Below are 144,179 nucleotides of genomic sequence, written 5' to 3'. Positions count from 1 at the left end.
GTTCTTTCCCTAACCTGTACTTTTGTATCCACAATTGGCACACCCTGGCATCCAGGTAAGTCCCTTGTAACTGGTACCTCTGGTACCAAGGGCCCTGATGCCAGGGAATGTCTCTAAGGGCTGCAGCATGTCTTATGCCACCCTGGAGACCCCTCACTCAGCACAGACACACTGCTTGCCAGCTTGTGTGTGCTGGTGAGAACAAAACGAGTAAGTCGACATGGCACTCCCCTCAGGGTGCCATGCCAGCCTCTCACTGCCTATGCAGGTATAGATAAGTCACCCCTCTAGCAGGCCTTACGGCCCTAAGGCAGGGTGCACTATACCATAGGTGAGGGCACCAGTGCATGAGCACTGTGCCCCTACAGTGTCTAAGCAAAACCTTAGACATTGTAAGTGCAGGGTAGCCATAAGAGTATATGGTCTGGGAGTCTGTTTTACACGAACTCCACAGCACCATAATGGCTACACTGAAAACAGGGAAGTTTGGTATCAAACTTCTCAGCACAATAAATGCACACTGATGCCAGTGTACATTTTATTGTAAAATACACCCCAGAGGGCACCTTAGAGGTGCCCCCTGAAACCTTAACCGACTATCTGTGTAGGCTGACTGGTTCCAGCAGCCTGCCACAACCGAGACATGTTACTGGCCCCATGGGGAGAGTGCCTTTGTCACTCTGAGGCCAGTAACAAAGCCTGCACTGGGTGGAGATGCTAACACCTCCCCCAGGCAGGAGCTGTAACACCTGGCGGTGAGGCTCAAAGGCTCACCCCCCTTGGTTCCAGCACCACAGGGCACTCCAGCTAGTGGAGTTGCCCGCCCCCTCCGGCCACGGCCCCACTTTTGGCGGCAAGGCCGGGGGAAATAATGAGAATAACAAGGAGGAGTCACTGGCCAGTCAGGACAGCCCCTAAGGTGTCCTGAGCTGAAGTGACTCTAACTTTTAGAAATCCTCCATCTTGCAGATGGAGGATTCCCCAATAGTATTAGGGATCTGCACCCGGCGACCCCGACTCGACTGGTGGAGAACCAACACCTCAGGGAGGACCCTCCGGCGACTCCGAGACCGTGAGTAACCAAAGTTGTCCCCCCTGATCCCCCACAGCGACGCCTGCAGAGGGAATCCCGAGGCTCCCCCTGACCGCGACTGCCTGAACCTAAAGTCCCGACGACTGGAAAAGACCCTGCACCCGCAGCCCCCAGCACCTGAAGGAACGGAACTTCTGTGCAGGAGTGACCCCCAGGAGGCCCTCTCCCTTGCCCAGGTGGTGGCTACCCCGAGGAGCTCCCCCCTTGCCTGCCTGCACCGCTGAAGAGACCCCTTGGTCTCCCATTGAAATCTACAGAGAACCCGACGCTTGTTTGCACACTGCACCCGGCCGCCCCCGCGCTGCTGAGGGTGTACTTTTTGTGTGGACTTGTGTCCCCCCCCGGTGCCCTACAAAACCCCCCTGGTCTGCCCTCTGAAGACGCAGGTACTTACCTGCTGGCAGACTGGAACCGGGGCACCCCCTTCCCTCCATTGAATCCTATGTGTTTTGGGCACCTCTTTGACCTCTGCACCTGACCGGCCCTGAGCTGCTGGTGTGGTAACTTTGGGGTTGCTCTGAACCCCCAACGGTGGGCTACCTTGGACCCAAAACTGAGACCTGTAAGTGATTTACTTACCTGTTAAAAATAACAATACTTTACCTCCCCCAGGAACTGTGAAAATTGCACTGTGTCCACTTTTAAAACAGCTTATTGTGTTTTATGTAAAAAGTATATATGCTACTGTAATGATTCAAAGTTCCTAAAGTACTTACCCGCAATACCTTTCAAATGAGATATTACATGTAGAATTTGAACCTGTGGTTCTTAAAATAAACTAAGAAAATATATTTTTCTATAACAAAACCTATTGGCTGGATTTGTCTCTGAGTGTGTGTTCCTCATTTATTGCCTGTGTGTATGTACAACAAATGCTTAACACTACTCCTTTGATAAGCCTACTGCTCGACCACACTACCACAAAATAGAGCATTAGTATTATCTCTTTTTGCCACTATCTTACCTCTAAGGGGAACCCTTGGACTCTGTGCATACTATTCCTTACTTTGAAATAGTGCATACAGAGCCAACTTCCTACATTGGTGGATCAGCGGTGGGGTACAAGACTTTGCATTTGCTGGACTACTCAGCCAATACCTGATCACACGACAAATTCCAAAAATTGTCATTAGAAATTGATTTTTGCAATTTGAAATTTTTCTAAATTCTTTAAAGTCCTGCTAGGGCCTTGTGTTAGTCCCTGTTAGCATTTCATTTAGAGTTTAAAAGTTTGGTAAAAGTTTGAATTAGATTCTAGAACTAGTTTTAGATTCTTAAAAAGTATTCCAACTTTTAGAAGCATAATGTCTAGTACAGAGATGAATGTGGTGGAACTCGACACCACCCCTTACCTCCATCTTAAAATGAGGGAGCTAAGGTCACTCTGTAAATTAAAGAAAATAACAATGGGCCCCAGACCTTCCAAACTACAGCTCCAGGAGCTGTTGGCAGAGTTTGAAAAGGCCAATCCCTCTGAGGATGGCAACACAGAGGATGACAATAGTGACTTGGAGGATGATTCCCCCCTACCAGTCCGATCTAGGGAAGACAGGGCCTCTCAAGCCCTGACTCCAAGCATAATAGTCAGAGATGCTGGCTCCCTCACAGGAGGGACGAACCTCTCTGAAATCACTGAGGATAACTCCAGTGAAGAGGACATCCAGTTAGCCAGGATGGCCAAAAGATTGGCTTTGGAAAGACAGATCCTAGCCATAGAAAGGGAAAGACAAGAGATGGGCCTAGGACCCATCAATGGTGGCAGCAACATAAATAGGGTCAGAGATTCTCCTGACATGTTGAAAATCCCTAAAGGGATTGTAACTAAATATGAAGATGGTGATGACATCACCAAATGGTTCACAGCTTTTGAGAGGGCTTGTGTAACCAGAAAAGTGAACAAATCTCACTGGGGTGCTCTCCTTTGGGAAATGTTCACAGGAAAGTGTAGGGATAGACTCCTCACACTCTCTGGAAAAGATGCAGAATCTTATGACCTCATGAAGGGTACCCTGATTGAGGGCTTTGGATTCTCCACTGAGGAGTATAGGATTAGATTCAGGGGGGCTCAAAAATCCTCGAGCCAGACCTGGGTTGACTTTGTAGACTACTCAGTAAAAACACTAGATGGTTGGATTCAAGGCAGTGGTGTAAGTAATTATGATGGGCTATACAATTTATTTGTGAAAGAACACCTATTAAGTAATTGTTTCAATGACAAACTGCATCAGCATCTGGTAGACCTAGGACCAATTTCTCCCCAAGAATTGGGAAAGAAGGCGGACCATTGGGTCAAGACTAGGGTGTCTAAAACTTCCAAAAGAAAGGGGTCACAAAACCTCCCCAGGGGAAAGGTGGTGAGACAGCCAAAAACAAAAATAGTAAAGAGTCTTCTACAGGCCCCCAAAAACCTGCACAGGAGGGTGGGCCCAGAGCCTCTTCACAAAACAATTCTGGGTACAAGGGTAAAAACTTTGATCCCAAAAAGGCCTGGTGTCGTAGCTGTAGTCAGTCTGGACACCAAACTGGAGACAAGGCTTGTCCCAAGAAAAATACCACTTCTAACTCCACTCCAGCTAACACTGGAATGGCTAGTCTCCAAGTGGGATCAACAGTGTGCCCAGAGCAAATCAGGTGTCACACTGAAGCTACATTAGTCTCTGAGGGTGGGGTGGATTTAGCCACACTGGCTGCCTGGCCCCCTAACATGCAAAAATACAGGCAGCAGCTCTTAATTAATGGGACAAGTGTAGAGGGCCTGAGGGATACATGTGCCAGTGCCACTATGGTGACAGAGAAACTGGTTTCCCCTGGCCAATACCTGACTGGAAAAACCTATCCAGTCACCAATGCTGACAATCAAACTAAAGTACATCCCATGGCAATGGTAACTTTAGAGTGGGGAGGGGTCAATGGCCTGAAACAGGTGGTGGTCTCCTCAAATATCCCAGTAGACTGTTTGCTTGGAAATGACCTGGAGTCCTCAGCATGGGCTGAGGTAGAACTGAGAACCCATGCAGCCATGCTGGGTATCCCTGAACTGGTGTGTGTCAAGACAAGGGCACAGTGCAAGGCACAGGGTGAAAAAGTAGAGCTGGAGTCTGGAAGAAAGGCCCAGCCTACCAAGAGAAAAGGAAAGTCAGCTGGGAAGCCAGCTGCAACACAACAAGAAAAAGAGAACCTCTCTTCTCAGGAAGAAGTTCTGCCCTCTGAGGGAACTGAGCCTATGGAGCTGGAACCTTATCAGGTTGAGCTCTTGGGCCCAGGGGGACCCTCAAGGGAAGAGTTGTGTAAGGGACAAGAAACCTGTCCCTCTCTTGAAGGCCTTAGGCAGCAAGCTGCTGAAGAGTCCAAAGGCAAGAAAAATGGAACACATAGGGTCTATTGGGAAGATGGACTCCTGTACACTGAGGCAAGAGATCCCAAACCTGGTGCCACTAGAAGAGTGGTAGTGCCTCAGGCGTTCAGAGAGTTTATTCTGACCTTAGCCCATGATATTCCCCTTGCTGGGCATTTGGGACAAACCAAGACGTGGGAGAGGTTAGTCAACCACTTCTACTGGCCCAACAGGTCCCAGAAGGTTAAGGAGTTTTGCCTCTTCTGTCCCACCTGTCAAGCCAGTGGTAAGACAGGTGGACATCCAAAGGCCCCCCTCATTCCACTTCCAGTGGTGGGGGTCCCCTTTGAAAGAGTGGGTGTGGACATAGTGGGTCCACTTGAACCTCCCACAGCCTCAGGAAATATGTACATCCTAGTAGTAGTGGATCATGCTACTAGGTATCCTGAAGCTATTCCCCTTAGGTCGACTACTGCCCCTGCAGTAGCCAAGGCCCTCATTGGTATCTTTACCAGAGTGGGCTTCCCTAAGGAGGTGGTGTCTGACAGAGGTACCAACTTCATGTCAGCATACCTGAAACACATGTGGAATGAGTGTGGAGTGACTTATAAATTCACTACACCATATCATCCACAAACTAATGGCCTTGTTGAGAGATTCAACAAGACATTAAAGGGCATGATCATGGGTCTCCCAGAAAAACTCAAAAGGAGATGGGATGTCCTCCTGCCATGTCTGCTTTTCGCTTACAGAGAGGTGCCTCAGAAGGGAGTAGGGTTCTCACCCTTTGAACTTCTGTTTGGCCACCCTGTAAGGGGACCACTTGCTCTTGTTAAAGAAGGCTGGGAGAGACCTCTTCATGAGCCTAAACAAGACATAGTGGACTATGTACTTGGCCTTCGCTCAAGGATGGCAGAGTACATGGAAAAGGCAAGTAAAAACCTTGAGGCCAGCCAACAACTCCAGAAGTTTTGGTATGACCAAAAGGCTGCACTGGTTGAATTTCAACCAGGGCAGAAAGTCTGGGTTCTGGAGCCTGTGGCTCCCAGGGCACTTCAGGACAAATGGAGTGGCCCTTACCCAATACTAGAGAGGAAGAGTCAGGTCACCTACCTGGTAGACCTGGGCACTAGCAGGAGCCCCAAGAGGGTGATCCATGTGAACCGCCTTAAGCTCTTCCATGACAGGGCTGATGTGAATCTGTTGATGGTAACAGATGAGGACCAGGAAGCTGAGAGTGAGCCTCTCCCTGATCTCCTCTCATCAGACCCCAAAGATGGCTCAGTGGATGGAGTGATCTATTCAGACACCTTCTCTGGCCAACAGCAATCTGATTGTAGGAAGGTCCTGCAACAGTTTGCTGAGCTCTTTTCCTTAACCCCTGGTCAGACACACATGTGTACCCATGATGTGGACACAGGAGACAGCATGCCTGTCAAAAACAAAATCTTCAGACAGTCTGATCAAGTTAAGGAAAGCATCAAGGTGGAAGTCCACAAGATGCTGGAATTGGGAGTAATTGAGCACTCTGACAGCCCCTGGGCTAGCCCAGTGGTCTTAGTCCCCAAACCTCACACCAAAGATGGAAAGAGAGAGATGAGGTTTTGTGTGGACTACAGAGGTCTTAATTCTGTCACCAAGACAGATGCCCATCCCATTCCTAGAGCTGACGAGCTGATTGACAAATTAGGTGCTGCCAAATTCTTAAGTACCTTTGACTTAACAGCAGGGTACTGGCAAATCAAAATGGCACCTGGAGCAAAAGAGAAAACAGCATTCTCCACACCTGATGGGCATTATCAGTTTACTGTTATGCCCTTTGGTTTAAAGAATGCCCCTGCCACCTTCCAAAGGTTGGTGAATCAAGTCCTTGCTGGGTTGGAGTCCTTTAGTGCAGCTTATCTTGATGATATTGCTGTCTTTAGCTCCAACTGGCAGGATCACCTGGTCCACCTGAAGAAGGTTTTGAAGGCTCTGCAATCAGCAGGCCTCTCTATCAAGGCATCCAAATGCCAGATAGGGCAGGGAACTGTGGTTTACTTGGGACACCTTGTAGGTGGAGGCCAAGTTCAGCCACTCCAGCCTAAGATCCAGGCTATTCTGGACTGGGCAGCTCCAAAAACCAAGACTCAAGTCAGGGCATTCCTTGGCTTGACTGGGTACTATAGGAGGTTTGTGAAGGGATATGGATCCATTGTGACAGCCCTCACAGAACTCACCTCCAAGAAAATTCCCAAGAAAGTAAACTGGACTGTAGAATGCCAACAGGCCTTTGACACCCTGAAACAAGCTATGTGCACAGCACCAGTTCTCAAAGCTCCAGATTACTCCAAGCAATTCATTGTGCAAACAGATGCCTCTGAACATGGGATAGGGGCAGTTTTGTCCCAAACAAATGATGATGGCCTTGACCAGCCTGTTGCTTTCATTAGCAGGAGGTTACTCCCCAGGGAGCAGCGTTGGAGTGCCATTGAGAGGGAGGCCTTTGCTGTGGTTTGGTCCCTGAAGAAGCTGAGACCATACCTTTTTGGTACTCACTTCCTAGTTCAAACTGACCACAGACCTCTCAGATGGCTGATGCAAATGAAAGGTAAAAATCCAAAACTGTTGAGGTGGTCCATCTCCCTACAGGGAATGGACTTTATAGTGGAACACAGACCTGGGACTGCCCATGCCAATGCAGATGGCCTTTCCAGGTTCTTCCACTTAGAAAATGAAGACTCTCTTGGGAAAGGTTAGTCTCATCCTCTTTCGTTTGGGGGTGGGAGGGTTGTGTAAGGAAATGCCTCCTTGGCATGGTTACCCCCTGACTTTTTGCCTTTGCTGATGCTATGTTTTGAATTGAAAGTGTGCTGAGGCCTGCTAACCAGGCCCCAGCACCAGTGTTCTTTCCCTAACCTGTACTTTTGTATCCACAATTGGCACACCCTGGCATCCAGGTAAGTCCCTTGTAACCGGTACCTCTGGTACCAAGGGCCCTGATGCCAGGGAATGTCTCTAAGGGCTGCAGCATGTCTTATGCCACCCTGGAGACCCCTCACTCAGCACAGACACACTGCTTGCCAGCTTGTGTGTGCTGGTGAGAACAAAACGAGTAAGTCGACATGGCATTCCCCTCAGGGTGCCATGCCAGCCTCTCACTGCCTATGCAGGTATAGATAAGTCACCCCTCTAGCAGGCCTTACAGCCCTAAGGCAGGGTGCACTATACCATAGGTGAGGGCACCAGTGCATGAGCACTGTACCCCTACAGTGTCTAAGCAAAACCTTAGACATTGTAAGTGCAGGGTAGCCATAAGAGTATATGGTCTGGGAGTCTGTTTTACACGAACTCCACAGCACCATAATGGCTACACTGAAAACTGGGAAGTTTGGTATCAAACTTCTCAGCACAATAAATGCACACTGATGCCAGTGTACATTTTATTGTAAAATACACCCCAGAGGGCACCTTAGAGGTGCCCCCTGAAACCTTAACCAACTATCTGTGTAGGCTGACTGGTTCCAGCAGCCTGCCACAACCGAGACATGTTGCTGGCCCCATGGGGAGAGTGCCTTTGTCACTCTGAGGCCAGTAACAAAGCCTGCACTGGGTGGAGATGCTAACACCTCCCCCAGGCAGGAGCTGTAACACCTGGCGGTGAGCCTCAAAGGCTCACCCCCTTTGTTCCAGCACCACAGGGCACTCCAGCTAGTGGAGTTGCCCGCCCCCTCCGGCCACAGCCCCACTTTTGGCGGCAAGGCCAGGGGAAATAATAAGAATAACAAGGAGGAGTCACTGGCCAGTCAGGACAGCCCCTAAGGTGTCCTGAGCTGAAGTGACTCTAACTTTTAGAAATCCTCCATCTTGCAGATGGAGGATTCCCCAATAGTATTAGGGATGTGACCCCCTCCCCTTGGGAGGAGGCACAAAGAGGGTGTACCCACCCTCAGGGCTAGTAGCCATTGGCTACTAACCCCCCAGACCTAAACACGCCCTTAAATTTAGTATTTAAGGGCTTCCCTGAACCTAAGAAATTAGATTCCTGAAACTACAAGAAGAAGAGGACTGCTGAGCTGAAAAAACCCCTGCAGAGGAAGAACAGAAGACACCAACTGCCTTGGCCCCAGTCTTACCGGCCTGTCTACTGCCTTCCGAAGAAACCTGCTCCAGCGACGCTTTCCAAAGGACCAGCGACCTCTGAATCCTCAGAGGACTGCCCTGCTTCAAGAAAGACAAGAAACTCCCGAGGACAGCGGCACTGCTCCAAAAGAACTGCAACTTTGTTACAGAGGAGCAGATTTAAAGACCCCTGCAAATCCCCGCAAGAAGCGTGAGACTTGCAACACTGCACCCGGCGACCCCGACTCGACTGGTGGAGAACCAACACCTCAGGGAGGACCCTCCGGCGACTCTGAGACCGTGAGTAACCAAAGTTGTCCCCCCTGATCCCCCACAGCGACGCCTGCAGAGGGAATCCCGAGGCTCCCCCTGACAGCGACTGCCTCAACCTAAAGTCCCGACGACTGGAAAAGACCCTGCACCCGCAGCCCCCAGCACCTGAAGGAACGGAACTTCTGTGCAGGAGTGACCCCCAGGAGGCCCTCTCCCTTGCCCAGGTGGTGGCTACCCCGAGGAGCCCCCCGCTTGCCTGCCTGCACCGCTGAAGAGACCCCTTGGTCTCCCATTGAAATCTACAGAGAACCCGACGCTTGTTTGCACACTGCACCCGGCCGCCCCCGCGCTGCTGAGGGTGTACTTTTTGTGTGGACTTGTGTCCCCCCCGGTGCCCTACAAAACCCCCCTGGTCTGCCCTCCGAAGACGCGGGTACTTACCTGCTGGCAGACTGGAACCGGGGCACCCCCTTCTCTCCATTGAAGCCTATGTGTTTTGGGCACCTCTTTGACCTCTGCACCTGACCGGCCCTGAGCTGCTGGTGTGGTAACTTTGGGGTTGCTCTGAACCCCCAACGGTGGGCTACCTTGGACCCAAAACTGAGACCTGTAAGTGATTTACTTACCTGTTAAAAATAACAATACTTTACCTCCCCCAGGAACTGTGAAAATTGCACTGTGTCCACTTTTAAAACAGCTTATTGTGTTTTATGTAAAAAGTATATATGCTACTGTAATGATTCAAAGTTCCTAAAGTACTTACCCGCAATACCTTTCAAATGAGATATTACATGTAGAATTTGAACCTGTGGTTCTTAAAATAAACTAAGAAAATATATTTTTCTATAACAAAACCTATTGGCTGGATTTGTCTCTGAGTGTGTGTTCCTCATTTATTGCCTGTGTGTATGTACAACAAATGCTTAACACTACTCCTATGATAAGCCTACTGCTCGACCACACTACCACAAAATAGAGCATTAGTATTATCTCTTTTTGCCACTATCTTACCTCTAAGGGGAACCCTTGGACTCTGTGCATACTATTCCTTACTTTGAAATAGTGCATACAGAGCCAACTTCCTACAAGTGGTCTTCAAACTGGGGGGCCTGAAGTGATCCCAGGGGACGCGCCAGGCTCTGTCCAAAAGAAGCATTACACAGATAACAGTGTTTTGTTTTAAGCAGAAACATGTTATTGCACTTTTAAAAAGGTAACAGTACTTAGCTGCAATGTTTAAATACGTCTAGACATATTTAAACATTGCCATCTTTATAAAATAATTGTGAAAAATTCTGGGAGGGGGCCAATGATTTTTATTTTTGCACCTGGGGGGGGGGCAGCATAAAAACGTTTGGAGACCACTGATTTAGAGTATCATCCATATAACAAAATTGAAATACAGTTGGTAAATGGATGTACCTCACAAACCCCATCTCACGTGAGCTGAATCAAATCAGCACACTGGCCCAAAAATAATGGCCGCCATTTTATAAGTCATTTCCCCTGAATCAATTTGTTTCCCACAAAAAATACACCCACCATCTTTAGAATCCTGGTGTACATGGCAACTATCTCTTTCTCCATTGTCACAAAAAAATATTTCTGGAATGGGTTAAGCAGATTTCTTTCTTTTTGACTCAAGAGATGAAGATCATTATCTATTTCCGCCATAACAGTAGATAAACAAAAACTCTAAATCGTTACTCTTTTTGTACAGTAATTGTGCATCTTGAAATTCTTTATTCTCTGATGGTCCATTCCTCCATTACTAGAAATAATGTATTTCATCATCTGTATTGTGGCCATTGGCGGTGTCGTAGGACTTTTGTCACTGGAACAAGACTGCTGGTTTCGGGTGGCAGTACCACCACTTCTGGGTGACTTAGTCAATCCCATACTGTAGGATGCTGGACTGGTGTTTGGTGGGTACCTAAGGTACTTACACCTTATACCAGGTATCCCTTCTTAGTGAAGTCTAGGCAGTGTCTAGAAGCCAGGCTCTCTAGAGGTAGCTGTGGATCAGCAGTCAAGGCTTATCTAGGAGACATGCAAAGCTCATGCAAAACCACTGTAGTCACACAGCACTTATACACATGAAAGAGAACACTCAGTTGTAGAAAAATAAAAGTACTTTATTTTTGGTCACACAATACAAAAAAATACTAGAAGGGCAATCCTCCAATAGAAGGTAAGTAATACACTCATTATATACAGTCATAAACAGCAATAGGCATAGAAACGATTAGAAAACAGTGCAAATGCAGTTAGACAATAGTGACCCTAGGGGGAGCCCAAACCATATACTGAAAAAAATGGAATGCGAACACAGGACCCCCACCTAGGTAAGTGTAATGTGTAGATGGGAGCTGGGAGTACTAGAAAACCATGAAGATAAGTAACACAGTACCTCCCCAGCAACCAGGAAAGCAGGAGTAAATCACTGGAATTTCCCCAAACCACCCAAAAGAAAGAAAAAGAAGAAAATAAGGCACCCAGATAAGACTGCAAGAAACCAGCGGTTGATTCCTTTGGAGGAAGACCTGTTGAGAGAGGGGACCAAGTCCAAGAGTCACAGTGGAGTCCAGGAGGAGTAGGAGCTAGTACCCACCCAGCTGTCCTTGCAGGAGTTGGTTGATGGTGATGAAGATCAGGTCAGCACTGCAGCCCTGGAGTGGGAGGAGAGTTCCTGAGTAATGCAGAAGATGTCCCACGCTGGAATGAAGATTGCAGATTGGGGTCTGTGCAGGAATTCCACTAACAAGCCTTGGCAAAGGCAAATTCACGGTTAGTGTAAAAGTGGCACTGCTGGGGACCAGCAAGGCCCAGGAGGACTCAACCCAGGAGGGGGAGTCAGAGGGTGCCCTCAGCGACACAGAGAGCCCACAGGAGCAGAGGCAGCACCCACAGGATGCCTACAGGACAGGGGCACAGACGTCACAGAAGGAGCCCACGTAGCACTACAGAAAGGGATCACACTGCCACAGGAGAACAACATAGAGGGCTGTGTGTTGCAGGAAGGAGTGCTGGGGGCTGGAGCTACACGTTGCCTGAAGATCCCTTGGAGGAGGTGCAAACAAGCCTTGGCAGCTGCAAGAGACATGGTGCACGGGGGTACTGTCCTGCATGGGAAGGCAAGGGCTTACCTCCACCAAAGTTGGACAGCTGGTAGTGAGGACCAAGAGGACTGCTCTGGACCACCACCCATGATGCAGGATCCACACAGCTCAGGATGAGAGGAGATCCACACAGACGGATGTCATTTCAGTAGGTGCCTGCGGATGTAGGGGAGTGACTCCTTCACTCTAAGGGAGATTCCTTCTTGCTTCTTGGTGCAGACTAAAGACTTGCCGCCCTCAGAGGATGCACAGCCAATGAAATGTTGCAGTTGCTGGAAGGAGCCAGAGAAACAATGTTACAGAGCAGAGTCGTTGCTGTACCTGCAGATTGTAGGTTCCTGTGAAGTCCAGTTGCGGTTCCAGTGTCCAGAAGTCAAAGTAAACATTGCAGAGGAGTCCTGCTGGAGTCTTGCACTTTGAATCTGAGGACCCATCCAAGAGAGAGACCCTAAATAGCCCTGAAAGGGGGATTGGTCACCTAGCCAGGTGACCACCTGTCAGGATGGGGCTCTGATGTCATCTGCCTGGCATGGCCACTCAGATACTCCCAGAGGTCCCTGCCAACCTTGGATTCGAGATGGCAGAACCCAGGGACCCTCTGGAGTAGCTCTGAGAACCACCCCTGCTGTGGTGATGGACAGGGGAGTGGTCACTCCCCTTCCCATTGTCCAGTTTCGCACCAGGGCAGGGAGTGGAGGTCCCTGAACCGGTGTAGACTGGTTTATGCATGGAGGGTACCAAATGTGCCCTTCAGAGCACACCAGTGGCTTGGGGAGGCTACCCCATCCAAGCCATGTAACACCTATTTCCAAAGGGAGAGGGTGTTACCCCACCCCTTAAAGAAAATCCTTTGTTCTGCCTTCCTGGGCTTGAGCTGTTCAAGCATCAGGAGGGCAGAAACCTGTCTGAGGGATGGCAGCAGCTTGGGTTGCCTGGAAAACCCTGGAAGACTGGCAGGAGCAATGCTGGAGGTCCTCTATGGAGCCTCCACAGTGCATGGAGTCATTCTTCCAATACTATTGCCAGTATTAGGAAATGATTCTGACATGTTTGATACCAAACATGCCTAGTTTCGGAGTTACTGTGTAGCTGGACATAGGTAGTGACCTATGTCCAGTACACACGTAAAATGGCATCCCTGCACTTACGAAGTTCATGAAAATGGCACTGGTCCTGGAGGTCATGGGGGCACCTCTGCTAGTGAAGGGATGCTCTCACACACAGGTACTTGCACCCTGCCCTCTGGGCTAGGAGGGCATGCCATAGGGGTGACTTATAGTGACCTAGTGCACTGACCTATGGTGAAGAAGGGCGCATGCAACCTTTCACGCAGGCTGCAATGGCACGCCTGCAGAACACTTTGCATGGGCTCCCCATGGGTGGCATAATACATGCTGCAGCCTATGGGGACCCCCTAGTACCTCAGTGCACCTGTGTACCATGTACTAGGGACTTACATGCGGGCACCAGTATGCCAAATGTGGAGTGAAAATGGTACAAGTTACCAAATTAGAACGGAGAGGGCATAATAACTGGGGTCTTGGTTCCCAGGATCCCAGTGAACGGTCAAACACACTGACAACAGGCAGAAAATGGGGGTAATAATGCCAAGGAAGAGGGTACTTTCCTACACACACACACAAACGAAGGACAGGAAGGCTAACCTTTGCCCACATGAGTCTTCATTGTCTATGTACACCTGAGACACCTGCATTGGCTCCCAGTCAGCAAAAGGATCACCTTTCGACTTCTCACCCACGCACACAAAGCCCTCCACAACAAGGGACTGGAATACCTCAACCGACACCTCAGCTTCTACGTCCCCACCCGCCTCCTCCGTTCCTCTGGCCTCGCGCTCGCTGCCGTCCCTCGCATCCGCCGCTCCACGGCGGGTGGGAGGTCTTTCTCCTTCCTGGCAGCCAAGACCTGGAACTCCCTCCCCACCAGCCTCAGGACCACCCAGGACCACTCCGCATTCCGGAGACTCCTAAAAACCTGGCTTTTCGAGCAGCAGTAACCCCCCCCTTTCCCCTAGCGCCTTGAGACCCGCACGGGTGAGTAGCGCGCTTTATAAATGTTAATGATTTGATTTGATTTGATGTGGAAATATCTGTAGAGTCCATCTACATTGAAGTGGTTACTCACAGGTCTATGTTCCACTATATAATCCATTCCCTGCAGGGATATGGACCACCTCAACAGTTTGGAATTTTCTTCTTTCATCTGTTTTAACCATAGAAGGGGCTCGTGGTCTGTCTGAACAATGAATTGAGTGCCAAAGAGGTATGGCCTCAGCTTCTTCAAGGCCCAGACCACAGCAAAGGCCTCCCTTTATAAGCTGACCAATGCCTTTCCCTGGAGGTCAACCTTCTGCTTATGAAAGCAACTGTTTGGTCCTAGTCCTCAGTGTTAAGTTGAGAAAAGAACTGCCCCAACCCCTATCTCTGAAGCACCTGTTTGTACTATGCACTTCTTGGAGTAGACAGGTTTTTTTTTAACACAGATGCAGAGCACGTGGCCTGTTTGAGGTCCTCAAAAGCTTTTGACAGCTAGCTGTCCACAAAACTTTCTTTGGCATTCTTTTAGCGGTGAGGTCATTAAGAGGGGCTACAATGGAGCCATAGTTCTTAATCAACCTCCTGCAGTACCCAGTGAGGCCTAAGAAGGCTCTCATCTGGGTCTGTCTAGGAGGGGAAGTCCAATCTAAAATAGTTTGGATCTTCCCCTTCAGTGGTTGAATCTGGCCTCCACCTACCAGGTTGGCCAGATACACAACCTTCCCCTGCCCCATCTGGCACTTAGAGGCCTTGATAGTGAGGCCTGCTTTTTGCAGAGCCTCCAAAACATTCCAGAGGTGGACCAGGTGGACATCCCATGTGGAGCTAAAGGCAGCTATACCGTCTAGATAAGCAGCACTATAGGCTTCCAAACCTTGGATGACTGTATTCACTAGCCTCTGAAAAGTGGAAGGTGCATTTTGCAAACAGAGCGCATCACTGTAAAATAATAATGCCCTCCAATGGTTGAAAATGCAGTTTTTGCTTTAGCATCGTCTGATAACTTGATTTGCCAATAACCTGCAGTCAGATCAAATGTGCTAAATACTTGGCAGATGCCAGCATATCTATTAGCTAATCTGCCCTAGGGATATGATGATCATTGGCTTTTGTGACAGTGTTGAGCCCTCTGTAATCAACACAGAACCTCATCTCTCTTTTCCCCATTTTGAGAGTGGGGTTTTGGAACTAGCACCACTGGGCTAGCCAAAGGGCTGTCAGAGTGCTCAATGACTCCTAGGTCCAGCATCTTTTGCACCTCTGCTTTGATGCAGTCTGTAACATGATCAGGTTGCTTGTAAATTGTACTTTTGGTAGGCAAACTGCCCCCTGTATCAATGGTGTGTTCACATCATGTTGTCTGACCAGATGTTAGAGAAAACAGTTCTGAGAACTCTCCTAGGAGGTTCCTGCAGACCTCTTTCTGAGATTCAGAAAGACAATCTGCTAGGACAGCCCTATCCACTGAGCCATCAGCTCCAGTTTTAGAGAAGAGGTCAGGGAGAGGGGCACTCTCTTCTTCCTGGCCCTCCTCAGTGGTCATGAGCAGGGTCATGTCAGCCCTGTCATAGTAGGGCTCAAGGTGGTTCCCATGAAGCACCCTGAGGGGGCTTCTAGGAGTGTCAAGGTCCACCAAGTAGTTGACCTCTCCCTTCTTCTCCACTATGGTGTGGGGTCCACTCCACTTGTCTTGAAGTGCCTTGGGAGCCACAGGCTTCAGGACCCACACTTTCTGCCCTAGCTGGTAAACAGTTAGGACAGCCTTCTGGTCATGCCACTGCATCTGCAGTTCTGACTGGCCTGAATATTTTTAGTGGCCTTTTTCATTTACTCTGACATTCTGGATCTGAGGCCAAGTACATAATCCATAATATCTTGTTTAGGGGGCTTGAGAGGTTGCTCCCAGTCCTCCCTTACAAGAGCAAGTGGACCCCTAACAGGGCGTCCAAACAGAAGTTCAAAAGGGCTGTAGCCAACCCCCTTCTGAGGAACCTCTATGTAGGCAAAAAGAAGGCATGGCAATAGGACAGACCATCTCCTTCTGAGTTTTTCAGAGAGTCTCATGATCATGCCCTTGAGGGTTTTATTAAACGTCTCTAACAAACCCTTGGTTGGGGGGGGGGGTGGAGGTAAGGGGAGGTGAAATTGTAAGTTACACTACATTCCTTCCACATGGCCTTGCAGACATAAAGGGGGTCATTCTGACCTTGGTGGACGGCGGAGGCCGTCCGCCAAGGTACCGCCGTCAGAACACCGCACCGCGGTCGAAAGACCGCAGCGGTGATTCTGACATTTGCCCTGTGCTGGCGGGCGGCCGCCAAAAGACCGCCCGCCAGCCCAGGGCAAATCAACCTTCCCACTAGGATGCCGGCTCAGAATTGAGCCGGCGGAGTGGGAAGGTGCGACGGGTGCAGTTGCACCCGTCGCGTATTTCAGTGTCTGCTGGGCAGACACTGGAACACTTTTTGGGGCCCTCTTACGGGGGCCCCTGCCGTGCCCATGCCATTGGCATGGGCACGGCAGGGGCCCCCAGGGGCCCCGCGGCACCCCCTACCGCCATCCTGTTCATGGCGGGAGAGCCGCCATGAACAGGATGGCGGTAGGGGGTGTCAGAATCCCCATGGCGGCGGAGCGCGCTCCGCCGCCATGGAGGATTCAGACGGGCAGCGGAAAGTCGGCGGTACACCGCCGACTTTCCGTTTCTGGCCGCGGCTGAACCGCCGCGGTCAGAATGCCCAGCGGTGCACCACCAGCCTGTTGGCGGTGCTACCACCGACCTCCGCCATGGCGGTAATTACCGCCATGGTCAGAATGACCCCCAAAGTTTGTACCTCTGTCTGATACCACCTCTTTTGAGAACCCCCCTCTGGAGAAAATTCCCAGGAGGGCTTTTGCCGCCGCAGGAGCGGTAGTGATCCTTAGAGGTATAGCCTCTGGATACCTAATGGCATGGTCCACTACCACCGGTGTAAATCTGTTTCCAGAGGCAGTGGGCGGGTCTAGGGGGGCAACAATATCCACCCCAACCCTCTCAAAGGGAACCACAACCACTGACAGTGGAATTAAGGGGCCCTTTGGGGTGCCACCTGTCTTGCCACTGGCTTGACAGGTGACACAGGAGCAACAAAACTCCCTTGTACCTTCAGACATATGGGGCCAGGGAAAGTGTGTGACACGTCTGTCCCAAGTCTTGCTTTGCCCCAAGTGACCTGCCAGGGGTATGTCATGTGCAAGGGTCAATAAAAATTCTGTATACTGCAGAGGTACTTCCAATCTCCTGCTGGCACCAAGTTTGGCTTCCCTTGGCTCTGAGTATAACTGGTAGTCTTCCCAATACACCCTGTGGGTACCACTGACATCCCCTGCTTCCTGAAGGACAGCTTGCTGTCTTAACCCTACCAGTGTTGGACAGGTTTTCTGAACCATACTAAATTCCTCCCTGGCAGGCCCCCCTGCACCTTCGAGCTCAGCTGTGTTAGCTTTCAACTCTTCAGGTGTAGGTTCTGCCAAGGGAGTGGGTTCCTCCTCCTCAAAGTGGTAATCATTACTGGAGGGTGGGTAGGGGGCAATTTTCTACCTTTGGATTTAGGAGCCTCATGAGCCATTATTTCAGGCTCCAAGTCTCCTTCTTCTTTTTGCTTTTTGATCTGTGCCCTAGTTAAAGCAAAAATATGCCCTGGTATACCCAGCATTGCTGCATGGGCCTCCAATTCTACTTCAGCCCAAGCTGAAGTCTTCAAGTCTTTCCCTAATAGACACTCTACAGGTAGGTCTGTGCACACAACAACTTTCTTAGGACCAGTAACCCCCCAAGCTGAAATCAACAACTGCCATGGGGTGGCACACAGTGTTATTATGAGCATCAGTCACTTGGTACTGTTGACCAAGTAGGTGTTGCTCAGGGGACACCAGTTTTTCAGTCACCATAGTGACACTGGCACCTGTGTCCCTGAAGGCTTCCGCCTGAACACCATTTATCAAGGGCTGCTGCCTGTACTTATCCATGTTAAGGGGGCAGGCTGCAAGGGTGGCAAGATCAATGCCCCCATCTGAGACTAAAACAGCCTCAGTAGTCTCTCTGACTAAACCAACCCCCACTACACTTCCTAAAGTGAGCCCATCTACACCCTTGGACTGGCTATTGTTACATGACCCACTCCTACTGCTGTTACTAGGGGAACTATTGGTAGAGGTGGGGATTGCAGTGGTGGATGGCTTGGTGCTGTTCTTAGGACAGGAGCGGTCTCCTTGCCAATGGCCTTTGTTTATACCATGGGTACTCACAAACATTTTCCCAGGGGCCAAAAAGTTTTGTCGGTGACATACCGAGGGCCGCACTGGTGACACCAGGTGGTGTGCTTGTGTGTGGGTGATTGGGGGGAAGGCTGGGAAAATAGGTGGGTGTAGGGGAAGTGAAGGAGGTAGATCTAGTGGCTGAATTGAATAGAACGATGTGGAACAAAAAAAAACTGGAATCAATCCCGGCTTCCCTACTTGATCAAATTGTGTGATCCAAGGCAATAGTTTTATTTCACTTTCCCTCCTTTTTCTTCATTATCACATACAAAAGGACCTCAACATACATGACTTCAGGCGTGCCCCTTTATTTAATTTTTTTTTAAAGTCAGTGCTGAGTCGAGTTAACAACAACCCAGTGCTTCTGTTTACTAGGGGGCCGTATATAAAGATCAGAAGGGCCGCATGCAGTATCACTGGTTTATACAAACATAGCACCAAGGCTTCTTGTTATGGGAAGAGGAAAAGGTTTTGGACATACCCCAAGAGGAATTTTGTGGGCCTGATGAAGACTTTTCACTCTTGTCCTTTCCCCACCCTAGTCCAGAGGCTTACCTGTTTCCTTTTTCTTGTCTTTGTCACCCCCGTGTGAGCTTTTCTGCTCACCCTTGTTCTAACCCATTTGCATTAATTATTTCCCAACTCTTTGGGAGAGGTCAGATCTGAGTCAACCAAGTACTGGTGCAACACATCAGACACACAATTATTAAGTATATGCTCTCTCAGAATAAGAGTGCATAAGCCCCCATAGTCACTGAATTTGCTACCATGTAACCAGCCTTCCAAAGCATTCACAGAGCAATCCACAAAATCAACCTAATCATTGGAGGACTCTTTCTTGGTCTTCCTCAATTTGATCCTGTATTGTTCAGTGTTAAGACCAAAACCATCTAAAAGAGCAGACTTCAGAACTGTGTAATTATTAGCATCCTCCTCCCTGACAATGAGGAGTCTATCCCTCCCTTTGTAAGAAAAGGAGAGCCAACTGTATATTGGGAACCCTCTGTACTTTACAGGCCCTCTCCAGAGCAGAGAACCTCTTGTGAATGTCCCCCGCCACCTTGTAGGGGGGGACAACGTTACTTAGAATTCTGGAATCAAAGTTGCTGCTGGCACCATGAGGTGCTAACCCCAGCCCATGCCTCTCTCTCTCCACTGCCAAGGCCTCCCTGTCTAGGGCTAGCTGTTGCTGCTGCAGCCTCAGCTTGGTCTTCTCCAGTCTCAGTTGCCTGAGTTCCCTATCCAGAGAATCTTCCCCTGGAGTTGTGCAGTGGGTCCCCTTAGATACTGAGGACATGTGAGAGTGGGCAGAGGAGGATATATTCCTATTCTGGGGCACCCTCTGAACCAGCCCTCTAGGGACAAAGGTGGACCTTCTGTTATGGCCCCCCCTTTACAATATTGACAGTGCTCCTAGCAGGACTGTGGGTGCACCTAAGCTTTGCCCGATCCTCCCTGGGAGTATCCTGACCCACCTCAGTGGCTAGATTATCTTTTTCTACCACTGGGTGGTCAGAGTCTACTTCATCTCCCTCCTCCTCCTGGCTACCAGCATATTCCTGGGCATCCCAGAGGAGCAGGCCTAGAAATAGAGTCTTGTTGGGATTTCTCCCAGCCTTCAGCTTTCTTTTCTGCACACAACTCCCTAAGCTCTTGGAAGGTATTTTCCTCACAAGGAGGCTCCATGACCTGAGTTGTGTGCTCTGCTGAAGACATGTCAGCTAGCTAGAGTGGTGTAGGATCCCCTACTCTAACTTAGTCTGAAAAAAGAAGTTTGGAGTAAGGGCTATGCCTAAACCCTTTTCTTACCCAAACCCAGGAGACTGTTTCCCTGTTACTAGGTACAGTGTAGACCCTTGCTAGTAAGTGGTCTTTCCTATGGAAAGTACCAAGTTACAGAGTGGTAAGGCGCTTATCCCATCGCTGCACCACCAATGTAGGTGTGTGGTGGGTACCTAAGGTACTTACAGCTTATACCAGATCCAGGTATCTCCTCTTAGTGAAGTGTAGGCAGTGTCCAGAAGCCAGACTCTCTAGAGGTAGGGGTGGATGAGCAGCCAAGGCATATCTAGGATACATGCAATGCTCATGAAAAACCACTGTAGTCTCACAGCACTTATACACATGAAAGAGAACACTCAGTTGTAGAAAAATAAAGGTACTTTATTTTTTGTCACACAATACCACAAATGAAGATCAGGTCTGCACTGCAGCCCTGGAGCTGGAAAAGAGTTCCTGAGGGTTGCAAAATATGTCTCATGCTGTAATGAAGATTGCAAATGGTGTCAGTGCAGGATTTTCACCAATAAACCTTGGCAAAGGGAAATTTACTGTTAGTGGAAAAGTGGAGCTGCTGGGTACCAGCAAGTTCCAGGAGGACTCAACCCAGGAGGGGGAATCAGAGGGGGCCCTCAGCGACACAGAGAGCCCACAGGAGCAGAGCAGCACCCACAGAAGTCCCACAAGACAGGGACACAGAAGTCGCAGAAGGAGCCCATGCAGCACTACAGAAAGAGATACCATGCCACAGGATAACCACACAGTGCGCTGCGCGTCTCAGGAAGGAGTGCTGGGGGCTGGAGCTACACATGGCCTGAAGATCCCTTGGGAGAGATGCAAACAAGCCGTGGCAGCTGCAAGAGACATGCACGGGGGTGCTGTCTTGCGTGGGAAGGCAAGGGCCTACCTTCACCAAAGTTGGACATCTGGCAGAGAGGACCAAGAGGACTACTCCGGATAACTACCTGTGAAGCAGAATCCATGCAGCTCAGGGTGAGAGGAAATCCATGCCACCAGTCATCGTTGCAGTAGGGGCCTGTGGATGCAGGGGAGTGACCCCTTCACGCCAAGGGAGATTCCTTCTTGCTTCTTGGAGCAGAGTCATCGCTGTACCTGCAGATTTTAGGTTCCTGTGAAGTCCAGTTGCAGTTCCAGTGGCCAGAAGTCGAAGTAAACATTGCAGAGGAGTCCTGCTGGAGTCTTGCACTTTGAATCTGAGGACCCACCCAAGAGAGAGCCTAAATAGCCCTGAAAGGGGGATTGGTCACCTAGCCAGGTGACCACCTATCAGGAGGGGCCTCTGACGTCACCTGCTTGACCTGGCCCCTCAGATGCTCCCAGAGGTCCCCGCCAACCTTGGATTCAAGATGGCAGAACCCAGGGACCCTCTGGAGGAGCTCTGAGCACCACCCCTGGGGTGGTGATGGACAGGGGATTGGTCACTCCCCTTCTCATTGTCCAATTGTGCACCAGAGCATGGGCTGGAGGTCCCTGAACCGGTGTAGACTGGTTTATGCATGGAGGGTGCCAAATGTGCCCTTCAAAGCATATCAGAGGCTTGGAGAGCGTGTTACCCCCTCTCCCAAAGGAAATCCTTTGTTCTGTCTTCCTGGGCTTGAGCTGTTCAAGCAGCAGGAGGGCAGAAACCTGTCTGAGGGGTGGCAGCAACTTGAGCGTCATGGAAAACCCTGGAAGACTGGTAAGATCAATGCTGGGGGTCCTCTAAGGAGTCCCCAGAGTGCATGGAATCATACTTCCAATACTGCCAACAGTCTTGGGGTATGATTCCAACTTGTTTGATACCAAACATGCCTAGGTTTGGAGTTACCATTATGTAGCTGGACAGAGGTAGTGACCTATGTCCAGTACACGCGTAAAATGGCGTCCCCGCACTCACAAAGTCCAGGAAAATGGCACTGGAGTGATCATGTATGTACATGTTGGGCTGTCTGTGCACTCTTGTGGCAGCAATACTAGATAGATTATCATGTACCACCCTGGGCAGCCTTGGGCAGAGGTCCATGGTGAAATGTCATGCACTGGGAATAATAACAACGCTTTCACAGGATAACAGCTGATTAGGGAAAATAAAACACCCCGCTAAAATGGATTAAAATGAATAAATGAAAATAGAGCATGTATCTGAGTAAATGGACACAGGCTACAGGCCTCAGCTAAAATACGTGCGCCCAAGCAAGGCTCTAAAATGAACCAAGAACACCCTCCCCATTGTCGTGACAACAGTGCAGTGTTCAAGACTAAAACTACTATGCTCTAACAATAAAACACTAAAAACATATTAAAATGTACATAAAAAAGGATAAAATGTCGAAGTTGACAGGCATGGTAGACCAAGAGACAGGCCAAATTAAAAGGACAATTTAGAAATTTAAAAACAAAAATGCCAAAGATCTAACTCAGAAATAGTCATGGTGCTGCAGGAAATCTCCAGTGTCTTCAATGGAGATAGAATCCAGGAAGGACTCCACTTTGACAGGCAATAAGTTGACTATCTCATTAGGTGAAGGATCCGTGGAGCATATGTGTGCAGATGTCTCAGCCATAAGCCCAGCCGAGGGAGCAGCATTCCTCACAGTCCCAGATGTAGAAAGAACCAGCATATCCACAAGGGGCAGCTCATAAGATGCCTTGTTTGTCCAAGGAAGGCACAGGCTGCACAACAAGACAGACCTTCAGTGCACACTTGAAGAAGCACCACAAGCAATGGAAAATCAGCTGCATACAAGTGAGGATCGGTCAGAATGAGAGTGGCCAACAGTGAAGCAAAATACAGCATCATGCGGTCACGACACAGGTGGGCTGGTGGGAGCTCCATCACTCCACTTTACTAAGATGGGACAGCCATTGCATATCAAAAATAGAAACAGCAGGATTCTGCCAATTAATGCCAAAGTTATTGGGAATCTACCAAAGACACTTGTAAAAAAGCGAATGGATGGCTGAATGTATAATTCCAAATACAGTCTGGAAGGTGCTAACAAATCCAGAACCAACAACCTTAAAAAAGTGCACAGCCATCAAGTATTAGCTGCATTAAAAATACTGCTCATCAATTGTCCAAAATGTTTGGGGAAGTTAGTATTTAATAGGGACTTTATCTCTGCAGATGACTTTGCTACTTGGAGGTCAGAGGTCTCTCTGGCTGATGTCATAGCTACATGTTTTTGAAACACCAGAACCTTTAGTCAGCTCAGCCTGTCAAAATTTACATTTGAAGTAGCAATGTGCGGCCACATTTCTGCTACTTTTATCTCTTGGGTGTGGGGAGAAATAATACATGGCCGCAGGAAGTTACAATTTGGGAAACCAAAATCACGAAGGCGATTCCAGGCTTAATTCCGCAACAACCTTCTTCACTCAGCATCACATAACTTCTATAAAAAAATATCTGAAATACTGAGTGAATCAAGTAAAGAGGAGTACCCTTCAGATAGCAAGCCAAGTTTGCCATGGCTGAATTGCAGGTGCTGTGCAAGGACACCTGTTTACAAATCATAGAATGACTAACAGTAGTCTTGCATTCGCTTCTGCTAAAAAAACCTTGTCTTGCCATTCAAACATTTGCAATCGAAAGGCATCTCCTACACGTCATAGATTTAACTGTCCCCCAACCGCTCAAATCTGCCTACAACAAAATGTTTTAAACACTCAGTGAACTGAAATGTTAAAATGGGCGGATTAATCACCCCATGTTTTAACCATGATGCAAATGGAATTTCTGCTACAGTAAAAGGCAACTTTTCTTACTTTTCGATGTTAAGCATGATGGAACTCGCTTCTTTTTGAGCCATTATCTGTTGCTGTCTTGTTAAATTAAATGCTCCACATAACTCTTTTCGGAAAAGTTTCTGAAGAATGTTGTGAGTCCTTTATCGGCTTCACGTAGTCATTTTAGTGTTCTGACCATCCTCCTCCCTCACTATATTTATCCGGTGTGTCCTGAAAGGAACAAGATGGGTGATTGTCAGTATATTGGTATCTATCAAGACTTTTTAAAAGTTTCCTTATTTCTTAGATTTATCTTTTTACTGAGGTCTCTGGTTGTGGAGATTCTCCTCTTCGGCTTCTGCTTTCTTTGTTTTGTTTATCCCAATGTTTTTTAGAGCTTTCTTGTGCTTGCTTAGTACTCTCCTTACCGGAAGTACTTTGTAGTTGTGGTTTAGTTGGTCTGGCCCCCAGACTATCCCGACCTATACTCGTGTACGTTTCAGAAATAATCTTTATCCGCTCGCGTTCCTGATCCCGTTGAGGAATCTCCCAGAGCTGCTGGTAAATTGCTAGTGCTGCTGCTTCCCCTTTAATATTACTTAAAATAACTGAAGAGACTGTCTTACAATTGCGTAAACATTTAATCCCCAAATTCAGGGCTGCACCTGCCCGTGTTCATTTTGAATCTGTTTTAACACTTCTGGTAGATTTGCAAGAGTTGGTGTGCATGCATAGTGTTATATATTGCAGCAAAGACTGTGCCCCAAGTGACACAATTCTCTAAAGAGAGAACCATTCCAAGAGGCAAGCATATTATGAGAATTCTATCTTCATGTTGGGGTACCATATGGGGAAACAGTGCTTCCAGCTGTTTTTTTTTTTTTGCACAACCCAGAACGGAATCTTCTCCCGCTCAGTGGGTGCCTTTCCCATTATTGAATTGACAGCTTGTGGATTTATCCCTGTAATGGTCAATTGATTTATAGCTGGAGCAGCCCAGGCTGGGGCGGTGTTCAAGGGTCGGATTACGAAGTGTATTAAGCGCCTATATATTGCTAATAGCTCATTGTATAATGTGTGTATTTCAGCTGCTTGCATAGTGTGTACATTGGGAAATGGTGTATATGTGGCCAATGTTGACCATGGCAGTCGATCATTACTTAAGGGACCTAATCTAACAGGTTGTATTTACCTGTGGGAGGGCGCCATTAAACCAACCATGGTGTTCAAGGTATTTCTAAGTATTGGTATGCTCTGTAATGTTGTGGTACATTCGCTATTCTGTATGTGTGAAATGTCTTTGAGTCTGTTGATTTCTGGAAAGGTGATCCATGAGTTAAAAGGTTTCCGTTCTGTATGTGTTGTGAGCTTCAACGACGAACGTAACTTCCCCACCCTCATTAGTTAGTCCATTATCTAAGAGAAACTGCGTGATAGGTTGTCTACAGTTTTCTGGGATATTTACTTGTTGTGCCATATCAAAGGATAGGAATCAGAGCTGGGAACACCAATGAGGGAATCCTTTTAAGGTTCACGCTTGAACAACCTACAGCCTAGAAAGGGAGTACCTATTGAGCTACAAAAGACCTAGAAAGTAAAGGTGATTTGTGGCAGCCTGATGCATGACACTCAGTAACTCCTCAGGGGAGTTGCGGTTAGCAGATCTTACCTCTTTTTCTCAGTAGCACAGGTCTCACACGCACATAGGCAGACAAAAGAGATGCAGGACAGTTTTCAATGCATTTATTGAAAAGACTGTAATCTACAATAAAATATATGGACTGCAATTACTAGGAAGATGAGACATAGCACAATCAGGATTGTTACTATAAGTGAAAAGAAAATGAACAACCCCAGGATGTTGGAATACACATGTGCATATGAATCCTACACAAATGTCTAGCTTCTAAGCGAGCGCATAGTAGTGATAGCTCAAATCTTCCCATACTTAGTCCATGGAAGGAACACCCACCACCATTACCTGAAAGCAGAGGTCCCCCCGTCTCCTTGGTTGGTTGTCAAGGCCGGGCTGAGGGCAGCAAGGTAGCAGTGAAATAGCATGGCTGGATCTCCTGGTTGGAATGACCTCTCTAACCTTCTTTGGCCTGTGAGGTGTTTTTATAACAAAACGTGTTTGTGTTCTGAGAAAGAGGCCTGACATGATCATGTGTCTAAGTGCTGGGCTATCTGCACACGCTTGTGGCAGAAATGCTAGATAGATTATCATATACCACTGATTAGGAAAAATAAAACACCCCCACTAAAAGCAGGCTGTGCTAAAATGAATCAAAATTATGTATCTGTGTAAAAAGGCCACAGGCCTAAGCTAAAATATGTGTGCCCACACAAGACTCTAAAATTGCTGTCAATGTACAAATCCATTTGGTCTCGACCTCCAGCAAGTATAGCTTCCTATTCCCCACTCTTGGGTTTATCTTCAAATGATCAATCCCATTAAACCAAATATCCAATATATTTCTATGAACTTCTCTATGGTATGCAGTCACAGGGTACCTTTTTTCGCTGTTTTTCAAAGCCCTGGCCGTGCTGTCTACATAGATTGTATTGCTTTGACAGCCTAACACATAAACAACATGGGTTGTACTGCAGTTCATAAAATGATTAATCTTATATTATTTTTTGTAACTAAACCGCTTTATCTTGTTACAGCCATAGACACATACATTATGTTTAGTGCAAGTACAAATGTCCATTGTTTGAATGTAATACTTGTCCATATTTCCCATCTTTCTTGGAGTCAAATAATTCAAACATACTAATTCCTTCCTTGTCTTACTCCTCCAGTACACCTCTTTCGGTTTGGAACTTATTTCGTCCTTAAGGTTTTTACAACTTAGAAATAAATGCTAGTGTTTTCTAAGTATGGTAACAATCATCTCACTGTGCATGTTATATTCAGTGATGAATGTTAGAGGTACTTGCTTCTGCTCTTTTTAGGCCTTATTAAGGTATCTTTTCTTTGTAAGTTGCCCACTATCTCTCTGCTTTCTTCAGTACAGGCTTCACGTACCCTCTTGCGCATAATCTACCCCAAAATAGTTATTCAACAAGATGATCTCTACCACTTCTATTAACTTTTTTCTATGCCCCTAGAAATTATCTCTTCTGCTAGACAGAACATGCTCAAGCAGAAGCTGCTCGAGCTGCTTGAGCTACAGGAGAGTGAAAACCTGTCCGGGAGGTGGCAGCTGCTGGGGCTGCCTGGAAAACCTCAGAAGGGTGCAATGGCAGTACTGGAGGTCCTCTAAGGAGCCCCCAGCCAGAGTGCATGGAATCATACAACCAATTCTTGCAAAAGCATGGGGGTATGATTCCTACATGTTTCATACCAAACATGCCTATGTTTGGAGTTACCATTTTGTAGCTGACATAGGTAGCGACCTATGTCCAGTGCATGCATAAAATGGCATCCCGCAGTCACGAAGTCCGAGAAAATGGTCCTGGAGGTCGTGGGGCCACCTCTGTTAGTGCAGGGGTGCCCTCACATCCACGTACTCTGCACCCTGCCCTCAGGGCTGGAGGGCCTGCTATTGGGGTGACTTATAAGTGACTAAGGGCCAGATGTAGGTATATTCCAATTTGCGAATTGCAAACTGGAATGTAGGATGGTGTCCCTGACACCATCTGCGACTCACAAGGGGGTCGCAAAGGCCCACCTCATTAATATTAATGAGGTGGGTCGCAATTTGCGACCCCCTGAGACTTGCGGCACTCACAGGGATGGTGGCCTGCTGGAGACAGCAGACCACCATGTCTGTGACTGCTTTTAAATAAAGCTGTTTTTTTTTTTTGTAATGCAGCCGGTTTTCCTCAAAGGAAAACGAGATGCATTACAAAACTAAAAAATGAAACTTTTTCGTTTCATTTTTTCAGAGCAGGCAGTGGTCCATAGGACCACTGCCTGCTCTAGAAAAATGTTTTTAATGCCATTCACTGAGGGGAAGGGGTCCCATTGGGACCCCTTCCCTTTTGCGAATGGGTTAGCACCCATTTGAAATGGGTGCTAACAGCAATTGCTTTGCAACCGCGTTCACTTTCACAAAGCAATCTGGCATTGCATCGCAACTCGCAATTAGGAAGGGGACTCTCCTTCCTAATTGCGACTCGCAAACCCGTTTTGCGATTCGGTAACCAGGTTACCGAATCGCAAAACCGAATCGCAAAGGGGGTTTTGTGCATTAGCAAGTACAGTTTGCATGTCGCAAACAGCTAAATTTGCTGTTTGCGACATGCAAACTGTTTGCTACATCTGGCTCCTGGTGTAGTGTAAATGGCAGTGAAAGGATGCATTCACCTTTTTACACAGGCTGCAATGACAGTCCTGCAGAACCCTGTGCATGGGCTCCCTATGGGTGGCAAAAGATATGCTGCTGCCCATAGGTATCCCCTGGAACTCCAATGCCCTGTGTACCTCAGTCCCATATACTAGGGATGTATAAGGGGGCACCAGTATGCTAATTGTGGGTGAAATACTGGGTTACCAGTATGCAATAACCATAATTTAAGGGAGAGAGCATAACTACTGTGGTTCTGATTAGCAGGATCCAAGTAGACACAGTCAAACACACTGACAAACAGTGGGGGTAACTATGCTAGAAAGAGGCTACTTTCCTACATTAAACCATCTACATATTCTGACAGATGTTCAGTTGCCGAATCATTACCAGTAACGATAGGCCTTCCTGGTGGAGGTCATAAGCCCTTAGCCATTTTTGGTGGACTATATATGCAAGGGTACCTTGGATATGTCACCAAAAGAAAGCTTGCTTCCTCCTCCGAAAAATACCCTCTTTCCTTCCACTAAATTATATTTGAATGGATGAGTTGTTTAACCATCATTGGATTCTCCTGCAGGTTTGTTCTCATAGCATTTTCGATCAAATAGCTGTCTCATTACTTTCTGATCGTAATCAATTTTGTTAATAAGGAAAGCATTTCCACCCATATGGTTGCCCCTATTGGCATTAGATTAATTTCCTTAACCTTATTGCCAAAAACACTGATTGATTTCTGAACAATTAATGTAAAAAATGTTAAAGTAATCCATGTCGTCCATTTAGTTTCTGATAATAATATATAGGAGGCTGGCCTGGCTTATGGTGGGTACCTCATGGTACTTACACCTTGTTCCGGGTCCAGATATCCCTTATTAGTAGATTAGTAGTGTTCTAGCAGCTTAGGCTGATAGAGGTAGCTATAGCAGAGCAGCTTAGGCTGAACTAGAAGACATGCAAAGCTCCTACTATAGCACTTATACCATATAGCACTATATCACAAGAATAGAGTTACTAAAAATAAAGGTACTATATTTTAGTGACAATGTGCCAAGAATATCTCAGAGGATATACTCCCTTAGGAGGTAAGTAAAATACATAAAATATATACACAAACCAAAATCAGATAAATAAACAGTTAGAAAAGTAGTGCAAACACTGTAGAACACAATAGGATGCAATAGGCCTAGGGGCAACATAAACCATATACTAAGAAAGTGGAATGTGAACCACTTCGGGACCCCTGGCCTAGTGTAGTGTGTAGAGGGTCGTTGGGAGTGTAAGAAAAGACTAAGGGTGTCCAAGATACCCCACCCCAAGACCCTGAAAAGTAGGAGTAAAGTGGTACTACTTCCCCAGAAACACACTAAACTCGTGATAGGAGATTCTGCGAAGACCACAACAGACTGCAAAGCACTGAAGAAGGATTCCTGGACCTGTGGACCTGTAAAAGAAGGGGACCAAGTCCAAGAGTCACAAAATGGTGTGGGGGGGCAGGAGCCCACTAAACCCCAGATGAAGGTGCAAAATGGCTGCCTCCAGGTGGAAGAAGCTGAAGATTCTGCAACAACGAAAGGTGCCAGGAACTTCTCCTTTGTGCAGAAGATGTTCCACAGTGTGCTGGAGGATGCAGCGTTGTTTCTTTGGAGAAAGACCGCAAACAAGCCTTGCTAGCTGCAAAGGTCGTGGTTGAAGAAAAAGAGTGCTGCCTGGGCCCAGGAAGGAGCAGGAGGTCTCCACTTGGAAGAGGAGACATAAGGGGCCCTCAGCAACACTGAGTGCCCACGCACAAGAAGGCAGCACCCGCAGAATTACTTGAACACATGTTCAATAAAACCGAGCAAGGCAGTCGCCTCAACACTACAAAAGAGGGTCCCACAAAGCCGGTGGTCAACTCAGTGAGAAATGCAGGACGGAGTGCTGGGGACCTGGGCTAGGCTGTGCATGAAGGATTCCTTGCAAAAGTGCACAGAAGCCCTAGCAGCTGCAGTTCACGCAGTACACAGGATTACTATCTGGAGAAGGGAGGCAAGGACGTACCTCCTCCAAATTTGGATAGTTGGACCACTGGACAGTCCGGATCACTTGGGTCCACCACCTGTGTTCCAGGGGCCATGCTCGTCAGGATGAGAGGGGTTCCAGAGTACCGGTGATGCTGAGGTTTGGTGCCTGCTGGAGCAGGGGGAAGATTCAGTCAACCCACAGGAGATTTCTTCGTGGCTTCCAGTGCAGTGTGAAGGTAGACAGCCCCCAGAGCATGCACCACCAGGAAACAGTCGAGAAAGCTGGCAGGATTAGGTGCTACAATGTCACTGGTAGTCTTCTTGCTACTTTGTTGCAGTTTTGCAGGCGTCCTGGAGCAGTCGACGGTCGATCCTTGGCAGAAGGCGAAGAGGGAGATGAAGAGGAACTCTGGTGAATTCTTGCAAATAGTTATCTGAGATACAGCCCACAGGAGAGACCCTAAATAGCCCTGAGAGGAGGATTGGCCACCTAGTGAGGTAAGCATCTATCAGGAGGGGTCTCTGACGTCACCTGCTGGCAATGGCCACTCAGAGGCATCCACTGTGCCCTCACACCTCTGGATTCAAGATGGCAGATGTCTGGGACACACTGGAGGAGCTCTGGGCACCACCCCTGGGGTGGTGATGGACAGGGGAGTGGTCACTCCCCTTTCCTTTGTCCAGTTTCGTGCCAGAGCAGGGGTTGGGGTTCCCTGAACCGGTGTAGACTGGCTTATGCAAGGAGGGTACCATCTGTGCCCTTCAAAGCATTTCCAGAGGCTGGGAGAGGCTGCTCCTCCCCAGCCCTTAACACCTATTTCCAAAGGGAGAGGGTGTAACACCCTCTCTCAGAGGAAATCCTTTGTTCTGCCTTCCTGGGACTGGGCTGCCCAGACCCCAGTAGGGCAGATCCCTATCTGTGGTTTGGCAGCAGCGGTAGCTCTAGAGAAAACCCCAGAGAGCTGGTTTGGCAGTCCCTGGGGTCCATGGTGGAGCCCCAGGGATGCATGGGATTGGCACCCCAATACCAGATTTGGCATGGGGGGACAATTCCATGATCTTAGACATGTTACATGGCCATATTCGGAGTTACCATTGTGAAGCTACATATAGGTATTGACCTATATGTAGTGCACAAGTGTAATGGTGTCCCGCACTCACAAAGTCCGGTGAAATTGCCCTGAACTATGTGGGGGCACCTTGGTTAGTGCCAGGGTGCCCTCACACTTAGTAACTTTACACCCAACCTTCACTAAGTTTACTAGGTGACTTATAAGTTACTTAAGTGCAGTGTAAAATGGCTCTGAAATAACGTGTGCATTATTTCACTCAGGCTGCAGTGGCAGTCCTGTGTAAGATTTGTCTGAGCTCCCTATGGGTGGAAAAAGAAATGCTGCAGCCCATAGGGATCTTCTGGAACCCCAAAACCCTGGGTACCTAGGTACCATATACTAAGGAATTATAAGGGTGTTCCAGTGTGCCAATTAGAATTGGTGAAAATGGTTACTAGCCTATAGTGACAATTATAAAGGTAGAGAGAGCATAAGCACTGAGGTTCTGATCAGCAGAGCCTCAGTGACACAGTTAGACACTACTAAGCGACACACATTCAGGCCACAAACTATGTCACTGGGGTCCTGGCTAGCAGGATCCCAGTGAGACAGGCAAAAACAAACTGACATACATGTAAAAATGGGGGTAACATGCCAGGCAAGATGGTACTTTCCTACATATCACGTTTAACACTTTTAGGAAATGCAACATTAAGTAAGCTATTTCCAAGATGGTGTGTCTCATTTTTAGTGCAAAGCGCTCTGTCCCTGGTAATCTCTCTATGCCTTTTAAAATTTGCTTGATTTCATCAGTGAACGGCATGCACACGTCATGGTTTTTCCAGTGTTTAGCCCTTCTCCAGCACACCGACCAACTACTGAAAACATACGAGGCTCGATGTTTTCCGTATGGTTTCTGGACTACTTTTTTTTTATTTTGTAGGATGCGCAATCTCGCTGGGCAGTAATCAAACATTTCACATGACTTCAACCCTGTTACATGGATAATTGCCCTTTTGCCCCTTGCATGGATAATTGCCCTCTTGCCGATTACATGGATACATGCACTTTTGCCGATAAGTTTCACTGCGAGCAAACTTCTGTTTCCTTTTGTGTGTCTGCTTTGCGCTCATGGGGGCCATCAACTCTCTTATGTGAAACTGTTTTACTTTTCACTTTATGTGGCAAGAAAAGTCCAGCTAGGAGTTTAAAACGCTTATGGCTCTACCTCGAGCAAACGCAAGACCCATTGCATTGCACATGCTTGTTTTGTAGTGTAGCTTATGACTCTCTTATGGTGCATACTTTGACCTGGGTTGCTTCCAGGTCTTTACAATGGGTCACGGTCACTCCGTAGTTGAGAGTGAATGTATTGTCAGTTTCTTTCTCACACTGCCTGTCAGTGGGTTAGAAAGGTGTTCAAAACAATGGGCAGCCAATCCTTTGCCTCTGCAGAGCATACAGCACAATGGTCATGCATTCTAGTTGTAATTGGGATTCTGTGCAAATGTGTATGAAGAAGGTACACACTTGTCTAAATATTGACAATAGGAAACTAAAAGAAACTCCTGCACAAACATGGATGTGTAAAGTGTAACATAAGTCTAACATATTATGATCAGGGAAAATACTGCACGTTCATGACTTTGCAGCTCAGAATGGGGGAAACTTGGGATTTTATAGCATTGTCCCTAAGTATGTGCCTCAGAACTTGCATGGGGAGGTAATCTAGCACCCAGTAATTACTGCTCCAGTGGAATCTGTATTTAACATATTGCAGTATTTCTTATTAAACTGACATGCAACTCATAATGTAGCCCTGTAAGTGTGGAAATGAAATTCCAAAAATTATAAATAGTGTGGCATTTTCATGGAAAGCACACAATTTATTTTAATTGAGAGGGTACAGTGAGGCCAAGTGGTTAGGACTTGGACTATGGATCGTCAGTTTCAGGGAGCAGTGACACATCTCACACATGTCATCCTGCCAACATCTTGAGCAAGTCTCCTAATTTCCTTATACCTTTGATAAATTGGTAGTAATGAGTTAGCACTTACAGAGCACCAAAGTGTATCTTAACCATGGCAGATAAGAGTATTGCTGTTCTTCCCAATTTATTATGCAAGAATATTTTTCATGTAATTTGTTTTAATTGCCAATATCCTTTATTTTGAAGAGTCCAAGAATGATATCAGCTATTTCTAACAGACTGACTATAATATTTGCTATTCAGTTTAGGTACTTAAGTTGCAGGTATGGTCATTTAAAGGATTTATCAACACAGTTTTTCTCCCTATGGAGATTACATTTTTAACTTGAGAAACTGTTTAATTAGGAGAGACGTGAGATTTCTGCACCGAGCTACCAATTTCGGAAATTTCTCCCTAGTTCTGCTACTATCACCCTAAATAAGTCACACAGCAAAGGTGCCTATATGTGATGCATCAAGTTCACAGTGTAGGCCATATCAGAACAGCTCTGTTACTTGTGCTGTATGTGTTTGTATTTTTAGCATCTATTGTACTTACTTGACTTTTACCATCTGTAAGGAAATGCCTCCTTGGCATGGTTACCCCCTAACTTTTAGCCTTTGCTGATGCTAAGTTTTGATTTGGAAGTGTGCTGGGACCCTGCTAACCAGGCCCCAGCACCAGTTTTCTTTCCCTAAACTGTACCTTTGTCTCCACAATTGGCACAACCCTGGCACTCAGGTAAGTCCCTTGTAACTGGTACCCCTGGTACCAAGGGCCCTGATGCCAGGGAAGGTCTCTAAGGGCTGCAGCATGTCTTATGCCACCCTGGGGACCCCTCACTCAGCACAGGCACACTGACTTACAGCTTGTGTGTGCTGGTGGGGAGAAAATGACTAAGTCGACACGGCACTCCCCTCAGAGTGCCATGCCAGCCTCACACTGCCTGTGGCATAGGTAAGTCACCCCTCTTGCAGGCCTTACAACCCTAAGGCAGGGTGCACTACACCACAGGTGAGGGCATATGTGCAGGAGCAATATGCCCCTACAGTGTCTAAGCAAAACCTTAGACATTGTAAGTGCAGGGTAGCCATAAGAGTATATGGTCTGGGAGTTTGTCAAACACGAACTCCACAGGTCCATAATGGCTACACTGAAAACTGGGAAGTTTGGTATCAAACTTCTCTGCACAATAAATGCACACTGATGCCAGTGTGCAATTTATTGTAACATACACCCAGAGGGCATCTTAGAGATGCCCCCTGAATACCAATCCGACTTCTAGTGTAGGCTGACCAGTTTCTGCCAGCCTGCCACACACCAGACATGTTGCTGGCCACATGGGGAAAGTGCCTTTGTCACTCTGTGGCCAGGAACAAAGCCTGTACTGGGTGGAGGTGCTTCTCACCTCCCCCTGCAGGAATTGTAAAACCTGGCGGTGAGCCTCAAAGGCTCACTCCTTTTGTCATAGCGCCCCAGGACATCCCAGCTAGTGGAGATGCCCACCCCTCCGGCCACTGCCCCCACTTTTGGCTGCAAGGCTGGAGGAGATAATGAGAAAAACAAGGAGGAGTCACCCACCAGTCAGGACAGCCCCTAAGGTGTCCTGAGCTGAGGTGACCCCTGCCTTTAGAAATCCTCCATCTTAGTTTTGGAGGATTCTCCCAATAGGATTAGGGATGTGCCCCTCTCCCCACAGGGAGGAGGCACAGAGAGGATTTAGCCACCCTCCAGGACAGTAGCCATTGGCTACTGCCCTCCCAGACGTAAACACACCCCTAAATTTAGTATTTAGGGCAACCCAGATCCCAGGAAATCAGATTCCTGCAATCTGAAGAAACAAGAAGGACTGCTGACCTACAAGCCTGCAGACAAGGAGGAAGACAACAACTGCTTTGGCCTACCGGCCTGTCTCCAATTTCGAAAACCTGCAACCAGCGACGCATCCGACAGGGTCCTCTGCAGTCTCAGAGGACTGCCCTGGACTAAAGGACCAAGAAACTCCTGTGAACAGCGGCCCTGTTCAAAACCAGCTACTTCTTCGCAACAAAGAAGCAACTTTCAAAGACTGCATGTTTCCCGCCAGAAGCGTGAGACTTCACACTCTGCACCCGACACCCCCGTCTCGAGATCCAGAGAACAAACACCACAGGGAGGACTCCCCGGCGACTGCGAGCAAGTGAGTAGCCAGAGACGACCCCCCTGAACTGCCACAGTGACGCCTGCAGAGAGAATCCAGAGGCTCCCTCTGACCGCGACTGCCTGTAACAAGGGACCCGATGCCTGGAACCAGCACTGCACCCGCAGCCCCCAGGACCTGAAGGAACCGAACCTCAGCGCAGGAGTGACCCCCAGGTGACCCTCTACCTTGCCAAGGCGGTGGCTGTCACGAGAAGCCCCCGTGCCTGCCTGCACCGCTAGAGTGACCCCTGGGTTCCTCCATTGTTTCCTACCTGAAACCCGACGCCTGCTTTGCACACTGCACCCGGCCGCCCCTGTGCCGCTGAGGGTGTGTTTTGTGTGCCTACTTGTGTCCCCCAAGTGCTCTACAAAACCCCCCTGGTCTGCCCCCGACGACGCAGGTACTTACCTGCTGGCAGACTGGAACCGGAGCACCCCTGTTCCCCATAGGCGCCTATGTGTTTTGGGCACCTCTTTGACCTCTGCACCTGACCGGCCCTGAGCTGCTGGTGTGGTAACTTTGGGGTTGCTTTCAACCCCCAACGGTGGGCTGTCTATGCCCCAGAACTGAGACTTGTAAGTGTTTTACTTACCTCCTAATCTAACCTTTACTTACCTCCCCCAGGAACTGTTGATTTTTGCACTGTGTCCACTTTGAAAATAGCTTATTGCCATTTTTACAAAGACTGTATATGATATTGCTTTCATTCAAAGTTTCTAAAGTATCTAAGTGAAGAACCTTGCATTTAAAGTGTTTACTGGAAATCTTGAACCTGTGGTTCTTAAAATAAACTAAGAAAATATATTTTTCAACATAAAAACCTATTGGCCTGGAGTAAGTCTTTGAGTGCGTGTTCCTCATTTATTGCCAGTGTGTGTACAACAAATGCTTAACACTACCCTCTGATAAGCCTACTGCTTGACGACACTACCACAAAATAGAGCATTAGAATTATCTACTTTTGCCACTATCGTACCTCCAAGGGGGTTCCCTTGGACTCTATGCACACTATTTTTCACTTTGAAATAGTATATACAGAGCCAACTTCCTACATTGGTGGATCAGCGGTGGGCTCTAAGACTTTGCATTTGCTGGACTACTCAGCCAATACCTGATCACACGACTAAATTCCAAAAACTGTCATTTTAAACTGATTTTTTAAATTTGAGCTATTTTTCTAAAATTTTAAAAGTCTTGCTAGGGCCTTGTGTAACTCCCTGTTAGCATTTCTTTTAGAGTTTAAAAGTTTTGTAAAAGTTTGGATTAAGTTCTAGAAATAGTTTTAGATTCTTAAAAAGTATCCCAACTTTTAGAAAAGCAATGTCTAGCATAGAGGAGATGGTGGTGGAACTCAAGCTCACCCCTTACCTGCATCTAGGGATTTCAGAGTTAAGGACTCTCTGTAAACTAAAAAATATAAAGACTGGGTCAAACCCTACCAAAGTTAAGCTCCAGGAGCTTTTGGTAGAGTTTGCAAAAAAACACCCCTCTGAGGACAACCCTACAGAGGGGGAAACTAGTGACCTGGAGGATAATTACCTTCCTCCTGTCCTAGTTAGGGAGGCCAGGGTCCCTCAAACCCTGACTCCACAAGTGATAGTCAGAGATACTGGGTCTTCCACAGGAGAGTCCAGTAACTCTGGAAGCATTGAGGGCAGCCTCAATGAAGATGACCTCCTGTTAGCCAGGATGGCCAAAAGATTGGCTTTGGAGAGACAGCTCCTAGCCATAGAGAGGGAAAGACAAGAGATGGGTTTAGCTCCCATCAATGGTGGCAGCAACATAAACAGGGTCAGAGAAAGTACTGACATCCTAAAAATCCCCAAAGGGATTGTAACAAAATATGAAGATGGTGATGATATCATCAAATGGTTCACAGCTTTTGAGAGGGCTTGTGCAACCAGAAAAGTAAACAGATCTCACTGGGGAGCTCTCCTTTGGGAAATGTTCACTGGAAAGTTGTCACAGTGTCCTTTCCTCGGGATCTGCACGTTACTGAACAAAAGGCCCACCTCCTGGCGTCACCAACTCAGAAAGCTATTATAGCACAGTGTTATGATGAAGCCAGGAGGGGGGAGGGAATTAGGGTGAGAGATCTGAAAAGAAAAGGTTAGAACAAATATGCATATACTCATTCATAGCAGTATAAAACATCAATAGACTCTTGACTAAAGGTGTGTCCGTGATATCAGATTGAGACCCGTTTTGAATTGAGGGCGAAGCCCCTTCTTTGAATCATGGAACAAAAGCAAACTACAACTACAGAACCAAGAGATGGCAAGAGCTTTGGACTATGGTCATACTCTGAATATCAATCCTGTAACATCTATGCATTCATCACATAAACGTTTGATCACAGCCTAGAAATTCTCAAAGACTTAAATATGCTTTTCACATATTATGCTTTCCAAAAAACCATGAAACTACAATTTGCTTATCTCCAAAAATGCTTTCACATTTACAACCATAGGTCTGTAAGTTTTACTCATTGAACTTAAAGCGCTTTATTCGTTGAGCAGAAGCGCCTTGTTGATTGTTCATGAAGCGCTTTGATTATTGTACATGAAGCGCTTTGTTCCTTATGCCAGAAAGCGCTTTCACTTGTCTTATCTGAAGCGCTATGCTTGTTATGCTAAGGGGTGCTTTACTCATGTGGCCTAAATCACTTTGATTGTTGTGCCAAGGGCGTTTTGCGCATGTGGACTGAAGCGCTTTGATTGCTGTGCCAAGGGTGCTTTCCTCATGTGGACTGAAGCGCTTTGATTGCTGCGCCAAGGGCGCGTTACCCATGTGGACTGAAGCGCTTTGATTGTTGTGCCAAGGGCGCTTTACTTATGTGGACTGAAGCACTTTGATTACCGTGCCAAGGGTGCTTTACTCATGCGGACCGAAGCGATTTGATTGCTGTGCCAAGGTCGCTTTCCTCATGTGGACTGAAGCGCTTTGATTGTCGTGACAACGGCACTTTACTTATGTGGACTGAAGCGCTTTGATTTCCGTGCCAAGGGCGCTTTACTCTGAAAACGCTTTGCTCGTTGTGCTAAGGGGCGCTTTACCTTTTGGAAGTAACAACTCCCTTCAAGACCTTACCGCTACGAGTACGAGCTACTCGTATCTGAATTCACCATGGAAACAAGGATACTCCGATTTGCCATCAATCTGCCATGATGGAAATCTGCTCTTCTTCAGAGGAACCCCCACGAGGTCTGACTGCATTGAAGTCTTCAAAATAGTGAGCAACGTGCTTGGGTATGGCTGGGCTTTTTGGCCTGCCACACCCCAAGATGGTTGCTGCCTCTAAAAACATGGGAATTGTAGTCCCTTCATTGAATAGCACTGATAAGTGCATCTTGTCCACCAATGCTGTGACCCTGCAGCTACATGAGCTTTCCCACAGGGCAGACAACGCTGATGGCCACTTTTGGAACAAGAGGGGATAACAAGTGGTGCGCATAAAGCGCTGCAAAACCGCGCAGCGGAGTTTCGGGCGGGACCTGGACCGCGCACAGCCTTATTCCTGACATTATACCCCTCTCCCAAGCGCGGTCCAAGGCCCAGCTTATCAGGATGGAGGAGCTGAAATTGTCGCACCAAACGTGGTGCGTGGACATGTCTTGCAGGTTTCCAAGAGTCATCTTCCAGTCCGTATCCTTTCCAGGACACCAAGTACCAAAGGGAAGACCCCCGATATCTGGAGTCTAAAATAAATCGCACTTCATACTCCCATGATCTTGGACTAATAGAGGAGCAGGTTGTGTGACACTTGAGGGCGAAGCAGGTTTCAGAAGTGAAGTGTGAAACACTGGATGAATTTTCAAAGACAATGGTAATTTTAGTTTATATGTTACTGGGTTTACTTGTCGTAGAACTTCATAGGGCCCTATGAATTTTGGATGAAGCATATTTTTATTTTTTAATACAAAGTTTTTCGTGGATAACCAAACTCTATCTTTGTCTGTATACTGAGGACCAGGTTGGTGTTTTTTGTCATATTGCATTTTATATTTTTTCTTTGCTTGATGAAGATTTGTTTGCAATTGTAAATGTAAATTTTTCATGTGTGTTAACATGTCCATGGCTGCTGGAGTGGTTTGAGTAGAAGCAGGTAGCGTAACTGGCAAAATGTGTGGATGACGCCCATATAAACCATAGAAAAGAGTTGAGTTTATTGAAGAGTGGTGAGAGTTATTATAAGCCAGTTCTGCAAGCCACAAAAGATCCAGTCATGTTTTAGGAGAATATGTTGCATAACATCGTAAGTATTGTTTCAGAGTTTGGTTTAGTCTCTCTGTTTGACCATCCGTTTGTGGATGATAACTAGTGGAAAAAGTCAAATCAATTTGTAAAACCGTGCACCATTGCTGCCAAAAACGTGCAGAAAATTATGTTCCTCTATCAGAGAGGATGACTCTTGGAAGTCCATGAAGGCGAACTATGTTTTCTAAGATGATAGTTGCCAAGGTGTCGGAGGTTGGGAACCCTTTACAGGCAATGAAGTGAGCATATTTGGTAAAGCTATCCACCACCACTAAAATGGTTGTAAATTGCTTTATTTGAGGAAGACCAGTAATAAAATCCATAGAGATATGTTCCCATGGATGACTGGGAACGAGTAGAGGTATCAGTAGACCTTTGGGCTTTGCTATGTTCGCTTTTGCATCTTGCACATACTTCACATGATTGTAGCATTTGCTTAAGGTTGTGAACGAATGTAGGCCACCAAAAATACCTTTTCATCAGTTCTATTGTTTTTTGAAGACCTGGATGACCTGCCAGAGGATGACTATGTAACCAATAAAAAGCTGTCTCTCTTAACTCCTCAGTAGGCAGGAATACTTGAGATTTGTGTAGAGGTAAACCTTGTTGAATGGATCTTTTGGTGTCTTTTTGTAACCATTCTTGCCACTTAGTGATATGAAAATGATTACGAATAAGATCAAAGAATTTCTCGGCTGCTACTAAACACAACACTTTTGAAGGCATTATAATAGGCTTGGGTTTTTGTTCAGTATGTGTGATCGAAGAATCTTGCCTAGACAATGCGTCAGCCTTACGATTATCTGCTCCTGGTCTAAAAGTCACTATGAAATCAAATTCTGCAAAGAATAGCACCCTTCTCAGTTGTCTGGGAGTTAGTAGTCTGGCAGAACTCATAAATTGTAAATTTCTATGGTCAGAATATACAGTTATGGTGTGATTTGCTCCCAATAGATAATGTCTCCATTCTTTGAAAGCATTGCGAATTGCTAGTAATTCTTTTTCTGCTATGGTGTAATTCTGTTCTGCTTCATTCAGTTTTCTTGACACATATGCTATGGGGTGTAATTGTCCAGTTTCTCAATGATGTTGGGACAAGATGGCCCCAACAGCAACATCGGATGCATCGGCTTCCACAATGAATGGTTCCTCCACATTGGGGTGAGCTAGAATGGGAGCTGTGGTAAAGGCCTTTTTTAGGTCTTGGAATGCTTTCTCTGTCTCTTGGGACCAGTTGAAGATGGCCTTTTTCCTTAACAATTTAGTGATTGGTACCACCTTTTGGGAGAAGTGATGGATGAAGCGTCGATAAAAATTCGCAAAACCCAAAAAACATTGAACATCACGTACTGATATTGGTGTGGGCCATTCGGATACAGCTTGAATTTTTCTTTCAGTCATTTGCATGCCGTCAGGTGTTAAAATGACTCCTAGAAATTAAACTTCTTTGGTATGGAATTTGCATTTACTTAATTTGCAAAACAAGTTATGTTTTTGTAGAGTTTGTAATACCTTTTTTATATGTTCTTCATGTATTTCTTCAGAGTTTGACTAAATCAATATATTGTCAATACAAACGATGACAAAGATGTCTAGATACTCTCTCAGAACATCGTTTAGGAAATACTGAAAGGCTGCTGGGGCATTACACAGTCCAAACGACATCACTAGATACTCAAAGAGGCCATAACGAGTCTTAAAAGCTGTTTTCCATGCATCTCCCTGTCAAATTCTAACTATGTGATAAGCACCTCGTAAGTCAAGTTTGGTGTAAATAACGGCGGATTTTAGCTGGTCTAACAAGACTGGTATGAGAGGTAGTGGATATTTGTTTTTAACAATGATCTTATTTATCGCTCTTAAGTCAATACAAGGCCTCAAATCGCCATTAGCTTTGGGTATGAAAAACAGAGGAGAAGCCGCTGGAGATCGTGATGGGCGAATTAGCTTGATGGCTAAACATTGATCAAGGTATTCTTGTAGGACTTGATTTTCTTTCTCTGATAATGCATAGATTCTACAATTTGGTATATTGGCGCCGGTTACAAGGTCGATCTGACAATTGTACGGCCTGTGAGGTGGTAAGGAGCTCGCTTTCTTTTCACAGAAAACGTCAATATATTCTTAATACTGTGATGGCAGATCAATTTCCTTCTCAACTGCAGTAGCAATAGAGTGTTGAAGATTTCCTTCTTTGTTTCTTCCTGGTTGAAAACATCTTTTTGCACAAGAGGAAGAAGAAAAACGCAAAACCTGGTTGTGCCAGTCTATGCATGGATTGTGTAACATTAACCACAGCATTCCTAGGATAAAACCATATTGGGGTGCTTGGATTATACTGAAGCAAATTATCTCACAGTGGTTCTGATTCTCATCATCTTTGCAAATCATTTGTATTCGTGAGGTTTGTTTAGTAACGGGGCCTCCTGCCAATTCACTACCATCAACTGCATAAACAACTTCTGGAACCTTTTTCTTGACACTGGGTATATGCAAGTCTAGTGCAGTTTGTTGGCCAAAAACATTTCCTGTTGCCCCTGAATCAATTAGAACTTGTACATTATGTATTTTTCCCTGCACAGTCATTTGTACTAAAATTCGAAAATGTTTGACATAACCATTTGTGCAAGAACACACTGAAGGGATTGTCAATCTGCCCAAGAGGTCCCCTTCGTTTTTTCTTGGACACTTTAGTTTTCCTGTGAATTTTCCAAAGTAACCGCTATCTTTTTCTTTGTCACAGATCAGGGGTGTGGAATTTATTAAAATATCTACTTGTCCAGGGGACAGGTTGCTTCTCAAATCTACTTGTCCTGTAAAAAGATCTACTTGTCCCTTTGGTGCCATGTAGTGTGGCGACAAATTATGGCAGCAATTAATAGCCTCTCTGATTATGCCAGGGCTACTACCATAGTAGGGCTTGAATACTTGGAGTTTCAATCCCTACTGTAGCAATTTCCTTATTTTGCCACCTTTCTGCAGATCTGCATACTGGGGCTGGAGGAAGCAGTAAGCAATAGTTCCAGGGCTGGAATGCCTTTGAGTCTGCAAACCTACTAACCTGCATGTTTTAAAGATTTTTACCAGCTTCTCTCTAATATTTTCCCATAATAAGAAAGGTTGGACATTTACTCCTGACAATGGCAGAATTAGAACTTCTTCCAGGGTTGGGAAGAAAGTGGCTGGAGGGAAAATGAACTTGCAAATGCTCAATAGATTTTCACATGAGCAAATCTACACATCGTATTTACCCACGCTAAAATACAGTTCACAAATATTTTATAGGGGTACGACATATACCATGGGTGCACTTTTGTGACTTTCTTTAAGAATTTGGGGCCACAAGTAGGTAGGTTCAGATTTGTGACCTGCAAATTGCGAGTCGCAAATCCGAATGTAGGATGGTGTCCTTGACACCATCTGTGATTCGCAAGGGCTTCGCAAATGCCCACATCATGAATAATCATGAGGTGGGTCGCAATTTGCGACCCCCTCACGAATGGTGGCCTGCTGGAGACAGCAGACCACCATGTCTGTGACTGCTTTATTTTTTTGTAATGCAGCCCGTTTTCCTTAAAGGAAAACGAGATGCATAACAAAAACGAAAAATGAAACGTTTTCGTTTCATTTTTTCAGAGCAGGCAGTGGTCCACAGGACCACTGCTTGCTCTGAAAAAATGTTTACAGTGACATTCACAATGGGAAAGGGGTCCCATGGGGATCCCTTCCCTTTTGCGAAAGTGTTAGCACCCATTTGAAATGGGTGCAAACTGCGATTGGTTTGCGCCCGCGTTCGCGGTCACAAAACAATCCTACATTGCACTGCGAGTTGCAATTAGGAAGGGAACACCCCTTACTAATTGCGAGTCGCAAACCCGTTTTGTGATTCGGTAACCAGGTTACTGAATCGCAAAACTGGGTTTGTGCATCGCAATGTGCTTTTTGCACGTCGCAAACAGTGAAAGTCGCTATTTGCGACATGCAAAAAGCTACCTACATGTGGGTCTTGGTCCCTAATTAGGTCTGGTGTTAACAAAGACATTTTGTTTTTATTAAACTTCTATTTCTCTCTCTTTCGGCTGGCTTTACTGTGAGTGATCGCATTCTGCTCTTCCACAAGGAGCATATTGCCACACAAAGTAGTTTTGTTCAGTGTCAGGAACTACAGTGGCAATCAGTGACGTAACGAAACTGGAGGGTGCCCCTTTGAAAAGAACATGGAGGAGCCCCCTCTCCAGACTCACTCAGGGGAGGTGCTGTGCTGACGGGGCCCCCTGGAGGGCGGCTGCGGGGCCTTTGTTATGCCGCTGGTGGCAACGTGTGCTTTAAGAGTTCAAAAACTTTTTGGGGGGGTTTTGCCAATGTTTGTTACAATGTTGAGGGCCTGGTAGCTCCCACAACAATAAAGTGTTACAAAAGCCATGTCAAAACAAGACACGCATTGATGAAACTAAAAGACTTATAAAAATATGTCAGATCAGTTGGCTTTGTCAGTGTTTGTTTATTTTCATGCTTCCCATAATCGTGTTGAAAATGGTTACACTGATTTTCCATTAGAAATACTTTTGGGAAATACTAGCATGCATCAACACATTTTACTAAATGACACTTCATTTGCATATAATCAGAGAGCATTCTGGGAGCATTATACTTAGCCTCTTAGCCTAAACTTTTCAAACATGTATGTACACGTTTTTTTTTTGTACTGAAACCAACGTCAGTAGTGAAGTGTGACCTTAAAACATTTATTTACAGCACGCACCCTAATAATGAAGGCTTTCAAATAATGAACCATAAATACAAGTTCGAACAGCATTATCTTTAGGAAACACATTACCTCAACTGCAGAGAGTTCAACTCTCTGTAAACAGGCAGCCAAAGGGTTTGTGCTGCAGGGGGTTGGGCCTACTTGTCCCAAGGACAAAGTAAACATAAAAACTTGTTGCCCTTGACCCCAAACAAGATGTCCCGGGCGTTGGGCGATAGGAATTCCACATCCCTGCAGATGTTGGATAAATTTTACTTTTGGGTTTCTTTTGACATTCTTTTACGAAATTACCCTTTTTTCCACAATACAAACACTGACCATTTCTCCGTCACATGTCTTTCTCCTTTTTGGTCAATGATGGGCGAACAGTTCCGATATCCATCGGTTCTATCATAGGATCTGAGGACAATTAAAGGTGTCTGGACCTTTCCATTCGCCAGTTGGGTTTTTCCCTTACTCCTTTTCTTTCAGAGAGTCTATGATCTATCCGCAGGGTTAGATTAATTAAATCAGTGCAAGTTTCTGGTTGTGGTTCAACTTGGGCCAATACATCTTTCACTTTGTTTTTTAGCCCTTGATAAAATACTGCTGACTTTTTTCCTCTGGCCAAGCGGTTTCCACTACTAACCGATTGAAGTGTGACAAATACGTTATTAATTCTTTATTTCCTTGGCGTAACTCTAGTAACTCTTTGTCTGCAGACATAGTTATTCCGCGTCTGTCAAATACCTTTACAAATTCTTCTACAAAACTACGCCAGTTATATAAAAGGGGACTATCTAATCGGACTAATGGCACTGCCCAAGTAGCTGCATCACCATTCAGATATGATATAAGGAATGCAATTCTAGATTGTGGGTCCGGAAAGGCACTGGGACGACACATGAAATGTAGTTCCACCTGTGTGAGAAAAACTTGAACCTTATTGGGGTCCCCAGAAAACCTCTCTGGTGCAGCTAGAGGAATCTGTGTCAGCACATTCACAGCTATGTTAGTAGGTGCGGAAAGCATAGGACGAGACTCAGATTCAGAGCCATCCACCTTACTCTGTAACTGAGTTACTTAAGTAACTAAATCAGCTTTAACATTTATTGAGTCTGTCAAATCCCTTTGCATCTGAGTGACTACTTGCATAAGGGTATCTAAGGTGGCCATTTTGCGCAGCTCACGTACAGACCAAGAGGAAAGTATAAACTTGTGGGCTCACTATACTGTCACAGTGTCCTTTCCTCTGGATCTGCATGTTGCTGAACAAAAGGCCTACCTCCCGGCATCACCAACTCAGAAAGCTATTATAGCACTGAGTTATGATGAAGCCAGGCGGGGGGAAGGGAATTAAGGTAGGGTACTGCAGAAAGAGAGATCTGAAAAGAAAAGGTTAGAGCAAATATGCATATACTCATTCATAGCAGTATAAAACATCAAAAGACTCTTGACTAAAGGCGTCTCCGTGATATCAGATTGAGACCCCTTTTGAATTGAGGGCGAATCCCCTTCTTTGAATCATGGAACAAAAACAAACTACAACCTCAGAACCAAGAGATGGCAAGAGCTTGGGACTATGGTCATACTCTGAATATCAATCCTGTAACAACTATGCATTCATAACATAAACGTTTGATCACAGCCTAGAAATTCTCAAAGACTTAAATATGCTTTTCACATATTATGCTTTCCAAAAAACCATGAAACCATAATTTGCTTATCTCCAAAAATGCTTTCACATTTACAACTATAGGCCTGTAAGTTTTACTCATTGAACTTAAAGCGCTTTATTTGTTGGGCAGAAGCGCCTTGTTGATTGTTCATGAAGCGCTTTGATTATTGTACATGAAGCGCTTTGTTCCTTATGCCAGAAAGCGCTTTCACTTGTCTTATCTGAAGCGCTATGCTCATTATGCTAAGGGGCGCTTTACTCATGTGGCCTAAATCACTTTGATTGTTGTGCCAAGGGCGTTTTACGCATGTGGACTGAAGCGCTTCGATTGCTGTGCCAAGGGTGCTTTCCTCATGTGGACTGAAGCGCTTTGATTGCTGCGCCAAGGGAACTTTACTCATGTGGACTGAAGCGCTTTGATTGCCGTAGCAAGGGTGCTTTACTCATGTGGACTGAAGCGCTTTGATTGCCGTGCCAAGGTCGCTTTCCTCATGTGGACTGAAGTGCTTTGATTGTTGTGCCAAGGGCGCTTTACTTATGTGGACTGAAGCACTCTGATTACCGTGCCAAGTGCGCTTTACTCATGCGGACCGAAGCGATTTGATTGCAGTGCCAAGGTCGCTTTCCTCATGTGGACTGAAGCGCTTTGATTGTTGTGCCAAGGGCGCTTTACTTATGTGGACTGAAGCGCTTTGATTGCCGCGCCAAGGGCGCTTTACTCTAAAAACTGAAAACGCTTTGCTTGTTGTGCTAAGGGGCGCTTTACGTTTTGGAAGTAACAACTCCCTTCAAGATTGGGCTTATCAAGACCTTACCGCTACGAGTACGACCTACTCGTATCTGAATTCACCATGGAAACAAGGATACTCCGATTTGCCGTCAATCTGCCATGATGGAAATCCGCTCTTCTTCAGAGGAACCCCCACGAGGGTTGACTGCATCGAAATCTTCAAAATAGTGAGCAACGTGTTTGGGTGTGGCTGGGCTTTATAGGCCTGCCACACCCCAAGATGGCTGCTGCCTCTAAAAACATGGGAATTGTAGTCCCTTCATAGAATAGCACTGATAAGTGCATCTTGTCCATCAATGCCCTGACCCTGCAGCTACATGAGCTTTCCCACAGGCCAGATGGCGCTGATGGCCACTTTTGGAACAAGAGGGGATAACAAGTGGTGTGCATAAAGCGCCGCAAAATCGCGCAGCGGAGTTTCGGGCGGGACCTCGACCGCCCACAGCCTTATTCCTGACAAAAGTGTAGGGATAGACTCCTCACACTCTCTGGTAAAGATGCAGAATCCTATGACCTCATGAAGGCTACCCTGATTGAGGGCTTTGGATTCTCAACTGAGGAGTACAGGATTAGGTTCAGGGGGGCTCAAAAATCCTCGAGCCAGACCTGGGTTGATTTTGTTGACTTCTCAGTCAAAACACTAGATGGTTGGATTTATGGCAGTGGTGTAAATGATTATGAAGGGCTGCGTAACTTGTTTATGAAGGAACACCTTTTAAGTAATTGTTTCAATGACAAACTGCATCAGCATCTGGTAGACCTAGGTCCAATTTCTCCCCAAGAATTGGGAATGAAGGCAGACCACTGGGTCAAGACTAGGGTGACCAAGACCTCCACAGGGGGTGACCAAAAGTAAGGGGTCAGAAAGCCTCCCCAGGGGAAGAGTGTTAAGAGATCCACAGGGCACAGGAGGGTGGGTCCAAAGCCTCTTCACAATCCTCATTTGGGTACAAGGGTAAAAACTTTGATCCCAAAAAGGCCTGGTGTCGCAGCTTTAGCCAGCATGGATACCAAACTGGAGACAAGGCCTGTCCCAAGAAAGGTTCCACTTCAACTACTACTCCAGTTAGCACTGGAATAGTCAGTCTCCAGGTGGGATCAGCAGTGTGCCAGAGCAAATCAGGGTTCACACTGAAGCTACATTAGTCTCTGAGGGTAGGGTGGACCAAGTCACACTAGCTGCCTGGCCGCCTAACATGCAAAAATACAAGCAGCAGCTCTTAATTAATGGGACTAGAGTAGAGGCCCTGAGGGATACAGGTGCCAGTGTCACTATGATGACAGACAAACTGGTTTCCCCAGGACAATACCCGACTAGACAAACTTATCCAGTCACCAATGCTGACAATCAGACTAAAGCACATCCCATAGCTATGGTAACTTTGGAATGGGGAGGAGTCACTGGCCTGAAACAGGCGGTAGTCTTTTCTGCTATACCATTAAATGTCTGCTTGGAAATGATCTGGAGTCCTCAGCATGGGCTGAGGTAGAACTCAAAACCCATGCAGCCATGCTGGGTATCCCTGAACTGGTGTGTGTCAAGACTAGGGCACAGTGCGGAGCTCAGGGTGAAAAAGAATAATGGCCCAACCTTCCAAGAGAAAAGGAAAGAAGACTGTGGAACCAGCTTCAGCACAGAAAAAGAAACAGAACCTCTCTTCTCAGGAAGAAGTTCTATCCACTGAGAGAACTGAGTCCATGGAGCTGGAGCCTTACCGGTTGAGCTCTTGGGCCCAGGGGGACCCTCAAAGGAACAGCTGTGCAAGGGGCAAGAAACTTGTCCCTCTCTTGAAGGCCTAAGACAGCAAGCAGCTGAACAAGAAAAAAGAATTGTCAGCAGAACCCACAGGGTCTATTGGGAAGATGGACTCCTTTACACTGAGGCAAGAGATCCCAAACCTGGTGCCACTAGGACAGTGGTAGTGTCTCAGGAGTTTAGGGAATTCATTCTGACCTTAGCCCATGACATTCCCCTTGCTGGCCATTTGGGACAGACCAAGACATAGGAGAGGTTAGTCAACCATTTCTATTGGCCCAATATGTCCCAGAAGGTAAAGGAGTTTTTTTCCAGTGGTGGGGGTCCCCTTTGAAAGAGTGGGAGTGGATATAGTGGGTCCACTTGAACATCCCACAGCATCAGGGAATCAGTATATCCTAATAGTAGTGGATCATGCTACTAGGTACCCTGAGGCAATTCCCCTTAGGTCCACTACTGCCCCTGCAGTAGCCAAAGTTGGTATTTTTACCAAAGTGGGATTTCCTAAGGAGGTGCTTTCTGACAGAGGTACCAACTTTATGTCAGCTTACCTGACACATATGTGGAATGAGTGTGGGGGGACTTACAAATTCACCACACCATACCATCCACAAACCAATGGTCTTGTTGAGAGATTTAACAAGACATGGAAGGGCATGATCATGGGGCTCCCTGAAGAACTCAAAAGGAGATGGGATGTCCTCTTGCCATGCCTGCTTTTCTCCTACAGAGAGGTGCCTCAGAAGGGAGTAGAGTTTTCCCCCTTTGAACTTCTGTTTGGCCATCCTGTTAGGGGACCACTAGCTCTTGTGAAAGAAGGCTGGAAGAGACCTCTCCATGAGCTTAAGCAGGATATAGTGGACTATGTACTAGGCCTATGTTCAAGGATGGCAGAGTACATGGAAAAGGCAAGAAAAAACCTTGAGGCCAGCCAACAACTCCAGAAGATGTGTTATGACCAAAAGGCTGCTATGGTTGAGTTTCAGCCAGGGCAGAAAGTCTGGGTTCTGGAGCCTGTGGCTCCCAGGGCACTTCAGGACAAATGGAGTGGCCCTTACCCAGTGCTAGAAAAGAAGAGTCAGGTCACCTAGCTGGTGGACTTAGGCACTAGCAGGACCCCCAAGAGGGTGATCCATGTTAACCGCCTAAAACTCTTCCATGACAGGGCAGATGTAAACATGTTAATGGTTACAGATGTGGACCAGGAAGCAGAGAGTGAACCTCTCCCTGATCTCCTCTCCACTGAACCTAAAGATGGCACAGTAGATGGAGTGATCTATTCAGACACCCTCTCTGGCCAACAGCAAGCTGACTGCAGGCAAGACCTCCAGCAGTTTGCTGAGCTCTTTTCCCTAACCCCTGGTCATACACACCTGTGTACCCATGATGTGGACACAGGAGACAGCATGCCTGCCAAAAACAAAATATTCAGACAGTCTGACCAAGTTAAGGAAAGCATCAAAGTCTACAAGATGCTGGAGTTGGGAGTGATTGAGCACTCTGACAGTCCCTGGGCTAGCCCAGTGGTCTTGGTCCCCAAACCTCACACAGAAGATGGCAAGAGAGAGATGAGGTTCTGTGTGGACTACAGAGGGCTTAATTCTGTCACCAAGACAGATGCTCACCCCATTCCAAGGGCAGATGAGTTGATTGATAAATTAGGTGCCGCCAGATACTTGAGTTCCTTTGACTTGACAGCAGGGTACTGGCAAATAAGAATGCCACCAGGAGCAAAAGAGAAAACAGCATTCTCTACACCTGATGGGATGGGCATTACCAGTTTACTGTGATGCCCTTTGGCTTAAAGAATGCCCCTGCCACCTTCCAAAGGTTGGTGAATCAAGTCCTTGCTGGCTTGGAGTCCTTTAGTGCAGCTTATCTTCATGATATTGCTGTCTTTATCTCCAACTGGCAGGATCACCTGGTCCACCTTAAGAAGGTTTTGCAGGCCCTGCAATCAGCAGGCCTCTCTATCAAGGCATCTAAATGTCAGATAGGGCAGGGTACTGTGGTTTACTTGGGAAACCTTGTAGGTGGAGGCCAAGTTCAGCCACCCAACCCAAGATCCAGACTATTCTGGACTGGGTAGCTCCAAAACCCCAGACTCAAGTCAGGGCATTCTTTGGCTTGACTGGGTACTATAGAAGGTTTGTGAAGGGATATGGATCAATAGTGACACCCCTCACAGAACTTACCTCCAAGAAAATACCCAAGAAAGTGAACTGGACCGTGGACTGTCAAAAGGCCTTTGACACCCTGAAGTAAACAATGTGCACAGCACCAGTTTTGAAAGCTCCAGATTACTCTAAGCAGTTCATTGTGCAGACAGATGCTTTTGAACATGGGATAGGAGCAGTCCTGTCCCAGACAAATGATGATGGCCTTGACCAGCCTGTTGCTTTTATTAGCAGGAGGTTACTCCCCAGGGAGCAGCGTTGGAGGGCCATTGAGAGGGATGCCTTTGCTGTGGTCTGGTCCCTGAAGTGAAGAAGTTGAGACCATACCTTTTTGGTACTCACTTCATAGTTCAAACGGGCCACAGACCTCTCAGATGGCTAATGCAAATGAAAAGAGAACTTGGCATGGTTACCCCCTAACTTTTTGCCTTTGCTGATGCTAAGTTTTGATTTGGAAGTGTGCTGGGACCCTGCTAACCAGGCCCCAGCACCAGTGTTCTTTTCCTAAACTGTACAGTTGTCTCTTCAATTGGCACAACCCTGGCACTCAGGTAAGTCCCTTGTAACTGGTACCCCTGACGCTAGGGAAGGTATCTAAGGGCTGCAGCATGTCTTATGCCACCCTGGGGACCCCTCACTCAGCACAGGCACACTGACTTACAGCTTGTGTGTGCTGGTGGGGAGAAAATGACTAAGTCGACATGGCACTCCCCTCAGAGTGCCATGCAAACCTCACACTGCCTGTGGCATAGGTAAGTCACCCCTCTAGCAGGCCTTACAGCCCTAAGGCAGGGTGCACTATACCACAGGTGAGGACATATGTGCAGGAGCACTATGCCCCTACAGTGTCTAAGCAAAACCTTAGACATTGAAACTCCACAGTTTCATGATGGCTATGAAATCTGTCTATGAAATCTGGGAAGTTTGAAATCTGGATTTCAAATCTGGGAAGTTTGGTATCAAACTTCTCAGCATAATAAATGCACACTGATGCCAGTGTGGAATTTATTGTAAAATACACCCAGAGGGCATCTTAGAGATGCCCCCTGAATACCAGTCCGACTCCTAGTGCTAGGCTGACCAGTTTCTGCCAGCCTGCCACAACCAGACGAGTTGCTGGCCACATGGGGAGAGTGCCTTTGTCACTCTGTGGCCAGGAACATAGCTTGTACTAGGTGGAGGTGCTTCTCACCTCCCCCTACAGGGACTATAACACCTGGCTGTGAGCCTCAAAGGCTTACCCCTTTTGTTACAGCACCCCAGGGCATCCTAGCTAGTAGAGATGCCCGCCCCTCCGGCCACTGCCCCCACTTTTGGCGGCAAGGCTGGAGGGGATAATGAGAAAAACAAGGAGGAGTCACCCACCAGTCAGGACAGCCCCTAAGGTGTCCATAGCTGAGATGATCCCTGCCTTTAGAAATCCTCCATCTTGAGTTTGGAGGATTCCCCCAATAGGATTAGAAATGTGCCCCCCTCCCCTCAGGGAGGAGACACAAAGAGGGTGTAGCCACCCTCCAGGACAGTAGCCATTGGCTACTTCCCTTCTGACCTAAACACACCCCTAAATTTAGTATTTAGGGGCACCCCAGAACCCAGGAAATCAGAATCCTGCAACCTGAAACAAGAAGAAGGCCTTTTGACCTGAAAACCCTGCAGAGACGACGGAGACGACAACTGCTTTGGCCCCAGCCCTACCGGCCTGTCTCCTGACTCGAAGAAAACTGCAAAAGCGATACATCCGACATGGAACAGTGACCTCTGAAGCCTCAGAGGACTGCCCTGAAATCCAAAGGACCAAGAAAATCCAGAGAACAGCAGCACTGTTGACCTACAGCAACATTTTTGCAACTTTCTAACAACTTTCAAAGAACTCACTCTTCCCGCCGGAAGCGTGAGACTTCACACTCTGCATCCGACGCCCCCGTCTCGAACTCCTGAGAACCAACACTACACGGAGGACTCCCAGGCGACTGCAACCTCATGAGTAACCCAAGACGACACACCTGGACCCCCACAGCGACGTATGCAGAGAGAATCCCGAGGCTCCCCCTGACTGCGACTGCCTATAACAAGGAACCCGATGCCTGGACCAAGCACTGCACCTGCAGCCCCAGGACCAGAAGGAACCGAACTTCAGTGCAGGAGTGATCACCAGGCGACCCTCTGCCTAGCCCAGTCGCTGGCTGGCCCAAGAAGTGCTAGAGTGACCCCCGGGTCCCTCCATTGATTTCTGTTACAAACCCGACACCTGCTTTGCACACTGCACCCAGCTGCCCCTGTACCGCTGAGGGTGTGTTTTGTGTGCCTACTTGTGTCCTCCCCAGTGCTCTACAAAACCCCCCTGGTCTGCGCTCCAAGGACGCGGGTACTTTCCTGCTGGCAGACTGGAACCGGAGCACCCCTGTTCTTCATAGGTGCCTATGGGGGTTATTACAACTTTGGAGGAGGTGTGAATCCGTCCCAAAAGTGACGGTAAAGTGACGGATATACCACCAGCCGTATTACGAGTTCCATAGGATATAATGGACTCGTAATACGGCTGGTGGTATATCCGTCACTTTACCATCACTTTTGGGACGGATTAACACCTCCTCCAAAGTTGTAATAACCCCCTATGTGTTTTGGGCTCCTTTTTAACCTCTGCACCTGACCAGCCCTGTGCTGCTGGTGTGGTAACTTTGGGGTTGCCTTGAACCCCCAACAGTGGGCTGCCTATGCCCAGGAACTTAAACTTGTAAGTGCCTTACTTACCTGAAAAACTAACCATTACTTACCTCCCCCAGGAACTGTTGATTTTTGCACTGTGTCCACTTTTATAATAGCTTATTGCCATTTTAACTAAAACTGTGTATGTTACTGCTCTAATTCAAAGTTCCTAACTTACCTGTGTGGAGTACCTTGCATTTTATGTATTTACTTCAAATCTTGAATCTTGTGGTTCTAAAATAAATTAAGAAAAGATACTTTTCTATATAAAAACTATTGGCCTGGAGTTAAGTCTTTGAGTGTGTGTTCCTCATTTATTCCCTGTCGGTGTACAACAAATGCTTAACACTACCCTCTGATAAGCCTACTGCTCGACCACACTACCACAAAATACAGCATTAGAATTATCTAATTTTGCCACTATCTTACCTCTCAGGGGAACCCTTGGACTCTGTGCACACTATCTCTTACTTTGAGATAGTATATACAGAGCCAACTTCCTACAGTTTGCCAACACTGTACTCACAGACACCGCCTGCAGCCTCTTTGTGCAGGCCCCCTCTACCATGAGTGCCTCCAGTGTCAGAAACCCAATGACATAGGGCACCTCTGCACTAGGCGGCACCTGGTCCCAGAAGCAGAGGACTAAAGGTGTCCTTCCAGTTGCCGCCTACTGCCACTTTCTGCAGGCTCCCTCCAACTGTGAGTGACTCCGTTACCGGATCCGACGCCAAAAGACACCACTGCACCCGAGTCCCACAGCTTGAGGAGAAAGGTCGAGCCTGCCTGTGGGTCCCCCCAGACTGGCCCCCCAGCCCCAACTTGCAGCCTCTACCCAACCTGACCCATAGAAGTGAATGTGATACTCAACACCGAAACACACTTCTGCACTCTGAAGACCTAGAGCCTCCTGAGGTGACCTCTTGGTGTGGCCTTGGACCTTGAACCATACTCACCTTAAGTCCTGGAGAATAGACTCGTAAGTCGCTGTGAAGTGCCTGAATGCAGTACATGTTTTCCACGTAGGATAACATTACTGCACCCAAAAAGTTCACTCTGTTAACTGTTGAAAACAGTAAAAATTCATAAATCGACAAGAACTTACCTGTTTCTAATTATCTTGGTGTCTAAATTCATATAAAAGTATGCATTATTTTTATAAATTGGTGTTGGATTTCTTTACTGAGTATGTGTCTCGCTTCCTGCTTTGTGTGTGCAATAAATAATTAGCACTATTCTCTGGAAGGGTACCACAAAAGAGAGCATTTGGGGTGTTGTTTGTGCCTCTGTAATTCCTTTGGAGTTTGCCTGGACTCTTTATACAGTGCACCTCTTTTTGGTTTACTATATAAAGAGCCAGATTCCTATAACATACAACACTTCTTAGCTTTTATCACCTTACAGACTTCACCCTCTTTCGCCAAGAGAATATCAAAGGCACATCATTATTGCATCACCATAGCCCTAATAGCTACCATTTCTACATTTACTTGCTTAAATGACCCTGCTGTATTGACTGCAAGCAATTGATTTTTTACATCATCGATTGTTACACCTACAGAAGGAATTATAGCACATAATATAACTAAAACAACTTGTCCACAATTACTTCACACTCTTTTCAAACTATTTTCACTATCTAATTCATCCATATGATAAGCTCTCTGAAGCACTAGAGCTAAATAACATGAACCAACCTGGTTTATCTGCAAATTGAAATAAGCAGTTTTCCCACATAATAACTACTCCTCAAAATAGATTCTCCACCTTGCAAATAGTCCCCTTTAATTTCATAAATTTCTTCACACACACTCTCTCCTGCAAATTCTACTTTCCCTCCGTTTGGAGCACTACACCTTACTATACACAACTCACCTCTTTTCTCTTGTTCCATTCTCAATCTAGGATGTAAACATGACAATCTAAATTCCTCTTCTTCTTTCATCTATTGAAATGCAACCTTCCGTTCTTCCCAGTTTTTCAGAACCTTTACTCCTCTCTCATTGTATTCTGTAACCAAATTATACTCCTCACCTCAAAAGACACACATAACCTTGATTAGTATTAGCATCATAATAGTTTTGTGCAATCACTCTAAAATGTATTATATTTAATTTTTCTATTGTCTTCTCTAATAGGCAAATCCTCCAAAGGCACATTAAAATCAGTCGGATAAGGAGAAAGAAACTCTATTGTTAAAATATGTAATATATATTACGCAGAAGGAAGTAGAAAATACAAAGCTGCACACAGTAGAACTCCCCTCATCTGTCATAGAAAGGTAGGCACATACATAACACCCATTAGCCTTCATTATATCTACATATTCTCCAATCATTTTAGTATACTTATTATGCTTAAATCTACTAACTAACGAAATTGTATCTATGCACTGGTAAATCATGTTTTAACTGATTTCTTTTAGCAGTAATCTCATCATTAGCATCGTTAGCACGATCTGAAGCACATCCCATAGGAGTAAGTAAGCACAACAGTCCAACTAAAAGTATTAATATTATTATTATGAACACTAAACCTACAATTTTACAGTATTTGTTGTACTCCATCTTCTCTTGAGACAAAACTCTTAGTAAAAATCCCCAAAAATCAACAAACATTTTCTTTAACACAATAATATTTTTCTTCTTTTCTTCTTTTTCTTATTTAATTAAAACAATAACCAATACAAAATTCAAAAGAATCTCAATTATTTCTTTCAAATATTCATTTTAAAAAGTTCATTACAGTTTGATTTTTTATTCTCTTTATTCAACATGTGTACCTCAAAACATCTCTTTATTCAATTCAAAGTGGTGATTTTTCTGTTTCAAACTCAGGCCCTCATTACGAGGCTGGCGGTCATCAGACCGCCAGCCACGTTGTGGCGGTCTTACTGCTGCGGACCTGGCGGTAAAGACCACCACATTATAAGTTGTGGGATTTAGCAGAAGCTAAATCTCCACAATGCCGCCTGGCCCGCCGGTGCAGTCGCACAGACGCGGCTGGCAGTGAGCACTTCCTGCCGGCCAGATTACAAGCTTCCAAACTGCCAGGCTTTCCGTGGCGGTCACCCTGCCATGAAAACCCTCTCAGTAACGCACCCGGCAACAGGAATCCCCATTCCCGTCACCAGCACACGCACCCCCACATGTTCACACACATGTACACACGTCCACACTCTTACAAACACGCACCCTTCTCACCCACTCATGCACTCGCTACATAAACCCCATTCACTCAGAGACACACACCCAAACATGCACACTGAAACACGCATTAACGCACTTACCAGCACTCAGGCACACCCATGCAAACGCACACAAGCACATGAACACCCCTAGTCACGCGCCCACACGCACACAAACATTCACATTCACTTGCATACACGCATGCATTCGCAACCCCCCTCCATATACCCGCACTCATACTACACCCCCCTAACCCCTTGCACATACTCGCATTCACACACGCATACACCCTCTTACCCCCTGTCGGACAATCACTTACCTTCTCCGTTGAGGAGGTCATCCGGGAGGGGATGGGTCCTGGCGGTTTTGCATAGCCAGCACCACCACGCCAGCAAGACCCCGCCAAGCCGTATTACGGCTCGTAAAAATAGGAAGATAATTACCAAGATGTAATTCAAACTATTACAATTTGGCATCTCAATATACCTGCTTGGAATCTTGTAAACGGGCCTTCTAATTTGTCAATATGGTCTATAACAGAAACTGTTCTCTTGTCTTGATTATTCAAATAACATATTAGACATTGACTACAAACATTTCCATCAATATTTCGAAATCCTGTATTTTCCCAGTACTTTTTGAATATTCTAATCAGACCTACAGTTGACCTGCAGCCCTGTCAAGTACTACGCATCAGGGGTGAGACTAACGCATTTTAGCGCTGGTGTGTGCATCACAGCACTAACATACATTAGTCACATATTATAGAGCCCCAGTGGATCCCTCCAGGTGAGGTGCAACTAATGCCAGAGCTCAGCTGCATAATAAAATCAATCAGCCTGCCAGCGCCCTAAAACCGCTTGCTCTGCTAAATGCCTCTGACATGTTTGTCACTCTTAGCTCAGTGTGTATCTTAAATGAATAATTTACATCTCTATGTATTGTCACTGCATGTGGGCTGCCCTAGGCTTCAAGCCGCAGGCTCGAGCTTTCGAATTTAAGAGACCACGTGGTTTCACTCAGCAACACTGGTGAAGTGAGAAACAATACACAGCTGCGTGATAGACTGCAGTATGTAGTCATGCGGGCAGCACCTTCTTTTGTTGCTTTCTGGCAGCAGGTTTGCGCCAAACCACGTCTACTGGTGACTTGATGCTGGAGATAATGATTTCTGATTATTAGGTGTCTGCTGCCAATCATGGCCTCTTTCCTGCAACTCCTGCTACCGTTCTCCCTCACAATGCTCCCTGGAGGATGGTGATATATGATGTTTTTAAGTTTTCTTGGCCTGGTAGAAGTAGACCAAGCTCTCCCTGCAGCAAGTGCCCAAACCTGCAAGCCAGGCCATCCACCTCTCAGTAACCAACTGCCTGGTCAGATATTCCCAGAGTTACCCCCAGTGGCCCTTGCGGACGGGGCAGGATTCCCGATGAGGAGGCAACAACTTTTCACCTGCTCCTGCCCAGTGTGTTTGTTGGGGTGCCCAGGGACAAACACTCGAGTCCCGGTGCGCACAATTATCCAAAAGCGCTGCAACCAGTACAGCCTGAGGCACTCACTGCCAACAGCCCTATGTCGACTGACATGACCCCTCAGTTCTGCGAGGGCAAATTTCTCTATTTTGTCAGTGAGAAACTGCAGAATACAGACTTGTGGCAGTAGCCTTTGCTGAGGGAGTCTGAGCCTACCCAGCGAGACCGTGTGGCACACCAGCAGGCTTCAGCACTTTGAGCACTAAGCAACAGTAGGTGGCAGGTGACCAACAGCGATAAGTGCAGACTGACAGAGATGTCAGTGGCTGCAGCATTTGAAAGGCTGTCCAGTGGAGGTAAGTGGTGGCCAGTAGGTCAGGAAGTTCTAAGGTTGTTTTTATGGCAGTGGAGTGGTTGTAATAGTAGTAGTGTGGAAAGCTGAGCTCTCTTGCAGCATTTGGTCCCAGCTCAATGAATTTGATAAGTGGCCAGTGGTGGGAGGATGCCTTACTCATCATGAGATGTTTAGGAGCAGGGGGTGGGTGGGCTCTGTCAGATGGCACCAAGGATTGTACTATGTGTTATCCATCACCCTCAAATGCCCAATTTCTTCATGCAAGTGTGACACTTTCTGGGAGTCAAGTTTGCAAACTGAACTTTTTGCAAGCTGGGACTTGTAGGTTTCTCTTTTCTTATCACAGTGAATAGGCATGATACAAACCTTAGCATGCAAAGTACACATGTGTAAAAAAAAACAGGACTTGTGATTCATGTCCAGGCAGATTATTTACTAAAGGACATAGGTCCTCATTATAACTTTGGCGGTCTCAAAGAGAGACCGCCAAAGCCACAGGTGCCAGGAGACTGCCAGTGCTGGTGGTCTCCTGACTGCCATATTATGGATACTACCTGGTTTCCGGCACATTTAGGGTGGAAATCCGGCAGTATCCATGCTGGCTGTCGGAGGCGCCTGGGCGGTGCTACCACCTGCACCGCCCTGCCAGTAGGACACCGCCAGTCATTGTTTGAGCAAACAGATGGCCTGGCTGAGTACTGCTGGTGGGGCGCTGCCGGGGTAGCAGTGCCCCTTCCCTGCCGGACGACCTCCGCAGCGGACAAGGTAAGTCGTTCGTCCGACAGGGGAGGGGGGTGGGAGGGATGGGGGTTGTTGTGTGTGAGTGTGTGGTGTCTGCGTGTATGCATGAATGTGTGTGTGCGTGTGTGAATGTGTCTGTGAGTGTTGTGGTGTATGCATGCTTGTATCCATGTGAGCGAATGCATGTTTGAATGTTACAGTGAGGGCGTGTCTGCATGTCAGTGTGTATGCATGTGAGTATGTTAGTGTAGATGTGTCCCTGAATGCATGTGAGTATGTGTCAGTGACTGCGTGAATGGTTGAGTGTGAGTGATTGCATGAATGGATGAGTGTGAGTGAATGCGTGAATGGAAGTGGAGGTGAATGGGTGTATGCCTAATTAGTGTGGGTGTGTGCATGTATGCAGGGAGGGGGTTGCTGTGACTCTAAGGGGTGGGGGCACTGTGACTCTAGGGGGTTGGGAGGTGAGAGGGTCAGATGATTGCTTGGGGGTGGGGGAACCGTCTACTGGTAGCAGGGAAGGAATTCCCTGTCACTGGTAGCCCTACCACCATGGTTTTTGTGGTGGTGCTACTGCCGCAGAAATCATGGCAGTAGGTCGGCTCATTTTACCGCCAGCAGTCTTCTGTGGACAGTAGGGTCAGAGATGCACATCTCCGGCCCGGAGGTGCATACTGGCATGGCAGTATGAGTGGAGATGTGGTAGTTTGCCATCGGCCAACCGCGGTATACACCACCAGCCTGTTGGCGGTGATATCTCCACATTAACCCTGGCGGTAAAAAGACCACCCAGGTCAAAATGAGGGCCATAGTGAGTTGCTTCTGCACTACACTACTGGAGTTGAGGAGCTGCAGGGTACGCCTGACTTTGATGATATGTGTGATGGGTTTAGTGAGAAGGGAGTAATGCAGGAGAACCAAGGAGGAAGAAAGCATAGCTTGTGTGAGTCCCTAGTTTAGAGGCAGCATGATAGTGTCTTGCAATTTCAGGTGCGTTGCAGCAGTTTTAAGATAGTTTTAGAGTTTCTCACTGCATAAAAGGGTGTAATTTCTGATATTTGTCTTTTTCTATTTACTTCATTGATTGGTTGTACTCACAAGAAGGTGTCACTCTAAGTGTCACACATATAGTCATTGAATGTTACTCGTAAGTACACCAAAAAAATGGAAATGTCACACATAAGCCGTCTGAAAACTGGGCAGCTATGTTGTGTACATATTTACACATGGTGTATAACATTGAGCTAGGCAAGATATATGTATGCCCAGCATTCACATACAAATCCTGATCATTTTTCTTGTAGCCTAGTCTCTCTTATTTCCCTTTAAGTCCCTCAATTCACTCAAAAAGTCTGCATTGAATCCATAAAAAGGATGCATTGAATCCAAAAAGAAACAATTCATATTGTCTGCATTTGGTGCTGAATCTGTTCTCAATACTCGACTTCTATCCCTTGCATATCTGTCTCATACTGCAATGCACAATATTTTGATGCTTTGTCCGCTTACATATTTCCAAGCATGACCATATCCTTTCCAGCTGTATGGGCAAAACATTTGACAACAATGTAGGAAGTTGGCTATGTATGTACTATTTCAAAGTAAGAAATAGTATGCACAGAGTCCAAGGGTTCCCCTTAGAGGTAAGATAGTGGCAAAAAGAGATAATTCTAATGCTCTATTTTGTGGTAGTGTGGTCGAGCAGTAGGCTTATCAGAGGGGAGTGTTAAGCATTTGTTGTACATACACACAGGCAATAAATGACGAACACACACTCAAAGACAATTCCAGGCCAATAGGTTTTTGTATAGAAACATTTCTTTTCTTAGTTTATTTGAAGAACCACAGGTTCAAGATTTACAAGTAATACTTCAATTGAAAGGTATTTCACTTAGGTAATTTAGGAACTTTGAATTAGCAAAATAGCATGTACAGTTTTCACAAAAATGGCAATAAGCTATTTTAAAACTAGACAGTGCAATTTTCAACAGTTACTGGGGGAGGTAAGTGTTTGTTAGTTTTGCAGGTAAGTAAACCACCTACAGGGTTCAAAGTTGGGTCCAAGGTAGCCCACCGTTGGTGGTTCAGGGCAACCCCAAAGTTACTACACCAGCAGCTTAGGGCCGGTCAGGTGCAGAGGTCAAAGTGGTGCCCAAAACGCATAGGCTTCAATGGAGAAGGGGGTGCCCCGGTTCCAGTCTGCCAGCAGGTAGGTACCTGCGTCTTCGGAAGGCAGATCAGGGGGGTTTTGTAGGGCATCGGGGGGACACAAGTTAGCACAAAAAGTACACCCTCAGCGGCACGGGGGCAGCCGGGTGCAGAGTGCAAACAGGCGTCGGGTTTGCAATGGAGTTCAATGGGAGACCCAGGGGTCTCTTCAGCGAAGCAGGCAGGCAAGGGGGGGCTCCTCGGGGTAGCCACCACCTGGGCAAGGGAGAGGGCCACCTGGGGGTCGCTCCTGCACTGGAGGTCGGATCCTTCAAGTCCTGGGGGCTGCGGGTGCAGTGTCTTTACCAGGCGTCGGGTTCTTGGAAGCAGGCAGTCGCGGTCAGGGGGAGCCTCTGGATTCCCTTTGCAGGCGTCGCTGGGGGGGGCTCAGGGGGGTCAACTCTGGCTACTCACAGGGTCGCAGTCGCCGGGGAGTCCTCCCTGCATCGGGTGCAGAGTGCAATGTCTCACGCTTCCGGCGGGAAACGTGTAGTCTTTAAAAGTTGCTTCTTTGTTGCAAAGATGTTTCTTCTTTGGAGCAGAGCCGCTGTCCTCTGGAGTTCTTGGTCCTTTTAGATGCAAGGTAGTCCTCTGAGGCTTCAGAGGTCGCTGGACCCTGGAGAACGCGTCGCTGTTGCAGTTTTTCTTGAAGGGGGGAGACAGGCGGTAGAGCTGGGGTCAAAGCAGTTGGTGTCTCCGTCTTCTCTGCAGGGCTTTCAGGTCAGCAGTCCTTCTTCGTCTTAGGTTGCAGGAATCTATCTTGCTAGGTTCTGGGAGCCCCTAAATACTCAATTTAGGGGTGTGTTTAGGTCTGGGGGGTTAGTAGCCAATGGCTACTAGCCCTGAGGGTGGCTACACCCTCTTTGTGCCTCCTCCCTGAGAGGAGGGGGGCACATCCCTAATCCTATTGGGGGAATCCTCCATCTGCAAGATGGAGGATTTCTAAACGTCAGAGTCACCTCAACTCAGGACACCTTAGGGGCTGTCTTGACTGACCAGTGACTCCTTGTTTTTCTCATTATCTCCTCCAGCCTTGCCGCCAAAAGTGGGGGCTGTGGCCGGAGGGGGCGGGCATCTCCACTAGCTGGAGTGCCCTGGGGTGCTGTAACAAAGGGGTGAGCCTTTGAGGCTCACCGCCAGGTGTTACAGTTCCTGCAGGGGGAGGTGAGAAGCACTTCCACCCAGTACAGGCTTTGTTAGTAGCCACAGAGTGACAAAGGCACTCTCCCCATGTGGCCAGCAACATGTCTGGTGTGTGGCAGGCTGGTAAAACTAGTCAGCCCACACTGGAAGTCGGGTATGTTTTCAGGGGGCATCTCTAAGATGCCCTCTGGGGTGTATTTCACAATAAAATGTACACTGGCATCAGTGTGCATTTATTGTGCTGAGAAGTTTGATACCAAACTTCCCAGTTTTCAGTGTAGCCATTATGGTGCTGTGGAGTTTGTGTATGACAGACTCCCAGACCATATACTCTTATGGCTACTCTGCACTTACAATGTCTAAGGTTTTGCTTAGACACTGTAGGGGCATAGTACTCATGCACCTATGCTCTCACCTATGGTATAGTGCACCCTGCCTTAGGGCTGTAAGGCCTGCTAGAGGGGTGACTTATCTATGCCATAGGCAGTGTGAGGTTGGCATGGCACCCTGAGGGGAGTGCCATGTCGACTTAGACCTTTTCTCCCCACCAGCACACGCAGCTGGAAAGCAGTGTGTCTGTGCTGAGCGAGGGGTCTCCAGGGTGGCATAAGACATGCTGCAGCCCTTAGAGACCTTCCCTGGCATCATGGCCCTTGGCACCAGGGGTACCAGTTACAAGGGACTTACCTGGATGCCAGGGTGTGCCAATTGTGGAAACAAAGGTACAGGTTAGGGAAAGAACACTGGTGCTGGGGCCTGGTTAGCAGGCCTCAGCACACTTTCAAATCATAACTTGGCATCAGCAAAGGCAAAAAGTCAGGGGGTAACCATGCCAAGGAGGCATTTCCTTACAAACAGCAATTTTCTTTGGCTTTTGTATAGCGTTTAGCAAATCCAGTATATAACCACTATTTCTTACAGGAGTTCTTGAAGATGTTATTTAACACATTTGTGACCATAAGTGACCATAGTCATGGACAACTCCAAACCATACTGGCCTTCTGTGTAAAAAATCACATCCACATTCTCTGATAAGCAGCAGCCTCCTGTCAATGCAACCTATTCTGCCACTTTTGCTGAAGTTACGTTTGACAGAGAAGATACTTATATGGATCAATTTTGTTTATTGGTATTTTAGATTAGGAAAAGAAGAAAACAGCTATATGCCTACAACTTTACAGGCCGGCAGCAATAAGAACGCTCAGAAGAAGTACAACATAGTTTTGATGCCGTCCTTGGGAGTCGGCAATGTAACCAATCAATGTGAGCACTGCATTTACAAGAACATCAACAGAACAGTATGGTGTAAAACTGGTTCCCTGCCCGCCATGCCCATGATGGTGTACCGCTTGTGTCCTTTCCCCATATGTATATTAGCAATTTTGTCTGGTCTCGTTCCCAGCTCAGTGATTGAGTGAGTAGCTTTAGGTGTAATCGATGAGTTGAGTAGTCACCTCAATGGACTTAGGACTTTTAGGTATGTGGGGCATGTGATTTCATTGAATTCTGTAGACAAGATTTGTATGAAAGGTGCCCATAATGTGGAAACTTCTGCTGATCGCTGTTCCGCTGCTAGGGGAAGTTTCTCCATCCCCAAAAGAAACCATAGTTTATGTAGCCATGAGGTGTAGTTTGGAATTCTAGTGCCCCATTGTGATAATATCGTCTGGTGGGCAGCATTAAAGGCGAGAGCCATTTGACGACCTCTAAGTGATCGTACGGGAAGGTGAGGGGGTTAGATAGGCCAAGAATGGTATATGTTGGCAATCTAGGGATCTCCGTGTGGAATGTTTTGTCAATTTCGTCTAGGATGCTACTCCAATCCCGTTTCTGCTTGGGACAGTGCCATAGTAAGTGTGTCAGTGTCCCGTACTACTGCATCCTCTCCAGCATAGCCTGGGCTTAGTAGAGTTCAATGTGTGACTTCTCGCAGGGGTACAATACCAGTATGTTGCTACTTTATAGGCTGTTTCAGTGCTCAACACACTATGGGCGGTGTGGTGGGCCCTGTATTATATATCTCCCCATTCCTCTTCTGTTAGATATCTCCCTAATTCGGCCTCCCACCTTTTTCTTCCTTGGTTTTGGGTATTTGTGTAGTGGCCATGAGGTGCATGTCATGTTCAAATATCAGCAGTTTCTTATCTCTTTTAAGTGTTAACCATTTCTCGAATGCTGAGAGTGGTCTTGCTACTAGAGGTCTAACTGTCACTTGGAGCACCCAGTGTCTAACCTGGAAGTATGCCATTCTGTCTGTCTCTGTAAACCCATAATCTTCTTTCAGGCAGTCAAAAGGGATGATACCATCTAGGTCAAATAGACTCCCAACTCTCTTGCAATCTCCGGCATGCCATCTTTGAAAGCGCTCTGCGCTCAGACCAGGGGTAAAGTCTGGGCTAGTGCATATCGGAGTCCCAAAACCCTGGTGTGTCTTGCTAGTGATAGGGGAGGAATATAATCCCACAGCCCTATGTCTGCATTGCAGCCAAGGTTCAGTCCATAAATGCAACCCTGCAACTGCTTGATCCATGAAACACCAGTGTTTCTCAGTATATGGGCAACTCCATTCTAGTATGAACCGTAGTTGGCTATCCTGGTAATATTTCAAAAGACAAGGCACCGCTAATCCCTCTTTCGTCTTGGGGAGATACAGGATTTGCCGCAGGATGCGCACAGGTTTCTGGTCCCAGATAACTTTTAGTATTGCCGATTGCAGTGTGGCTAGGGTTTTGGTCGGCGGAGGAAGAGGGATCATTTGAAAGATGTAGAGAATGCATGGTAAAATCGTCATCTTTATCGCTGCCACTCTACCCAACCATGAAAGCTTATGTTTGCTCCAAGTCTCCAGGTCCCTCAGTATGGCTTTAGAGAGGGCGGCATAGTTCCTATTGACTGTTTTTATAGTTGTATTGGCCAGTTCAATACCGAGGTATGGGACATGGGAGGAGGACCATATATAGGGGAGCATTGCGCTCTGCTCTGCTTCGTCGGTGCGGTGGGGACTGAACGATTCAGGATTTGTGATTTTTATATATTCTCTTTGAAGCCCGAGGCAGTCCCAAACTCCTGTAAAGCTTCAATCCCACCTGATCAGGGTCCACAAGCTCGGGCATGTAGGGTCTGAGGTGATGCGCTAAGATGCCGGTGAACAGCTTGGCGTCTATGTTTAGAAGTGAGAGGGGCCTGTAGGAGCCACATGCCTCTGGGTCTTTGCCCGGTTTGGAGATTACAGTGATGGTCGCATCAAGCATACTGGCAGCAAGGGCGTTAGTCTCTGCAAAGGAGTTAAATAGCCTTGTGAGTATCGGGGCTAATTTGCAGCAGAAGGTTTTATAGAAAAGTGGGGTGTAGCCATCTGGGCCTGGCGATTTCCCAGTCTTTAAGCAGGAAATAGCCGATATCGCTTCCTTTACCTGAATTGGTTTGTCAAGGAGACTTGCATTGTCTGGTGGGAGCGAGGCAAGGGCACAGTTGTCTAAATATGTGGAGGGGCCTGTGTTGATAAAGGTGTCGGCTGCGTATACTGCTTAATAGAATTCACAGAAAACCATCGCAATTTGGGGGTCTGTGTGCGCTTCTCCCAGGCAGGAGGAGCATACCATTTTAATAGTATTGGCCTGGACACGCGCTCTCAGTTTGTGGGCTAAGAGCTTTCCGCTGCGGTTGCCCCCCATGTAATATTTATGTTTGAGTCGTACAATGAAGTATTCAGCGCAATCCCAGTCTAACCACATCAGTTGGACACGTGTTTTTTCTAGCTCCCTCCAGACTCTTGGGGCTCCCGTGCATTTGTGAATGCGTTCCCATTCAACCACTTTCTGCTCAGGCAGCGCTCGCTGTTCTCTCTGAGCTTTATTCTCCACTGCAGATAGAGAGATCACCTCCCCCCGTATCACTGCCTTAAGAGCATCCCATACAGTCACTAATGAAGTGTGCTCATCATCATTTTGCCTAAGGTAGTCTTTAATCGTACGTCTAAGAGTCTCCACCATGCACTGTGTCAGGAGAATAGTGTCCCTAAATCTCCAGCTAGGGGCTCGGAAATGGTTTATGGCAAATTTGAGCTGTTAATGTGATGGGTGCATGGTTTGAGAGAGCGCGGGGCTCGATGGCAATCTCTTGAATATGAGCTCAGAAGGCCGAAGAGGCTAAGAAATAATGTATGCGCGTGTATGTTTTTATTTGGGCCTCTTTCATTATTTTCTCTTGTCGTAACTGATTGTCCCAATGAAATATAAATCTAAAGGGGTGTCCCCAGCCATATGAGATGTTATGAGACCAGAGGTGATCAGTGATTGGTTTAAACTCCCTGCGTCGTTGCAGGGTGAGCAGAGAGAGGTCCTGGAATAAAAGCAAGGCGTGACCTCTAAAGTGGATCTGAGGTTGATTTCTCACTCGTCGGAGGATGTCAGGGGACGTGATCCAGTTCCCCCGGGGTGGCCCGCTGTGTGAACACAGTCCAGCAAAATCTCCTGATTGTCCTCATGTCCCAGGAGTGATCGTAACAAGGCTGTGGTGTACTCTCTGATATCTTCATCTTCAGCCCCATTGGGGGCCCCCCTGATCTGAATGTTATGACGACGGGAGCGATTTTCCAGGTCCACAGTCATGATCTGTAGTTGCTCCTGCTGCTCCCGTAATCAAAGGATCTCTTGTTGGACTTGTTTGACATTCTACTCTTGCAATCTCAATGTCTTACAGACCCGAAACACGTTCCCCTATCGAGGTGAGGTCAGAGCGAATCTTGCGTAGTTCCTGGGAGAGAGGTCTTTTCGCAGGTCCTGGAGATCAGTTTTTAGGAAGTTGAACGGGGAGGTAAGAAATCGTCTTGTGACTGACGCAAGCTCATTGTCGCCAGGGTCTCCATTGTCCACCATCGACGAAGGTTGTGAGGGAGTATCCATATGTTTGTTTTGCACTGGTGTGGATCTGGTCAGCATCTTGTGGACCAACTGGTCATTTTTATTCTTTGGGGTGGTCATTGTCTAGTGTTGGGCTGCTTTGTCATGGTGTGGGCCGTCAGTCGGGCAAAACAGGCATTGCAGGTCAAAGCCCTGCGATGTGACCTGTCGTTGGGCTTCCTTACACCTGTTCCTCTCAGCCAGTCCAAGGTGGGGGTCTTGTGAGCTCCTTGGGCCTGCTCAGTCACCCTGAGGCATACCCCGGATCCTGGGAGCCTCTGTGTTCCCCGCGTTGTCTAGTGCTTCCGTGACATATGCCACGGTCACACTGGTCACACTGGTCACACTGGTCCTGTTCCCGCGAGGCTGTTCAGGGGAAGCCCCCAGGCCCTGCTCCCAGTCTGGCTTCTTTCTCCTCCGGCTAGAAAAGGCTTTTGCGCTGGCCTGGGCCCCCCCCACCGTCCGTCTGCAGCTTCTGTAGGGGAGTGTAGTGAAATATGTGTTTTTGACCACTGACTTTGTGTTGCATTACTTTGCACCTGGATTAGCTGTCTAGTGTTCACCAATTGCAGATTAAATTTTGTATTCAGTTTAGCTGCCTATTGACTTTATCGTAGTGTCAGACACTGCCATGTTAAATGTGTTAGGAATATTCCACATTGTAAACTCTGCTTGTTTTCGTATTCTTCCTCACCGAAGAGCTAGGACATATTTTCACCAAACACTTAGGCCCTCATTCGGACCTTGGTGGGCGGCGGGCGCCGCCCGCCAAGCGGTAACCGCCGAATGACCGCAGCGGCCATTCCAACTTTCCAGCTGGGCCGGCGGGCGCCCTCCAAAAGAGCGCCCGCCGGCCCAGCGGGAAAGCCCCTGCAACAATGAAGCCGGCTCCGAATGGAGCCGGCGGAGTTGCAGGGGTGCGACGGGTGCAGTGGCACCCGTCGCGATTTTCACTGTCTGCTAAGCAGACAGTGAAAATCTTTGTGGGGCCCTGTTAGGAGGCCCCTGCACTGCCCATGCCAGTGGCATGGGCAGTGCAGGGGCCCCCAGGTGCCCCACGACACCCGTTCCCGCCAGCCTGGTTCTGGCGGTGAAAACCACCAGAAACAGGCTGGCGGGAAGGGGGTCGGAATCCCCGTGGCGGCGCTGCAAGCAGGGCCGCCATGGAGGATTCCCTGGGCCAGGGGAAAACCGGCAGGAAATCGCCGGTTCCCCTTTTCTGACCGCGGTCAGAATGGCCCTGGAAGCACCGCCAGCCTGTTGGCGGTGCTTCCGTGGTCCCCGGCCCTGGCGGTTTGAAACCGCCAGGGTCGGAATGACCCCCTTAGTCAGTCGGCACGATAAGAATGTACCAGACTTATGTTTTTTTAGTGGTAGAGAACGGTTTGGCCTTGCGAGAGACAATTTGGGAGACTGGCCAGTTCCAACCTGTTTCTTTCAACTCTGACCTACATTAGCCAGAATATTTAAATATTTCTTTTATATGGGAGGGGTTCTTCCAGAAAGCCCTCTCCAGTTCTTTAAGAGATAAAAAGGTGGCCCTTCTCAGTAGCGTGGGGATTTCCAAGACCCTGGTCAGGATTAGACGTCAAATGCCTGATATATCTGTCCCATGAGGGTGAAGATTTCTTTCTCACAGTTGAACGGGGCCATCTTCTTGCTGGCATGAGAAAGATGAAGAGCTTAGCTTGCCCTACGGTGATGAATTTTTACTTTATTCTTTGCTTTGCATAATCATAACTACATATATTTGCTGTGTACATTGCAGTTGAGAATCATTTTGGTATATTTTAATTTCATTGCTGTGACTATTTTTGAACATGTGTTTTCAATCTGTTAACCTCCTTTTTAAGGAACCTTGTGGTGAAATAATAATAAATGTCTTCCTTGAACTGGGAAGTGCATTCCAGAGATTTTTGTCAGCTCAGTCATTAGTGAAAGCAAAACAGGGAGGCGATCCGTAAGTGCCCTTATTTTCTAACCTGGCTGCGAGACCCAGCCTCTAGGCCTCACCTGGGTCGGTTCTCACCACGGCCGATCCATGCCGCTAACCAGAGGCCCAGACCCCATTCAGCTCCCACCTCTAGCATCGGGCCCCGTTAGCTGCTGTTCCTCCGTCCAGGTTGCTCCCCAACCATGCTGCTCACCTGTGTCTCATTGGGGTGTACAAGGGCCTCTGATCTCTGCCTGTCCCAGGCCCTCCTGCTGGTGTGCGTCTGGCTGCCTGCCCCGTGGTCGCTATTGGGGCTGCAACTCCTCTGCACTTTATGGGGATTCGGAGGTTTACTGCACCTTGCGCCTCAGCAGTGAGGCCCCGCCTTCAGGCCCTTCCTGCGCCGGCCGAAACCGTGGGCCGATCTCGGCCGCTGATCTTATGCCCCCGGTCGGGGCATAAGCGGCACTCACCTCCGGTGTCGGGCTTCAAGCATAGCCGATCTTCCGCCTAGGGCCTCCTGGGATCTTTCCGCCCACTGGTGTCTCGCTGTAGCATGCTCGGGCCTTTGCAGTTTGCGAGCCCTGGACCCTCCCGCTGGTGCATGTCCGGACACTGGCCTCTCCACAGGCCCCTCCCGCCAGAAGGGTCACCTCCTCACCAACACCCCCATCCACCCTCATCCCTTGCTGAGTTTAACTTTTAGGGGGTGTCTGCGGGGGCTCCGGGCTCCTCTATATCCTTATTTACGGGCCCAGGTGGCAGAGAACCCCAGCGGCACATCTGTTCACGCTGCCATCTTGGCCATGCCTCCCTAGAGAAGATATTGTTAAAGTGTAAGAAACAGAAAATACTGCATGGGCAGCTCTCAATGCTCTGTAATGGTCTCTCAAGCAAGAACCATCAACAAACAATGTCAAATCAGCCATTTCCAATGTATCTCTCTAAAGTCTGGTCTTGGTTTGTACAAAACTCCGTCACCTCTATGCAATTATGATCCAGTTCATCGTCAGCCACATAATTTTCTCAGTCTTCACAATTCTTGCCTGAAATAGAAAGCAGTGTTAAAAAACATTGCATCACCTATTAGATATGTTCTCTGTTGCAAGTATGAGCTGCTCATAGCAAATCAGCCTGCTGTCAGTTATATGCTGTGTTCTTGTTCTGGGCAAAATAATCTCAACTGTCTTTATTGTTGGTCTGCTGTCATTATATATATATATATATATATATTTCTGATTAAAGCTGGTGGTCATCTATCAGTCTCCCAGGTCTCTTCCTGCTGAATTCTGTTCCTCCTCTTGAACTGTGGGGCCTCTTTTCCAGATGGAGGGATGGGCAGTGCCTCGGAGATGAAAACAAAGAGAGAGGCCTTTATAATAAGCAGGCCTTATTCTATGTCTTCTACCTGTACAACACCGTTGTGCTCAGTTTAGTGGTTAGGAACCCACTGTGTCCTTCCAATTAATTTGGTTTAATGTGCCGTACTCGTTATAGGGTCTTTTTTGGGATGTGCGGGTGAATAGGTTGGGTGCTTTCGGTTAGGGTCAAGGTGATTATGGTTAGTAGAGGATAGAACCCCCATCACTGCCAAATGCCTGTGATATCAAAACACCACCACAAATTCCCGGAACACCAATCACCAGCTCCGACTTTCCTGTGCATGCAAAAGTACTTGCTTGAGGCCACAGCTCTGGGTTTGAGCCGTGGCGACCCCGTCCTGCAGGCCTCTCTCGGGGTTGAACACCCTCCTCTCCTCGTCTCCGCTGTCCATGGTCGAGTTGTCCCAGACTCCAAACCCTGACCCTCAAACTTTGCTGTCCTCTCCTTGCCGCGGCTCCTTGTCCGTGCCTTTTCCTTGATCTGATGGTGATGGTGACTTTTCGGTCCTGCTGCTCTCTTGCTGGTGTTTGTAATGGCATCCCACTTTGTGGCTCTGTCCTTTCTCTCCTTCTGGGTCTCTGACATCATTGTGTTTGGTGCCGCCCCCTTTATCCTTAGCTGGGACGGTACTGTCAACCACTAGAACGCTAACCCACATAGTCAGCAATGCCCCCCAGGGTCCCGTTCATGTTCACTCACCGATCAGGGCTCCGTTGGTCTGTTACAGTACCTCTCATCCAAACCTGGCCAATTGGGCCATGATGAAATAGGTACACATACTGAAACTCCCCAGGAGGATGGGACACCTGGAACGAGAAAGGTTGCAGGGCTAAAAATCATTGGAAGACTCTTGCGTTAGGATCCTTATTTGCAAGCCAGTCAGACCAGCAGTGCATGGTCCGTAAAAATAACTAAGGAACTACCCAACAAGTAATATTGTAAAACCTCCATAGCCGATTTAATCGGCTAAAGGCTCCTTTTCATTTGTTGGATACCAGAGTCTCAGAGTGGAGTTTTCTACTAATGTACACAACAGGTCGTAAGCCTCACCCATTAGCTGGTTGAGAGAGCACAGCCCCAAGACTCCTGTCTGATGCATCAGTTTATAAAATAAAGGGTTGTGTAAAGTCAGGACAAAATAAGACATGGTTACTGCACAAGATGCCCTTGAGCCGCTCAAACCTATCCTGTTGTTCTTGAGACCTCTTCGTGATTTTACTGGGACAGGTTTTTAGTGACAAATCTGTTAGGGGGGCTGCTCTTTTGGAAAAATGTGGGACAAAGTAACAATATTACCCTACCAAGCCCAAAAAGGAACGGATGTCTCTTTTGTCCTGAGGTCTGGGGAGGTCACAAATTGCTTGTACTTTGTCTATTTGAGGTCTGATCTGCCCTTTTTGAATATGATAGCCAAGATACTATATGGAATCTGTAGCAACCATACATTTGGAGGGATAACAGTGAGTCCGACTTCGCACAAGGTTTGGCGTACTGTAAAATATATTGGTCCCAAGTGGCTCTGTACCCCACAATGTCATTCAAATAGGCTGCTGCATAGGTTTGGTGTGGTTTCAGAAAAATATCTACGAGTTGCTGAAAGGTGACTGGGGCTCTGTGCAACCCAAAGGGTAGAACTGTGAAATGATAAAGGCCTGTAGAAGTGGTAAAGGCTGTCTTTTCCTTGGCTGAAGGGATAAGGGGAATCTTCCAGTAGCTTTTGGTTAGATCTAGGGTGGTGAGATAGGTAGCTCAGCCTAGATTTTTGATTAATTCATCTACTCGGGGCATGGGATAGGTATAGAATTTGAACCTCAGTTTACTTGTCTAAAATCTATACAAACCGAATGGTTCAGTTGGATTTTGGGACCAAAACTACTGGAGAACACCATGGGTGGTTAGAAGGTTCAATGATCCCCTCCTAAAGCATCTTGGTAACTTTGGCCTGAATGGCCACAGTGCAAGCCTAAGGGATTTTAAACAAACTACATGGTTGGTCTCAGTTATTATATCATGGCTAAGAAGGGTGGTGCACCTGGGTTGTTTGGAGAATACATCTGAATATAAGGCTAATATCTTTTGGATTTGTTGTTTTGGTCTTTTATGAGCAATGCCCCTAAAGGAACGTTGCTTTTGACATTGGCATCTTCGAGTGGACTGAAGGAAGTATCTAGGTTTTTGAATCTGTTATCAAGCAGGGTGGAGGATCTGTTTGTCCCTTCCTACCTGTAGGTTTCCCATCACTTAAGGAGATTGATATGATAGATTTGTTCGGTCTTGGACCTATGAGGTATTTCTAGTTTATATGTCACTGGTGTGATTTTGGAGAGTGGTCATCAACAGTCTCCCAGGTATCTTCTGAATTCTGTTACTCTTCTTGAACTGTGGGGCCTCTTTTCCAGATGGAAGGATGAACTTTGCTTCAGAGATGAAAACAAAGACAGAGGCCTTTATAATACTCAGGCCTTATTCTATGTCTTCTACCAGTACATCACCGTTTTGCTTAGTTAAGTGGTTATGAACCCACTGTGTCCTTCCAATTAATTTAGGTTATTGTGCTGTACTTGTTATAGGTTTTATTGTTTGGGATGTGCGGGTAAAAAGGTTGGGTGCTTTAGGTTAGGGGAAGGTGATTTAGGGTACTAAAGAGCACAGAATGGACCCCTCACCGTCAACCCCAACAGGAATTCCCGGAACACCAACCACCTGCTCTGAGATCCCCGCGCATGCAGCAGTACTTGCCTGAGGCCACGGCTCTGGGTACGAGCCGTGGCCACGCTGTCCTGCTGGCCTCTCCTCAGGTTGAACGCCCTCCTCTTCTTGTCATCTCTATTTGTGGTCGAGTCGACCCAGACTCCAACCCCTGTTCCTTGAACTTTGCTGTCCTCTCCTTGCCGCTACCCCTTGATCCGATGGCGATGCCAGCTTTTCGGTTCTGCTGCTTTCTCGCAGTTTTTTCATTCTGGTGTCCCACTTTGCTACTCAGTCCTCTCTCTCCTTCTGGGTCTCTGCTGAGATTGTGGTTGGTGCTGCCCTCTTTAACCTGCCCTGGGACAGTAGCGTCAACTACTAGACTGCCAACCGAATAGTCAGCAATGCCCCCGTCCATGTTCACTAACCAATGAGGGCTCCATCGGCTGTTACTGGCTCATACCAATCCCTTCAATTTGTCCAATGGCAAAGCAAACAAGTTCAACCAATTTCAAACAGATTTACATCTACTGGATCTAATGCAGCATTAAGATAAGCCACTGGGCTCATTAAACCTTTATGTTTCTGTGTAAGGATCGAAAGTGCTAATCCACTTCTCTCATGACAGAACAGAAAAAACTTTAAATTGTAATCAGACATCCCGAGTGTGGGCACATGACACAAACTCTCTTTCAATAATGCATCATGGAATTCATCATCAGATCTTGGACATCACTACATGTCAACCTTACTGAAGGTTTTGCAATCCACTGATGACACAACAATTCAAAGAACCATCCAAAGCTCCCTCTGGGTGGTCGGCTGACACATTTTCAGAACTGCAGAAACATGAAACTTGTTATTTTAGGACTTTCCTTACACTCTTTTTAATATGGTGTCCAAGACAAATGACTTTCTTTTTACTGTATTGAATTTTAGTTGGGAAATCTTATGTTCATCCTCAGCAAGATGATCTAGCAAGACAATTGTATCAAGTTTACAGTTCTTTTTTGTCTTAGATGCAACCAGTAGTTTATCCGTATGCTGCACTACAACTAGATTGCATGGCAATTTCAAACTTTCCGGATTTGATTAAAAATTGAAGGACTTTCTGTATACTCTTGTGGGATTCTACAATACATGCAAACTTTGTTTAAAAATTGAAATGCAAGGGGGCGTGGCTTCGGGCATCAAGATGGCGGTCGCACTTTGAGAGTGCTCTGGACCCCTCCGTCATCCGCCCGTAGTTAGAGTGGCCTGACCGAGCCGGAGACGTCGTTTTAATAGTCCTTGTGACCCCTGGGCCCCTGGGAGGCTCCGGCGAGGAGCACCTGGCGAAAGCGGCCCCCGTTGTCGAGCCGCGCCCGTCCGTCCCCGAAAACAAAATGGCGGCCGGGACTGACTTCTGCGGCTGAGCTGGGACCGGACCGGCGATCCCCCCGGACGCGCTGGAACAGAGGTGTGACGGAGTAAGAAGGGGTCCCTGGATAGGGTTGAGGCTGCGACCCTAACGCGGCTCCCGCGGCATGTGGAGGCGGCGCTGCCGCGTCCGGGGGAAGAGAGCGCCGTGTGGATGAGGCTGCGGGCGTGCGCCAACCTGGGGGCATCGGCGGAGGGAGCTGAGCGGCTGCGCTGTACCCGGGACCCTGCTGGCCGGAGCTGGAGCGGCGGAGGGGCGGTTGCAGAGAGGGTCTCCCTGGTACCCTGAGTGTCGACGGAGGCATGCCGGGGGTCCACGGAGTGCGGCGGAGACACCGAAGCAGGATGAGGCTGTTCTAAAGTTACCGACACGGCCGAAAAATCAGCACCGCGATCCGAACTAACGGAAGGGCAGTGGCCCTGAGTGACCTCGTGGCGTCACTGGAGCAGCGTAATTAACACCGGGCCAGTCGAGGCTTTACTGAAGGTACCGGCTCGAAGTGAAAACGGGGTGGGGGAGGGGAAAGGAGTCAGGGAAGAAAGATGCCCCTACCCCCCCCTTAACACTTAATACCTAATGGCAACTGGCAACTGGGCCAAGATGAAACTGGACTCATCGTGGAGTCATCAGATCTCAAAGGTGAAGAAGATCACAGTTTGGGCCTGAGAGCCTCTCCCCACGCACTCGTAATCGTAGTAACAGCAAACGTGCAAGGGATCTAGACTTGATTTGGAAAACTACCCGACTCCTGTCTCCGATGCCGTGATGGGGAGAGACAAGGCGAACAAGCAACCCCCATCTTCCCAGCAAAAGATTGACCAGTTCATGATGCCGGCGGGCCAACGAGGAGAGGGAGACACAGCTAGCGGAGGCCCCGCACCAGACGGAGTGAGTGCCATCCTTCAAGCCATTCAATCATCACAGTCTGCTGTGGAGACTAAGATCGGGGAAGTACGAGAAGACGTGGGTCTGGTTCGGCAAGACCTCAGAAACGCAGTGAGCCAGATCACCGAGGTCGAAACTAGAGTCTCCCAGACTGAAAACGACCTAGCTGACCTTAGAAGTAAAGTGGCCCAGCTGCAGACTCGAACCGGCGAGCTGCACCGTCGTGCGGAAGATGCAGAAAACCGGTCAAGACGCAACAACCTGCGTTTCATCGGATTTCCGGAGGGCATAGAGGATGGTGGGGCATCTGAGTTCCTAGAAAAGTGGATTAAAGCATGGATGCCGGACCAGTCCCTTTCGCCCTGGTTTGCGATTGAAAGAGCCCACAGGGCACTGGCCCCGCGCCCCCCACCGGGCGGCCCAAAACGACCAATGATTGCGCGCTTCTTTAACTTTAAGGATAGGGACAATATCCTTAAAGAGGCTAGGAGGTCGGAAGATCTTCAATGGGAGAACCATAAAATCTTAATTTTCCCAAGCTAAACCCGTGAGGTCCAGATCCGCCGCCGGTCGTATGAACACGTTAAGCAGAAGCTTAGAGCGATGCAACTTTCATACATGCTCCTCTTCCCCGCGCGGCTCAAAGTCCTCTTGGCTGGGCGAACACACTTTTTTGAAACACCTGAAGAGGCTTGGGACTGGCTGACGGAGGAGGGCATCGGAGCCCGGAGGGGGCCCCTGGAGCACACGGAGGGGGCCCCTCGGATCGGACCCCCCACCCCGGGAGGCCCCCGGAGGAGCCGGAGGCGCACCAGATCCCGGAGAGGGAGACCGAAAGACACAAACAATTTGGACAACAATGAGGAAATCCGAGATTCTGGCTCGCAAACAGAGAAGAAACCCACGGACCCTTCTGGGCCTCAGATCTCAAGCCAAATGGCGGATGATAACGGCCTGAGCCAGTCCCCGGTCCTTGGTTGATATGACGCATTTGACACCCGCTGATGGGAGTCCAAAATGACTTGAGATGTCCGTTTCACCTATGCAGACCTTACAAGGGTCACTACAGAAGGCGTCATGCCTTTCTACTGTAGGATACCCGAGACTTGGCAGGTCACCACTAATTGTAATTGATCCGATTATATGGAGGGGTCCACCACTCCACCGCAAGGACAGTCCTGCTGGCTGTCTGGTTTTGGTTGGGTATTTGGGCGACAGATGCTTCCGGGGTGGGAGTATGGGGAGGGGGGTGGTTGGGGGGAGGGGTTTTTGAAGTTAGCCTAGATAGGAAGAAGTTGGTTAGCTTCCTTATTATATCACTGTTTTGTTTGAAATGGTCGTCCCTGGGTCCACAGCCTGACACTCAGCCCTATGCAACACCTATACAATTCACGCCTGGCACTCATTAACTCAGGTTCTTTCCTGGAACGTAAATGGTCTGTTGGATAAAATTAAGAGGTCAGCAATATTTAACACTCTCTGCAGATACTCCCCCTTAGTGGTCCTTCTGCAGGAAACCCACCTCCTTGGGACTAGGTGCCCCATGCTAATACGGGGAGGGTATGATAGAGTATACCACGCAGGCTTCTCCAGGGGCTCCAGAGGGGTAGCCATTTTACTTCACCGCTCTCTGCCTGTGGTGATCACAGCCACACAGGCCGACCCACAGGGCAGATTTGTAGTGGCTACGGGGACTCTTCACGGAACTCCGATAAATTTTATATCTGCGTATGCCCCCCCCGACGAGACTTGATGCCTTCTTGCACTCGCTTCGCCGAGTGGTTGTGGGATTGCCCCAGGGGACTACCCTGCTGGGGGGGGACTTCAACGCAGTTCTCGATCCGGATTTGGATGTATCCGGCGAGATCACGGCCAGTAGATTAGCCAGGGCTTCGGCTCTTAATAGCTGGACCGAGAGCCTTGGCCTCTGCGAGGTATGGAGAACTTGGCACCCTAGGGATCGCCGGTACACCCACACGTCGGCCGCCCACCGGACGCAATCCAGAATTGATCTGGTATTCATGTCTGCTCTGGACCTCTCGAGTGTCACAGGGGCAGAGATACTCCCCCGGGGAGTCTCGGACCACGCACCAGTGCGGGTCCGACTGGGTGGAGCGGATCCCTCTAGACGCCCGGTATGGCGCCTAAACGCATGGTATTTACAAGACAAAGACTATACCCAAGAGATCAGAAATCAACTAACTCAATACTTCGATCTGAATCTGGGGTCGGTCCGCTCCCCGGGAACATTATGGGCCGCCTGTAAGGCTACCCTCAGAGGACATGCCAAGTACCTTCTCCGTACCCGCGAGCGGGACAGGAACTGCCAGATCTCTGACCTGGAAGCCAGGGCCCTGAGACTGGAACACCAACAAATGACTTCTTCGTCTGCTGCTGCCCTGAGACAGCTGACTATGGTTAGAGAAGAAATTAAACACATAATGCTAGATTCGGCAAGGAGCATTTGGAGAGCTTCGGTGGCCCGTATATATGGCTGGGGGGACAAAAATGGGAAGCTCCTACATTGGCTGGCCGCGCGTCCTCTGGCCAGCAGGGTTATACCCGAGATTTTGGAGCCCTCGGCCACCCTCTCTAGGACACCAGCTGAAATCGCACAAAGTTTTGCGTCCTACTATGCCCACCTCTATGCAATGCACCCCCGCCCCGCCATTGAGAAAGAGACTCCCCTCCTGAATGAGATCACTCTCCCTAGGATCTCCTTGGAGACAAGAGACAGGCTGGATGAAATTATTAGCCTTGCAGAGATCACCAGTGCAATTTCCAGCCTGGCATCGGGCAAGACCCCCGGCCCGACGGACTCCCGGCAGAGCTCTATAGCAAATGCAGTGATATACTGGGTCCCCACTTACTCAACATGTATGGGGAAGCCGAGAAACTAGGCCGATTTCCCACCGAGATTGACCAGGCGACAATAGTAGTGATCCCCAAGACTCAGCCCCCATCGAGACACTGTTCGGCATACCGACCCATCTCACTTCTAAACATTGAGATCAAAGTGCTTTCCTCGACCCTGGCCTCTAGACTGAAAGAGATAATGCCTACACTAGTGCACCCTGACCAGTGTGGCTTTATGCCCACTCGTAGCACCAGGCACTGCATTAGGCGGTTGCATCTGGCTCTGGCACATCGCAATACTCTGTCGCACGCACACTTGGCATTACTCTTGCTGGACTTTGAAAAAGCCTTTGACACAGTGGATTGGTCCTACCTTGAACTGGTCTTGCAGAAAAATGGGCTCGGTCCCAGATTCCGAGGCCTGGTGAAACTCCTGTACTCCAAACCGACAGCTCGAGTCCGAGTGAATGGAGTGGTCTCTGACCCATTTCCTATTGGCCGCGGAACCCGGCAGGGTTGCCCGCTATCCCTGTTGCTCTTCGCATTAATGATAGAGCCTCTTGCGATACTGCTGCGAGGAGATCCCCTGATCGAGGGCTGGTCCTGGCCTGCCTGTGCAGAAGACCGTGTGGCGCTATACGCGGACGATGTCCTCCTATATCTCTCCAACCCGGCTAAAAGTGGCCCCCGCGTGCTAGAGATCCTGGGCCTCTTCGCGGAAGCCTCGGGGCTGATCCTGAACCCCGCCAAGTCCCTACTGGTCCCCCTACACCGCTCCGGGGATTGTGTGGACTGGCAGCAAAATATTCCAGTACGAAGAAATAGCTTCAAATACCTGGAAATATACATTTCACTTCTCCCTGAGTTGACATGGGAACTTAACATTACACCGTTAACCAGAAAAATCAGAAGTGATCTCCTACACTGGAGGACACTCCCCCTTAACCTGCTCGGTAGAATCGTGCTCTACAAGCTGATGATCCTTCCTAGGCTCCTCTACCTCCTGCAAAATTTTCCCCATCCCATCCCTAGGAAATGGTTTGGGGAAATGGACTCATTGGTGCGCCAATTTATATGGAACGGAGCCCGCCCATGGTTAGCGCTCAAAACCTGCCAGAGGGATGTATATGATGGAGGTTTGGGCATGTCCAATATCCACTCCTACCACATCGCGACACAAGTACTTGTGATTAATGACTGGATGGGGGGTGGGTGGACAGACCCGGCGTACCGACTGGAGCTCCAAACGATGGGTTACCCACAGATTTTGGACACCCTCTATGGAGGTCCGATCTCTCGAGACATCCCAGATGTGACCAGGTTGGTTCTACAGGGATGGCGGACGGCTCAAAAGTCGACGGGGTGGTGGGGACGACTTACCCAACAGACCCCACTGTGGCATGGGAGACAATTGGTGGAGGTGGCGGGCCTGGAGGGGTTTCGGAACTGGGACAACATAGGCATCTCCACACTAGGCGATGTCTGGAACGGGTCACACATACGGTCTTTTGAAGATCTCCAGAAAAACTTTGAATTAAACAAGACACAGTTCCACAGATACCTCCAGCTCCGGCATGCCTTATCAGTACACATCCGAGAGGGAGAAAACATACCTGAATGCAACCTCATGAAGGCCAAGGCATTGATGGGGAGCCTAGGTAGGGGAGGTGTTTCCCAGATATATCGCACCCTGGTCTCCGGCACCTCGGGCTCCCTGGGGGTACTTCGCCAGAGATGGGAGGGGTGGGTGGGCCCCATGGAAGAGATGGAATGGGGTGAGGGGCTAATGGCCCCGCGGGCCCTGGCGATCGCCACCCATTTCAGACTGATACAAACTTACTTTTTGCACACAGCATACCTCACACCCGACAAACTACACAGAGCGGGCCTCCGCCCCAACGCGGAGTGCCCCCGCTGCAGAAACCTTACAGCTGACTTCATCCACATGGTGTGGACCTGCCCGGCCATGGTAGCCTATTGGGGAGCGATCCTGGGGGAGATTTCTGAGGTGTTGCAGGAGAATATAGAGAGAGAGCCTCTACCCCTCCTCCTTGGGATCATGGGTGACAGCGAGCTAAGGAGACCAGATCGAATTTTCCTTGGGGTGGCGTGCTTACTGGCTAAGAGGGATATAGTGGCAAACTGGAAGGCCAAAAATGCCCCATCAATGGCTAAATGGAGACAGGGAGTGGATTGGTGTGCGCAGAGTGAAAAACTTGTATATGAGGCTAGAGGATGTCCGAATAAATATAATAGGATATGGGGGAAATGGGAGGCCGCACTAGGCTCCTGAATACTATGTTATCTCTATTATTAGTGCTATTTGGGATCACAGGTTCGACCAATGTTGGATGCCTGTTGGCATCGTGTTATGACGTTTGTATCATGGTTTTTCTTTCTTTTGCAAAAATCAATAAAAATTCTTTATCAAAAAAAAAAATTGAAATGCAAAAAGGAATTGTGATCCCTCATGCAAAAGAATTGAGAAGAAAGTTTGGCATAAGTCGATTATTGTATTTTATTCTGCTTCTCATGGAATCTGAAACAAAATCACTGCTGGATTCAGTACCACTGGACAAGATGGAACTACAATCTTGTTAATCTTGTGGAGATTGTGTATGATTTTCCACTTGTCATTCAGATTTTTTATTCCCACCACAGGAGAGTTACAAGGGCTACCAGGAACTTCCAGAGAATTCCATGCTCAATCATCTTTTCATTCACTGGTTTCATTCCCTTTCCTGCCTCTTTTGTAAGCCTAGCTCGTTCAACTTTTATTTTTACTGACTTTGCTCTTTTAATCAATGCAATCTCTTTTCTAGTAAAGGCCTATATCTCATCTTTGATATTATGGGCCTCATTACGAGTGCTGGTGATCTCAAGACCACCACACTCGTAATGGCAGTCGGACCGCCACAGACAGGGTGGTCCGACTTCCGTATTATGACCATGGCAAAGCCACCACGGTCCGACTGCCGACACCGCAAGGCTGCCGCCAGCCTGCAGCCTGGTGGTCCTGGCGGACCTGGCGGTTGTAATCCATCAGGACAGCACTTCAAGCAGCGCTACCCTGGGGGATTACAAGTCCCCATCCACCAGCCTTTCCATGGCTGTTTACACTGCCATGGAAAGGCTGGCAGAATGGGGTGTCAGGGGGTCCTCGGGGCCCCTGCATTGCCCATGCACTTGGCATGGGCAGTGCAGGGGCCCCCATGCACAGCACCATTGCGCATTTCACTGCCCGAGTTACAGGCAGTGAAATGTGCAATGGGTGCTGTTGCATGAGACGCACCACAACATTGCTGCCGGCTCAATTATGAGCTGGTGTCAATGTTGTGGTGAGTTGTCCGCCAGAAAACTCCTAATAGGGCGGCAAGCCTACCACCAGCACTGGCGGTATGCTGGCTGCAGCAGCTTCGGCGGTCTTCATTGAAGACTGCCGAAGTCGTAATGAGGCCCTATGTCTTAAATTAAAAGGCAGATCTTCTTTAGTTAAAACTGGGGATAAGTCAGCTCTTGAATTTGTTGATTTTTTTTTAAACATGGACTCCTCATCTTGTGTTTCAATCTCAACACCATCCGGTCTGCACTAAGTCACACAATTCATTTTGCAGAGCAAGTCCCTTCCTAATAAGTTCATAGAACTTGAATCACAAAAAATATATATGGTGCTTGTTCCCCGTCCAACCAGTTTTAACTGGAACATCAGTTGTAACCTGATTAACAATTTGCTTATTTCTGATCCCTACAACTTGGACTTCTCTTCCAAAGAGGGGTAGGTTTGGGTCTTCCTCACAATGAACTGTTGAATTGGGAGCCTCCATAGCTATAATATAATAATGAAATAGGGTGACCTTCGGTCATTTTGGTCTCTAGGATTGCTCTAACTAAGCTTCTCCCTGCCAATTCATCATTCAGGATTAATGAATTCTGCTGGTACCCTACACTATAGGGCATCTTGTTCCTCTTGTTTTTGTGCATCACTGAAGCAAGAGGCATTTAATTTCAAAATGATTTCTGATCCTGCACACTCTGTTCATAATTTTGCATATTCTGGACATTACTTTTCTGCATCTGTGAAAGTTATTCTACATTACTTGGAATCCTGTAAGAAATCTGATGACACTCCCTCTTCCAGTGCCCCATCTTCCCAGGAAGTGACAAGCTGCATTCTTTTTCATCATTTCAATATTCATTAACATACTATCACCTCTCCTACCACCTTGTATTTGTATCTGATTCACTCCAGTCATACCAGGCTGAAGAAAATTCATATTTGGACCCATTTGGTTTTGGGACCCTTTCTCAAATTGCTTTGTCTGGGCAATCATCAGCTCCCCTTAAGCTTCTTCTGCTTAGCCTCAAAATAATCAGTACTATTTAAGCCAGCATCAATATCTCATCTATGCTTCTTATCTGACAACACAATTTACTCTGTTGAATGTGATTACTAATCTCTGGTCCTAACCCTGACACAAAAGCAGTTACGAATCCACTGACCTAAATCTTTCTCGAGATTTTCAACTCTGCTGTGTTTCTTATAGATGTGCATATACCTTTCATAAAACGCATGCAATGATTCTTTTGGTTCTTGTGAAGTTCTCAAAATGCCAATTTGTATCCTTTTCAGGAACTCCTTTTTTCAAATACAGAATCACAGCCTTATATTTGTCAGCTATCTCTGCAGCTGGTGCATTATTAGGACCAGTTCTAGCTGGTTCTTGCGTCAGCCATCTGTTAGAAATTGTGTTGTTGATTGCCTGGGGTGAAAGCTCTGGTCAAGCAGCAACCACAATCTTAGTCAGGGCAAAGTACAAGCAAACCCTAAATTAACCTGTACTCGCCCTCTTGTAGCTTGACAGAGAGAAGTCAGGCTCAACTTGGAGGCAGTGTGTAAAGTATTTGTGTAACACTTCAAAGAATAAACCACTATAAACATCACAGAAAAAGATCCTGCACCAGTTTAGATAAATATCTCAGATTTTAATAAATAAAACAGGGTAAAAATGGCAAAACTCCAATCAGTAGATCCTGAGATATGCAACTGTAAATATTTAGGTGAAAATAGCACATAAAAGTGCAAAGCACTAACTGTGGTTATCTGGTTACGCCAGACCAGGACAAAGTCACAAGTTCAGGCTGACCACAATGGAGTGTTGGCCGGCCACTGGGACACATTTGGGCCCGCTGAACATAGTACATTAAACTCTGGTGCACGTTGTCCAGCGTCTGTTCCGAAAAGCTGTGCATCGAGGCTTTGCACGGCTTGACATCGCTTTGTGTCGGCCCTGGGGAGTTGTACGGCGAGGCTTTGCAGGCCTTGGCATTGTGTCAGTTCAGATGAGCTAACAGCTGTGCGGTGAGGTTTTGCGGAGCTTCGCACTGCTCATCGTTGAGTCGGGTGAGGCTGGTAGCTGTGTAGCGAGGCTTAGGGTGCTTTGCGTTGGTTCCGATGATTCCAGGACTCGGGTGGCGCCACTTAGCAGGGCAGACTCACAGATGGAAGAGTCTGGGTGCAGAAGCAGGTTGGTTGAAAGTCTGTTATATCCATGAGACTTCAGATCAGGCGATCTGCCAACTAGCCTTTGGAGTCACTCTGGATTCTGGGTTCAAGAGAGATGCAGATTCAATCCTTCTCACCCAGGCAAGAGGTCAGCTAGCAGCAGCTCAGCACAGCAAAACAAGAGTCCAGCAGAGTGCAGTCCAGTAGGGTGGCAGTCTTTCAGTAGCACAGCAGTCCTTCTTTCTAGCAGAGTATCCACAGGTCCAGAAGTGTACTGACATTGCGGAGTCTGAGGTCCAAAACTTATACGTTGGTCTCCTGGTTCTGAAAGGTAGGAGAGACTTTTATACAGTGGCTTTGGAGTGCAAGGAATTCCCTGACTCCCCTGCCCTGGCTACAAGGTGGCTGGAGTGGCAATACAGGGCTGTTAAACCCTTTGTGTGTGGGCAGGACACAGTCTATTGAGGTGTAAGTGAGGCTGTGTCTAGCTCCTCTCTCCCATCCTGCCATAGATGGCCCATCAAGTCACTCCTAATCTTCTATTGTGTGTGGCTGCCTAGGAGGAATACACAAAGCCCAACAACCAACTACACCCGGTGATGTAACCAGAGATAGGATACAGGCACTAAATGGCTAAGGTAAGAAAATGGCAACTTTCTAAAATTGGCATTTTTCAGAATTGCAAATTAAAATCTGTCTTCACCATAAGTTAGGATTTTAAATTGTAATTCCAGAGATACCATACTTTTACGTTGGCCCTCATTACGACCCTGGCGGATGGCGGTATTTTGGAGAAAAGTACTGTCAACAGGCCGGCGGTACCTTTCCCCAAAATATGACACTGGTGGTTTGGTTCAAGCCAAGCCGCCAATGTACCACTCCGTCCGCCAGTGCGGTAACAGCCGCCGGGCTGGAGACTTCAGTTTTCAGCCAGACGGCCGTCACTGTCCCACCCGCGGGATTATGACCCCGCCTACCGCCATGGTTTTCATGGCTTCCTTACCGCCACGAAAAGCTCTCCCCCGCCCACTCCAGACCCCCCACGACATACATGCACATTCACGCACCATCATACACACCCTCATACCCACATTCACCCACGCATAAATACATCCATTCACACACACATCTACACACACTGACATACATACAACCACACATGCATTCACACAATACACGCACTCACACATCCACACATGCTCACACATACCAAACGCAATGCACCCCTACATTCATGCACGCACAGACATACACCCCCCCCCACACACACAAAACCCCCCACCCTCCTCCCCTGTCGGAGCACCCAACTTACCTCATGTCAGGGGGTCCTCCGGCAGGAGACGGGACGGGGTGCTGCAGCCAGCAGCAGCGTCTGCCAGCAGAACACCGCCAGGCCGTATCATGGATCATGATATGGTCTGCGGCGGTCTACTGGTGTGGCGCTGCTGCTGGCAGCAGCTCCACCTTACCGCCGTCCGCCGCTATGACTGTAGCCGGAATTCCACTGTCCTTCTGGCATGAGGAGGGGCACACCCCCCCCAAATGCAGCACACCTGGGACCCACGCAGCCCTGACCAGTAGTGGATACCTACGAGCTAGGTAGCAAAATGTTCCCTTCTGACCCATAGCCACCAGGTGACCTACGCTGCAATGTCAGGAATAGCCTAGGGGCACCCTCTGACACACATCCATCACCCGGATACCACCCTACCATGTGTAAGTTGTAATGATGGGCACTGTACTCACCCCCTTGTGGCTGCTGTGATTCCCTCAAGCGCCCATCCAGCTCTGGATAGGCCGCCACCAGTATGCTGGCCATCGGGGGGGGTCAGGGTTCAACAGGCACCCCTTCCTCATTGGGAGGCCTTCCCCAGCTGGGCCTCTGCAGTCTTCCGTGCCCAGCGTCTCAGGTCCTCCCACCATTTCCAACAGTGGGTGCTCCGCCTGCCACAGACTTCCAGGGTCCGCACCTCCTTGGGGATGGCACGCCATGTACCCTTCTTTTGATGTACGCTGACCTGCAGAAGCAATACAGACAGGAAAATAACATTAGACAAACAGTCCTGCTTGTTACACATATGGCCCACCAAACCCATTCACATCACCATTTACACACACATGGCCTAGCACACAACCTGTACGCCGCCAAGAGAACATCCACCCACCCCACTTACACGAGGCCTTTACACACATAGCTCCATGCATTCATGCCACATGCATTGTGCTCACAGTGTACTCGCCTGTTGGTCTGGAGCCCCATACAGCAGTCCGTACTGGGGTAGTACCTCATCCACCAGTCTCTCCAACTCCTCCGAAGTGAAGGCTGGGGCCCTTTCCCCGTCACACGGGCCATGGTAGGTTCCAGACACAGGTCACAGCAGCACATGCAGTGTAGGTCCTCTCCTATGGAAGGCCAGGTAACAAGTGAGATCACCATTGGCCACTGTAACCTATAGGGCCCAATGGTAGCCAATGAGGAGTTCCCAACCGCCTCCCGCAACAGCGCACAACGTCAGCGGAATTACCTCACTTTCCCTTGTCCCTCCACACAGGACAGGCGCACGCCATTTTGGTGGGGGGGGGGCAGGCCTTGGAATAATGCTTTGTCACAGGAGATATTAGCACATACTGGACAAATCACAATGACCCATTTCATGTTTACAGGATGAAGAGTTCAATTATAGCTCCATTGTTCAGTTTGTGACCGGCTCCTCACTCTTTTGTCCCTTATATTCCTACCACTGCAGATGAATAGGAGATGGAGACATACCCCCATTTACAGACCCCTGGAGGACTTGGCAACACTGGAGGACAGGCACATTATCCTCACCTACAGACTTGACAGGGCCACAATCACTGAGTTGTGTGCCCAATTGGAGCCTGACCTGATGTCTTCTATCCGTCACCCCAATGGGATCCTCCTCTTGTGCAAGTGTACTCCATTTCTTGGCAACTGGTTATTTCCAAGTGACAGTGGGCCTGGCACCAGGAATGTCACAGCCAATGTTCTCAATAGTGCTGACAAGAGTGTTGTCTGCCCTGATAAAGCACATGTGCAGCTACATTGTTTTCCCCCAGTTTGAGGATTTGGCCACAGTGAAGGCCCAGTTTTATTCAATGGGACATATCCCCAACATAATTGGGGCGATTGATGGAACACATATTGAATTTGCCCCCCCCCCACCGGAAGAATGAACAGGTGTTTAGGAATCGTAAGAGTTTCCACCCTATGAATGTTCACCATCCCACGACAATGCTAAGTATCTTGGGTCAGTGCATGATGCCTTTGTCCTGAGGAATAGCAGCATCCCAAATGTGATGGCCCAACTACAGAGGCACAGGATGTGGCTAATAGGTGAGCCCTGGTTCCCACCCAGTATATCTTGGTGTATGGGTATGGTGGGGGCCATATCGGATAATGTGTTTTCCCTCAATATTTGCAGGTGACTCTGGCTACCCAAACCTATCATGGCTGCTGACCCCTGTGAGGAATGCCAGGACAAGGGCAGAAGAACATTATAATGAGGCACATGGGCAAACCAGAAGGATAATTGAAAGGACGTTTGGCCTCCTGAAGGCCAGGTTCCGGTGCCTCCATCTAACAGGTAGATCCCTGTGTTACTCATCAAAGACGGTCTTCTAGATAGTGGTGGCACGCTTTAGGTTGCATAACCTGGCCCTCAGACGCCATGTCCGATTCCTGCAGGAGGAGGAGGCTGGAGTTGCCCGTGTGGCAGCAGTAGACCCTGTGGACAGTGAGGATGAGGAGGCAGAGGATGAGGATGAGGACAACAGAACAAATGTGATCCAACAATACTTCCAATGACACACAGGTAGGACAGTGTTACTTCACATTTCAATGACATTTTAAAAAAATTGTGTGGCAATGGCATGCTGATATTTGCAACTTCTATGCCCACTTACAGTTCCCTCTGGCAATTCATTCTGCAGATGTGGGTGACTTGATATATACTCCTGGTGTGATCACTACAGCCAGCTACAGGTCATTAATCTATGCTCATTCTCTGTACAGTTGATTTGCAATGTTTATACCTCTTTCAATGAATACATATTTGATATACATGGCATACTCCAAATGGTTTTGTTTCAAAGGGTATTAATTGAAGTGCTAATATATGGAGGGGCAAGTGCAATGGGATGGAGTGATAATGGAGGAACATCCAGGGTATTGTTCCAGTCTGTGTGTTGCACAGGTGCATTGTCCAAGGGGACATATGAAGGGGAGCAATGGCAGTTCAATGTGGACAGGGTGACAGAGTGGGACATAAGGGTGACAATCAGGAGAGTGTCATTTCCTGGTGGGGTCTTGGCAAGTGTCTCTGGCTTCCGTCTGGATCGTAGGGAACTTTGCGGGGTGGTTCACCTTCTGCAGGGGTAGTGGTGCTGGTGGCCTGTGAGTCCTGTGGCGGGGCCTCCTGGCCACAACAGCAGCGGAAGTGGAAGGCTGTTCAGATGTCTGGCTAGTGGCAGGGGCCCGCTGGTGTAAGACTGCCTCCCTCATAATGTTGGCCATGTCTGCCAGCACCCCTGCAATGAAGATCAGGGTGTTGCTAGTGGCCTGCAAGTCCTCCCTGATCCCCTGGTACTGTCCCTCCTGCAGCTGCCTGTTCTCCTGCACATTGTCCAGGATCTGGCCTATTGTGTCCTGGGAATGTTGATAAGCTCCCAGGATCTCTGCAAGAGCCTCCTGGAGAGTCGGTTCCCTGGGCCTGTCCTCCCCCTGGCGCACAGCAGTCCTCCCAGTGTCCCTGTTGGCCTTTGCCTCTGTTCTCGAACCATGTGTCCGCTGCCACTGACCGCAGGTCCCTGATTGTCTTGTGGGCGAGGTGTGCCCTGGGGTCCCTGTAGAGGTGGACACACTGCTGATTGACGTGTCCTGGGGACAGAGGTATGGGTACGCTGGGTGGGTGCTGTGGTGGTGTTTCCTGATGGGGGAGGCTCTGTGGTGGTGTGTGACTGGGCCTGCGTAACCGGCTGTCCAGTGGTCCCTGATTGGCTAGGTAGGTCATCCAGATCCTGAAGACCAGAGTTGGTGTCATCACTGTGGGCCTCTTCAGTTGGTGGACTGGATATTGCTGACACTTCCTCTCCAGTGACATTTGCTGGGGTACCTGTGGGTATGTAAATGATGTGTTATGGTTTCTGTGTCTGACAAATTGTACATCCGTGGCTTCCCCTCTTTGGTTGGATTTGCCCTGGCACCTTTCACTTGTGTATATTAGTGTATGGTGGGATTGTTAGTTCTCTGTGGTGTGCATGCTTTAGTGATGAGTGTCCATGCAGGGCTGTGAGGGGTGTCCATGCATTGGTACAGCATGCAAGGCTTGGCATTGGGATGAGTGAGATGTGATGGTGGGGTGTGTGGGAAGTAGTGGAGTGATGGGATTGAGGGTGAGGATATGTGATGGCATGCAGGGGGGTAGTAGAGAGTTGACTTACCAGAGTACAGTCCTCCTCCGACTCCGGTTAGGCCCTCAGGATGCAGGATTGCCAAGACTTGCTTCTCCCATGCTGTGAGTTGTGGGGGATGAGGTGGGGGTCCACCGCCAGTCCTCTGTACAACAAGCTGGTGTGTTGCTGCAATGGAACGTACCTTCCCCCGTAGGTCGATTCACCTCTTCCTGATGTCATCCCTTGTTCTTGGGTGCTGTCCCACAGTGTTGTCCCTGTCCACGATTCTCCGCCATAGCTCCATTTTCCTAGCTACAGATATCTGCTGCACCTGTGCTCCAAAGAGCTGTGGCTCTACCCTGACAATTTCCTCCACCATGACCCTTAGCTCCTCCTCTGTGAAACAAGGATGCCTATGTGGTGCCATGGGTGTTCTGTGAGGTTTGTTGGTGAGGGTGTGTTGGGTAATGTGTTGGGGTGTTTGATGTGTAATGCGTGAGTTGTGCATAGGTGTGAATATTGTGTGGCTCGTGTTGTGTCAGTGGTCTTGGTGTCAATCTCCTGCCAGTAATTGTTGTTTGTAAAGGGTTTAGTGTAATATGGGTGGGTGGTTTATAGTGCTGTGGGTGTGTGGGTGTGATGTGTTTATGGGTGTCAAATGTATGTTGTTTGAATTGGTCAATGTGGAGTTGTTTTGTATGTGGGTGTCCATTGTGAGCGCACTGCCGTGGTGATTCGTGGGTCATAATGTGGTGGGCGTAGTTCTGTTGGCGTAACAGTGTGGGTTTTGATACCACCAGTTAATCAATGACCTTTGGTGTGGCGGATTTATATAGGTGAATACTGACTGATTGGTGTGTCTGTGTCATTATATGGTGAACGGATATCCGCCACGGTGGCGGTAAGTTGGCGGCCGTCAGCGTTGTGGTAAGTGGGATTTACCGCTAATGTCATAATGAGGGCCATAGTGTGCACAGAGTCCAGGGGTTTCCCAAGAGGCTTGACAGAGGCAATCATTTTAAAGGTTTCCTTTTAAAATAGGAAATCTAGCTGTAGACATATAGGTATATGGTTTTTATTAATGGTCTCATATTGAAACAGGTGCATGTAATGTCATTCTGCATCCTTGGAGATAACTGTATTAGAGAGTGTTTTTGATTTGTTTTGATTAGTAGTCCCCAGTTAGAATAACAGTCCTTCAGTTTGTTTCCGATAATGGAGTTTGTTGAACTCCCTTCAATAATGGCTGCATCAGTGTTCGGGCATTGCCCTCGATGAAGATGAGAAGCGCATGGCATGCCGGGTTTCCTGGGTCGTGACGCTTGAGGTCAAAGGGCAACTCGTTAGCGTTTAAACAAGAATTTGTTTGGACGCGTGAATCATGCCCCGAGAATCACTTGTCAGAACGAAGGATTTTCCCGTTCGTGTTCAAGTTTAAATAAGGTGAGACTAGCTGAATAGTAGACTGGGATTACAAATGTGTCGCACAATATTGTGTGCTTAGAGTCTCTTCGGTTGCATGTCCCATGGGTATTCTGTTTACTTTTGTAGGTTGAATCAGAAGTGTTTGTTTCAAATATGCCACTAATTTTGGTCAGCCATTAAGAATTGTACGTACCGGTTCTTGAATCGTTAACTTGGTTCCTTAAAATAACCTGACAAGGTTAGTGTTAATATGATGTTTTTACACTACTTGCCAGTTGGTTATTGTGGTTTGGTGGCACATTGGTGGTCATTACGACCCTGGCGGTCTTTGACCGCCAGGGTTGTTTTGAAGGATTTCACCACCAACAGGCTGGTGGTGAAATCCTGGGGATTACGACCGCGGCTCTTCCCACCACCTTTGTCCCGGCGGGAGTAATCCACCAGGATTACGAGTCCCCTCCCGCCAGCCTTTTCATGGTGGTTTGCACCGCCATGAAAAAGCTGGCGGAAAGGGGAGTCGCGGGGAACCTGGGGGCCCCTGCACTGCCCATGCCACTGGCATGGGCAGTGCAGGGGCCCCCTGCCACGGCCCCGTGCAGCTTTTCACTGTCTGCTATGCAGACAGTGAAAAGCGCGACGGGTGCAACTGCACCCGTTGCACAGCCGCAAAACCGCCGGCTCCATTTGGAGCCGGCTCCTGTGTTGCGGCCGAGATCCCCGCTGGGTCGGCGGGCGGAAACCAGGTTTCCGCCCGCCGGCCCAGTGGGGATCTCATAATGGCCGTGGCGCGAGTGCGGCCGCCCGCCAAGGTTATAATGACCCCCATAGTCTTTTCAAACAGCCTCACCTTCGGTACTATACTACAGGGTTAAAGGTGCTGAGCACCAGCACTTGAAGCATTGCATAAAAGTTGCATGAATAGTTTATATCAGAGACAAATTTAAGTAATCACGAGGTGCTCCAATGGTAGAAAGGCATTGTCATGCCTTGGTGAACAAAGTGAAATCCAACCCTGGTGTTGATTTGTCACTTTTCTAGATTTCAGAAAAATCACTTGATTAGATTTTAGAATACATTTGAGTGTGATTTTATATCTAGGTATCCATGTTTCCCTATGTCTTGAGGAGGCTTTAAATGAAGTGCAGCCGAAACGCGTCAACAGACAGAGATCCTTGAGGAGAAATGAAAATTTATAAATTGGACAAAAAAGTAAAAAGACGAGTCCACGCGAATGAATCAGGATGTCATGAGAGCCGTCTGTACTGGACACTTCTATTTTCTCTCTCAAAGGATTTGACTGCTTTGTGAATTGTACATATAGCAGCCGTTTTGAAATCATTGGGAAACTTTCTGTTTTTTTCTGTGGTACCAGTTTGTTTGAAAAAGCATTTGTTTTTGTTTCATGTATATGTTGTATTATGTCATGTAGTGATATTGAATACGTGATGATTAATTGAGGTGTACATATTAAATCTGTATGTGAATATAGGGGCAGTAGATATTTGTATAAATAGAAAAGGAGACTATAATAAATAGAGTGTAAAAAAATATAGGACACTCAGGTGATTAATTTATGTGTCACTTTTGAAAAGAATGTGAAGGTATCAGTCCCAACTACAGTTGATTCTTAGTTTAGTTTACTTTTATAGTTGCAGGGAAGGCCTCTCAGTCGGCAGAGGTCGCTGGGCCCGCAGAATGAGTCGCTGGTGCAGGTTCTCTGGAGTTGGAGACAGGCCGGTAGGGCTGGGGCCAATGCTGTTGTCGTCTTCCTTCTTCTCTGCAGGGTTTTTCAGCTAGGCAGTCCTTCTTCTTTGTAGATCATTAGGAATCTGAAGTCCAGGGTTCAAGGTTGCCCCTAAATACTGAATTTAGGGGTGTGTTAGAGTCACAGGGCAGTAGCCGATGGCTACTGTCCTTGAGCGTGGCTACACCCTCCTTGTGCTCCCTCCCTTTGGGGAGGGGAGCACAACCCTATCCCTATTGGGCTAAATCCTCCCAAACAAGATGGAGGATTTTCCAAGGAGGGGGTCACGTCAGCTCTGTTTACTTAGGGGTGGACTTGTCTGAGGGGGTGACTCCTCCTTGTTTTTCTCATTATCCCTCTGGACTTGCCGCCAAAAGTGGGGGTTCGTCCAGGGGGCGGGCATCTCCACTGGCTGGAGTGCCCTGGGGGCATTGTAACACCAGGCCTGAGCCTTTGAGGCTCACCACCAGGTGTGACAGTTCCTGCAAGGAGAGGTGTGAGGTACCTCCACCCAGTGCAGGCTTTGTCTCTGGCCCCAGAAAACACAAAGGCTCTCACCACAGGGGGTCAGAAACTCGTCTCTCAGTGGCAGGCTGGCACAGACCAGTCAGTCCTGTACTGAAGGATTAGGTAAAATACAGGGGGCATCTCTAAAATGCCCTCTGTGTGTATGTTTTAATAAATCCAATACTGGCATCAGTGTGGGTTTATTATTCTGAGAAGTTTGATACCGAACTTCCCAGTGTTCAGTGTAGCCATAATGGAACTGTGGAGATCATTTTGCTGCTAGAGGGGTGACTTACCTATGCCACAGGGAGTATTTTGTGTGCATGGCATCCTGAGGGGGGTGCCATGTCGACTTTGCCTTTTTTCCCCACCAACACACACAGGTGGTCATTACAACCCTGGCGGTCGCTGTTAAAGCGGCGGTAAAACCGCCAACAGGCCGGTGGTAAAAAAATGTGAATCACGACCGTGGCGGAAACCGCCAACATAGACAGCCACTTTAACACTCCGACCGCTAAGGCGGTACAAACAAACACCGCGGCGGTAACCGCCAACAGACAGGCGGAGGACAATGTACCGCCCACAGAATAACAACAGTCCAATCTGCCACCTTTTCCGGGGCAGATTCACCGTGAACAAAAACACGGCGGAAACAGGACTTGGAAGGGAAAACGCTCACCTCTACACACCCCACTAGGAATCAGGACGCCATGGAACCCGAGCTCCAGATACTGCCAGCCTTTATCTTCCTGCTTCTCTACCAGGAACAACAAAGACAGCGGCGAAGACCACGGTGAGTACTGCACCTACGACAAGCAGGGAAAAGAGAGTGACACACACACGCAAAACGCAACACCCCCACCCTCACCCACGACAACACACACACTAATACATCATGATACATTACAGTTACAACCCCCAACCCCCCCTGGAAGAATGCAAGGACAAAAGGAAATGAGTCGAATGATTGTAATATATTCAAATACATGAATCAAAAATATATGCATAGTGTTATTCACACTATAAACAAATATATACACCAAGAATACAAGTCCAAGGGATTCCACCATCATAGTCCGTGGACCACTGGGTCCAAAATGCATGGGCGAGGCCCACACTCAATACCCGAACAAGACGGAGAGAACACTGCTGGGACATCAGATAGAAATAAAACAGGCACCTCAGGGGGAAGAGAAGGGGGGGAACCTCAGCCGGATGAGTGCACAACGTCAGATCCACAAGGGGGCTCCATGCCCACTGCTTTATCCTGGGGAGTGCAAAGCCACAGTTTCTCAAGTCTCTACAGTGGGTGGGTTGCTCACTGCTTTATCCTGGGGAGTGCAAAGCCACAGTCTCTCAAGTCTCTACAGTGGGTGGGTTGCCCACTGCTGCATCCTGGGGAGTGCAAAGCCACAGTCTCCCAAGTCTCTACAGTGGGTGGGTTGCCCACTGCTTTATCCAGGGGAGTGCAAAGCCACAGTCTCTCAAGTTTCTACAGTGGGTGGGTTGACCACTGCTGCTGCATCCTGGGGAGTGCAAAGGCACAGTCTCTCAAGTCTCACCAGTCTGATTTGCCCACTGCTTTATCCTGGGGAGTGCAAAGCCACAGTCTCTCAAGTGGATGATAGTCTCCACTGGTTCTGGAGGGGGCTTTGTGCCCAGAGTGCTTTATCCTGCCAAGTACTGAGGTAGTTGGTCGATCTCTCCACTGGTTCTGGAGGGGGCTTTGTGCCCAGAGTGCTTCATCCTGCCAAGGACTCAGGTAGTGGATGGATCTCTCTACTGGTTCTGGAGGGGGCCCAGAGTGCTTCATCCTGCCAAGGACTCAGGTAGTGGATGGATCTCTCTACTGGTTCTGGAGGGGGCTTTGTGCCCAGAGTGCTTCATCCTGCCAAGGACTGAGGTAGTGGATGCCTTTCTCCACTGGTTCTGGAGGGGGCTTTGTGCTTAGAGTGCTTCATCCTGCCAAGGACTGAGGTAGTGGATATCATTCTCCACTGGTTCTGGAGGGGGCTTTGTGCCCAGAGTGCTTCATCCTGCCAAGGACTGAGGTAGTGGATGGATCTCTCCACTGGTTCTGGAGGGGGCTTTGTGCCCAGAGTTCTTCATCCTGCCAAGGACTGAGGTAGTGAATGTCATTCTCCACTGGTTCTGGAGTGGGCTTTGTGCCCAGAGTGCTTCATCCTGCCAAGGACTGAGGTAGTGGATGTCATTCTCCACTGGTTCTGGAGGGGGTTTGTGCCCAGAGTGCTTCATCCTACCAAGGACTGAGGTAGTGGATGGATCTCTCCACTGGTTCTGGAGGGGGCTTTGTGCCCAGAGTGCTTCATCCTGCCAAGGACTGAGGTAGTGGATGCCTTTCTCCACTGGTTCTGGAGGGGGCTTTGTGCCCAGAGTGCTTCATCCTGCTCGTGGCGGCCTCAGTAGCATCGGAATCTGTGGCGCTCACTGGCCTGCGGTGCTTGTTGCGGCAGTGTCCTGTTCAGCGGTGCTGGTGGCGGCGGTGTCCTGTTCAGCGGTGCTGGTGGCGGCGGTGTCCTTGGCAACAGTGCTGGTGGCGGCGGTGTTCTTGGCAGCGGTGCTGGTGGCGGCGGTGTCCTTGGCAGCATTGCTGGTGGCGGCGGTGTCCTTGGCAGCAATGCTTGTTGCGGTCTTGTCCGCCGTGCAGGTTTTCCCAGACTTGCCGGTTCCACTGTGCCCCTTCCCCACCTTGGATGGTGGCGGAGCTGTCTCCACACTCCCAACTGTACCCCTGGGAGCGACTTTGGTGGCAGATTTGTTTCCTCTCTCCTGCCGGGTACTGGCCAACTTTTTATGCTTGGTGGGGGACTGTCCGTGCTCTGGCTCCTTGCCACACTGGCTGACCTGCTGCCTGGCGCACTCCAGAAGCCGGTTACTACTGGCACCACTGTTCCCACAGATGTTGTGGCTGAGGTGCTGGGTTGGGACCTGGAGAGGCAGGCCCTAGGAGCCTGAAGGGGTGGGGGAGGTGAGGGAAAGAGGTCAAGGTTGGACAGGAAAAGTTTTTTGGGCCCACTGGGACAGGTAGATGGAGGGGGTTTGGGAGTGGAGGAAGAGGTAGTGGTTGTAGGAGGTGTACGTTTGCTGACTTTGGGTGAAGGTGCATGGGCTGGAGGCTGTCGTGAGGTGGATGGCTGTTGGGTGGGTGTGTGGCTGCATTTGTGTACCTTGGGAGGTGGGCTCACAGACACACTGGGAGAGGACACAGGGGATGTGTGAATGGTAGTGGGGGTGGTGATTGCACGTGAGCAGGGTGTCGTGGTGGGTGTGCTGGTGATGGAAGTAGTGGCTGACGATGTAGTGCATGCTGGTGGGAGTGGAGACGAGACAGGGAGGAGGGAGACGAGGAGGAGGGGGACACAGTGGAAGCAGTGGATGTTGGTATGTCTGCATGTGTATGATGCTTGTGTGAGTGCCTGTGGGATGTGTGGTGCTTATGTTTGCCTGAGCTTCTCTTGTGTGTTGACGTGTGTGCTTGGGATAGGCTGAGGTACAGGGTTTGGGTCTGGGTGGAGGAAGTTGGAGGGGGGAGGCTAGAGACAGGGACAATGGCTGCCATCAGTGCTGAGGCCATAGTCTGAAAAGCTCGCTGTTGGGCTGCCTGACCAGAATGAATGCCCGCTATGTATGCATTGGTTTGTTGCAACTGCCTCTCTACACCCTGGATGGCATTCAAAATGGTAGACTACCCAACAGTGAGGGACCTGAGGAGGTCAATGGCCTCCTCACTGAGGGCAGCAGGGGTGACAAGGGCAGGGCCTGAGGTGCCTGGGGCGAAGGATATGCCCACCCTCCTGGGTGAGCGGCCACGGGTCAAACACTGAGGGGCTGCTGGGAGGGCGGTGCTGGTAGGGGGGGTGGCGGCTGTACCTGTAGATGCGGGGGCACAGATGGGCCCACCACCGCAAGCGAGCTACCATCAGAGGAGGAGTCCGTATCACTGGTCTCAGCTCCTGTCCCCGCCGTGGAGCTCCCCTCGCCCTCTGTCCCACTGGTGAATTCAGACTCCGTTGTGTCGTCCTCCAGGGCCATGTGGGATGCAGCTCCCTCCTGCTCCGGTGCCACTGCTCCTCCGCCTGATGATGCTAATGCACACAAGAACAGGAAGACCACAAAAAGGGGGGGAGACAGAAGAAAGACATGTTGAGTGCATGCAACACCACTACCGTTGGCGGACACTACAGACACAGAAGCCCCCTGCACTACGCCGTGCACTTGGAGTTCCCTAATCAATCACAGGGACATGGGTTACAAGGCTATGCCCGATTGCTGCACACATGGATGTCACAAGAGCCTGACTAGGTGTAGTTGGCTCTGTACACAGGTGGGGTGGGTTGCCACAGGGCCTGCCTTCAGAAGGGACCTTGCCTACTAAACTCGCCCTGGCCTAGGGGAACCCACAGCCCACCTCCCCCACCCAGACACCTACAATGCGCGCTGAATCAGCTGAATGAGAGTGTACTCACCCCCTTGTGGCTGCTCTGATGCCCTCAAGCACCCATCCAACTCCTGGTACGCCACCGCCAGGATCCGGAACATCAGGGGGGTCATGGTGCGACGGGCACCCCTCCCACGTTGGGAGGCCATCCCCAGCTGGGCCTCCGCCATCTTCTTGCTCCAGCGGCGAATGTCCTCCCATCTTTTCCGGCAGTGGGTGCTCTGTCTGTGGTAGACCCCCAGGGTCCGGACTTCCTTGGCAATGACAATTCAAATATCCTTCTTCTGGTGGGCGCTGACCTACAGGAATAGTACAGGGGAAAGGAGAAAATATAACCGTCCGCACCGTCACAGTCATTGGCCCGCATCCCTACCCTTGCCATGATGCACATGCACTCACTTTTGTCTCATGCACGCCTCATTCTCCCCCCCTATCTTTCATCCACACCACTCCAAACAGCCATTGCCCATACAGCATGCTCACAGTGTACTCACCTGTTTGTCTGGAGCACCGTAGAGTAGCGTGTACTGGGGGAGGACCCCATCCACTAGTTTCTCCAACTCCTCTGTGCTGAAGGCAGGAGCCCTTTCCCCAGACACATGAGCCATTGTCTCTTCCCGACTGAGGTCACAGCATCACTTGCAGTGTAGGTCCTCTCCTGTCGAAGATCAGGTATCAAGTGATTGAACAGAGAGAAAATGGCGGTCACGTCTGCTGCGTTGCATACCGTCACCGGCGGCGTACATCGTCATTGGCTCCTGGGACCCATAGGGTCCAATGTTAACCAATGTAGGATTGCGCCGCGGTCTTCGACCGCCTTCCGCGACGGTGTACAATGCCAGCGCAGTTACCTCATATCCCCTTGTCCCACTTTACAGGTCAGGCAGACGCCATTTCAGGGGCCCACATGGCATTATTTTGGACTGTTTCACACATATCTAGGCCTTGCTTAAACACTAATACAGTCATATGTCGATTTGCAAACATTTTCCGATTAAGTTGTGTTTACGTACCTCAGAGTTGGTTGACTCTCTGCTCGTTGTTCTCCTCCATAGGCAACGTCTGCTGGGGCAGGTGAGGAGATGGCGGTATCCTCCGGTGTACAGACTGCTGGTGGACCTGTCGACAATGGAGGAGCGACATGTGATCATCACCTACAGACTTGATCGTACCACAGTCCTGGAACTGTGTGCCCAGTTGGAGCCAGACCTGATGTCAGCTATCCGCCATCCCACAGGAATCCCCCCTCTAGTGCAGGTGCTGTCAGTACTCCATTTCCTAGCAAGTGGGTCTTTTCAAATAACAGTGGCCATAGCATCAGGGATGTCCCAGCCTATGTTTTCCAACGTGTTGTCCAGAGTGTTGTCTGCCCTGCTGAAACACATGCGGAGCTACATCGTTTTCCCTCAGGTGGAGGATTTGCCTACAGTGAAAGGTGACTTCTATGCCCTGGGACATATCCCCAACATCATAGGTGCCATTGATGGGACACATGTGGCCTTGGTCCCTGCCGCAGGAGTGAACAGGTGTACAGAAACCGGATGATTTACCATTCGATGAATGTGCAGATGGTGTGTTTGGCCGACCAGTACATCTCCCATGTGAATGCCAAATTTCCTGGTTCAGTTCATGACGCTTACATTCTGAGGAATAGCAGCATCCCTTATCTGATGGGGCAACTCCAGAGGCACCGTGTGTGGCTATTAGGTGAGGACATGGACCCTATACAGTGTGAATAGGTGTCTGGGGATGTCCCTATGAGTTAGTGTGGGTCTAACAGTTGTCCCTCGCCATTTGCAGGTGACTCTGGTTACCCCAACCTGTCATGGCTACTGACCCCTGTGAGGAATCCCAGGACAAGGGCAGAGGAACGCTACAATGAGGCCCAGGGGCGAACTAGGAGGATTATAGAGAGGACCTTCAGCCTCCTGAAGGCCAGGTTCCAGTGCCTCCATATGACAGGTGGTTCCCTATTCTACTCACCAAGGAAGGTATGCCAGATCATCGTGGCCTGCTGTATGCTTCACAACTTGGCTTTGCGACGACAGGTGCCTTTTCTGCAGGAGGATGGTCCAGATGGAGGTGTTGTGGCAGCTGTGGAGCCTGTGGACAGTGAAGACGAGAAAGCAGAAGAAGAGGACATAGACAACGGGAACACAGTGATCCACCAATACGTCCAGTGAGACACAGGTAAGAAGACAACACTGCCTGCTACATCTGATTTAATTCTACTACCTCTCATCTGTCTGTCATTTTCACCCAGTGTATGGTCACTGAGTTGTCACTTTCCCTTACGATTTCACAGATGTGGGTCCCACTGTGTGACATCTGCTTTGTTTCTGCATTGACTAGAGCTGTGTGACATAGGTATGTTGACAATACAATGGACATTGCTATTTCCCTCAGTTTTTGCAAATACTCAATTGTCAAAGCACAGACTGACTCCAGATTGTTTTGTGATTTAAGGGTGTTTATTTAAGTGCTAAATAGTGGAGGGGGTTGTAAAATGGTCAGGGGTGATGGTGGAGGAATGTCCATGGCAGAGTCCAGTCTATTAGTCTCACAGGTGCATTGCCCATAGGGGCATAGGAAGTGGAGCTGGGGCAGTTTAAGGATGGACAGGGTGACAAAGTGGGACAGAAGGATGACATTCAGGGTGGTCTCATTTCTTGGCGGGGATCTTGGCATTGTTCTCTGTCTTTGTCCTGGATCTCAGGGACCGCCTGCTGGGTGGTTCTCCATCTGCAGGGGGTGGGGTGCTGGTGTCATGGTCCTGTGGTGGTGCCTCCTGTCCACTAGCGCCGGCGGAGGTGGTGGGCAGTTCATCGTCCAGGCTAGTGTCAGGGGCCCCTTGTTGTGCCACAGTGTCCCTCCTGGTGTTGACGAATTCCTTCAGCAACCTTACAATGGTGCCCAGGGTGGAATTGATGGATTTTAGTTCCTCCCTGAAGCCCAGATACTGTTCCTCCTGCGGCCGCTGGGTCTCCTGAAACTTGGCCAGTACCGTTGCCATTGTCTCCTGGGAATGGTTGTAGGCTTCCATGATGTTGGAGAGGGCCTCGTGGAGAGTGGGTTCCCTGGGCCTGCCCTCCCCATGTCGCACAGCAGCCCTCCCTGTGTTCCTGGGCCTCTGTCCCCTGAACCGTGTGCCCACTACCACTGCCCCCAGGTCCCTGGTGTTGGGGTGGTGGGTTAGCCTGGTTTCCCTGTAGTGGTGGACACACTGCTGATTGACGTGTCCTGGGAACAGAGGGATGGGCCCGCTGGGTGGGTGCTGTGCTGGTGTTTCCAGAGGGGGGAAGCTCTGTAGTGGCCTGTGCCAGTGTGAGGGGAACCGACTGTCCTGAGGTCCCAGATGGGCCGGGCTGGTCATCTAGATCCAGTTGGACAGAGCTGGTGTCATCACTGTGGTCCTCTTGTGTGGGTGGAGTGGACATGTCTGGACCCTCCTGTCCCGTGACGTTGGGTAGGGGTCCTGCAGGGGTGTAAAGGCATGATTATTGCATCTGTCTGTGCCATGGTGTGAAATGGGTGGGTGACCCTGTACCCCAGTGCTTGCATTCCTGTGTAGGACCTTGTGTGATAATGGTTTAGGGGGGTGTATGGGTATGTGCAGTGGACATGCTTTGGTGATGGGTGTCCATGCTTTGGTGTTACATGCAGGGCTTGGGTTTGGGATGTGTGGTTTGTGATATTGGGACATACGTGAGGAGTTGGAGTGATGGGGGTGAGGGCGAGGGTGGGTGTATGTGATAGCATGCAGGTGGGTGGGGGATAAAGTAGTGAAAGATTTGCCTTACCAGAGTCCATTCCTCCAGCTACTCCTGCGAGGCCCTCAGGATGCAGTATAGCCAAGACCTGCTCCTCCCATGTAGTGAGTTCTGGGGGAGGAAGTGGTGGTCCGCCGCCAGTCCTCTGAACCGTAAGGTGATGTCTAGAGACCACGGAATGCACCTTCCCCTGTAGGTTGTTCCACCTCTTCCTGATGTCATCCCATGTTCTTGGGTGCTGTCCCTCTGCGTTGACCCTGTCCACGATTCTTCGCCATAGCTCTGTCTTCCTAGCTATGGTGGTGTGCTGCACCTGTGATCCGAATAGCTGTGGCTCTACCCGGATGACTTCCTCCACCATGACCCTGAACTCCTCCTCAGAGAACCTGGGGTGTCTTTGCGGGCCATGGGGTGGTGTGGGTGGTGTGTGGGGTGGTGTGGGTTGTGATGTGTGGGGTGATATTTAGAGGTGTGTTGTGTGAGGTGCTTAGATGTTGTGTGAGTGATGGTGTAGGGTGCCTGTGGATGCTTTTGTTCTTTCTGGTGGTGTCTCTCTCTCTGGCCTTCTGTTGCAATTGTTGACGTAAGGGTTTGTGGGTGATGTGGGTGTGTGTTTTATATTGTATTGGATGGGTGGGAGTGGTGTGTGTATGTGTATCAGGTGTGTGTATTTTGAACTGTCCAATGTGGATGTGTTTGGTAAATGTGTGTGTATTTTGAGCGCGGCGGTGTGTACCGCCAATAGAATACCGCGGTTGAAAGACCGCCACGTGGATTCGTGAGTCGTGATAGTGTGGGCGTATTCCTGTTGGCGTGACGGTGGAGGTTTTGTTATCACCAGTTTATCACTGACCTTTGGTGTGGCTGACTTGTGTGGGTGTCTGGATTTTGGCGGATTCCGAGCTGTGGGTCATAAATACTGTGGTGGAATTCTGCGGCCGCGGCGGTGTGTTGGCAGTCTTCTGCATGGCAGTAAGCTGCTTTTACCGCCAATGTTGTAATGACCCCCACAATCTGCAATGGCAGTGTGCATGTGTTAGGTGAGGGGTCCCTTAGGGTGGCACAACACATGCTGCAGCCCTTAGGGACCTTTCCTGGTCACAGGGCCCTTGGTACCACTGGCACCTTTTATAAGGGACTTATCTTTGTGCCAGGGGTGTGCCAATTGCGGAAACAATGGTACATTCTTAATGAAAGAACACTAGAGCTGGGGCCTGGTTAGCAGGATCTCATCACACTCTCAGTCAAGTCAGCATCAATAGCAGGCAAAAAGTGGGGGAGGGGTAACTGCAACAAGGAGCCATTTTCCTACAGAACCCTATCAATGTGTATGCAGCACCTCGTTCAACACACCACTCATACAGATAAGGAAACCAAGATATCTTGAGATCTTGGATTTAGACGAATCTGATAACCAACCAATCCAAACAATAAAACTTCAAACGCGTTTACAAATATGCATATACACCAAAACAACAGTAATCAATCCACCAATTGAACCCACAATCATCATTGCATATCCAGATCACTTACAACAGAAATCCATTGCTCAAACACATGCTCCAACATACATCACAAATACATACACCACACACAGATCAGCTTACCCTTTTCTTACTTACACTTAAATTCGTTCAGGAACACACAACAACATAATGACTTGCTATACAATTGTCAGCAGACTTTGACATCAGAATATTTGGCAAATTTCCAAACACTGCTTTCTCCTTTGGATTGGGCATTAATGACCAGGAAATCATGAGAAATCTTTTGCTGTACTCTAGGGGTTCTCCATAAAAGAGGAGATGCTCTTATGCAACTACCCTCTGCTACCATTTTTCTATATTCTAATGTATCCCTCTTAGAAATGGGGTCTTTGGTTGACAGTCAGGTTACCCCCTGTTCAAGCAAGGACCCCGACTCTAGTCAGGGTAAAAGAGAATCACCCTCAGCTAACCCCTGCGTACTCCCTTGGTAGCTTGGCAGAGCAATAGGCTTAACTTCAGAGTGCTAGGTGTAAAGTATTTGTACCAACATACACAGCAACTTAATGAAAATACTACAAAATGACACAACACCAGTTTAGAAAAATAGGAAATATTTATCTAAACAAAACAAGATCAAAATGACAAAAATCCACAATACACAAGTCAAGTTATTAATAAAAATGCAAAAAGAGTCTTTAAGTAGTTTCATACACACACTAACACTGTTAGCGTCAAAATGTACCTTGGGTGCGTCAAAAATAACCTCGCACAGGTGAGTCCGCGTCAAAAAGGGCTTGCAATGCGTTGATTCCACTCACAAGCGGGACCTTGCACCGTTTCTCCTTTCGCCTGGTAGGGGCGTGTCGTTTCTTCTCTCCGCAGGAGAGCGATGCGTCGATCCGGTCAGCAATCTCGGGTCCGGGCAGGCCTTGCGCTGTTTTTGCACACACAACGATAGTTTGCGTCAGAAATCCAGCCGCACGATGATCCGAAAACCACGCAGCATGGGTCGCGATCGCCCAGCCTCCAACAGCGATGCTGCCCGTCGTTTCTCCTGCTCTGTGCGCCGATTCTTCAGTCGAGCTTCAGGCGTGTGTCGATTCTCAGCCGCAGAGCTGGCGGCGTGTCGTTTCTTTAGCCGCAGATCGGAGTTGTGTCGATCTTTTCCCCGCACTGTGCTCTGTGCGTGGATTTCTTCCTCTTAGGCTGCCAGCTTCTCCTTTCAGGGTCCCAGGAACTGGATGGGCACCACAGGGCAGAGTAGGAGTCTCTCCAGAGACTCCAGGTGCTGGCAGAGAGAAGTCTTTGCTGTCCCTGAGACTTCAAACAACAGGAGGCAGTTCTAAATCAAGCCCTTGGAGATATCTTCTCAAGGTGGAAGGCACACAAAGTCCAGTCTTTGCCCTCTTACTCTGGCAGAAGCAGCAACTGCAGGATAGCTCCACAAAGCACAGTCACAGGCAGGGTAGCTCTTCTTCCTCCGCTCTTCAGCTCTTCTCCAGGCAGAGGTTCCTCTTGTTTCCAGAAGTGTTTCTAAAGTCTGTGGTTTTGGGTGCCCTTCTTATAACCAATTTCTCCTTTGAAGTAGGCCTACTTTAAAGTAAAGTCTCTTTTGAATGTGAAATCCTGCCTTGCCCAGGCCAGGCCCCAGACACGCACCAGGGGCTTGGAGACTGCATTGTGCGAGGGCAGGCACAGCCCTTTCAGGTGTGAGTGACCACTCCTCCTCTACTCCCTCCTAGCACAGATGGCTCCTCAGGAAATGCAGACTACACCCCAGCTCCCTTTGTGTCACTGTCTAATGTGAGGTGCAACCAGCCCAACTGTCAAACTGACCCAGACAGGGAATCCACAAACAGGCAGAGTCACAGAAATGGTATAAGCAAGAAAATGCTCACTTTTTTTAAAAGTGGAATTTTCAAACCCACAATCTCAAAAGCAACTTAACTAATAGATGTATTTTTAAATTGTGTGCTCAGAGACCCCAAACTCCACATGTCCATCCACTCCCAAAGGGAATCTACACTTTAATCATATTTAAAGGTAGCCCCCATGTTAACCTATGAGAGGGACAGGCCTTGCAACCGTGAAAACCGAATTTAGCAGTATTTCACTGTCAGGAAATATAAAACACATTACTATATGTCCTACCTTAACCATACACTGCACCCTGCTCTTGGGGCTACCTGGGGCCTACCTTAGGGGTGCCTTACATGTAAGAAAAGGGTAGGTTTAGGCCTGGCAAGTGGGTACACTTGCCAAGTCGAATTTACAGTTAAAACTGCTCATGCAGACACTGCAGTGCAGGTCTGAGACATGATTACAGAGCTACTTTTGTGGGTGGCACAACCAGTGCTTCAGGCCCACGAGTAGCATTTGATTTACAGGCCCTGGCACCTCTAGTGCACCTTACTAGGGACTTACTAGTAAATCAAATATGCCAATCATGGATAAACCAATTACATACAATTTACACAGATAGCATATGCACTTTAGCACTGATTAGCAGCGGTAAAGTGCTCAGAGATCAAAAGCCAACAGCAACAGGTCAGAAAAAATAGGAGGCAGGAGGCAAAAAGAATGGGGATGACCCTGCATAAGCAAAAAAGTCCAATTTAGAATCCCTCCAAAATGTACCTCTAAAGGTTCCGCTCCAGCACACTAGATGTTGCAATATGAGTCACCACCCTCCTCATTAGGCATCAGAAAAATTAACAGAGTAATAACTATCTGGGACCACTCAATAACGGAGTTCTAGATCAAGGAAAAGTTATAGGGTTTTATTGCAAAAAATCTTAAATTAAGCATTACAGGAAAATACAAAATGTGCCACGAGGCTCAGATACATATGTAGAAATCACTATTATTCTAAGTCCCAAAAAGCAGCCAAAATCATAAACAGCATCTCTAACAGAAAATGAAGTCAGTCCCTAGAGTCCTGTGAGGGAAACAAAAGGTCTCTGGCCCACCCCAAAAACCAAGGTTTTTCATACACATTTTATGAATTGATAATAAGCAAGAGCTGCAAATTCAGCATGGCATGACTAGTCATAACACATATTGAGCAAAACATAATTAAGATTGTCACAAGTACACATATAACACTAACCAGTTCCTGAAAGCAAAACCCCAGCAGCTTTGGCAACAACAGTGTTGCCCAAAGATGCACAACACAATATGAAACATTTTTCAAACAAAGACCCATACTTTGGTGTATTCTAGCAGGCCCACATTGGAACTTCTGGTACATACAGTCAGAGCACAAAGAAAGTTTCACTCACAAAACAGGCTCCCTAAGCAAAATAACTAGTTGCATCACAGTGCCCTGAACACTGTGGGGGAGAAAACGCCCGCAGGGGGAAATTGGTTGTGAGGGGTAATGAGCAGGAGGAAGATGAACAGAACACCAGAACTGCATCCATGTTAACACAGTGGAGTATCTCTAAAAATGTGACACAGCTAAAATACATCAATAAACATATTATAAAGATAACCTATTAAAATAGTTTCAAGTGTAACAATAATTATTATTATTCAAAAATACGTTGAAACCCAAACTTTTACATTTAATAAAAGCTACTACATCACCATTCTGGTGTTCACTGCATCTCAGTACAGACACACTGGACACGATACTGGCGGAATCAATCACAGTAATCAGAGATGATAGGAAACAGAGGGCTCTGGTTTGCACAGCCTCACTATAAAGGGCCCCTGCCTGTGAGAGTTTCCCCCCTGCCACCACTTACAGCAAGTAGCAGGTCTCCAGGGCCCACTTCACTGCATGGTTTTCTCCAAGCGCTGCAAGGCCTGAGGTAAATAAGACTGCAAGAGACTCTGCCGTACAGCTCTCCATTGAACATCGGCTCCATTTAGCTTCGCACTGTCACTACCACAGGCATCCTAGAAATATAAGAGAGATTAATAAAGGCCAGCAGACTAATCGCAAGATACACAGCCTGGGATTGCTTGAACCCAGAGCCTGGGTGGTTATGGGAATTATCACAGCTGAGTGGCATGGGACAGCAAAAAAAGAACAAGAAGGGCAAGAAACCTATGCCCCAGCAAAAGGCAGCAAGCAGACCCAGAAAAGCAGAGGTTCACAGGATTGCCATAGCTCATTCCAAGAGTGAGCACAGACAGGAGAAATGGCAGATGGACAATAAGGAAATCAAGCCTGGTATACAAGCCCCCACCAATCCTGCCATGGCCGACCTCTTGCAGCCATACAAGGACAAAGTGGGGCCCAGTGCACATGTCAAAAAGCACATTGCTGTCATTGAGCGAGCTGGCCAATCGCGCCACACCAGCGCCTTTCTGGAAAACACAGCTGAGCAAGTTAAGGGCCTTATTTATATGTTGGCGGTACGTATACTCAACTGCGACAGAGTTTACATATCACCAACAAGAAGGTCTGCCCACTCGATTTAAATGTGAGCTGACCTTCGTTTGGCTTCATCGGTGACTACTCCGTCGCCGCCATAGCCAAACCTCTCTGACAGAGCAACAAAGTAAGGGCCATCCAGGAAATGGCTACATTTTCACCCATCCAATCAGGCAAACCCTGGCAGTGAAGGACAGTAAAAAGCAAATTATGTTCCCACTGCCATGGGCGATGACTCCCATGGTGAGGGGAGCATTGCGTTTATTTATTTTTTTCAGAAAGAAAATCCCATTTTGGGACATTCTTTTTGAAACTAAAAACAAAATATTGTTTGGTGTAAGGTTGAGTCATGCAGACACAGCCCTGCACCAAACAGCATATTGCATTGACGGGAACCATCATTAAGGTGGCTCCTTCCAATGCTTTATAAATGATTGACAGCTTTGTGGACATTTATAAATTTGGAAGTCGGGTCCTCCACCAGGGCTAAGGAGGTATTTACACCGTCACCCTGTTGGAACAACGCCCGACCGCCAACATATAAATGAGGCCCTAATTATTTACTTCAGGGAGAAGACAGCAGCAGCACCCTGTGGCCAAGAGATCATTATTGCTCCATTCCAACAGCGAAAACATATCCAAACTTTTTGAGAATCTGAACAACATTACTATGAAGCAGCATTTGCCATACTGAACATGTACTTTGACCCACAAATCAACCTGGATTATGAAAGATTCGACCTACGCCAGGCAAAACAATGACAAGATGAGACCACAGATGGGTTCTAGACTTGGCTGCGTGAAATGGTCAATGCATGCAAGCAAGACAACCTGCAGAAAGAGGACTGCACAGACATAATACAGGGTTGCCGGTCAGCCAATCTCCCACACCTCATCCTACAGGAGCCTGGCATGAAGCTAGAGAATAGGTTACTCCTTGCACGTGCTCATGAACTATTGAATAGCTGGGCTAAATAAATAGTAAAGGTGCTGTTGAAATTAGGCCCCAAACCTTAGCCAGATCCAACCCTGAAAGTCAAGGAGGAAACTGCCCTTCTAACTTAAAAAGCACAGCCATCATGACTGCCTAGCACACCCGGTTTGCCACCGACCACCTGTGAATATTGCAGCCGAAATCCACACCCTTTACAACAAGTACCAGCATAAAGCAAATCCCGCTCTAAATGTGTCAAGTTGAATCGCTTTGTGCATGTGTGTAAAGGGGTCGGCAGCAGATGCCCACCAAGTGATGAAGGAACTCCATCACTTGGCCAGGCTGTCACAACCATCTCAAGATGGCAGGGAGATGTGCTCACTGAAGGGGAAAAGGCATATAAAAAAGGAGAAAGAGGAAGAAGACAAATTCCTGATATCATACACATAACAGGGGGAAAAGGTTGAAGAAGGCCGCAACCTGTCTGTGAAATTGAAGTTGTCGGGCTTCACACTCAGTACTCATAGACTCAGGGGCCTTGGCAAATGTCATGGACTATGAACCATACAGAGTCCTCTTTGTCCGTCCCTGGCTCCACCTCACCAAGACGAAGATCTATGCATATGAAGGACAAAACCACTGCCCCTGGAAGGAACATTTGTGGAGACAATTCAACACATAAGTAACTACTGGAAAGAACATTTTATGTTACCACTGGAAAAGGTAGCAGTCTGTCCAGCTGGGACCTAGGACTGGTTTCATTCTCACACCATGTTCATAGCTGCTAAACAGAACTTTTACTCAGAGACTTTGAACATTTATTCAGAGGACTAGGGTGCTTAAAGAGCTACCAATTCAAATTATTCATTGACAAGACAATCAAATCCATAGCACTACAGCACTAGTGAGTACCCTTTCATCTGAGTGCGTAGGTGGAAGAAGAGCAGGAGAGGCTTTACAAGATGATTGTCATGGAAAAGGTATCCCGGCTGACCCTGTGGGTGTTGCCGATGATAATAACTCGCAAATCAAACCAAGGTTAGTAAGAATATACATCAACATGAGACTCCTCAACCGGGCCATCTAGCTCGAACATTGTATAATACAAACAATGGATGATATTATTACTGACCTCAGAGGGGCACAGTGGTTCACAAAAATTGACCTGAACTTGGGGTACCACCAACTGCTATTAAGCCCCATCAGCCAATACATCACCACATCCTCGACACACTCAGACCCGAGATGGTGCAAGAAACTAAACTTCAGGATTTCTTTGGCAGCCAAGGTAATCCAGAATAAGGTGAGACATACAATGTCCGGACTCCAGGGTGTTATCAATATCAGAGATTACATACCTATCTACTCTAGATCCATGGAGGAGCACCATGAACAAGTGAAAGCCACACTGCAAAGAATTTCAGACTGTGACCTCACTCTTCATTGAGACAAATGGCACTTCTTTGAAACACAGATCGAACCCTTGAGGTCCATTTTTTCCTAGGCATTAGAGTAGACCAGAGAAAGTCAGATATCATTCACAAAACTCCCACCTCTGCAACTGAGGTCCAGAGTTTCCTGTAAATGGCTAATTATTGATGTCTAATCTTGCAATGCTGATTAAACCACTAAGGTCCTCACGCAAGCCCATGCCAGGACGCCTGCTTGCATCTCTAAGTACCTCTCCTGTATTCCTTTTGGCGTCCTCCGGTAGAGAGAGATAAAGGAAACCACATGGAGTTTCACAAGGAGAGGACCTACTAATAGGATCAAAAGCCAAATGAAGGGTGAGATTAATAAATAATTACCCTAAAACAGAATATGATGACTGACTGGTGCTACCTATAGCAAATTGACAGTCCTGATGATGACCCCTGGATAGATTAATCTACATAAAAGGGGTCGAAACGTCAACATTTTGACATTGGGGATTTTTTGTGAGAGACTAGAATAGTGACTTCTGGACTTCTGGAGTAATATGAGTCCACCTATGGAAGATCACAGAAAACGTATGTTTTAACCACATTTTGTATATAATGCACAGAGCACATTTGCACAGGCAATTTTCACTTCATTCACTTTCACTGCGCCGTCACTATAGGAGCACCATAATGATTTAATTCAAAGTATAAGAATGACAGTTTTTTACTAAAAATATGCTATAATATAATAAAATATGAATTGGTGACAACATTTTCACATGGTTGAAGATTGTTTAAAAGTTGTTTCCCAGGAAGACAAGGGTCTTACTTCCCCCTACAGGGCAATTGTTTATTTTGCTCATGATAATATCTAGCCATTTAAGTCAACAAACTGTTAGGCAGAACCACTTGTCCCTCTCCTGATACCCATATGTCATCCTCACGTTGAACACATTTTAACTTCAACCAATTTTTCCTTTCCTCCGTGTCAACATTTTCTTGAAGTGCTTTCAGTTCTTCCAATGTGTAAATTATATGCAAAGCATAACTGGTACAATATTCGTCTTCAGGTAACAATTCCCATTTGTCTTTGAACGATATACAGTTCAATGCGTAAAACCTTGTGACTTGATCTGCATATCCATTTCCCATATGCACAAAGGCCCTCATTATGACATTGGCGGTGAATCCCACTTACCCCCATGCCGACTGCCGCAAACATAATGCTGCCGCAGCGGATAACTGCCAAACATATTATGACACACACATACCAATCTGTCACTATACAGCCTATAGGAAAGTACCATCTTGCCTGGCATTTTTACTTGTGTTCAATACAAAGGAGGGACTGGGAGATTACTGGTCCAGTGTACAGTCTCCCAAACTGAACTATGAATTAAATAGGTACACTGTTCCAAAACTGTTTTGAGAGTGATAAAGATGCAGGGTCGGGATCAGTCAGGAATATCAATGATATCAGGAGAGCCCTCAAGCACCCATGAGGGTGACAATTTTCATCACTGGGCTATCTCCTCGTCAGACTGGTGCTGCAATGTCTGGCGTACCACCCCGGCAACCGGGATGGTGCTGAACCGAAGGCAATTTGCCAGGTTAGGGCCTGAAACGAATACTGACTGTGAAAGCAGAAAAACATTTTTTGTGAATAAGTGGAGGAGAGAATGAGAGAGTTACAATTAGCTCTGAACCTTAAACATCACTTTAATGAGTCAGGGAAAAGGTTCAGGCCAAGGTTAAAATCATACAGAGTGCCTGCGGGAATAATGTTCCGCTACACTCTACAGAGGGAAAAAGGTAGTGTACCTAATCCTGTCGAAATATGGTCAACATGTTTTGCGTCTTAATGGTCAACGAATGATCCCATGACGCTTCATCAGGACCCAGAATACTACTTCTCCTATCCAAAATTTGCACACAAAAAAAAAGTGCTAAGATGTCACTTACAGAATGAAGACAAGTTGTCAGCGTCAGTTGGTCAATCAGTCGCCCTGCATAATAGTGAAAATGAAAAATGTATATTAGTGCAAAAGTACAAAGAAACGTACAGTGTAGTGTGGTCACAGCACTCAAAACCCAGTGTGTCGCAATCAAACATTAAAGAAAGGCTTACCATCCCATAGTCGAGAATGAGCTTCCTAGGAACGCGCTAGCCACAACCAAAGGAGAATTACTAGACATGGAAACAACATAACAAGTAAATGCAATGTATGTTGATATATTTTGAAAAAATTGAAGGGAGCGCCAAATACAAGTAGTGAAACAGGTCATTTAACTTGAAAATAAAACGGAAACTGTCAAACGTTCAGCAGATGTAATTTGAAACCAAACCACAGTTAAGGGGTTAATACTGTTAGAAGTCAATGTCTTAATCAAAGGTACTAGTCCAAGCATTGGACCCTATATAGAGCGCTCTGAAGTACTAAAGATAACAGTAAAAAATGGTCATGTAATGAAGGCTAAATAAAGCCTTGTGACGTCGAGTTTAGGAATTGTCAAAGCAGTTATTGAAAAAACACTGTGTACATCCTGAAAACAGACCTCATAAGAAGAGAGGCAAATGTTGAAAGCCCTCTATCGAAGTCGACTGACTTTTTCTATCCCCCGGTCGAACAGAAGACCTGCCCTCTGCCGCGCACCTGCAAACACTGGTGCAGCGCAGAGGTGCTGTTTATATGCAGATGAAAAGACGCGTCCAGTCGCGCCTGTATACGGCAGCAACCAGGTCGTTGCTCGCCGGAAAAGTAATACACATGAAAGAGGGACATCTCTCATCATGTCTGGCGGCCATCTTGGAACATCTAGCCTCGTCTGCTACAATGGGCCAAGAAGGCTAAAAGACGTTAAAAGCCCGGTACTGCATGAAATGTAAGGGCTTATATCGGCGTGTGAACGTTCTTTTATTATAAGGGAATATACCAACTGTTTTAAAACCTGGCAGGAAAGGACACAAACATCGGCTAGTATTCGAGCAATTGAAGAACAAAAAACAAAAGAGGGTTATTAGTCGAGTTCTTATTATAGTATGACGGCGGCCATCTTACTAATGGTAGTGTGCCCCAAACAAATGTTGTATGAAAGGGAGCCATCAAAATTAAAAGAAAAAGAAAAATATGAGAATAAGGTGCAAATAGTTGAATTATAACAAAACTGCCAAACTTGACAGCTCATGACTGGGTTCCGAAAGCTGGGTCTACAACCTATAGAACAAAGCAGTATGGGTCCTCAAATACAATAATCTGCAGAGGCACTATAGAAATAAGGTCCCTGTTCAATAGTTAGAAATTAAGATCGGGCATTAGATCAATCCAAGGATCATGAAGATGGGTTATGATCAAGATAAGGTGACAATTTAGGGTGTCAAAGTATTCCAAAGGATCTCGTCATTTAAACCTTCATTGTAAGTTTTGAGTCTGAATACCCATCGTTGTTCAATTTTGAATAAATATTTAGGATCATTACTGTTGTATCTCGGTACCTGTAGTACAATCCACCAGAAATCGTCAGGGTCATGGTTGGTTTCTAATGCTCCAATGTTCGTTGATCCTCTGTTTTACCGGACGGGTTGTCATCCCAACATACTTCAAATTGCAAGGACAGGAGATCAAGTAAATGCACTGTCGTGTGTTACAGTTGGTGTGTTTTTTCAGGTACCAAGTACCATAATGTTCCAAGTCTAGGCTTTCGATTAATTTTGTAAGTGGGCAAACATTACAGGAGCCACATGGGTAATGACCAGTGACCGGGGGCAAGTTCCATAAAGTAGATTGTCTAACTACGTCCTGTTGTGGGCGAGGGCGCGTGTGGACAACCAGATCTTGTATATTGGGAGATCTTTTGAAAGCAAACAGGGGCCTCGGGATCTGGGTGCCGCCACTCTGTAGAATATTCCAACGTTTGCTGATGAGTTTTTTTACAGAGTTGGACAGAGGGGTGTACGTGGAAACACACGTCAAACGATTTTATGGTTCCCTGAGCACAGGTGCCAATAGTGCATCTCTATGATTATTACGAGCCCTCTGATATGCAGTATTAATAATACTCTTAGGATAACGTCAATTGGTCAGTTTCTGTTTAAGATCAAGAGCCTGAGTGTCAAAGGACTGGACTGAACTACAATTACGACGTAGCCTAAGAAATTGGCCAACAGGTAGATTGTGACGCAGGGCCTTAGGGTGGTGGCTATCGTACAAAAGTAAGCTGTTACGGTCGGTACTCTTGTGAAAGGTGTCAGTTATAAGTTTGCGGTTGTCAATCTTGATCACAAGATCCAAAAAGGAAACCTGTGTGGATGAAGCATGGGCAGTAAATCTCAAAAAGGGGTCCAAGGTGTTGACCCAGTGAGTAAAGTTATCCACATCCTCGAGAGGACCCTGCCAAATGATGCCAAATGATGAGAATATCATCTATATATCTCCGCCACCAAGTGATATTGTCGTGAAAGGGATTGGATGTTGGTAAGATAAACATTTTTTCAAAGTTAAACATGTACAGGAAGGCCAGACTTGGTGCGAACGTGCTGCCCATAGAAGTACCTCGAATCTGATGGAACAGAGAGTCTTCAAATTGAAAAAGTTATTTTTCATAGCCAGTGTCGCACATTGCATCACAAACTGAACTGGGGTTGGAGATGACCATGAACTTGCAAGGAGAGCAGACTCCACAACTTGTAAAGCCGCTTCTTGCGTGATGTTAGTATACAGAGCCTCTACATCCAAAGTAATGAGGGCTTGAACTTGGGTACTGGAGTTAATGGTTTCAATCAGATTCAGGACATGTTTTGTGTCCTTAAGGAAGGCGCTTGAATCTTTCACCAGTGGTTGGAGAAAAAAGTCACAGAAGACAGACAAGGGCTCCAACACTGAACCAATGCCTGAGACAATAGGGTGGCCGGGAGGAGGAATGGTACCCTTATGTATCTTGGGCAGGCAGTAGAAATAAGGAGTATGGGGGTGTACTGTGTCAAGGAACTCCGCTTCTTTAGGGGAGATCCAAGAATTGCAGCGAGCTTCTTCAATCATACTCCTAATTTGTGATTGTAAATCATTGGTGGGGTCGTAAGCGAGAGGAGCATAGTATGTTGTGTCACTCAGGAGACCGAGGCATTCGGGCCTGTAGTCTGAGGAATTCATGATCACTATTGCACCTCCCTTGTCTGCTGGTTTTATCACAATTGACTGAAAGACAGATCTTTTAAGGCCTGTCTCTCAGTGGACGGTAGATTAATAAAAGGTCTCTTGGGGCGGACTAAGTCGAGGTCCGCCATAACAGCTTTCTCAAATGCCAAGACCTTGCATGGGAGAGAGTGTTATGGAGGGACAAAAGTGGATGGTTTTCTTAAACCAGTGTCCTCAATCCCAAGGGCCAGGGGACGGTCCAAAAAGAAAAAATGAAGTCGTATTTTCCTGAAGAACTGGGAGAGTTCACAGTTCAGACGGAAAGGATCCTCAGCGGGTGTGGGGACAAAGCCTAAACCTCTGTTCAGGGCTCTTGATTCATAAACCGAGAGTTGTCTATCAGATAAATTAACCACTAGGTCCTCGGTGGGGGGTTCTTGCCCTGGCTCCGGGTGACCATTTGTGGTTCTTCTCTGCCCCAATGGACCCGTCTGCCTCTGCCTCTCCTTCTGCCTCTTCCTCTGCCCTGGCCGCGGCCTAAAAAAGGCACGTAAGGTAACATCGGGCGAGGTTGAAAGAATGGATATGGAGTTTGCCAAAAAAAGGTTGATTAATAGGATACTGTGGTTGGTTATAGAGGGGTTGTTGCATACTGTCATCAGTGCTCCATCCATCCGATGAAGAACTGCTGCTGTAGTTGCGAGTTTTTTTGTTGAACACAGTGGATTCATATGATGAACGAGATAGAGCATCACCCTCAAAATCTTCCTTGATATATGGATAACCTTTTTCTCGATCAAACCTCCTAATATCTTTTTGTAATTTTTAGATCTTCTGTTGAGTCAAGAATTCCTTAGTCTCATTAAGCTCAGAATTAATTTCAAGGAGGCGGCTCTTAAATGATGATAACGTGACTGTCGTTTTTATAGTGCTCTCAATGCAATTTATTTGCACTGTGGTCGATTCGGCTAAACGTTTTGAGGTGTTAATGATCAGAACTAACCAGTCCCTGGTGCATTTCCCTGCGATCTGGGCCCAATCTTTTCTGAATGCCAGATCGTGTAGGAAAATCCTGGGCGTGTTGGAAACCAGGAGACCATTCAGAGCAATATTTGCTCTGAGATATTCCGTCATTATAGTGCCATGCATAATGGTCATAATCAGTTCATGTTTTAAAGAGGAAAGTTTATCCCAATCCTCTTTGAGACTTCCAGAGGGACCAGAGCCTTCATTAGTGAGAATCGAAGGAGCTTGTAAAATAGCCGACACTATCTCATCATCATAACTGAGACCTTGGAAATTCTCCATGGTCAAAGGAGAAAGAAAAAGAAGAAGAAGAAGAAAGATAGGTTCCAAATTGGAACCAGGACGAGTCCCACAGCAAACCTGCTGTCCTAAACTATTCAATACAAAGGAGGGACTGGGAGATTACTGGTCCAGTGTACAGTCTCCCAAACTGAACTATGAATTAAATAGGTACACTGTTCCAAAACTGTTTTGAAAGTGATAAAGATGCAGGGTCGGGATCAGTCAGGAATATCAATGATATCAGGAGAGCCCTCAAGCACCCATGAGGGTGACAAGTTTCATCACTGGGCTATCTCCTCGTCAGACCGGTGCTGCAATGTCTGGCGGACCACCCCGGCAAACGGGATGGTGCTGAACCGAAGGCAATTTGCCAGGTTAGGGTCTGAAACGAATACTGACTGTGAAAGCAGAAAAAAAAATTGGGTGAATAAGTGGAGGAAAGAATGAGAGAGTTAAAATTACAGAGTGCCTGCAGGAATAATGTCCGCTACACTCTACAGAGGGAAAAAGGTAGTGTACCTAATGCTGTTGAAATATGGTCAACATATTTCACGTCTTAATGGTCAACGAATGATCCCATGACGCTTCATCAGGACCCAGAATACTACTTCTTCTATCCAAAATTTGCACACAAAAAAAAAAGTGCTTAGATGTAACTTACAGAATGAAGACAAGTTGTCAACGTCAGTTGGTCAATCAGTCGCCCTGCATAATAGTCAAAATGAAAAATGTATATTAGTGCAAAAGTACAAAGAAACGTACAGTGTAGTGTGGTCACAGCACTCAAAACCCAGTGTGTCGCAATCAAACATTAAAGAAAGGCTTACCATCCAATAGTCGAGAATGAGCTTCTAGGAACACGCTAGCCGCAACCAAAGGAGAATTACTAGACATGGAAACAACATAACAAGTAAATGCAATGTATGTTGATATAGTTTGAAAAAATTGAAGGGAGCGCCAAATACAAGTAGTGAAACAGGTCATTTAACTTGAAAATAAAACGGAAACTGTCAAACGTTCAGCAGATGTAATTTGAAACCAAACCACAGTTAAGGGGTTAATACTGTTTGAAGTCAATGTCTTAATCAAAGGTACTAGTCCAAGCACTGGACCCTATATAGAGCACTCTGAAGTACTAGAGATAACAGTAAAAAATTGTCATGTAATGAAGGCTAAATAAAGCCTTGTGACGTCGAGTTTAGGAATTGTCAAAGCAGTTATTGAAAAAACGCTGTGTACATCCTGAAAACAGACCTCATAAGAAGAGAGGCAAATGTTGAAAGCCCTCTATCGAAGTCGAATTACTTTTTCTATCCCCCGGTCGAACAGAAGACCTGCCCTCTGCCGCGTGCCTGAAAACACTGATGTAGCGCAGAGGTGCTGTTTATATGCAGATGAAAAGACACATCCAGTCGCGTCTGAATCCAGAAGCAACCAGGTCGTTGCTCGCCGGAAAAGTAATAGACATGAAAGAGGGACATCTCTCATCATGTCTGGCGGCCATCTTGGAACATCTAGCCTCGTCTGCTACGATGGGCCAAGAAGGCTAAAAGACATTAAAAGCCCGGTACTGCATGAAATGTAAGGGCTTATATCGGCGTGTGAACGTTCTTTTATTATAAGGGAATATACCAACTGTTTTATAACCTAGCAGGAAAGGACACAAACATCGGCTAGCATTCGAGCAATTGAAGAACAAAAAACAAAAGAGGGCTATTAGTCGAGTTCTTATTATAGTATGACGGCGGCCATCTTACTAATGGTAGTGTGCCCCAAACAAATGTTGTATGAAAGGGAGCCATCAAAATTAAAAGAAAAAGAAAAATATGAGAATAAGGTGCAAATAGTTGAATTATAACAAAACTGCCAAACTTGACAGCTCGTGACTAGAAATTAAGATCGGGCTTTAGATCAAATTGAACAACGATGGTTGTTCAGACTCAAAACTTACAGTGAAGGTTTAAATGACGAGATCCCTTGGAATACTTTGACACCCTAAATTGTCACCTTATCTTGATCATAACCCATCCTCATGATCCTTGGATTGATCTAAAGCCCGATCTTAATTTCTAACTATTGAACGTGGACCTTATTTCTATAGTGTCTCTGCAGATTATTGTATTTGAGGACCCATACTGCTTTGTTCTATAGGTTGTAGACCCAGCTTTTTGAACCCAGTCACGAGCTGTCAAGTTTGGCAGTTTTGTTATAATTCAACTATTTGCACCTTATTCTCATTTTTTATTTATTTTTTATTTTATTTTGATGGCTCCCTTTCATACAACATTTGTTTGGGGCACACTACCATTAGAAAGATGGCCATCGTCATACTATAATAAGAACTCAACGAATAACCCTCTTTTGTTTTTTGTTCTTCAATTGCTCGAATACTAGCCGATGTTTGTGTCCTTTTCTGCCAGGTTATAAAACAGTTGGTATATTCCCTTATAATAAAAGAACGTTCACACGCCGATATAAGCCCTTACATTTCATGCAGTACTGGGCTTTTAACGTCTTTTAGCCTTCTTGGCCCATCGTAGCAGACGAGGCTAGATGTTCCAAGATGGCCGCCAGACATGATGAGAGATGTCCCTCTTTCATGTCTATTACTTTTCCGGCGAGTAACGACCTGGTTGCTTCCGGATACAGACGTGACTGGATGCGTCTTTTCATCTGCATTTAACCAGCACCTCCGCGCTGCACCAGTGTTTTCAGGCGCACAGCAGAGGGCAGGTCTTCTGTTCGACCGGGGAATAGAAAAAGTAAGTCGACTTCGATAGAGGGCTTTCAACATTTGCCTCTCTTCTTAGAGGTCTGTTTTCAGGATGTACACAGCGTTTTTTCAATAACTGCTTTGACAATTCCTAAACTCAACGTCACAAGGATTTATTTAGCCTTCATTACATGACCATTTTTTACTGTTATCTTTAGTACTTCAGAGTGCTCTATATAGGGTCCAATGCTTGGACTAGTACCTTTGATTATGACATTGACTTCAAACAGTATTAACCCCTTAACTGTGGTTTGGTTTCAAATTACGTCTGCTGAGCGTTTGACAGTTTCTGTTTTATTTTCAAGTTAAATGACCTGTTTCACAACGTGTATTTGGCGCTCCCTTCAATTTTTTCAAACTATATCAACATACATTGCATTTACTTGTTATGTTGTTTCCATGTCTTGTAATTCTCCTTTGGTTGCGGCTAGCGCGTTCCTAGGAAGCTCATTCTCGACTATGGGATGGTAAGCCTTTCTTTAATGTTTGATTGCGACACACTGGGTTTTGAGTGCTGTGACCACACTACACTGTACGTTTCTTTGTACTTTTGCACTAATATACATTTTTCATTTTCACTATTATGCAGAGCGACTGATTGACCAACTGACGTTGACAACTTGTCTTCATTCTGTAAGTGACATCTTAGCACTTTTTTTTTTGTGTGCAAATTTTGGATAGGAGAAGTAGTATTCTGGGTCCTGATGAAGCGTCATGGGATCAATCATTGACCATTAAGACGGGAAACATGTTGACCATATTTCGACAGGATTAGATGCACTATCTTTTTCCCTCTGTAGAGTGTAGTGGAACATTATTCCCGCAGGCACTCTGTATGATTTTAACCTTGGCCTGAACCTTTTCCCTGACTCATTAAAGTGATGTTTAAGGTTCAGAGCTAATTTTAACTCTCTCATTCTCTCCTCCACTTATTCACAATTTTGTTTTTTCTGCTTTCACAGTCAGTATTCGTTTCAGACCCTAACCTGGCAAATTGCCTTCGGTTCAGCACCATCCCGGTTGCTGGGGTGGTCCGCCAGACATTGCAGCACCGGTCTGACGAGGAGATAGCCCAGTGATGAAACTTGTCACCCTCATGGGTGCTTAGGGCTCTCCTGATATCATTGATATACCTGACTGATCCCGACCCTGCATCTTTATCACTCTCAAAACTGTTTTGGAACAGTGTACCTATTTAATTCATTTTTACTTGTGTGTCAGTTTGTTTTTGCCTGTGTCACTGGTATCCTGCTAGCCAGGACCCCAGTGCTCATAGTTTGTGGCCTATATGTGTTCCCTGTGTGGTCCCTAACTGTATCACTGAGGCTCTGCTAACCAACACCTCAGTGTTTATGCTCTCTCTGCTTTTAAAATTGTCACTGCAGGCTAGTGACCATTTTCACCAATTCTGATTGGCACACTGGAACACCCTTATAATTCCCTAGTATATGGTACCTGGGTACCCAGGGTATTGCGGTTCCAGGAGATCCCTATGGGTTGCAGCATTTCTTTTGCCACCCATAGGGAGCTCAGACAATTCTTACACAGGACTGCCACTGCAGCCTGAGTGAAATAACGTCCACGTTATTTCACAGCCATCTTACACTGCGCTTAAGTAACCTATAAGTCACCTCTATGTCTAACGCTCATTTATTGAACGTTAGGTGCAAAGTTACTAAGTGTGAGGGCACCCTGGCAGCACCCAAGGTGCCCCCACATTGTTCAGGGCAATTTCCCCGGACTTTGTGAGTGCGGGGACACCATTACACGTGTGCCCTACATATAGGTGAATACCTATATGTAGCTTCACAATGGTAACTCCGAATATGGCCATGTAACATGTCTCAGATCATGGAATTGTCCCCCCATGCCAAATCTGGTATTGGGGTGCCAATCCAATGCATCCCCGGGGCTCCTGCATGGACCCCGGGCACTGCCAAACTAGCTCTCTGGGGTTTTCTCTGCAGCTACCACTGCTGCCAACCCTCAGATAGGTTTCTGCCCTCCTGGGGTCTGGGCAGCCCAGTCCTAGGAAGGCAAAACAAAGGATTTCCTCTGAGAGAGGGTGTTACACCCTCTCCCTTTGGAAATAGAGGTAGCCTCCCCCAGTCTCTAGAAAATGCTTTAAAGGGCACAGATGGTGCCCTCCTTGCATAAGCCAGTCTACACCAGTTCAGGGATCTCCCAGCCCCTGCTCTGTTGCGAAACTGGACAAAGGAAAGGGGAGTGACCACTCACCTGTCCATCACCACCCAAGGGGTGGTGCCCAGGGCATCTTGAATGTAGAGGTGTGAGGGCACAGTGGAAGCCTCTGAGTGGCCAGTGCCAGCAGGTGACATCAGGGACCCCTCCTGATAGGTGCTTACCTGTTTAGGTGGCCAATTCACCTCTCAGGGCTATTTAAGGTCTCTCCTGTGGGTTTCTCTTCAGATAACGAATGCAAGAGCTCATCAGAGTTCCTCTGCATCTCTCTCTTCAACTTCTGCCAAGGATCGACCGCTCACTGCTCTAGGACGCCTGCAAAACCGCAACAAAGTAGCAAGACGACTACCAGCAACATTGTAGCGCCTAATCCTGCTGGCTTTCTCGACTGTTTCCTGGTAGTGCATGCTCTGAGGGCTGTCTGTCTTCACCCTGCACTGGAAGCCAAGAAGAAATCTCCCGTGGGTCGACAGAATCTTCCCCCTGCTAACGCAGGCACCAAACTTCTGCATCACCGGTCCTCTGGGTCCCCTTCCATCTCGACGAGCGTAGTCCCTGGAACACAGGAGCTGGATCCAAGTGACCCCGACAGTCCAGTGGTCCTTCTGTCCAAATTTGGTAGAGATAAGTCCTTGCCTCCCCAAGCCAGACAGTAATCCTGTGTACTGCTTGATCTGCAGCTGCTAGGGCTTCTGTGCACTTTTGCAAGGAATCCTTCGTGCACAGCACAGCCCAGGTCCCCAGCTCTCCGTCCTGCATTGCTCAACTTGCAGAGTTGACCACCGGCTTCATGGGACCCTCTTTTGTTGTGTTGAGACGCCCGTCGTTCTCAGATTTCTTGAATGCCTGTTCAAGTGCTTCTGCGGGTGCTGCCTGCTTCTGCGTGGGCTCTCTCTGTTGCTGAGTTCCCCCTCTGTCTCCTCCTCCAAGGGGCGGCCGCCTGGTCCTTCCTGGGCCCGGGCAGCACCCATTATCTTCAACTGCGACTCTTGCAGCTAGCAAGGCTTGTTTGTGGTCTTTCTGTGTGGAAACAACTCTGCATCCTCCAGCAAGCCGTGAGACATCTTCTGACCCACTGAGAAGTTCCTGGCACCTTCTGTTGTTGGATAATCTTTGGCTTCTTCTACACGGAGGCAGCCCTTCTTGCACCTTCATCCGGGGTTTAGTGGGCTCCTGCCCCCCCTGGACACTTGTGTGACTCTTGGACTTGGTCCCTTTCCTTTGCAGGTCCTCAGGTCCAGGAATCGGTCTTCAGTGCTCTGCAGTCAGTTGTTGCCTTTGCAGAATCCCCTATCTCGACTTTACTGTCTTTCTGGGGTAGTAGGGTAACTTTACTCCTACTTTTCTGGGTCTTGGGGTGGGGTTTCTTGGACATTCTTAGTGTTTTTCTACACTCCCAGCAACCCTCTACACACTACACTAGGCCTGGGGTCCATTCGTCGTTCGCATTCCACTTTTGGAGTATATGGTTTGTGTTGCCCCTAGGCCTATTATGTGCTATTGCATCCTATTGTATTCTACAGTGTTTGCACTACTTCTCCAACTGTTTACTTACCTGATTTTGGTTTGTGTGTATATTTTGTGTATTTTACTGACCTCCTAAGGGAGTATATCCCCTGAGATACTTTTGGCATATTGGCCCTCATTACAACCATGGCGGTAAATCCCGCTTTCTGCCGTGCTGAAGACCGCCAACATACTGTTGCGACGGCGGAATTCCGCTACAGGTTTTATGACCCACATTTTGGAATCCGCCACAATACAGACACCCACACAAGTCCGCAACACCAAAGGTCAGTGATAAACTGGCAATACCAAAACCTACACCGTAACGCCAACAAGAATACGCCCACAATATCACGACCTACGAATCAACGTGGTGATCTTACAACCGAGGTAATCCATTGGCAGTACACAGCGCCACGCTCAAAATGAACGAGTTACTTACCTTCGCTAACGACTTTTCTGGTGGATACATTAGCTACCTGTGGATTCCTCACCTAATGAATACTCCCATTGCGCCAGCATTCGACGGAAATCTTCTTCCTAGCTTCTGCACGTCGACGAGGACGTCACAACTGCCCACGCGACGCCGTCTGACGTCATACAGGCAATAAGAGGTCCTCGCCGATGTGCCGACGTCAGTACCAACATTTTTTACGTGCCTGAGAATAATAGGCCATTGGGATGAAAGAACAATTTGCAAAATGTAATGATATTGTAAATAATTACATCATTCTAACCACTCAATTCTTCTTTTCTCTTTTTCTTTTTTTTTTAAAAACAAATAAATAAACATATGAGCAATATATATACATATGAACATATATACAAAATATATACAAGTCCTCAAAACCAAGAGGAGCACACTCAAGAATTACTTGGTTAGACCAGACAGGCAACGGGGAGGCAGTGGGACCGTGAGGAATCCACTGGTAGCTAATGTATCCACCAGAAAAGTCGTTACCGAAGGTAAGTAACTCGTTCTTCTTATGGATACAACTACCTGTGGATTCCTCACCTAATGAATAGAGTCCCAAAGCAGTACTGCACTCGGTGGAGGGTGCCCGAATGGTCAAACCAAGAAATCCTGCAGCACCAACCGTGCAAAATGGCCGTCCCTTCTGACCTTAGAGTCTAAACAGTAATGCTTCGCAAAAGTATGAAGGGACGACCAAGTTGCGGCCTTGCAGATGTCAACCACAGGAACACCCCTAGCCGAGGCCGATTTAGCTCTGGTGGAATGAGCTCTTATACCATCAGGGGGTTCTTTCTTTGCTAAAGAGTAACACATTTTAATGCAAAGAACAACCCACCTGGAGAGTGTTCTCTTGTGGACTGTCTTTCCTCTCCTCTGTCCCACGTACCCGATGAAGAGTTGATCCTCCACCTGAAATCCTTCGTCCTATCTATATAAAAGCTTAACGCCCTCTTTGGGTCCAAGCGATGAAGTCTCTCTTTTTCCTATGAAGGATGAGGCGGAGGATAAAACGTGGAAAGAGTAATCGTCTGGGACATATGAAAGGGTGAAACAGCCTTCGGAAGAAAAGCAGCCTTGGTCCTCAACACCACCTTATCCCCATAAAAAGATGTATAAGGGGGTTTTACAGAAAGAGCTTGCAACTCACTCACTCTCCTTGCAGAAGTAATTGCAACCAGAAAGACCGTCTTTAGGACCAATCATCTCATGGGGCAAGAATGCATAGGCTCAAAAGGGGTCCCCATAAGGAAAGTTAGAACCAAGTTCAAATTCCACTGAGGCATAACGAAAGGAGTGGGAGGGAATTTATTCATAAGACCCTTCAAGAACCTAAGTACTATAGGGGATTTAAACAAAGAAGGCTGGTCTGGAAGACAAATAAAGGCTGAAAGAGCAGACAAGTATCCCTTAACCGTAGCCACTGCACAGCCCCTCTGTGCTAAAGACAATGCAAAAGATAAAACATCCGACAAGTGAGCACGTAAGGGATCAATCTGCCTCTCTCCACACCAAACCACAAATTTAGACCACCTGTTAGCGTAGATAGATTTAGTGGAGTATCGCCTGGCCGCTAAGATAACATCCACTACATCAGGTGGGAGAGAGAAAGAACTCAGGTTGCCCCGTTCAATCTCCAGGCATGAAGGTGCAGGCTCTGGAGGTGGGGGTGTAAAACCTGCCCCTGCGACTGCGAGAGGAGGTCTGCCCTGAGAGGGAGACGGAGCGGAGGGCACAGTGAGAGTTGGAGAAGGTCCGTGTACCATACACTCCTTGGCCAATCCGGAGCTATTAAGATGACTTGGGCCCGGTCTTGGCGTATTTTCCTCAGAACTCGAAGAATTAAGGGTATGGGGGGAAACGCGTAAAGCAATTGGTCGCACCAGGTCATCTGAAACGCATCCCCCAACGCTCCTTGAACCGGATACTGGAGGCTGCAGAATAACGGGCAGGGCGAGTTCTCCCGGGTGGCAAACAGATCTATCTGAGGAAACCCCCACATCTGGAAGATTAGATGGACCTGATCTGGATGGAGCCGCCACTCGTGATCGGCCGAGAAATGGCGACTGAGATTGTCCGCACGTACGTTCAAGACTCCGGCCAGATGATTTGCTATCAAGAAAATCTGATGGTCCTTTGCCCAGGACCATATTCGAAGAGCTTCTCTGCAGAGAAGGTACGACCCTACCCCTCCCTCTTTGTTTATATACCACATCGCGGTAGTATTGTCCGTCAGGACCTGAACCGACTGACCGCGAAGGGAGGGGAGGAAGGCCTTGAGAGCCAGACGTACAGCCCGTAACTCCAACAGATTGATATGAAACATCTGTTCTACTGGAGACCAAAGACCTTTGATTTCCAGGTCCCCCAGATGAGCTCCCCACCCTAGAGTGGAAGCATCCGTTATTACTGTGGCCACTGGAGGAGCTTGCGAGAACGGCCTTCCTCGGGAAAGATTGCCGTCCCCAATCCACCACTTCAAATCCGTGGCAGCATCTCTGGAGATCCTCATCAAGCCTTCGAGATCTCCTTTGTGTTGAGACCACTGCCTTCGGAGGCACCACTGAAGAGCCCTCATGTGCCAGCGAGCATGCGTGACCAACAGTATGCAGGAGGCAAACACACCGAGCAGACATAGGACCTTGAGGACTGGAATGACCGCTCCACTTTGAAACATTGGAACCAACGCCTGAATGTCCTGAATCCGCTGAGGCAGAGGAAAGGCTCGATTCAATGTTGTATCCAGTACTGCCCCTATGAACAGGAGGCGTTGAGAGGGCTCTAGGTGAGATTTGGGCACGTTCACCGAAAAGCCCAGGTCGTACAACAACTGGGTTGTCGACTGCAGGTGATGCAACACGAGCTCCGGAGACCTGGCTTTGATCAACCAGTCGTCCAGATAAGGAAATACTGCTATCCCCTTCCTTCTGAGCTCTGCCGCAACCACCAACATCACCTTTGTGAAGACTTGAGGTGCTGAAGTAAGACCAAACGGAAGGACCGCAAACTGATAGTGCTGCGACCCCACTACAAACCGGAGATACTTCCTGTGCGACTTGAGTATCAGGATATGAAAGTAAGCATCCTGCAAGTCAACAGACACCATCCAATCTCCATTGTTTAACGCCAATAGCACCTGAGCTAGGTTCAGCAACTTGAACTTTTCCTGTTTGAGGAACCACTTCAAGATCCTTAGGTCCAAGATTGGTCTCAACCGACCATCCTTCTTGGGAATCAGGAAGTACCTCGAGTAACAACCTTGACCCCTTTCCTGCTCTGGGACCAACTCCACCACGCCCTTTGAAAGGAGGACTTGAACCTCCTGTTCTAACAACAGGAGGTGTTCTTCTGAGCAATAGGATGGGCGGGGCGGGATGGGGGGCGGAAACTCCCGAAAGGGAAGGGTATAGCCCTTTCTCACAATGCTGGTAATCCAGGAGTCTGATGTTATGACCTCCCACTTGTGGAGAAAATTCAGTAACCTCCCCCCTACAGGAGTGGAGTGAGTGGGAATTGGTGGAAGCCTAAGGCTGCTTCCCCTGCTGCACCCCTCCAGAGGAAGAGGAAGAGGCAGTGTGCTGCTGAGTTGCTCCCCTGGTACGGACCCTACCCCTCCCTCTGAAAGATCTATAGGAGAGAGCAGAGGTGGGAGGCTGGAATTTCCCTCGAAATGAGGAGGAGGAGGAACCACGACCAAATCCTCGAAACCTCCTAAAAAATCTGGAGGAAGTAGACGAAGTGGCTTGCAAGCCCAGCGACTTGGCCGTGGCCCTACTCTCTTTGAATCTTTCTAAGGCCGAATCCGCCTTGGCACCAAACAGCTTGTCACCATCAAATGGAAGGTCCAGTAGGATCGACTGCACATCAGAGGAAAATCCTGAGTTACGGAGCCAGGCCTGCCTCCTCGTAACTACCGCAGTGCCCATTGCTCTAGCAACCGAGTCAGTTGTATCCAACGCAGATTGGATAACCTGAGTTGCAGCTGCCTGAGCGTCAGATACCAGGCTTAATAACTCCTGAGGAACCTCTGTGTTCGTTGATTTAATCTTGTCCATCAGGGCATAAATGTACCTTCCTAAAATGCATGTAGCATTGGAGGACTTCAATGCCATGCTACATGATGAGAACACCTTTTTGGATGACATGTCCATCTTCTTGGAGTCGCTATCCGAGGGAACAGCTGGAAAAGACCCAGGAGCAGACCGTGCTGAGCAGGCAGCCTGGACCACCAAGCTTTCAGGTGTTGGATGCTTGGAAAGAAAACCTGGGTCAGACGGTGCAACCCGATACCTCCTAGCCACAGATCTATTGACGGCTGAAGAAGACACCGGCTTCTTCCAGACTTCCATTATGGGGTCCAGTAGTGCTTCATTGAATGGCAAAAGTGGCTCTGCTGATGTAGAGGCAGGGTGCAGCTCTTCCGTCAATATGTTCGGCTTGGCTTCAGTCACTAGCAAAGGGAGGTCCAGGAAGCTAGCTGCCTTCCTGATAACAGAATGAAAAGTGGCCGCCTCATCTGTGTACTCCCCAGGTGATGACAAGTCCCATTCAGGGGAGGTATCTAGGCCACTAGCAGTGTCAAGTCCAAGGAGACCCTCACGAGAGCCCTCGATCTCCCCTTCCTCCAAGGCTTGCCTCTGGTATTCCTGTTCTTCAAGGAGGCGGAGAGCAAGCCTCCTCGAGTGCAGCCTCTTCTCTATTCTTGGCGTCGACATGGCGTCGGCCGACACCGAAGAATGACGCTGATCGTCGGATCCGTCAGACGCCGGGTCTACAGACACCCTAGTTGTCTTCGGCGCCAAACGAGGAGCCGAAAGGTGTGAAGACTGTCCCGGAGTTGGAGGAGGTCTAGACGGCGTCACTGGCTGAAAAGTCGAAGCCGTAGGAGCCAAAGCCTCAGGAGCCAAAGCTACCGGAGCCGATCCCGGCGCCGAGCCCACGTTCCCTAGGGGAAGAAAGGGCATAAAGGGTGCCGGCTGAAGTGGAGCCGGAGCACCCATGTTGAAGGCCAAAGGGCCCGAAGGACCAGCCGGTCCACCACCTGGAGCCATCTGCTGGAAGATGGAAAACATCGCATTCAGGAATGCGGTACTGTCAGCTCCAGGGGCCGGGAAAGCCGGGTACTGGGGTGCCTGGTTTGAAGGCGACACCGACGCCGGTCTCGACGTCTGTAAGGATGGAGAAAACATCTGAGGCTGCGGAACCTCGAACACAGAAGGAGGATGGCCCAATGACATGGGTGAAGTCGGTGAAGCCGGAGATGGTAATGGCGTCGTCGGCTGGGGAGTGACAGTGGGACTGACTTCCCAAGTCTTCCGACGTCGAGCCAATGGAGACCTCGACCGAGACCTCTCCCTACTCGACCGGTGTGGTGAATCACGACGACGCCGGGAGTCCCGATGACGCCGATGAGACTTCAGTGGCGACGACTTTCGATGATGCCTCTTCTCCTTCTTTTTTTACTCAAAAAGCTTGGCCTCACACTCTTTCAGGGCTTTAGGATTCATATGTTACCAAGAATCGCACTTATCAACATCATGGTCAGAACTAAGACACCACACACAGTCAGAATGTGGGTCCGTTACCGACATTTTGCCACCACACTCACGGCAGGGCTTAAATCCTGACTTCCTTTGCGACATTGTAATCTAGCAAAGGAAAAAATCGCCTTAAAACAAACTGTAACTGTCGATACAGCAACAGTAGCTCCCTCGAAGATAACCGTTTCGAATGGCACGGAAAAAAGGGAACTGACGTCGGCACATCGGCGAGGACCTCTTATTGCCTGTATGACGTCTGACGTCAGACGGCGTCGCGTGGGCAGTTGTGACGTCCTCGTCGACGTGCAGAAGCTAGGAAGAAGATTTCCGTCAAATGCTGGCGCAATGGGAGTATTCATTAGGTGAGGAATCCACAGGTAGTTGTATCCATCAGAAACACACATTTACAAAACACAACCACATTGGACAATTCCAAATACACACACCTGATACACATACACACCACACCCACACACTCACAACACTATAAAACAAACACCCACATTACCCACAAACCCTTACAACGAATTTTTTTTAAAAAGCAGAGAGAGAGAATAGCAAACACAACACCAGCATCCACAGGCACACAACACCATCACTCATACAACATCCATGCACCTCAAACAACACATACCAACACAACACTTCACACAGCACAATAAACAGCACCTCACACATCACCCACACATCCTCATGGCACCTCAAAGACACCCCAGGTTTTCAGAGGAGGAGCTCAGGGTCATGGTAGAGGAAATCATCCGGGTAGAGCCACAGGTTTTCAGATCACAGGTGCAGCACACCTCCATTGCTAGGAAGATGGAGCTATGGCGGAGAATCGTCGACAGGGTCAACGCAGTGGGACAGCATCCAAGAACACGGGATGACATCAGGAAGAGGTGGAACGACCTATGGGGGAAGGTGCGTTCAGTGGTATCCAGACACCAGATTTCTGTACAGAGGACTGGCGGTGGACCCCCACCTCCTCCCCCACAACTAACAACATGGGAGGAGCAAGTCTTGGCAATACTTCATCCTGAGGGCCTCGCAGGAGTAGCAGGAGGACTAGACTCTGGTAAGTAAAATCTTTACTACTTTCACCCCTCTACCTGCATGCCATCACATCCCCCACCCTTACCCTCACTCCCATCACTCCATCATCTCACATATGTCCCACTATCACAACCCACACATCCCAATACCAAGGCCCTGCATGCAACACCTATGCATGGACCACCATCACCAAAACATGTCTAGTACAGATACCCACACAGACCCCAAACCAACTATCACAAAAGGGCAAACACAATGATGCAAGCACAGGAGTAGAGGGTACCTCACCCAATGCACAAGATGGCACACACAGATACTAAAACTATGCATTTACACCCCAACAGGACCCATACCCAACGTCACCGGACAGGAGGTGCCAGACATGTCCAGTCCCCCCACAGAAGACGCCCACAGTGATGACAGCAGCTCTGCACGCCTGGATCAAGATGACCAGCCCGGCCCATCAGGGACCTCTGGACAGTCGGTTCCCCTGCCACTGTCACAAGCCACCACAGAACCTCCCCCCTCAGGAAACACCACCACAGCACCCACCCAGCGGGCCCAACCCTCTGTCCCCAGAACACGTCAATCAGCAGTGTGTCCACCACTACAGGGAACCCAGGCAAACCCACCAACCCAAGAAAATCAGGGACCCGGGGTCAGTGGCAGTGGGCACACAGTTCAGGGGACAGAGGCACAGGATAACAGGGAAGCTGGGAGGACTGCTGTGCGACAGGGGGAGGACAGGCCCAAGGAACCGACACTCCACGAGGCACTCTCCAACATCATGGGAGCATACCACCATTCCCAGGAGACCATGGGCACGGTACTGGCCAAGTTTCAGGAGACTCGGCGGCTGCAGGAGGAACACTACCTTGGGATCAGGGAGGACTTGAAGTCCATCAAGAACACCCTGGTCACCATTGCAGGGGTGCTGGCAGACCTTGTCAACACCATGATGGACACAGTGTCATACAAACAGGCCCCTGACACTAGCCTGGATGATGAACAGCTGTCCACCTCCACCGGCGCTAGTGGACAGGAGGCACCGCCACAGGACCAACAGGCCACCAGCACCCCACCCCCTGCAGAAGGAGAACCACCCTGCAAACGGTCCCTGAGATCCAGGAACAAGACAGAGAACATTGCCAAGACCCCGCCAGGAAATAAGACCCTCCTGAATGTCACCCTTCTGTCCCACTTTGTCACCCTGTCCACCTTGAACTGCCATTGCTCCCCTTCCTATGCCCCATTGGACAATGCACCTGTGAGACCAAAAGACTGGACTCTATCATGGACATTCCTCCACCTTCACCCCAGCCCATTTCACCCCGACATTTATTAGCACAGAAATAAACACCCTTGATTCACAAAACAATCTGGAGTCAGTCTGTGCTTTCACAAATGTGTAATTGCAACCTCTCTGAAATATAGCAATGTCAATGTACTTGTTCACATACCAATGTTACACAGTCGTAGGCCAGCAGTAAACATATTGAGGGCACAAAGTGGGGCCCAGATCTGTGAAATGGAAAGCCAAAGTGACAAGTCAGGGTCCATAAACAGAGGTAAAAAGGCAGATTTATGTTAGGTCCTACAATAGTATGAGATGTGGAAAGCAATTCCATCCTCTTACCTGTGTCTCACTGGAAGTATTGCATGATGATGTTGTTTCGTTGTCTACATCTTCTTCTAGTTATTCCTTGAGGTGACAGGCAGTATCCTAAAAAGTCCACCTTGCTGACATTAAAAGTACACTTTTCTAACTTAGCAAAAAGATGATTTTCTTTTAACTTTGATAATACTGCACGAACATGTTGGGTATGTTCTTCTGGCAAATCAACGATATGAGCCAGCGCGTCTTTTAACTCGTCTCTCAAACCTTTATAGAAAAGGGAGACACGCTTTTCTTCTGGCCAGTGTGTCTCGGTGAGTAAACGATTAAAACTAGTGAGATAGGTCAATAAATCCTTGTTACCTTGTTTAAGATTTAAAAGCTCATTATCACTTGCCTTCATGAAAGTGTGTTTTGCAAAAAGGCTGGTCATGGTACGTTTAAATTGATTCCAATTATGGAGGATGGGATCATCTCTCTCCACGAAAGGAATTGACCAATTGGCTGCTGTGCCACCCAAATAAGACAAGACGAATGCCACTTTCGTAGCATCAGTAGGGAACTGTTGTGGCTTACAAAGGAAGTGTAATTGACATTGATTGATAAAAACATGGAATTTGTTACTATCTCCATGAAAACGTTCAGGTGCTGCTAAGGGCACAGCATTAGGAACATTAACAGTGACCTCAACTGGGGGAGGCAAAGTTGTATGTTTTGATGGCGCCCCTGTCTCTGAGGAGGTTTTAAACAAAGGCGTAAAAGCTGTGTTCCACTGAGATACCCTAAATTTATACCTGCTTAAATCCTGTTTTAAAGAGGTATTCTCCATCTTTAATCTCTCTATTTCCTCTTGCATATGTTGCAAGATGCCAGACACTGATTCATTATGAGCCAAGTCCTCATTTAGGGCCTGCGCCATATCCGTGACGTCAATGCCCTCTATTTCTTCCCCGATATTCATCGTCCACCAGAACTGATTTTTTTTTTTTTTTTCTATTTATTTAAGGCTTGTGCTTCTGTCAAAGCCCAGCTCACCTGAGTCCTTGTTCAGTTCTGATGGAGGTTGAAGACAATCCGACCCCACCCTGAAACTGCTTGTTCCAGCACACTAGTTTTTAAAACAGTGCACTAAGAACAGAAGCTCAAGGGAAGGGGGGAAGTGGATAAAATAAAATAAAGAGACAACACCGTTCTTGCGTTTCCACTGTTGAAGTGCTGCACAAATCTGCGGCCCTCTCTGACTTCTGTAGAAACTGGTGCCTAACGAAACATAAACAAAGAACAGATAAGTACATCCTATTCCTAACTGGGTTCCTGACTATCCCTTTATTTATTAGAAATTTTCTTCTAAAAGTACCTCTTGGATCCTGGTCTCTAGTTTCCAGGTTTGGAATGTGTTACTGCTCTGGGATGTGCTTTCTATTACTCTAAAGCTTCTAAAACATTAAACAAATACCGTTATCAGAATTACCAATATCAAACAATCATCTTAATATAACTAAAGCCTAAATTGCCAATAGCAGACTCACTTTTCCCATATTTCTAGAATCTTTTATAAAACAAATACTGTACTTTTATGTCAAAATACAGCATGTAATTTGTGCAAGTCCTTGATTTACTGTTTGCCTTGCTGTTAATGGTTTCCACGGTTCGATTCTTAAAAGTTCCATAAAAAAATGTTTGCTTCACAAAGTTCCGCAAAGTATTCTTGTAACAAAGAGTTTGAATCACAATGTTCGTGGAAGGTATCTTGTTTCAAATTCTCTATACACGAATCCAGAAATTGTTGTCAAAGTTCTTTCAGGTAATAAAAGTTTTGCACTTACTTGTTGCTGGCAAGAGATACTGATCAGTCTAACCTTGTCTTCTTTCTCTTTTGCAGGTTGCTTGTAGGAGAGAGGCTGAGGCAAGGAGGAACCGGAAACCGGAAGAAGGAAGAGCCAGCAGCTGCACCCATTGAAGCCAATGAAAGTCTGTAGAGAGCAGGAGTGCCAGCGCCGAGGGATCTGTCCTCAGGTAAGCGGGAGGTAGACGAGCACAAGCACTGGGTGAGGCTCGGGGGCTGCCTTTTATAGACAGGGCTGGGTGTGGTCCTCACATGCTGCACATGTTCTTGAAAGGTGTGCAGAGCTGGGTGTGGTTTGAAGAGCTGGGTGTGGTCCTCACATGCTGCACATGTTCTTGAAAGGTGTGCAGAGTTTCAGTTATTATGCAAATGAGTTAAATTAACACATGGCCTAGAGAGGAGTGTTTTAAAGAAGCCTTGGTAAAAGCAAGGCCCAATGTGTAAACAAAACAGCACATTAAACAACATACACAGAAGCCTAGGGGGGGGGGGGAAGGTGAGATAACAAGAAAGGCTTTCAATAGTAAGTTTAAAAGGGAGCTATTACAGAACCCACTAGTGCAGTGAGAGGGGACATGCTCTTTGCTGTGCACAAACCCTAACACCACAGCTGCCACAAGACCACCATCAGGCCCATCCTCCTGCAGAAAAGGCACCTGGCGTCACAAAGCCAGGTTGTGCAACATATAGCATGCCACAATGATCTGGCACACCTTCTTCGGTGAGTAGTATAGGGAGCCACCTGTCAGATGGAGGCACCAGAATCTGGCCTTCAGGAGGCCGAAGGTGCACTCTATTATCCTCCTAGTTCGCCCATGTGCCTCATTGTAGCGTTCCTCTGCCCTTGTCCTGGGATTCCTCACTGGGGTCAGTAGCCATGACCGGTTGGGGTAACCAGAGTCACCTGCCACTATCGAGGGACAACTGATACCCAGACAGCAAATGAAAGTGTGTGGGGACTTTAGGCTCACCTATTAGCCACACATGGTGCCTCTGTAGTTGCCCCATCACATAAGAGATGCTGCTATTCCTCAAAATGTAAGCGTCATGCACTGAGCCAGGATACTTGGCATTCACATGGGAGATGTACTGGTCTGTCAAACACACCATCTGCACATTCATGGAATGGCCGATTTTCTGGTTTCTGTACACCTGTTCATTCCTGCGGGGGGGAGGAGGACAAATGCCACATGTGTGCCATCAATGGCACCAATGATGTTGGGGATATGTCCCAGGGCATAAAAGTCACCTTTCACTGTGAGCAGATCCTCCACCTGAGAGAAAACGATGTAGCTGCGCATGTGTTTCAGCAGGGCAGAAAACACTCTGGACAGCACGTTAGAGAACATTGGCTGTGACATCCCTGATGCCATGGCTACTGTTGTTTGAAAAGACCCACTGGCCAGGAAATGAAGTACTGACAGGACCTGCACTAGAGGGGTTATTCGTGTGGGATGGCGGATAGCTGGGAGGTGGGCTGTGGGTTCCCCTAGGCCAGGGTAGACATGCAAAGGTAGATCCATTGATTTGCAGCCTCCTTCCCAGTCCAACCCCAAAGGTGGTATTTGCCCTCTACAACTAGTCAGGCTCCTATGGGTTCCAGCTGTGCATGAAATGGTTCTCGACAGAGTCCCCCTTGGCATGTGCTTTTCCCCTGCCCTGTCAGTGCATGGCTTAGTGCATAGGGCTGCTCCCTGTGTGTTGTGTCCGCCAACGGTAGTGGTGTTGCAGGCATTGGCCATGTGTCTCTTGTGTCGTTCCCCCCCTTTTTGTTTGTCACCCTTGTCCAGCATCATCTGACGGAGGAGCAGTGGCACTGGAGCAGGAGGGAGCTGCATCCCACATGGCCATGGAGGGTGAAGTAATGGAGTCCGAAGGCACCAGTGGGACGGAGGGTGGGGGGAGCTCCACGACGGGGACAGGAGCAGACACCAGCGACAGCGACTCCTTCTCTGATGGGAGCTCCCTTGCGGTGGTGGGCATCTCTGTGCCCACCGCATCAACAGGTACAGCCGCCACCCCCCCACCAGCACCGCCCGCCCTGCAGCCCCTCATCGAGTTTCCCATGCCCGCTCACCCAGGAGGGTGGGCATCTCCTTCGACCCAGGGACCTCAGGCCCTGCCCCAGTCAGCCCTGCTGCCCTCAGTGAAGAGGCTATTGACCTCCCGAGATCCCTCACTGTCGGGCAATCAACCATTTTGAATGCCATCCAGGGTGTTGAGAGGCATTTGCAGCAAACAAATGCATACCTGGAGGGCATTCATTCTGGCGTGGCGGCCCAACAGAGAGCATTTCAGGCTCTGCCCTCAGCACTGATGGCAGCCATTGTCCTGGTGTCCAGCCTCCCCCCTCCAACTTCCTCTACCCAGACCCAATCCCCTGTACCTCAGCCTATCCCAAGCACACCATCAGACCAGCATGCACACTCATCAACACACAAGAGTGCACATGGCAAACATAAGCACCACACATCCCACAGGCACTCACAGAAGCACCATCCCCATGCAGACACACCAACATCCACTGCCTCTACTGTGTCCCCCTCCTCCATGTCCTCCTCTTCCCTCCCTGTCTCGTCTCCACTCACACCTGCATGCACTACATCTTCATCCACTACCTCAATCACCAGCACGCTCATCACCACACTCCGTTCACGTGCAATCACCACCCCCACTACCATTGACACATCCCCTGTGTCCTCTCCCAGTGTGTCTTTGAGCCCTCCTCCCAAAGTACACAAACGGAGGCACACACCCACCTAACAGCCATCCACCTCACAACAGCCTCCGGCCCATGCACCTTCATCCAAATCCAGCAGACGTACACCTCCTACAACCACTACCTCTTCCTCCACTCCCAAACCCCCTCCATCTTCTCATCCCAGTGTGTATAAGACACTCTTCCTTGCTAACTTTTATCTCTTCCCTACACCTCCCCCCCGTCCTTTCCCTAGGGCCAGGCTGTCCATGTCCCAGCCCAGCACCTCAGCCACCAAATCACCCAGCACAGTGGTCTCAGCAAGTCCGGTCACATCGCGGGCGGCACCCATCAGGGCTGCCAGTGTGCCACCTAGCGAGACCAAGGAGCAGGCCATTCCGCCACCTGCCAAGGTGAAGAAGGTGCCCACATGCCAGAGGGAGAAGCCGCACCTAACACCAAGGAAGGGCTCCTCCAAGCCAAAAGAGGACAGTGGCAAGGGACCAGCAGCAACATCAAAGGTGGGGAAGGGAAACAAGCCAAAGAGCAGGTCAGGACAGAGCACGGAGGCTGCGGCTGAGGGACCAGAGTCACCCCTTCTGTCAAACAGAACATCAACCTGTACGGCGGTGGACACTGCCACCTGCACCGCCACCTGCACGTCTGCTGCCTCAGCAACCGTCCCCAGCATCAGCCCCAGTGGGCAGCTGTCTGAGGCTGCAGGAGACATCCTGCTGTGTCCCTCAACAGGTGCAGACACATGCACCACCGCCGGCACCTCTGCCAGAGACACCACTGCAAGCACCGCCACCAGCCCCGCGAAGTGCTCAGACAGTGCCATCACAGCTGACATGCCAATCATCCCCAGTGGGCAGCCGTCCGAGCCTGCAGGAGACGTCCTGGACCCTGCACAGCGTACATGAGGCATGACACCCAGCACTGTTTGTACCTGCAGGTGGCAGGCGAAGTCGCAGCAGGGTGGAGTGTGTCTCCGCCTCCATGGAGTATCATGCTACCTGTTCCCAGGCAATCTCGTGGCACACACACCCAGGTGAGGGAATGGGACCTGCCACACTGCATGTGAAGCACTCTGGGCACAAAGCCCCCTCCAGAACCAGTGGAGAAAAGCATCCACTACCTCAGTCCTTGGCAGGATGAAGCACTCTGGGCACAAAGCCCCCTCCAGAACCAGTGGAGATTCACATCCACTACCTCAGTCCTTGGCAGGATGAAGCATTCTGGGCACAAAGCCCCCTCCAGAACCAGTGGAGAAAAGCATCTCCACTACCTCAGTCCTTGGCAGGATGAAACATTCTGGGCACAAAGCCGCCTCCAGAACCAGTGGAGAAAAGCATCCCCTACCTCAGTCCTTGGCAGGATGAAGCACTCTGGGCACAAAGCCCCCTCCAGAACCAGTGGAGATTCACATCCACTACCTCAGTCCTTGGCAGGATGAAGCACTCTGGGCACAAAGCCCCCTCCAGAACCAGTGGAGACTGACATCCACTTGTGAGACTGTGGCTTTGCACTCCCCAGGATAAAGCAGTAGACAAACATCCCACTTGAGAGACTGTGGCTTTGCACTCCCCAGGACCAAGCAGTAGGCAAACCAACCACTTGAGAGACTTGAGAGACTGTGGCTTTGCAGTCCCCAGGACCAAGCAGTGGGGAAACCACCCACTTGAGAGACTTGAGAGACCGTGGCTTTGCACTCCCCAGGATAAAGCAGTGGGCAAACCACCCACTTGAGAGACTGTGGCTTTGCACTCCCCAGGATAAAGCAGTGGGCAAACCACCCACTTGAGAGACTTGAGAGACTGTGGCTTTGCACTCTCCTGGATAAAGCAGTGGGCATGGAGCCCCCTCGTGGAGCAGTGGCGTTGTCCGTTCATCTGGCTGAGGTGCCCCCCCTACCCCTGAGGTGACTGTTTATTTTCCATCTGATGCCCCTGCAGTGTTCGCTCCGTTTCGAGTCAGGTATCTTTTGTGGGCTTCGCCCCTGCATTTTGGGACACTGATCCACAGACAATGATTTCATTCATATCCGGACTTGTGTAGTTGGTGTACATATTTGTATATACTGATATTTGAATTTGGCCTATCTGATATTTCAATGATTACACTTGTTACAATCATTTTATTTTGTCCTTGCGTTCTTCCAGGGGGTGACGGGGTGTATATTTAATGTTGCTGCATGTATTTGTGTGTGTGGTGTTGTGGGTGAGGGTGGGGGTGTTGTGTGTGTGTGTCACTCTCTTTTCCCTCCCCCCCTCCCCTGTGTGCTAGGTGCAGTACTCAGCGTGGTCATCGCCGGCGTCTTTGCTGCTCCTGATACAAGAGGAGGTAGACCAGCATCGGCAGGACCTGTAACTCGGGCTCCATGGCGTCCTGGTTATTCGTAAAGTGTCGAAAGGTGAGTGGTTTCCGTTCCAAGTACTGTTTCCACTGTGCTTTTGATGGCGTTGGTACCACCCCGGAAAAGGTGGCGGATAGGCATGTTGTTATACAGTGGGCGGAACCTTGTCTTCTGCCTGTCTGTTGGCGGTTACTGCCGCGGTGTTTGTTTCTACCGTCGTGGCAGTTGGAGTGTTAAAGTGGCTGTCTATGTTGGCGGTTTCCGCCATGGTTGTGATTCTATTTTTTTTACCGCCGGCCTGTTGGCGGTATTACCGCTGCTTTCACACCGACCGCCAGGGTTGTAATGAGGGCCTTTGTCACTAAAATAAAGTGCCTTTATTTTTAGAAACTCTGAGTATTGTGTTTCTTGTGATATGGTGCTGTATGATATAAGTGGTATAGTAGGAGCTTTGCATGTCAACTAGTTCAGCCTAAGCTGCTCTGCTGTAGCTATCTCTATCAGCCTAAGCTGCTAGAACCCTACTAATCTCCTAATAAGGGATAACTGGACCTGGCACAAGGTGTAAGTACCAGCAGGTACCCACTATAAGCCAGGCCAGCCTCCTACACAGCCACACACACAAGTCTACCACCCCAAAGGTCAGTGATAAACTGGAGGAATCACCGCGGCGGACATTCAATGGCAGTAAACCATTGGCAGTACATACTGCCGTGCTCAAAATACACACTCTTACAAAACAACACCACATTGGATAATTCAAACTACACACACCTGGCACACGTACACATACCACACCCACATACCCAAACCACTACAAAACACACACCCATATTACCCATAACCCTTTACGAAGACAAACCATTGCCAACAGAGAGAGAGAGAGACAGCAACAGCACCCATACAACCAGAGCCACATACCACCATCACCTATACACCACCCACACACACCTTACGTCACACACCCCAACACTCGAGACACCCCAACACATCACCCCACACACCCTCACCCATACCACCCACACCACACTCATGGCACCACAACGACACCCCAGGTTTTCTGAGGAGGAGCTAAGTGTCATGATGGAGGAAATCATCTGGGTAGAGCCACAGCTATTTGGATCACAGGTGCAGTATATATCCATTGCTATGAAAATGGAGATATGGCGGAGAATCATGGACAGGGTCAACGTCGTGGGACAGCACCCAGGGAACAAGGGATGACATCAGGAAGAGGTGGAACGACCTACGGGGGAAGGTACGTTACATTGCAGCAAGACACCAGCTCTCAGTACAGAGGACTGGCGGTGGACCCCCACCTCCTTCTCCACAACTAACAACATGGGAGGAGCAAGTCTTGGCAATCATGCATCCTGAGGGCCTGGCAGGAGTAGCAGGAGAACTAGACTCTGGTAAGTCAAATCATCTCTATTACTATCAGCCCCTGACCTGCATGCAATCACATACCCCCACCTTTACCCTCACTCCCATCATTCCACCACTGCAGAAAAGGCACCTGGCGATGTGAGGCACGGTTGTGCAACATACAGTATGCCACGATGATCTGGCAGACCTTTTTGGGTGAGTAGCACAGGGATCCACCTGTTAGATGGAGGCAGCGAAACCCGGCCTTCAGGAGGGCAAAGGTCCTCTCTATAATCTTTCTTGTTCGCCCATGTGCCTTATTGTAACGATCCTCTGCCCTTGTCCAGGCATTCCTCACAGGGGTCAGTAGCCATGAGACGTTGGGGTAACCAGAGTCACCTGGAAATATCGAGGGACAACTGTTAGCCACACACTAACCCTTAGGGCCCACAACATAACCATACACCAGCATATAGTGGGTGGGAACCAGGGCTCACCTATTAGCCGCACCCTGTGCCTCTGGAGTTGAGCTATCACATTTGAGATGCTGCTATTCCTCAGGATAAAGGCATCATGCACAGACCCAGGAAATGGAGCACTGATAGCACTTGCACAAGAGCGGGATCCCGGTGGGGTGACGGTTAGCAGAGATTAGGTCAGGCTCCAATTGGGCACACAGCTCAGTGATTGTGGCCCTGTCTAGTCTATAGGTGAGAATAATGTGCATGGCCTACATTGTTGCCAAGTCCACCAGGGGTCTGTACATGGAGGGATGTCTCCATCTCCCATTCATCCGCAGCAGTTGCAATCTATGGGCCAAAAGAGTAAGCAGCTGGTCATTATCTCTACATTCCAACCACTACAGTTCAATGTATATTGAGATTGTAACAGCATTTTCTTGGAGAGGTCCAAATGGTGCATTTGTGTACTGTGACGCAGTTTGGAGCCATGTCCTGCACCCCCCTGAAATGGAGTCCGCCTTTCCTGTATGGAGGGACAGGTGGAAATGAGGTAATTCTGTTGACGTTGTGTGCCGTTGAGGGAGAGAACTCCTCATTGGTTACCATTGGGCCCTGTGGGGTACAGTGGCCAATGGTGATGTACTCCGGCGGTGACGGTATGCACCGCCACGGACGTGACTGCCATTTTCTATCATATTCCTCACTTGCTACCTGACCTTCATAGGAGAGGACCTACACTGCATGTGCTGCTGTGACCTGTGTCTGGAACCTACCATGGCCCTTGTGACTGGGGAAAGGGCCCAGCCTTCAATTCGGAGGAGTTGGAGCGACTGGTGGATGGGGTCCTACCCCAGTACGGACTGCTGTATGGGCCTCCAGACCAACAGGTGAGTTCACTGTGGGCACGATACATGTGGGAAGGGTGCATGGAGTGGTGTATGTGAAGGCCTTGTGTAAGGGGGTGGGTGGATGTCCTCTTGGTGGCGTACAGGTTGTGTGCTGGGCTATGTGTGTGCCAGTGGTGATGGAAACGGGTATGGTGGGCCATATGTGTAACAGGCTGGACTCGTTGTCTAATGGTATTGCCCTATGTGTATTGCCTCTGCAGGTCAGCGCCCATCAAAAGAAGGGTATATGGCATGCCATCGCCAAGGAAGTGCGGACCCTGGGGCTCTATGGCAGGCGGAGCACCCACTGTCTGAAACGGTGAGAGGACCTGAGACGTTGGGCACGGAAGACAACGGAGGCCCTGCTGGGGATGGCCTCCCAACGAGAAAGGGGTGCCCGTCGAACCCTGACCCCCCTGATGGCCTGCATACTGTCAGTGGCCTATCCAGAGCTGGATGGGCGCTTGAGGGCATCACAGGAGCCACAAGGGGGTGAGTGCAGTGCCCATCATTACAACTTACTCATTGTAGGGTGGTATCCGGGTGGTGGATGTGTGTCAATGGGTGCCCGTTGGCCAGGCCAGACATAGCAGCATAGGTCTCCTGGTGGCTAGAGTTCTGAAGGGATAATCCTGCCTACCTAGCTTGTAAGCATCCACTACTGGCCAGTGCTGCATGGGTCCAAGGTGTCCTGCAGTTGGCGGTGTGTGCCCCTCCTCATGCCTTGGTTGCTAGCGATATCAATGGTGGTGCAATGCATAGTTCGTAGGCCTATTCCCGGGGTGTGTGGGTGCTGTGTTCGCCAACAGTGGTGTTGGTGCAGCCATTGACCCAGTGTATCCTTTGTCTCTCCCCCCCCCCTTTCTTGTTTTGTCATCCTGTCCTTATGTGCATTAGCATCATCTGGTGGAGGAGCAGAGGCACTGGCGATGGAGGGAGCTGCATCCCACAGGACCCAGGAAGCAGAGTCCACCGGTGCTGAGGGCACCAGTGGGACAGAGGGTGAGGGGAGCACCACGGCTGAGACTGGAGGGGACACTTCAGACACAGATACCTCCTCCGATGGAAGCTCCCTGGTGATGGCGGACACTTCTGTGACCACCCAGCTACAGATACATCTGCCACCCCATACCAGCATCGCCCTTCCAGCAGCCTCTCATCGAGTTGCCCGTGCCCGCTCACCCAGGAGGATGGGCATCTCCTTTGACCCAGGCACCTCAGGCCCCGCCCCAGTAAGCCCTGCTGCCCTGAGTGAGGAGGCTATTGACCTCCTGAGATCCATCGCTGTAGTGCAGTCAACCATTGTGAATGCCATCCAGGGGCTGGCAGCCCAGATGCGACAATCTAATGCATTCCTGGAGGGCATTCACACTGGATTGATTCGATTCAGGCTCTGACCTCCTCTCTGATGGCAGCCATTGTCCCTGTTTCTACCGTCCCCCCTCCAACTTCCACGGCCCAGTCCCATTCTCCTCAACCCCAACCCATCCCAGGCACACCTACAGACGAGCATGCACACAAGACAACACCCAAGAGTGTCACAGGCAAACACAAGCACCACACTTCATCCCACAGACACGCTCACAAACACCATCCAGTTGCAGACACACTGTCTCCCCCTCTTACTCCTCCTACACCTCCCACCTAGTTACGTCCACACTCACACCTGCATGCACAACATCATCATCCACCAGCAGCATCATCCCCACACCAAACACAACACACATCTCACTGGCAGACACCCCCACAATATCCATGCACACGTCCCCTGTGTTCTCTTCCACTGTGTCTGTCCCCCCTCCTAAAGTACACAAACGCAAGCACTCAGACACCCAACAGCTATCAACCTCACAACAGCATAAAGCCCATGCACCTGCACCCAAATCCAGCAGACAGACACCTCCAACAACCACTCCCTCATCCTCCACTCCCATTCCTTCTCCCTCTTCCTGCCCCAATGTCCCTAAAACACTGTTCCTATCCACCATTGACCTTGTTCCAACCCCCCCACCGTTTTGCACGTATGGGCAGGGTATAACAAACCCAGCCAAGCACCTCAGCCACACAGTCCACGGGCCCAGTTCCATCCGCAACCACTAGTGGTGGAAAGGAATCCAGGCCCCATTTACTGCAGGGGAGGAGCCTGCACAAGCCAGCCTAAAGGGGAAAGAGCCTGTATGAGCAGTCAAGAAGGGAAGGAGCCTGCACCTGCCACCCGAAAGGCCAAGGAGCCTCCACCAGCAGGGAGGAAGGCCAAGGAGCCTCCACCAGCAGGGAGGAAGTGCAAAGAACCTGCACCAGCCAGCAGGAAGGCCAAGGAGCCAGCACCAGCAGGCAAGAAGGGCAAGGAGCCTGCACCAGCAGGCAAGAAGGGCAAGGAGTCTGGGCCAGCAGCTGTGACCGAGCCCCCACCACCAAGCATGGTTGTGCATCCATCCAATAGTGCAGGGGATATGCAGGAGCCTCCCACCACCAGCAACACCACCACAGTGCATCCGTCTGAGGGTGCAGGGGGTGTGCCAGACCCTCCCACCACCACCAACACAATGCAGTCATTACCGCCGGCGGACGCAATGTAATCATGCGTCAATGGGCTGCTGTGCAACCTGTCCACTCCAGAACCAGTGGGCAAGTCCCCCACTCGAGAGACTGTGGCCTTGCACTCCCCAGGGCCATGCACAGGGCATGTTGCGCCCTCCAGGACCAGTGGGCAAGTCACCCACTCGAGAGACTGTGGCCTTGCACTCCCCAGGACCAAGCACAGGGCATGTTGCCGCCTCTAGAACCAGTGGGCAAGTCACCCACTCGAGAGACTGTGGCCTTGCACTCCCCAGGACCATGCACAGGGCATGTTGCCCCCTCCAGGACCAGTGGGCAAGTCACCCAATCGAGAGACTGTGGCCTTGCACTCCCCAGGACCAAGCACAGGGCATGTTGCCCCCTCCAGAACCAGTGTGGAAGTCACCCACTCGAGAGACTGTGGCCTTGCACTCCCCAGGACCAAGCACAGGGCATGTTGCCCCCTCCAGAACCAGTGGGCAAGTCACCCACTCGAGAGACTGTGGCCTAGCACTCCCCAGGACCAAGCTCAGGGCATGTTGCCCCTTCCAGAACCAGTGGTCTTGTTTCAGCTCCTGGCTGATGTGCCCCCGTCCCCCTGTGGTGCCTGCCTATTTACCAACGGATGCCCCTGCAGTGTTCTCTCCGTGTTGATGCAGGTGACAAGTGGGGCCTTGGACTTTGGCCTGTGGCCATGTGGCCCATGCAAAATGAATACTGGGCTGTGTCCCTTGTTCTTTACATTTGTATACATCTGTTACATTGCCTAAATTATTATTTATACTTATGTTGATT

At 48.3% G+C, this 144,179-nt stretch overlaps 1 long non-coding RNA gene across 3 annotated transcripts; it reads right to left on the bottom strand.

Moving 5' to 3' along the window:
• Positions 1–23,529: 23,529 nt before the first annotated feature.
• On the bottom strand, positions 23,530–113,126 carry LOC138246207 (uncharacterized). 3 transcript variants are annotated; one of them, XR_011194250.1, is made up of 4 exons: positions 111,743–113,126; positions 111,577–111,620; positions 106,625–106,778; positions 23,530–24,012 (listed from the first exon to the last, which is right to left on the bottom strand). It is a non-coding gene; the product is annotated as an uncharacterized lncRNA (long non-coding RNA). The 3 variants fall into 3 exon arrangements; XR_011194251.1 differs by having other exon boundaries at positions 112,222–113,126; XR_011194249.1 differs by having other exon boundaries at positions 111,577–113,126.
• Positions 113,127–144,179: the final 31,053 nt, after the last annotated feature.

This window comes from Pleurodeles waltl, chromosome 7 (genome assembly GCF_031143425.1).
Source record: "Pleurodeles waltl isolate 20211129_DDA chromosome 7, aPleWal1.hap1.20221129, whole genome shotgun sequence".
NCBI lineage: Eukaryota > Metazoa > Chordata > Amphibia > Caudata > Salamandridae > Pleurodeles > Pleurodeles waltl.
This window is presented reverse-complemented; position numbering and strand designations above follow the sequence as displayed.